This window comes from Prunus mume, linkage group LG2, assembly GCF_029339155.1.
Source record: "Prunus mume cultivar Tortuosa linkage group LG2, ASM2933915v1, whole genome shotgun sequence".
Taxonomy (NCBI): Eukaryota; Viridiplantae; Streptophyta; class Magnoliopsida; order Rosales; family Rosaceae; genus Prunus; species Prunus mume.
In genome coordinates this window covers 21214334-21324881 of record NC_142699.1, presented here as the reverse complement: position 1 = coordinate 21324881, position 110548 = coordinate 21214334, and the positions used below count along the sequence as shown (strand labels likewise).

The 110548-nt window shown below is 38.1% G+C and overlaps 6 protein-coding genes and 2 long non-coding RNA genes across 9 annotated transcripts; 3 read left to right on the top strand and 5 right to left on the bottom strand.

Moving 5' to 3' along the window:
• Positions 1-1018: 1018 nt before the first annotated feature.
• LOC103343262 (uncharacterized) lies at positions 1019-3388 on the bottom strand. 2 transcript variants are annotated; one of them, XR_514916.3, is made up of 4 exons: positions 3018-3388; positions 2032-2117; positions 1865-1919; positions 1019-1457 (listed from the first exon to the last, which is right to left on the bottom strand). It is a non-coding gene; the product is annotated as an uncharacterized LOC103343262 (long non-coding RNA). The 2 variants fall into 2 exon arrangements; XR_514915.3 differs by lacking the exon at positions 1865-1919 and having other exon boundaries at positions 3018-3380.
• Positions 3389-16932: 13544 nt separating this feature from the next.
• LOC148919818 (uncharacterized) lies at positions 16933-17698 on the top strand. The gene is made up of 2 exons (XR_016124472.1): positions 16933-17213; positions 17306-17698. It is a non-coding gene; the product is annotated as an uncharacterized LOC148919818 (long non-coding RNA).
• Positions 17699-28222: 10524 nt separating this feature from the next.
• On the top strand, positions 28223-30573 carry LOC148919817 (uncharacterized). The gene is made up of 2 exons (XM_089044448.1): positions 28223-30131; positions 30251-30573. The coding sequence occupies exons 1-2, from the start codon at positions 28223-28225 to the stop codon at positions 30571-30573; spliced, it is 2232 nt and encodes a 743-aa protein (XP_088900574.1).
• Positions 30574-40456: 9883 nt separating this feature from the next.
• On the bottom strand, positions 40457-43035 carry LOC103343070 (IAA-amino acid hydrolase ILR1-like 1). The gene is made up of 5 exons (XM_089046402.1): positions 42525-43035; positions 41875-42000; positions 41445-41759; positions 41220-41348; positions 40457-41111 (listed from the first exon to the last, which is right to left on the bottom strand). The coding sequence occupies exons 1-5, from the start codon at positions 42864-42866 to the stop codon at positions 40725-40727; spliced, it is 1299 nt and encodes a 432-aa protein (XP_088902528.1). The 5' UTR covers positions 42867-43035; the 3' UTR covers positions 40457-40724.
• Positions 43036-44225: 1190 nt separating this feature from the next.
• Positions 44226-45026, bottom strand: LOC103343071 (uncharacterized). The gene has a single exon (XM_008246750.2). It carries the CDS (start codon positions 45024-45026, stop codon positions 44226-44228), a length of 801 nt encoding a protein of 266 aa, XP_008244972.2.
• A 9076-nt stretch (positions 45027-54102) lies between these two features.
• On the top strand, positions 54103-55501 carry LOC103343059 (peroxidase 6-like). Its single transcript, XM_008246735.3, has one exon. It carries the CDS (start codon positions 54243-54245, stop codon positions 55257-55259), a length of 1017 nt encoding a protein of 338 aa, XP_008244957.2. The 5' UTR covers positions 54103-54242; the 3' UTR covers positions 55260-55501.
• LOC103343060 (chaperone protein dnaJ 16) lies at positions 55468-59896 on the bottom strand. The gene is made up of 12 exons (XM_008246736.3): positions 59471-59896; positions 58392-58515; positions 58108-58190; positions 57896-58007; positions 57704-57808; positions 57549-57599; positions 56948-57037; positions 56737-56845; positions 56490-56638; positions 56354-56407; positions 56018-56241; positions 55468-55926 (listed from the first exon to the last, which is right to left on the bottom strand). Exons 1-11 carry the CDS (start codon positions 59605-59607, stop codon positions 56023-56025), a joined length of 1233 nt encoding a protein of 410 aa, XP_008244958.1. The 5' UTR covers positions 59608-59896; the 3' UTR covers positions 55468-55926; positions 56018-56022.
• Positions 59897-68148: 8252 nt separating this feature from the next.
• On the bottom strand, positions 68149-69359 carry LOC103343061 (zinc finger protein 5-like). The gene has a single exon (XM_008246738.2). The coding sequence runs from the start codon at positions 69275-69277 to the stop codon at positions 68480-68482; it is 798 nt and encodes a 265-aa protein (XP_008244960.1). The 5' UTR covers positions 69278-69359; the 3' UTR covers positions 68149-68479.
• Between the last annotated feature and the right edge of the window lie 41189 nt (positions 69360-110548).

Below are 110548 nucleotides of genomic sequence, written 5' to 3'. Positions count from 1 at the left end.
TATTTAAAAGGAAACCCTACTCCCAAAAACCTTTCTTATAAATATAGGAAGGAGTGAACAGGGCAAAGGACAATCAATCAGATACTCAAATCATCAACCAAACAAACAACTCAAAATCAACCAGAAGCTCACTTGAATTCCAAGCGAAACCAGCTTTAGATCAGAATCCCCAAGGTTCAGATTCAGAAAATAAGTCATTCAAAACGAGATTTCTCTCGTTACAAATTTGGTTCAGCAAAAAACCAAGACAGGTAGAGCTTGAGCTTTTCCCAAACATAAAACCTCAACAAATTTTACAGTGTAGTCTCTAGCCCACAAGTCCTCGAGAAACCACTTCGTCCTCTGAAGAAGCCGCAGTTCTGCCCACTCAAAAGCCTCACAAAAGCTTGAAGTGTATTAAAGCTCTGCCAAAACACTACAAGAAAACATGCCTTTTGTGAAGAGGGGTAGTCGTCACTGAAACATGGAATTTCGTCACAGTTGAGTATATGTGACGTAATTTTAGCGTCACAGCTTTCGTCACCTATACCCCGTCACTGATTCTCCCACGTGACACTTTCTCTCTTCATCACATATACCTGATATGTGTGACACATACCACGTCACTGTACGTTGGATTATGTGGCTATCCATTAGTCACTTCCTACGGCTATTAGTGATGCATGATTTGGGTCACGGTTTAGCTGCATCTGTGAGGAGTTATTCCTCTCCTAAACTTGGTATAAAATGCTCCTTCCTATACAATACGTGACCCTTTAGGCGTCACATATTTATGTAGTGTGTGATGACGCGCGCATCACATATGTTTTTAATGTGTGACGATGCACACGTCACATAATTTTGTAGTATGTGACGATGTATACATAAGATGTCTTTTTAATTGTGACGATATTGGCATCACATATTTCTTCAGATTGTGATCAGGTCTGTGTCACACATGTTCCATACCAAGGTACCTAATTATGAATAATATGTGCAAATCCAATCACAATTATCAGTTCTCATCTTTTTCAATGTATAGTATAAAAATAGATAATCGCATTTCCATTAATAAAAGTAGGTAATTACATTGTATGTTCCAAAATAAAGATCCCAAACTAAGTCTACACTTTGTACAACCAAAAGCAAGTCTAGAGCAAGTGTATTCCAAAATAAAGATCCCAAACTAATTCTAGACTTTGTATAACCAAAAGTAAGTGTAGAGCAACTGTGTTTCAAAATAAAGATCTGAAACTAATTCTAGACTTTGTACAACCAAAAGTAAGTCTAGAGAGCAAGTGTATGTTCCATATGGATATAATCCCTAAATCAGTTCTCATCAAGATTCTGGTTTGCTAGTTCATCGTAATAGTCATCATCAGAATGGACACCATTACTACCTCTAGAGCTGGTGCTAGTATGGCCCTCAACCTCTTAACTCTCTTCACTCTCTTTCCTCGTTGCCCAGGAGTTGTCATCTATAAAATGAAATGATAAGAGTTAGAACAAAATTAATATCAGATATAATATTACAGTAAAAGCATACCCAGTGTTAATAAACATAACATTCATAACATTATTACTCTAAAAGCTCACCAAAAACATCAATCTAAATCACTATATCCTTCAATAATGAGAATGCATAAACATATATTACACAAAAGCATTATACATTCTAAGGAATCAATAATGAGAAAGAAAAAAAAAAAAAAAAGCAAGGACATCATCAGGATGAAGGACTTATGCAGCACCAAATTGATTTCCATCAGGATTAGCCCCACTAATTACAAAAGCAAGCAGATAAATTAGTACCAACATTTGTAATTTGACCTATGTTGTAAATGATGATTCATGATTATTTTAATAAAATGAGCAAATTTATTACCATTATCAAAGTCAAAAGCTTTGAATTTAAAATTTACACTATCCCACCACAGCAACTGCCAAGACCAAAAGGAAAGTAAATAAATTAACTTATTAAATTGTATATGGCATTCCAAAATCCAAAGCACCAGAACAAGCTTGAAAGGGATGAAAACAGAGTTTACCTACTTTTTGGTTTACTGAAGTTTTAAGAGTGACAATAGGGTCACACTTGTTCTGCTGACTCACACTTCATCATCCTTGTTATCTAAATCCTGTGAAAAAACTAGAGTACTGAGTTATCAGAATAAAAAATAAAAGGCAATAAAATTCTAACTAAATCTAAATGGAATTTTCCTTGGAATGAGGCTTTATCAGCATCTAGTGTAAGAGATACAAAGGCAAACCAAACCAGAAACTGTCCTATATTCAAGTCTCAAAAATGAAAATCATATGGTTCATAGAAATAACTGAAATTAATGGCAAAATAAGAATCCATAACAACACCCACAATATCCAATCAAAAAAACAACCTGAGATATATAAAAGAATGAAACCCATATGAGATTCATACGTTAAGAGTCAAGATTCTGAAGACAACAGGATTATCCAACATTATAATAACAGAAAATATGAAGAACCTAAAATAATAAAAATGACAGAATGCAGGGATTTGGCCAAAGTAGAGATATACCTGGTGATTGGATCAATGATTGGATCATTTTCATTACACTAACAACAAAAAGAAATAATAATAATAAAATTTCTATAGCGCTTGCTTGCAACAACAAATCCGATGCAAATAATCAAATTTTTTTTTATAGTGCTTGCTTTAAACGTTCAAAATAATCAAATTGGTAAGATCCCATTCCAATATCAGTTTTTCAGTCCCAACTTACAGAGTTCAAGAGTTACAAATATCCAGAATCTGGACAAGACGTTTATGTGAAGCTAATCAAAATAGTTGAAAAAATACGCAATTACTCAACGTTTACTTTCCTCTTGAACCTAAAATCTTAAAACTTAAATTTATTCCTTTTAGCTTTCACCAACCCATGACATTTTTAAGTGCCCCAATTTGAAGTGAGCATTCATAACGCAGTGAAAACTACTCAAATACAACCCAATAAACATAATTAGAAAGAAAAAGGAAAAAAATGGCGAATTGGGCTTACCAAAGTATCATCTAAAGTGTCAACAACAATGTATTTGCAATTTTGTGCTAACTGAATGAAAGAAATTGGGGTTTCTCATCATCAATCACTTGTTGTCTTGTCGTCTGTGATAATAGAAGTGTGAGAAATTGGGGTTTAAACCTGTAAAGGCATACCTTCTTCAATCTTTCTCCTTTTTTACTTCCCCCAATTGAAAAGAAAGCCAAGAACAGAGGGATGGTTTATGGAGAATTTGGTGAGAAAGAGCTAGAGAAACAAGAGTAATATGAGAGAGAGAGAGAGAGACGCAGTCTGAGAAGATATGAGAGAGGATTTGGGGTTAAGTGTGGGTTAGGGTTGGAGAGAGTATATGAGGGTTAACACGCACCAAACTTAAATTTGGTGAAAAAAAAAAAGAGCGTCATGCAAAAAAATTGAGGGAAAAAATTTGTGACGTCCTAAAATATTATCGAAATTTAGAGAAAAACCCAAAGGAAACAAGCAGCTTTCAAAAAAATCCAAAACATTTTTCAAAATGGCACGAAAGCCCTTTATCTTGAATAACAAAGACATGCAAGCCCTAGGTCTCTCTTCTCCACAAAAGACGACAGCAACATGTGAAGTTTTTATCTTTTTTCAGCAGCAACAGTAACAGTACCAGCAACAGCAACAGCAACAGTGTAGCAGTCCATAATTTTAAACTTTGTTTGCTTGTACAATCGTCATGTGAATTCTTTGGCTTGTATAGTATGTGCATGTGAAGTTCATATGAAACTTCAGAGAGTAAGAGAGATAGAAAGTTTCAGATAGAGAAGAACTCTTCTTCTCATCCTTAGCTTCTTCTTTTCTTTTCATCCTTAGCCATAGTAGAGGTCGGTGTAATTTGTGTATATAGTTTGTAACTCCGAAGAACGAAGTATAGAACACCAGAGAAGAAAAAATCTCAGTATTTCCTCCAATCAATAAAACTTCATTTGTTCATATACTTTCTCTTTTCCATTCATTGTACTTACATACTCTGATCATTGTTAATACCGTCTATCACTGTCAATATCTGACCACTATTTATACCCGTGATAATGTAGTTCCAGCAACATAAGCAATTAAGTAAGTCTTTTCTCTTTTATTTTTGGTTTTCTTAGTAGACTTCTTGTCCAAAATAGGGAAACGCTGTTTATAATTATGTTATTATCTTGCTAAACTGACGATCATACTGTGTTTGAGCACTTGGTCATGTTTGATATTTGCCATAACAATAATTGGATGTCTGTCAGGGAACCTCGAGTTCAGAGGACCTCTGAGTTCTGCTCCATAGCCCTTAAGTTGGCGTCTTTGCAGTTCCATGTTCTAGTTCCATGTTCTAGGCATGGTGTCTGGTTGTTATTTTGGCCTTTAGAAAACCTTGACCGAGCCCTTGTTCGAGAATGGTATTCGAGAATGGTATCAGAGCTTTAGTCTAGCACCTTAATAATATAGTTATACCAGTAAAGTACCTTGAGGACAGAAGTCAATCAACACAATTGATAAAAACCAACGTTTTATAACCTGTTAAAATTTTGTTACCAGAATCACTAGTTGAAAACAGTAAACCGTTTGCATGTTTGGCCCTTGGTGGACACCTATTAGAATAAAAGAAAGGTTGCAGGAATTAAAGAAACGGAAAGTAGAATACCAAAAAGAAATTAGGAATTTAGAAGAATTAATAAGATCACCAGAAGTAAATAATTATCCTAGAAGAAAGTTAGAAGTCGAGCACATAACAAGAAACCAATATCATTTAGAAGTCTGTAAAGAATCAATAGAAGCTTTTCAGGAGCATTTAGGCATCTTAAAAGAAAAAGGTAGACTTAGATAAATTTTATGATAGAATACCTCAATTTAGAAATCAGTGAACAACAGAAGAAAAAATTAACTCTAGATAATAATACATTAGTTTGTTATTTTCCACAAAAAGAACATAAACATCTTTTACACAGTAGTAGTAATCAAATAGGAAAATAGTATTATTGACCTTTTGATTAGTCAAGCAGAAAGTGTAAAATTTGAACATACCAAAAATAATAGAATAATTCAACAGTTACTCGAATATTTTCAGAAAAATTCCTTAAAAACAATTAGACAAAACTTAGACTATATAACATCCCAGTTAGAAGATAATAATAGTGTTGAGGCCCAAAAATCCAAGGGGCTAAGCCCAAATTAATCCTTAGCCCAATATGGGTAATTGGATGCAAAATAAGCTCAATCGGGGCAAAAGGAAATTTATAAGAGCCGCCAACACAAGCTACAAGCCACGAATCATGCCAAACAAGCACGTGCAGAAGAAGCCAAGGACATACCGATATTACTAAATCACGCTCACATGCTCATTCGGTGCTACTTGGCCCGACTCTAGCCTATCATGGCATAATAAAACCCCAAGCACGAGCATAGAAATTATGCGCATTCTAATACCAAGCTACGTCACGAGCTTAAGTGGGCCCAAGCCACGAAATCAACCGGGGCTTACTGAGAAGGTTGTGGTATGGAAGGTGACAAGCAATCACGGGGCCCATTGAGGGTTCAAGGAACGTAGGTTTCAAAGCCACTTGGGGCTTTGGAACTCAAGCCCGTTCCTAGAACCCAAGCATATGGGTTAGCATGAGAGAGAGGAGAAAAATTGACCCATGCTCTAGGAAGACACCAAAGAACCCACCAAAATATTTAGCCCAGCCCACATCAATAGAATTAAAGGGAAAGCCTTTCCAGCAGCTTGACGAAAGCCTGCCAAACGTTAGAAGCAGCAAAGCCGGAGGACCCAAAGACTATATGTACAAGCCCAAACCCAGCAACTTACAAAAATCTGGCGTCAAGTCCTATTCTTGTTTGAATTCCAAACAATGGTCATAAGGGAGCCATGGCAAGACCAGAGGAAATCCATGGGGGTGAGGGAAGTGTCCATCGGACAAAAGGCTCCATCTCTCCCCTTTTCCTCTGTAAGCTCTGGGAGAAAACATAAGGAAAGCAGGTGGCGCCTTCCCCTCTATGGGAAAGCCCAGCTGCGTCAAGCCATTGGAACCATAAAGGGTTCCTTACCCATGCTCCTTGGGTGGGGAAATTCATCAAAATAGAGCTAGGTAGGAGCTGCCAAGGAAAAAGGAAGAAGAAAATCAGACGAAATTGGAGCTCCTAACGCCTATAAAAGGAGACTTTGGCTACCCAGAAAAATCATCCACAACTCAACGATCCAGACCTTGACCAAGCTTTGTCAAGCAAATCTGGAATTTTCTCAAGCCACCCAAACCTCTCTTCTGTTCATCTTTCTTCTTCTTAAGATAGGGCTCGCACTGATATTTCCTCCGTAAGAAACCCACGCTGTTTTCTCTCTCTCAAATTGCTAAACTTGTGTAAGCTTAGCTCCCATGCCACATGCTCCTCAAGCTAAGCCATTAATGAAATCCTCATGCTTATTTGGGTGTTAGTGAAGTGATCCTGAGAGTGTTGTTTTAAAATCTCATTAGATTTTCTAAAAACTCTCTTGGGAGCTTGTTTTTCGAACTCAGGCATTTGGGGGATTTTTGCTCGTTGCCTTCTCACAGAGCCCAGCCCATTCGTCAGGCTGCTTTGGAACAAAAAACCCCCTACAAATAGGAATATCCAAAGATTCCCTAGTAAGAAAGAAATAAAAGAATTCATAGATCTTATAGATAGTAAGCCAAAACAAATAGAACTCCAGTCATTAGAAATTATTGAACAATTAAAATTAGAAGTGCAAAAAATACAATTAGTACAAAAAACATTAACTGAACAAGTAGAAAGGTTACATAGTAAAATAGATAGACTTTTAGTTTAATGACATATTCTAAAATTAACAATAAATATATAAAGGCATTAGAAGAAGTTGGTCAACTAGATAAGGAACCAGTAGGTCTTACAGAATTTACAACATCTGTAGCAAGTAGTAATATCCCTATTAGACAAAATAATTTACTTATCCAATTAATTTTAAATTTAGCCGAAAAAGTAGATCAATTAGAAGAACAAATAACAGAAATTAATCAAGTAGTACACAATACCACTTCTACACTACCCAAAGACTTAGTTGATAAATTAGAAAACTTAACCTTAGGAAATAATCCTCATAGAAGAAAAAGTAGAATAAATCCATTTGATAATAGTAAATGGAACTCTTTAGAAGAAAAGGAAAAGAAATAGTTAGAACAGAAGATATATACCCTAGTGAACAAGAAGCACAAGAATTTCTTAGAAAAGGCTTTGAAAAATCACAGAAAAATAAATATAATTTATATCAATTAGGAAGATTTGAAAATAGGCATCGTATTGTAAGTAGTATCAGTCAACATGAAGTAAGTTGTATAGATAAAGAAGTAACTCTTAATTTACTTAGTAACACAGCAATAGAACACCTTAAAAAATCACACTATCAACAAATCCATATAAGAACAATTATGATAGGAATAGCTGGACTCACTAGAGCACAAGTAGGAACCAAAGCACTAGTATACATATATGATGACAGATGGGATAACCATCAGCAGGCAGCTATAGCTACAGCAAAGTAGATCTTAGCACAAACTTAGCAGTCATAGGATGTATTCCCAATTATGTCATGAATATTAGAGAATTTAGTAAACATATTAAAATTAGCATAAGGACAACAAATTATAATATGAAAGGAGAGTACAAAAATTTAAGTATTAGTCTTATGTATGTAGGAAAAATTTTAGATACTTATAATTACAAATTTAATGTAGAATTCCAAAATTTAGTACAAACTTTTGGTAGTAAACACGTTAATATGATCGAGGCAAAACCAGTAGATAATAGTTTTTTAGAAGGAACAGAATGGATTTGACCTAATTTACAAGTAGCAAAAAATAAACAACCTGATAAGGCACAAATTTTTGAAAATCATATAGGTGAAGCAGTAGTAAGATTTACTAATTATAAACAAATAAATGATATAGAAGACTTAGAAAGTGAATTAGATGAAGAGATACATATGGCATTTGATAACTTAGAAATAAATATGATAGAACATAATTTTGATAATATAGTTGATAAACTCATCGATGACATATATAATTTAGATGAAGAAGAATATATAGCAAAATATAAAACTTATGAGTTAGGATTACATAGATTATCAGATAAAGAAATGAAAGATTTAATTTTAAATATAGGATTAGAACATATTTTAGGAGAAAAAGAATATCAAAATATGTTAATTGAAGTAGAATGCATGCCAGTAGAAGACCAATATAGTTCATCCGGACCATCTGTAACCCCTGCAAGTAGGACAGATCAGCAAAATCTTAGGCAAACTAATGAACCATATAGAGAAAATAATGAAGAAACAGGTAGAAATGCTTTTCAACAAGAAGCATTTGGAATAAGAAAAAATAGAATCCCTTATAAAGGAATTGAACAAATTAGTTTAGCAGGAAATATATTAAATTTAGATCATGTAGATCCACAGGATTGGGAAAAAACTATAGAAAGATGGGAAAAAGGATGTGTACATGCAGCATTAATGTTAGATTTTAGTAATAATAAAGATATGTTAGATTACTTTGAGCATACTTTAGATGGAATGGTTTTTGATTATTTTCAAGCATGGAAAACTAAAAATCCAATAGAACATCAAGCAGCAAAAGAAATGTTTAATATAGATGCGTTTGTTAAATTAATTAAATATGAATTTTTAGACCATAATAGATTAGATGGTAGAAATGAACAAGAACAAATTGGAGCCATAAGAAATTTAGAACAATTACAAATTTGTGATTTACAATATATTAGTGAATATACTTCAGACTTTTTCAAGTATTTAGGTAGAACAGGTAGAATTGATGACCTTAATCTATTAGATACTTATATGACAAAAATTAAAGGACCAATAGGAGAAAGAATTTGGAATGAATGGCAAAAGCACCCTAGGAAATTAGATGTATCTATAGGTGCAAGAATACAACATGTATATGATATATTACGGTCAGAATGTAGTCAGATAAAAGCAAAAAGACAAATTAGAAAACAGTTTTACATGAGTTGTAAAAATATAGATTTACCTAAACAATATGAATGTCATAGGAAATTTAGGCAGAAGAAGCCATATAGAAAAAGCTATAGAAAATATAAACCTTATAAACAACAAAATAAAAATTTTAGAATACAACCTTCCAAAACATTTAGAAAAAGAAAATATATCCCTAAGCAATTTAGGAAAAGAACAAATAAACCATGGATTAGAAAGTACAAAGTACCTAATAAAAGTACATGTAAATGTTATCTTTGTGGTGAAGTAGGACATATTAGACCTAAGTGTCCCAAATTAGGAAAACAACCTAGAGAAAAATTACAATTAATTGAGCAATTTCAATTAGAAGATGATGAGGACTTAGAATCAATCTATAGTATAGATGACAATTTAAGTGATAATGAAAGTATTTATAGTGTTAATGCCTTAGACTCAGAATCAGAATTAGATTACTCTAGTAATTCCGATAGTGAATTAGATGAACATATGTGTATGTTTGAAGAACAAACAGAGCATGAAGAATTTAAATATGTTAATTTAGGATGGCCTCAAGAATGTAATCAATGTAAGAAAATAGTAGTAGAAAAATATTACACTAAGACAATAGTTTATTGTAAACCTTGTTTCAATAATAGATCAATAGAAATAAATACAGTTGAAATAGATAGTCAAAAGAATAATTGCCCTAGTATAGAAAAACAGAAGACTAGTTCATTAATAACAATTAATTGTGAATTAGAATTATCAAAAGAAAATAAAATTCAAACAACAGCCATGATAGATACAGGAAGCACAAAAAATGTAATAAAAGAAGAGTTAGTGCCAGAACAATATAGGCAAAAATTAGCTAGACCAGTAAGAATCATACAGTTTGATACAAGACCTGTATACTTAACACATTGTATTAATAATATACCAATTAGGATAGAAAGAAAACAATTTAATTTACCCTTAACCTTTATATCCCCAGTAGGATCATATCCCTTTATCTTAGGATTAAATTTCTTAAAAAGTTTACAAGGAGGATTTTTATATACACCTCCAGACATCACATTTTTTAAGAAAAGTATAACCACAACTGATCAAAGTAATATATTAGAGTCTTACAATAGTATTAACATAGAAGAACAAAATTTTAAATATAATACGGAAGAATTAGTAGAAATAAGTAAAGAAAAAATAGATGAACAATATAATCTAGAATATGATGACATAATATTTGATCATGAGTATCCACTTATAGGAAACCTAGAACCTTTAGAAATTATGCAAATAGATAGACCAAAAAATTTAGAAGAATTGTTACAATTAGCTGAACAAACTAGAATCATAGGAGAAGATCCCCAATTACATTGGAATAAGAATAAGATATTAGCAAAATTAGATATTATTAACCCAGACTTAACAATTAAAACAGCAGATATCCCTTGTAACTTGTTAGATAAGCAAGAATTTGAACAACAAATAAAAGAACTTTTAAACTTAAAAGTAATTAGACCTTCAAAATCTAGACATAGATCAGCAGCCTTTGTAGTTAGAAAACATTCAGAACTTAAGAGAGGTAAAGCGAGAATAGTATATAATTATAGGAGATTAAATGATAATACTTATGAAGATAGTTATAAACTACCAAATAAGGATGAGCTTATGAATAAAATTCAAGAAAGTAAATATTTTAGTAAGTTTGATTGTAAATCAGGATTTTGGCAAATTAGATTAGCAGAAGAATCAATCCATTGGACAGCATTTACCTGTCCAGAAGGACATTTTGAATGGCTTGTAATGCCATTTGGTTTAAAAAATGCACCATCAATCTTTCAAAGAAAGATGGATCAAATATTTAAGAAGTATGATAAATTTTGTAGTGTATATGTAGATGATATATTAGTTCATAGTAAGAATAAAAATGAACATAGAAAACACTTAGAAATTATTTTGAAAGAATTTATTAATAATGGTATTATTATAAGTAGAAATAAAGTAGAACTTGAAAAACAAGATATAGAATTCTTAGGTATGTATATTAAATCAGGAACTATACAATTACAAGAACATATAGCTAAAAAAGTGTTAGAATTTCTAGATAAGTTAGAGGATAAAAAGCAATTACAAGCATTCTTAGGTTTATTAAATTATGCTAGAAGTTTTATCCTTGATTTAGGAAGGAAAATTGCAGCTTTACATAGCAAAACTAGTAAAACAGGACAGAAATATTTTAATAGTGAAGATATTAAGTTAGTTCAAAGCATAAAACAAGATATAACTCAACTTAAACCGTTAGCATTACCATTAGATAATAATTACAAAATAGTTGAAACAGACGCATCATCAATAGGATGGGCAGGAATTTTATATCAAAAGAAACATAAAGAAGAACCAAAATCAGAAGAAAAAGTTTGTAGATATGCATCAGGAAAATTTAATGATATACAGGCTAGACTTCCAGCCACGACTTAGAAATTTTAGGAGTCATTAATTCTCTTGAAGCATTTTCATTATTTTTACATAATGAAATATTTACTATTAGAACAGATTGTCAAAATATTGTTTCTCATTATAATAAAATTACTACTAATAAACAAGCAGCCCGAAGATGGGTGAATTTTGTTGATTCTATTACAGGAAATGGATTTAGGCCGATATTTGAGCATATTAAAGGTATGGATAATGCATTAGCCGATATCTTATCTCGTATTATTCATTAAACAGGTATGCAGTATTTTGGACCATCCTCATCTGGCAGCAAAAATAATGGTATACCATCACCTGGTGGTAATCCATTAAGCATAAGTAATCAAGCACGATCAGTAGCAAACACTTATTTTTATAATGGAATATCAGTACAAGAAGTTAGAAATCCTTCTTTAAAGTATCGTACTCAAGCATCATTAGCAGAAAAACAAAAAGTTCTTTTAGATAACTTTTGGAATATTAGAACAAATACTGAAAGCATGAGAAGAGGGCATGAAAAGCTTATTAGAGCACTTGAGCAAGAGTTTTTAGCATATAATTATGATTATAAAATAGCAAAACAACACCTTTCTTTTTTGCAGGAAAAATATACAGAGCAAAAAGGAGAATATGATACAATAGTTAGGCATTTTAGAACTATTAATATAAGATGTCAAATTCTACAAGAAGAGGCTAATAAGCCCACCGTAATTGAGCATAATTTACAAGAAAAAGAGGCTAATAAGCCCAACTTACTTGAGCATAATAGTGAATTTTCTCTTGAGCAAAAATCTAAAAATCCCTATTTTCTTCAAACTCTAGCTAGAGAAAGGTATAAGTTTTTACCAGTAGATGTTAAGAGTCACATAATTGAATTAGAATATGAGCAAAATACATCTCTTCAACTGTACATTCAATCTTTTCTTTTCAATTTAAAAAGTAATCCACATCCTGGCATCACCATTATTACCAAAAACTGTTCCCATTACACTATTTACTTAGCAAGGATTAACATGATTGAATATAGAGAATTGCATTTAGAGCATAAACAAAAAACAATCATAGTTACTCCAGCATTTTTAGCAAAATTTGGTTATCTAGATCAACTTTATGTTGAAAGTAGTAAGCATTTAGATTCATTCCCCGAAAAATTTAAAGAAATTATAAGTTTTTATCTGCCTCTCTGGAAAAATATAAAATTAGATTTCACTAGTATACCCCCAGAGTGGTTTAAAGATAGCATTTACCCAGATTTAGCACAACATAGGATTATTATTTCTTTTGATGAATTACTTAGTCCGGGAGAATCAGCACAAACAGGAATGCCTACCAAACAAGACATCCAACAATACAGAGGAGCAATAATAGCCGAGCAACAGTTATTTAATGATGATCGTCTGACCCTCCTGTACAGTCTAAATTTATCAAGGTGTATTCAGAATCCACATCCAGGAGACCAGATGATATATATGAATACAGGATCAGCACTACAGGAGCAAAAGTTTTTGATGAAATCTACAATCGATAGCAGAACAGATTACAAGAAGATAATGACAACTCATACTGGAATAACTTAGGAGAAGAAGAGCTACACAACATAGATAACATGATGGATGCATGAAGACCACGTGAAGAATCCATCCAGCAGAATAGTCGCCAAACTATTTGGCTCCATACGGCCAGTACAAAGCAACATATGAAAAGAAGAAACATTTTGGTTTCATCCGGCTAGCGAAGGATTCCATTTTGGTTTCATCCCTAGCAGAAGCAGAAGGATTCCCTAGGAAATTTAGATATGAATAAGGGCATTATTGTCCAACCACTTTAATTTTGTCCTTCTTTATAAATACTGTACCCATTTTGGGTTTATTTATAAGTCTCCCAAAATATTATTTGTGACCCCCCCAAGCCTCATAAATAACTGGTGGTCTCTCCCACCCAAAACCGTTAGACTATTTGTGAGGGATTTGGCCTTCCTCCAAAATTGCAGATGTCTTCATTATCTTATGAGTGACGACTAGATATGTGACGACTTTACAAGCCTCACTTTTTATTTGGTCACATTAGCCTTTTTTTTCTTGTAGTGATAGGTGACGCTGCCAATCTTCACCGAATAAAATTTATGGGCCTTTGTGACGAATGTGCATTATTCGTCACATTTAGTAAAAAAAATGGGCTCCAATATTTCCTGCTATTTAATATGTGACGACATAGGAATTATAACGTGACGAACATGGAGCGAAATTTTTTTTACATCCCTTCACGAAGTTTAGGTGATGACTTGCAAAATTCTCTCACTTATACAAGCCAAATGTGACGAAATTTTCAGCGCCACGTAAAATTTGGTCACAGAAGGCCTATTTTCTTGTAGTGAAATTAACCTTTGGTATCGATTTACAGCTGAAGCTTAGCAGTTGAAGTTGTTAACAATTTAGCCCAGCCCAGATATTTCCAGTCCAGCTCGGATCAGAGCCTCATATCCATGCAGAAATGGAGTTCTAGCTGTCCTTTCATCTTTCTAGCTTGGATATTTATGTTTATAGTTTTGTAAAAGGCAGTTCTGCCTAAACAACTTAAATTCCATCAACCATTCCCGAACAACCTTTTTATACTGAGATAAATTGTTAAAGTCCTTACCAGTCTGAGGCAAGAAAAAGAACTTACTTGGGAGATATTCCTCACTCACATTCACAATCGTTTGTTTATAGAAATAAGTAACTTGGGGCGCAAGTTATCTATTCTAGAATAAGTCTGCTAGAATCTTCATTGCTAGCAGTGGCACGCTCATACACCAAAGAAAGCTGACTTGTTGACCAGTCAATGGTTTTCAAGGCGTGGGAACTTTGCCCTTCCACCACAGGAGTGATCACAAAACGGGGTGAACAATTTGGCACGCCCAGTGGGACTTCTCAGTATACATGTTCTCACAAAATTCTTCTCAAAGTTTATGAATATCGGAAGCTCTAGCCAGAACCCACACCACGCCATAGAGATAAACCAGGCGGCCCTCGTGGAAGGATTGGAGTAAGAGGAAAGTGATGTTAGGCACTCAAAGACACGGCACAGGAGCGAGACGGTCCAGACTGCTCGAAGGATGAACTGATTCAGAATCCGTGTTGCGACAAGAGGTCACAACACAAAGGAGCCAGGATACTCTCAATAATATGACTATGATGCAATGGCAGTCAACATGCGATTCAGAAGGACCGTGAGGCTGCCATGGCTAGAATTCCAAATTAATCTGTGGTCCCTAGACCTTCCCCATTGTCCCCACCGTGATTAGCATGGCCATATCAAGAGAATCCTCTTATTACAGATAGTTGGGATGCCATAACGTGGGAAATTCAGGGACAGAGGGGAGGAGATTTTCATGTCCAAGAGCGTGAGGCCCTAATCCGACTGAAGGCCTGCACCAGATTGGCAGAATCAGCGAGCCTCACCTATTCCACAACACGTGGCCCCACAGGATCAGCCTTTGGCACTTCTGCCTGAACCACCAGCAGTGTTGCCCTGCAGACCTAGAAGGATGGATCCCAATCCATTCCCTCCACCTGCAAGAGGAAGGAGAGACAGAGGGGGAAACTACCCTTTTGCTGACTAGAGTCTCCACAACAACCTTACTCTTGACATCAGAATAACAAACCCTAACAAAAGGGTAGGCATAAAGTACCGTGACATCAAAGCCACTGCAATGTGTGGACATAAGACGTTTGCTCACTTGAGTTTCGGTGGTGGGATATTAGCACCCTTTTATCAAGGCCACGAAAACACCACCGTTTTGCATAATTTGTTGGGTCAAGGTAAGCAGTTGGTGCGGTTTGAAGAAGCTCAGCTTTGAAAGTGTAAATCCGAGACCTTTGCTGGTGTCTATAGTATTGACTTGCAGCTTGCTCTTCGGGTGAAGGCTAGATACAGCATGTCATACAAGGGCAGAAGTAATAAGATTGGCATCCTCTGCAAGTTGTTGGTTCCTTTGACTACTTTTGGAACATCCATTGATGGCAATGGCGGCGAGTGTTTCAACACTACAAAGTGCTTCAACACTAAAGAATTCTTTCCTGAAAGTATTTAACCTTTTGTGGCAATCCTCCTTATTTCATTCGGGATGTTCTTTTTCAGTATTGTCATGGTGTTTAAGTTTTTATTTTATAGAGAAGATGTTTAAGATATCATATCAACTATCTTTTTTCTTTCACGAAAAAAGGAAAGAAAAACAATATGTGGTAATATTATATATTAAATTTAAATTTGTATAAACTATTTCTCAATGATTGATAAATCTAGTATTGAAGGCCTACCCAATTATTTTAGCAAATATGTGGTGTGCGTTTATTATGAGCGGTGATTTTCCCACTCCCCATCCAATCTAGTGAGAACATACAATTTTAAAAAAAAGGGAAGTTGGAAAATCAGTGCACTTAATTCTTTGTGCCCAAGTACTAATTAATACCAAACATTTTAATTGTCACCATGTTCTCAAATTTTAGGCCACAATTAAGTAAGAGAAAATCCATTATTTGTGCCCAGTCAAACCCAAATCCTTTTCTATCTCTCTGCCTCCTCTGGCTCTGTTTCAGAAACCTGGACAATCCATCCTGACGCTGCGTGTGTGATGAACTGCTTGTCGCACGTTTCGTCATACGCAACCGCCATTTTCAGAACGAAGGGTCGTTTTGTGGCGACAAGTTTTCTGTACAGACCTTGTTCGTGGAAAAAAAAATTGGACCTTTTGTGTGGGGTTAAGTGCATCAACTTAGAATCAACGAGATTCCATGTTCAGCTCTGCTGATCTCGAAGCAAAGCCAGCAGCAGCAGCAACAAGACGACATAGTCTCGTTCACGGAGGAAGTCAGAAGCTGAACCGGTTGTGGAGCTGGCAAAAGTTGCCTTCTATGTAGTGCGCAAATGAGATATTGTTGGTGTTTATAAGAGTTTCGGCGATTGTCAGGCTCTGCTTAGTTCTTCGGTAATTTTACGTTTTTCTTTTTCTGGGTTAAATGGGTTTAATGTGCTTGAATTTCACTTCACTTCACTCTTTCTTTTTTGTTCGGAATTGTGGTAGATATTTGATCCTCCGATCAGTGTGTACAAAGGGTACTCTTTGCCTAAGGACACTGAAGAGTATCTTGGTTCATGTGGACTTACGAATGCCATTTACACAATCGCGGCTGCAGATTTGAAGGACGATATTGTGAAATTAGAGACTGTGTTGAGAAGAATAATTCTCGGGTTGTTATTGATAGAGCCAAAAGGCTAAGTATTTATAGAGATATTACAAGCTTAACTAGGGAAACTAGGTTACTTGGAGACTACTCCAAATCAATTACAACCAACTAATAAAAGGAAACTAAATAACAATTTAATAACGTTCCTAATTTCCAACAGATATTTTTGGCAAGCTTATGCATTGCCCTTTTCAAGTAAGAGTTCACTTGCTACCTTCAATTTCGTTTTCCGATTTCGATTTCCAAGAGGCAAATTTTTTACGCGTGCCCATTTGGAATTAAACTCCTAATTAGACTTCCAATGGACCAGTGAGATTTATCATTTATGGCATAGCAGTTGATTGTGCTTGTATCTTGTATTATAGATTATTTTTGGTAATTGTCAGCTCCTTTGCATGTTCTGGAGTAAGAGAGACAATGTACTATGCGCAACAGAGACACTTTTTAACTTTGAGGTTGAAGAATGTAATAGTTAGTCTGAGCTCAAGCTTTTTTGGACAGGTGTTTTTGAATTAATTTGAGTTGCTTCTCCATGCATCTCGTACTAATTATCTATAGATTGGGAGTATAATTTATTTCCTTTTTCACTTCAGGATCCAGCATCTTTGCAAGGTGGAGCATCTGTCACGGATGCGCTCAAAAGGAGATCCGATGACGTGCCTGCATCAGATAATTTGGTGAGATCATAATCAGGGCTATCTCTGAACTGGAATACCCTCATTGGAGAAAATGAAGAACAATTGTCTTGGAAATGCTATTACTTTCTTATTTCCGACTATCTACCGGTAAAATTTGTTGTATTCTTCAGCATTTCTATCTCTTTGCCTGTTACTCGTACTTTGCATTGATGTTGGTTTTGGGTTTCTATGTATTCTCATGACACTCACCTCAAGTTCACATCTTTATTCATGGGCTTGCCCTTGTTTGAAAAATTAATTCATTGCTCAGTTACCAGCCTTAGTAAAGTAATGTGGGCCTTGGTATCTGTTACTCTTCTAGATAGGAAGCACATAAGGGTTGGTTTTCTTCGTATGGTGTGACAAGGAATAATATCGAATGACATTGCAAAATTTGAGTAAAGACTATCCATACTAGACATTCCACATTCTTTTGGTATTTGATTCTGGCTCTTTGCATGGGCTTTATAATAAACATGTTGGATTTTTGTTGTACAGCTATGATTAAAACAGGAATTAATGAACTATGTCACTTCCCAGATAGTTGGGTTTGGGGAACGTTAGGTAGACATCCTTGATCCTTGTATAAGTAATAGACAATCTAGTCTCCCATCTTTCCAAATCAAAGGAACTTGGTTTTAATTTCCCTTTATTAGACTTTCTTTGGCCATAATAATTGAAAACGCAGAGGAACGCTTTTGAACCTTACATCCACACCATTTCTGAAGGTTGATACCATTAGGTTCGTCAGGATGTCCTTCACACTCCATTTCACAGTTCTTGCAATATAATTCTGAATTCACCACCATCATACCAACATTGGCACATGTTTTTCTTAGAATTAAAGGGGAAACAAAGTGATTTTATTAAATTTGGAGGAGAATAGTACATAGCTTGATGTAGGCTAATTGGCCTTCTACACTTAGCATATTGGCTTATTGGCCACAACACTTGATTTAGATTAGTTTGAGCTATTTGGCCCTTCACTTAGATTAGTTTGTGAGCTTATTGGCTCTCAACATAGTTAGCATTAGGTAGCCCTTGGCTCCCTAATGGTTTGGGAGTTCTTTGTTAGACTCCACTTTGTATAAGCATGCCTATTTATAGGCTTTGATTGCCGCCACTACCCAAGTCTCACCGACTTGGACAATCTCTCCAGCCACATATGTTTGGCTTTGTCTAGAATAATATTCAATCTTCATTGCCGACATCACCAAGTGGACTTGGTCTCTTACTCCAGCCACAACTATATGGTTTTATCTAGAATATTCCACCATATTCATTTTGCTTTGCCGCCATGCAACTTCTTTATTGTGAGCTCTTGAATTCTCTAGATCCTTCTTGAAATCTTAAGCACAAATGTGCATTATTTTCAACAGTTTTCAAAGATCTTTAAAATATATATTGACTAACATATGATATGAAAATGATTCTCTGATGAAACATTAAAGACCTACATACAAATTAACGTAACTTATGCTTATGCCCAATACTAAAATTGACAAATACAATATATCACTTACCTTGTAAGTCATTTCCAACTTCAAAATTTCTACAAATATGACAATGTCGCCCTTTTAGATCTATACGTCAACCCCAAACACTTTTTATCTTCCTCAACCCCTGTTTTGACCGTGCTCAAGGATTTCAAAACCAAGAGAACAGAACCACAACGGTCGCAGTCACCAGTTTCCAACTCAATCCCAGTTTCGACGTTGCCCAAGGATTGACGAATGTTCCACCAGAAAGACCGAACCACAAAGATGATAATATAAAATAAACGAACACTTTGTTTCGCCTGAATGAGAAACCCAGAAAAATGAGGCCTATACTTCTGTATTCTACCTCGAATTGAACATGGAATAACAGGGGCGCTTTCTCTTCAGTGTTATTGCTCTTCCTCAATCAAAGCTGAAAAAAAAAATTGGCCTCATAATTGAACAAACCAAACAGCAATTTGGATTGGAGGGGATGTCTGTTTTGGAAGGACATCTATTTTCAACTGGACGTTTTGGAGGGAGGAGAGAGAAGAAGGCCTCGTTCTAATACAACACTTACAATTGCTTTTCACGCAGCCGTTGGATTAGATCCAACGGTGTTCTCATGTAATTTTCTCATATAGGTGTTCTCACTAGATAACCGCCCATTATTGGATACATACATTGTAGGGCTTATTTGAATTTTGTTGGACTGTTTGCCTTTGAAGCTCAAAACCAAGAGTCTCGACTTGGGCCTTGCTGATTTCTCTCATTTATGTTATTTTCCAAACAATGTACAGATGACACATGTCAAATGATACTACAATGAGGGATTATAATGAGGGGATCTTTAATACTCACTGATCAATGAAAATGTTTTTTTTTTTTTTTCTTTTTTTTATAGAGACGGTCAATGAAAATAATTAAGTTCAATAATTCCTTCATATTATTGGACGGCCAGCTGGATTCACTACTACAAAAAAAGGCCAAAGACGACGGGAATTCACCGTTGTGTATTCGGTTTTCAAACCGTTGTGAAATCGATCAACATCTATTTTGGTGTCAAACTACCACAGCTTTTCACCGTCGTTGTTTATCCATAACGACGACAGTTTTTAAAGAAAATCGTCGTTGTTTAGAGGTAAAGATCGTTAATTATAGGAGGAAAGACGACTGTTTTTAATAAAACCGTCGTGTATTGTATGTAAAGATGACGATTTTTTTATGAAAACCGTCGTGGATTGTTTATAAAGACGTCATCTTTACATACAATACACGACCTTTTTTTATAAAAAGCGCCATCTTTACGTACAATACGACGATTTTTTATAAAAAGCGTCATCTTTACATACAATAGATGACGGTTTTTTATAAAAGCATCATCTTTACTTACAATAGACGACGGTTTTTTATAAAAAGTGTCATCTTTACGCATACAATAGACGGTTTTTTATAAAAGCATCATCTTTACTTACAATACACGACGATTTTTTATAAAAGCGTCATATTTTACAATAGACGGCGATATTTTTTATATAAAAACGCGTCATCTTTACTTACAATAGACGACGGTTTTTTATAAAAACGCGTCATCTTTACATACAATAGACGACGCGTTTTTTATAAAAAGCGTCATCTTTACATACAATAGACGACAATTTTTATAAAAAAAAAACGTCATCTTTACGTACAATAATGCTTTTTGATTTCCTATGATGCTATACAATGATTTTAACTAGAAAACCAACCATAATGCTTTATTAATGAATATATAATAGTTTCTTTCATAAAACTTGAAGATTCAATAGTTATTACATAGTTAACCAATCTTTATTCTACAACAAACATAATTCTTAACAAGACCTACGTACTCATAATCCAAGCATTCCTCATCCAAACATACAAATGATGCACAACTGAAGTCTCCTCCATCATCCCTGTAAATAAATCAAAATGACAAAGAGAGAAAAAAAGAAGCTAAGATTATAAACATAAAAAATTAGGTGGAAGAGAAATTTTACTATTGGTTCATATTTCCATAGAAAACTTGTAAAATGAGCATAAAAAAGACCATCGAGAACCTGCAGATTTTCAACAACAAAAAAACATACGACTCACATAGAAAACCTACAAAAGAAAAAGTTATAAATCTGCAAGTTTCCTCCTCATCTCCTGATAACCAAATCAGAAAATCCAAAAAGAAACCAGGAAAAAAAAAATATGTAAACAAATCAGACAAATCAAGAGAGACAAAATCTGAAATTAGGGAGACAAATAACATACCAAAAACGCAAAGAGACTAATCCAGAATTCACTAGCAAGATATAGAAGGGTATTAAGAGATTAGGTGACTTTCAAATTAAACCTTTCAACCAGCTTTGATTATCAAATACAGAACATCCCTCTACATCTTATGGATTTGCTAAGACCTCAATATCTCAACTCCTTCATTGATATCGATTTTTTGATGATTTTGTAGAGAGTTTCATGAGGGTGTTTTAGAGAGTGCAGGAGGGTTTCAAGGAGGGAGAGATAAGGTTTTCAGAGACGGGGAAAAATCTGAAATTTTTTCGAGCGCGAATTCACTTAAGTAGACTTTTTTTAGCGTGTTTTAAAAGACAACGCTTGTTAATGAGAGATAACCTTTTCAAAGACGGGTGAAAATTTGAAAATTTGTCAAGCGCGAATTCACTTAAGCGGCCATTTTTTAGCGTGTTTTAAAAGATGACGCTTTTTTACAAAAAAATTTGTCATCTTTACATATAATAGACGACGGTTTTTTTATAAAAAGCGTCATCTTTACATATAATAGACGACGGTTTTTATAAAAGCGTCATCTTTACATACAATAGACGACAGTTTTTTTATAAAAGCATCATCTTTACGTACAATAGACAACGGTTTTATAAAAAGCGTCATCTTTACATACAATAGACGATTTTTTACCGTTACACTCCTTGACCCTATACGAATACAATGATTGAATTTGATCTTCAATTTAAAATATTTACACTAGTGGATACCACAAAATCTTATGTTATATTTAACGAAAGTATAAATAAACTCTTAATTGTTAGTGAATATTTTTTTTTATGGCATACGCATTTTAATAAACTAGTTTCAACGATCCAACCGTCAAAATTGTTTGTTTATACTTCGAGATCATATACGCCAAAAATCGGAAAAAATAAACATTCAAAGATCAAGTAACAGGACAAAGAATTTCGACGGTTATAAATGAAAAATCATGATTTAACGGTTATTTTAACTCCGATTTTGATGATTTTTTACCGCTACACTCCTTGACCCTATATGAATACAATGATTGAATTTGATCTTCAATTTAAAATATTTACACTAGTGGATACCACAAAATCTTATGTTATATTTAACGAAAGTATAAATAAACTCTTAATTGTTAGTGAATATATTGTTTTGATGGCATACGCATTCTAAGAAACTAGTTTCAATGATCCAACCGTCAAACGTGTTTGCTTATGCTTCGAGATCATATACGCCAAAAATCGGAAAAAATAAACATTCAGAGATCAAGTAAAGGGACAAAAAATTTCGACGGTTATATATGAAAAATCATCATTTAACAGTTATTTTAACTCGATTTTGATGATTTTTTACCGCTACACTCCTTGACCCTATATGAATACAATGACTGAATTTGATCTTCAATTTAAAATATTTACACTAGTGGATACCACAAAATCTTATGTTATATTTAACGAAAGTATAAATAAACTCTTAATTGTTAGTGAATATATTGTTTTGATGGCATACGCATTCTAAGAAACTAGTTTCAACGATCCAACCGTTAAATTGTTTGTTTATACTTCGAGATCATATACGCCAAAAATCGAAAAAAATAAACATTTAGAGATCAAGTAACGAGACAAAAAAATTCAACGGTTATAAATGAAAAATCATGAATTAAAGGTTATTTTAACTCCGATTTTGATGATTTTTTACAACTACACTCCTTGACCCTTGTTGAGGCCCAAAAATCCAAGGGGCTAAGCCCAAATTAACCCTTAGCCCAATATGAGTGATTGGATGCAAAATAAGCTCAATCGGGATAAAAGAAAATTTATAAAGGCTGCCAACACAAGCTACAAGCGACAAATCATGCTAAACAAGCACGTGCAAAAGGAGTCAAGGACATACCGATATTACTAGATCATGCTCACATGCTCATTCGGCACTACTTGGCCCGACTATAGCCCGTCATGGCATAATAAAACCCCAAGCACGAGCATAGAAATCATGCGCATTCTAATACCAAGCTACGTCACGAGCTTAAGTGGGCCCAAGCCACGAAATTAACCGGGGCTTACTGAGAAGGTTGTGGTATGGAGGGAAACAAGCAATCACGGGGCCCATTGAGGGTTCAAGGAACGTAGGTTTCAAAGCCACTTGGGGCTTTGGAACTCAAGCCCGTTCCTAGAACCCAAGCATATGGGTTAGCATGAGAGAGAGGAGAAAAAATTGACCCATGCTCTAGGAAGACACCAAAGAACCTACCAAGATATTTAGCCCAGCCCACATCAATAGAATTAGAGGGAAAGCCTTTCCAGCAGCTTGACAAAAGACTGTCAAACGATAGAAGCAACAAAGCCAGAGAACCCAATACCATATGCACAAGCCCAAGCCCAGCAACTTGCAAAAATCTGGCGTCAAGCCCTATTCCCGTTTGAATTCCAAACAATGGTCATAAGGGAGCCACGGCAAGACCAGAGGAAATCCATGGGGGTGAGAGAAGTATCCATCGGACAAAAGGCTCCATCTCTCCCTTTTCCTCTGTAAGCTCTGCCTGGGAGAAAACATAAGGAAAGCGGTGGCGCCTTCCCTCTATGGGAAAGCCCAGTGCGTCAAGCCATTGGAACCGTGAAGGGTTCCTTACCCATGCCCCTTGGATGGAGAAATTCATCAAAATAGGGCTAAGTAGGAGCTGCCAAGGAAAAAGGAAGAGGAAAACCAGACGAAATTGGAGCTCCTAACGCCTATAAAGGAGACTTTTGCTACCCAGAAAAGACATCCACAACTCAACGATCCAGACCTTGACCAAGCTTCAAGCAAACTGGAATTTTCTCAAGCCACCCAAACCTCTCTTCTGTTCATCTTTCTTCTTCTTAGGATAGGGCTCGCACTGATATTTCCTCCGTAAGAAACCCACGCTGCTTTCTCTCTCAAATTGCTAAACTTGTGAAAGCTTAGCTCCCATGCCACATGCTCCTCAAGCTAAGCCATTAATGAAATCCTCATGCTTATTTGGGTGTTAGTGAAGTGATCCTGAGAGTGTTCTTTTAAAATCTCATTAGATTTTCTAAAAACTCTATTGGGAGCTTGTTTTTCAACCCAGGCATTTGGGGATTTTTGCTCGTTGCCTTCTCACAGAGCCTGTGCCCATTCATCAGTCTTTGGAACAAAAACCCCTACATAAATTGGCGACTCTGCTGGGGAACAAGCTGCCATCTTACTAATGCCTCCAAGAGAGAAAACCCGGAGCAACACCATGGCCTCCCAAGATGGACCTGACCATGGTGATTCTGAATCAAGGCAAAATGCTTCCTCTAGAGGACAAGAGCGTGCAAGTGAGGAAGCCTTCACCCTCACTGATCTCATCACGGCTATGCAGGCCATGGGGAAATCCAGAAGGAGATGATGGACACTATCAAAGAATTAAAAATGCTGCTTCAAGCCAAACGAAGAGGATAGACGTCCGCAAGAAGAATGCGCATTGCTAGAAAGGGGTCCGAACAAAGGGGACCGTCTTTTGTCACTCAGGAGGATGTCGTTGCCATGCTGGAAAAGGAGCTTAGTCGAAGTCGAGGATTGGAAGTACATTCCTCACCACCGTACCCAGAAGTTTACTCCAGCAGCCCTATCCCAAAGGTTACGAAACACCAACCTTTGTCCTCTTCGATGGGAGGAAAGGAAGCCCGAAGGAATATGTCAACCGATTCCTTGATGCTTTGGGGCCGCACGCTGGTGATTATAATTTGTGACTCCGAGAATTCTCAAAGAGCCTCACCGATCGGGCTTATACATGGTACACCACATTGGCACCAGGCTCTATGCGTTCTGGGACGATTTGGCAGCAGGTTTTGTAAAAAATATTTTCAGCACGAGGAGAGGGTCACCACCACGCAGCTCAACAACACTCGCCAAAAGCAAGGGGAGGATCCCGTGGACTTCGTGAGAAGATTCCGGGACTTGGCTCTCGATTGCTATGACGAAAAAGATGAGGAGGCACTTGTTGAGATTTGCATCAGCAACATTGTGGCGGACTATAGAGTATACTTGGAAAATATCGGCATCACCAATTTTCCCGGCTGCTGAAGCGGTAAGAAAGACAAGCATGTCTGTCAAACCGATTGGACAAAGGGGCTGGAGGAGTGAGAAGAAGGAATCACATCAGGTGTTAGCCACGGATAAGAAGCCATCTAACGACTATAGCTCACGCATAACGGAAAGATAGGGAGACGTACCCGCCATTGCCTTGCAAAGATGAAGAGTTTCATGCCATCCTCGACACAATGATTGCTGACGGCGCAATCAAACCTCTCGAGCCCTACAAGGTCCCCACCAGGAAGAAAAAGTGATCCCGGACATCGCCGCTATCACCAGTTTGTAGGACATCCGACCATCGCTTGTCGAGTTTAAGGAGGATCTTACATGGCAAAATACATGAGGGAGTTCTTGAGCTTCCCTCTAGGAAGCAGCTATTGATGAGGACCCTTTGCCAAAACGAAGGGGGAAAGAAACAGCATTGCTGTTATTACGTGTTCAGATGATTTGCTCGACGATGACGAATTATGCCACCCATGGAGGAATGATCCAAAGCCACCAGAGGCTATTTGGGAGCCTTGTGGAAACATGGATAAAGCTTACTGGTGCAAATACTCGAAACCGTCAAGCTATGACACGCCATGGCCACTTGCTGATGGATGGGATGACTGTGCAGACAATGGGGTGTTCATGTTGGACATGCCGGAAGAACAATGCCGGAAAGCCTCGTCCGACAGCAGAAACGCTCTGTGACATTTCACTCCCTTACGTGAGGCGATCGTAATGGAGCGATATCTGGGCTCGAAGCAAGGACCCACACTTCACAGGCCCTCCAGAGGAATCCTAGAGTTAAGTCACTCTTTGACCAACTTGGTTTGGGCCTCAAGCGAGGGAAGCATGCTCTAGCCCTTATGAATATTTCTGCAGAGCCAACCCCATTGCTTCACTGCTGAACCTCAAAGGTCATTCTTGGAAAATGACAATGCTATCGTTTTCACAGACGAGGACATGGAAGTTCCATACCCGGATCATAGGAGGCCGCTTTACCTGGAGGGACAAATCAATGATGTGTTCATACGGAGGGCTCTGCAGACACGGGTTCTTCATTAACATCTTGCCTCATGCTGTACTTACAGAATGGTATTCCACTATCCAAGATCGTGCAGTCCCAAACGAGCATTAGCGGTTTTGGGAATCAAAGTGAGGTTACGGTTGGATATATGCAAGTAAATTTGAAGGTAGGGCCCATCCGGTCACTTACCAAGTTCTATGTGGTGGACGTAGATGTGGCTTATCATGCTTTGTTGGGAAGGCCATGGCTCAACAAACATAAACTTGTGGTCTCTACGTACCATCAATGTGTAAAGGGAAGAATTGGGCTAACACCACTCCGTATACCAGGGAATCAAGCACCGTTCAATCAAAGCGAAGCTCGCTACTCCGAGGCAGAATTCTGCTGAGTTCACAGCGCCGGAAGCAACCCATCCAAGAATTCTGGGACTTACCGCCATCGTGGACCGAGATTCGTGATCTGAGCAACGAGGAGCTCATAACCATCATTGATCGAGAAAGAAAAAGGCACTCGGAGGCCAACAACCATGCCTACGATCACCCTTAATGCTCAAAGGTCACGCTGCCGGATGGGCGCAGTATATCGCTTATGCGGGATTGGGGCTTGACCGTATCCTACGGGAAAGCCCCGAGTATGGTGGAGAAGCTATGCAAGCAGATAGCCGCGAGAGTCTAGATGGCAAGGCACCCTTGCCTTGTCCTTTCCAAGAACCAATGACAGCACCCAAGCACATGCAAGATGGCTCAACGGCAGTAGCTGAGCGGCTGGAAACAATTGATTTAAGTGATGACCCCTCTGTCCCAAGACCCATCTCTGTCAGTGTTCATTTAACGGGGGAAGAAAGGGAAGCTTTGGTGTCGTTATTGAAAGAATTTCGAGATGTGTTTGCTTGGAGTTATGAAGAGATGCCCGGCCTTAATCCAAACTTGGTAAGTCATACGCTGAATATTGAGCTCGGTGCAAGACCTGTTGTACAACCACGAAGGAATTTTCATCCTAGAAGTTGAGAAACAAATCAAGGTGGAAGTCGAAAAGCTGCTAGCCGCTGGATTCATCAAGCCAATCAAACACCCGACATGGCTAGCAAATATCGTACCCGTGAAGAAGAAAACTGGGGTAATCGAATATGCACAGACTATCGTGATCTCAATCGGGCCTGCCCAAAAGATGACTTCCCGCTGCCCAACATGGATATCTTGATTGATTCAACCTCGGGTCAAGGCATGCTATCCTTTATGGACGGATTTAGTGGCTATAATCAAATCAAGATGTCTCCCAAGGATGCCGAGAAAACAGCCTTTCGAACACCTTATGGAAATTTCTACTACACGGTCATGCCATTTGGTCTCAAGAATGCCGGTGCTACCTACCAACGGGCCATGACGGCAGTGTTTCATGATATGATGGGAAAAGAGGTGGAAGACTATCTGGACGACCTCGTAGTAAAATCCAAAACCAGAGAAAGTCATCAGGGAGTTCTGAGGCGGGTCTTTGGAAAGGTGCCGGCCGTATGGGTTAAAAATGAACCCAAAGAAATGCGATTCGAGTCTCATCTGGCAAGTTCTCTGGGCTTTCAGGTACACCAGCGTGGTATAGATGTGGATTCTGAGAAAACCAAAGCCATATGCTCTCTTGCGCCACCTAAGAATCCAAAGGAATTGAAAAGTTTTGTGGGAAGATTGTCATACATTCGGCGTTTTATTCCAGGCCTTGCTGCAATGATGAGTGTTTTCACTCATCTCCTTAAAAAAGGGAAGCCATATATATGGAGCCAGGGATACCAAGAAGCTTACCAGCGGGTACAACAACTGATCACAAAGCTGCCGCGATGAGGGCACCTATTCCTGGGCTTCCACTCAAGCTTTACTTGGCTGCGCGAATCTGCGGTTGGAGCTTTGCTTGCAGGATAGCCATAACGGGGAGGAAAGCCCCGTTTATTATGTAAGCCGACAACTGAGAGGAGCTGAAGCAAGGTACCCAAAAATGGAACTCTTATGCCTTGCTCTTGTCTATGCTGCACAGCGCTTGCGACACTACTTCCTTGCTCACAAGTTACAACTCATAGTAAAGTCCGATCCCGTAAGATATCTGCTCACAAGGCCGGTATTATCCGGACTTCTCGCACGTTGGTTATTGCAGCTTTCCGAATTTGATATCATATGCACAACTCCTAAGGCCATCAAGGGACAAGCTGTGATTGACATGCTAGCTCTATTCCCCGAAATAGAAGGATCAACCCTTTCCAAGGAAGTCCTGGGAGAGCTGCCGGAAATGGTTGCTATTACAGAGGAGGAACCATGGACCCTCTACTTTGATGGGTCTTCCACATCAAAAGGTGGAGGGGCAGGTGTTGTGCTCATTAATCCCTATGGGCAAGCTACGGCTCTCTCATTCAAGCTAGACTTTCCATGCACGAATAACGTGGCAGAATACGAAGCTTTTATTGCGGGATTGTCCACAGCAAGAGAAATGGGCGCAGAAAAGGTGAAGATCATTGGCGATTCGAATCTGGTACTAAGTCAATTGCAAGGAAGCTTTGCGGTGAAGGAAGCAACCTTGGCACCATATCGGACAGCTGCTGAAAGGCTCATTAATTCCTTCAAGCAAATCATGATGGAGCACATTCCAGGAACCACCAATAGGTACGCTGATGCTTTGGCCACGTTGGGATCGAAGCTCTCATTTGTGCAAAAACAGCCCAACATCACCGTGATAAGGAGAAGCACACCAGTGGTCGAAGCAATGGCCCAGGGGGACCTGCTGGAAGAGGATGATTGGAGAAAGCCACTGAAGAAAAAGTTAGGTGAAGAGAGCAGCATTAAAGACTTGAAAGACTATGTGACTATCTTTGGGGAACTCTACAGACGTCTTCCGGGAGGTGTTCTGACGGTGTGTTGGGATAGCAGAAGCAAGAAGGAGGTTGCAAGAGGTACACAATGCCACTTGCGGCTTGGAACCAGTAATCAGCCTGTACCGGCGCTTACAACGCATAAAGGTTATTATTGGCGAGAGATGAAGAAGCAAGCAGCTGAACTACAATTCGATTGTCCCACCTGTTCTACGATACCCTCTACGGAAGATTGGCGGGCTCCATACTTGGCATTCTTTGTTGGAGGAACTCTGCCGACTAACCCCAAGCTTGCCTATAAGCTCAAAAAGACCGTAAAGAGGTATTTTGTTGATGGGTCAACTCTCTATCGGAAGGGGTTCAATGGTGAGCCATTAAAATGCTTGGGAGAATCAGAGGCACGTCAAGCCATGCAAGAGATACATGCTGGAGAGTGCGGAGAGCACCAAGGAATGAAGAAGCTTTACCGGCAGCTACTAAGCATTGGGTATTATTGGCCTACCATGAAGAAGGATGCACATGACTTTGTTAAGAAATGCCACACATGCCAAATCTATGCTAATCTAAGCCACAAACCTCCTACATTGCTGCAAGACATGCGCACTCCCTGGCCTTTCCATACTTGGGGGCTTGATTTGATTGGGACAATCCATCCCCCTTCCGATGGCTACATATGGATCCTCACCGCTACGGAGTATTTCACGAAATGGGTTGAGGCAATTCCCCTTCGAAAGGCCACAGGAGCTGCCGTCTCGAATTTCATTCGGGAATACATTGTGTGTAGGTTCGGAATCCCATACAAGATGGTCACCGACAATGGCACACCTTTTGTTAACAGGCAAGTGAGTTCAACCCTTAGTGGGTACGGTATCAAGCATCGTCGCTCTACGCCTTATTACCCACAGGGAAACGGTCAAGCAGAAGCTACCAATAAGACGATATTGAGGATTCTAAGCAAGATGGTATATGAGTATCAAGAAGGCTGGAGTGTTCACCTGCCGGATGCTTTGTGGGCTTATCGCACCTCACCAAGGAGCGCTACAGGTTTTTCACCTTACTCACTGGTGTACGGATCGAGGCTATTTCACCCGTGGAAATCACCATCCCGACAGCCAGGATAGCAGCTGTCAATGATCTTGAATGGGATGCAAAGACATGCTCAGATTGGCGTTTGTTAGATCTCGAAGCAGTTGATGAGAGAAGGATGGAAGCTGAAAGAAGGATGGCACTCTACAACAAGACTGTTGCCCAAGCCTATAACAGGACCGTTAAGCCTCAAGCCTTCGAGCAAGGAGATCTCGTGCTAAAAGTCGTTGAACATGTGAGAAGGCAAATGTCAGGACCTTCCAAATTTGCCCCACAATGGGAGGGTCCATTCGCAGTCAAAGAGGTACACAGCAGCGGTTATTATCGCTTGATCTCTGTCAAGGAAGGCATGCTAATGGATCCCATCAATGGAAAATGGCTCAAGCCCTACTACTGCTAAGTAGGCATAATATCTTATTTTCGTATTATTGCATTTCCTTTTATCTAAAAAATGTTGTCCCCTTCTATGTGCACTTTGTTTTGAAAAGCTTTTGTATCATCATGGTAGCATGGGATTTGAAATGAAAATGAAGGAGTATTTAAAAAAAAAAAAATTGTCTCTGGAAGTTTTCCCTTTTTCGTACCTCGAATTTCTTTTTTGGACAAAGGCGTTTACAATTACATATAAATATACAGCGGATATCTAAAAAAAAGTGGAGGAAAATATTACTTAGCAAAAGACATGCCAAGCAAAGCCATTTGAATGGGATCCTAGGTCTGTAGCAGCTTTCACGCTTGGGCAAAATGAAAAGGAACAAGCCAAGCTGAGCACCCGCAAAAGGAAGCTAGCATGCTCATAAGGTCCGAGAACCTTCAAAGAAAATAGGCAGTGTCAAAGGGCCATCATAACAAAATTTTGGCAACAACCACCATGCTTCAAAAGGATACCCGATCTAAAATTCAAGCAAAGGATTCTATCAACCAGGCATTTTATACATGTCGAAATAAGAGCTACAATGTGTTTCTGGCAAAAGAAAAAAAAAGGGGAACATAGGTTCCGCAAATTTGAACACAACTGTGACACTAAAATGCCAAGCTGCCACAGTACAAGTTTTACAACATGAGTCAAGATCAAGCTATACATGCTAAGAAGTAATGTGTGCTTCAATCCCGAACGAAACTCTAGAATGTGTCAAGCTAGTCAATCCTACACCAAGCAAAATGCGACCTGCAAAACAGAACAAAAAAAGAGAATGTCAGGAGAAATCAGAGTAACATTGAACATATGTAGAATGAGGAAACATGAGGGAAGGACGGAAAGTAACGAACCTCAAAGTACCACCAAGGATGGCTAGAAGGGAACGGAGGAGGCCCCGCGAGAAGATCTTGTCACTGCCTCCATCACGCAACAAGATCGCTTCGGAAGAGACACCTTAGGGGCGTAAAGCCACGCAATTCCTCGCTGGTTTTCCGATTCGTCGCTTGAAGACCAAAGCCTCTGCTGCTGCCCTTATTTCATCAGGCCGGATTTGACTTCATGTTATGAACAGCCGATGCCCCAAATGCAGCACGTGCCAAACCCTTCACGAGTTGAAGAGACTACGCTCGAAAGCCCAGAGTCATAGCCTCGCAAATTGCATCCCGCCAGCAGAGGAGCCTGTGATCGGAATGTCCAGCAGCTGCACGGTATCCATCTCATGGAGCACCAAGCCGAGGGCCCGGAAAGCAGCACATCGCGAGAATGAAGAGGTAATACCAGTCATGTCCATGAAATCCCCGTACTTGTCCAGAAATTTCTCCAAAGCCGCAACTGTCTCGGGATAAACAAGAATTCCCCGGAAGAATGTGTAACCATTAAACCGATGGTAGAGCGGCAGGAGTTCATCTGCGGATCGAAGGACCTGAGCACCGCTGTCAAAGAAAGCCATGAAGGTAGTAAATGATTCCTCCCACTCCAGCCAAGACATGCTGCGAGGGTGTTCTGCAGCAGACATTCCCTGCAATGAATGATAGCTCGGCGTTTCAGCAGTGCTCGCATTGTCACATTGAACCGCTGGAAGAAGTGCTAGGGGACTAGGCCCTGTCGCCCGGAGAAGTGGTTGAACGTGAGATGGAACGAGCAGGGTTGTATGGACGACAAAGGGTGTTGTTCGAATGGTTGCTAGAAAGGTGGCGAAATGGCAGGATCAAGGTCTCTCTGGAGAAAATGTTGGAAGATACGTGGTAAAGGGCTTGTAACTTGGAGCGTAGGCATTTCATCCCGAGAATCCGTTGGTGTCATGGTTGGAGAGGATCCTGTGAGGGCTGCCTCGACCAGTGTATCGAATGTGTTGAAGGAAGAAGGTACTACGAGCACAATTTCCAAATTCGAAGCGGGATGCTCACCTGCAAAAAAAGAAAGGGGTGCATGCAAGGGTTAGTACGTGATAATTGACAGGTAATGGGTATTGGCAGATGAGTAGGAGAAGAAGGTAAATAGAATATTATCGGTACGGATACCTCAAGGGGGGTCCGGGCAGGATTAGCAATGGCCGCAGCAGGGTTTGGGTCCTCAGCAATGTCAATAACCTGCAGGATGAGCACGCGTCGAGTGTACAGATTATGGTGTGAGGAAGAAGAGGGGGACAAAACTTAAACGCGTCGATTACCTCCGCTAAACGGCGTGTATTGCTATCAGTGGACTCGAAAAACATATGAACCACCTTGTCCTCCCTGGATAGTCACTGGAATAAGCAAATGCATCCTCACCGCAACCCTCATTGAAGTCCCTGTCAGAATCTTCACTAGCATCGTCAACGTTCTCTTGCTCTGGAACATTAGCCTCGGATTCGGTGGTGTCACTATCATCACTATCATCGTCAACTGTCACTACAGCTTGGGGTTCCGCAGCTTCAACAAGATCGTGCGTGTTCGGAAAATCTCGCATGTAGAATGCGACGCTTCGACGCTTAGGGGTCACCGAGGAGATACCGGGGGTGTGTCACTTCTCTTTCTCTTTGGGGTGGCACCCATTTTCCTTATAAAAATAATAATATATGTAAATAAGTATCTACCCACATATCATACACGCAAAGCAAAAGGAGGGGCATGAAGAAGTACTGGAAGTCAAGAACACTTACGGCGGAGAGGGTAGTTTCAGACCTTGCCAGAGCGACCCGCCCGGATGCAAGCCAAGACCGTGGCCTGGGAGTCGTTTCTTTGGTTCGAGGAGGGCCACTCTGGGCTACCTTCGAATGAACCTTTTGGGTTTACCTGCACCGCTTCTCACTCACATTTCGCTCCTCCTCGCCTTTTGCTCGGCGTTGCACTTTCCGAGCCGCCAGACTCAGACTCGGCCGGCCGTCTTAGGAAATTCCCAACAATGTCACCACTCTTGGAAATGAAGGGCAAGTTGCATTTTTGGCTAAGAGGATGGCTTTCTTCCAAACCAAGCCCACAAGACGAGCCGTTGTAGGAGGCGATCTGTCCCGGAAAGGATTGGAACTCACGGAAGGAAGAGAGACAGCGGTTCAGAGGCTTGGTAGCCTCTAGAGAAGCCACCGACCCTCGCCTTGCTTGCTAGAACGATGGACCTGCAATCTGGCTGGTATGTGGTCATTACTCCAGAAGATCCTGTGTAAAGCTAAAGGGTCATCATGGTTAGGGCTCTGGGTACCCCTTGGTCAAGCCCGCGCCTCCTGACTTCGGTAAGGAGAATAGGTCACGGAACCTTTGCACGGTGGTCTCCAAGAATAGGTAAGGGGATGGGAGCGACATTCAACAAAGCATGCTTCCGAAACTGGTCACTATGCGACACAGCTGCTGGAACCTCACCGTATCACGGACGTCAGTATAGAAGGGCACGAAAGTGAAGGACTCCTGAGGTGCCGTAAGGGCGAAAGACAAAATTCTCGACATTGTCTAGCAGCTTTAAGAAATTCTGGCCTTTCCTCTGCATTCTCTTGAACCACCTGCAAACTAATGGAAGATTGTTTGGCATAAAGGAACCATTGCCCCAGTCAGCCAACTTTATAGCATGCGAATGAGGGAGTGAATGCACATCCAACCCTTTGAGACGCTCCCACAAGAACACCTGCAAGAAACCAGAATTTAGGAGGGTCTCTACGCCCATGGTTCCTGATGCACTCTTTTCCAGAAGCTGGGTTCGATTAAGAAGATGGTATAGATGTCCTAGGAACATGGGGGCTAAGGGGATGGTATCGCCTCGGGCTATGGCCAAAGCCAAGGGAAATACACGCTCATGAAGGCAGTCCTGAGAAAAGTCACAGAGCACGAACCGCCCAAGCCACAGAGCTATAAAGGCAGCCAAACGGCAGGGACTCTGTCTGTTTGCATCCCCAAAATATTGTATCCATTGCTAAATCGGAGTGAAGTCTGGGAGAGGTGGGAGCGCCTCTTCGCAAGACTGCAAGGTTATCTATTTCTTCGGAGTGAGGCGGCCGAAAGGACTACGGTCGCCACAGACAGGAAGGCGAGAGATATTCGCCACATCTTCAAGGGTAGGGGTAAATTCCCCCCATGAGCACACAAAGGTGTGAGTAGCGGTGCTCCACCTCCGGACCACGTGACGAAGCATCTTCGCTTCGATATGGATGTCCCACAATTTGGAAAGGAAGATGGCATCAAGGACTTGTGCTCTGCGCAGGATGTTGCATGTGGATGGATCCCGCAGTTCACGGTCGACCTATTCTGACCAACCTTTACTGATGCCGCAAGGATATTGGAAGAATAGGGGAACGGCTGGAAAGAGGCCCTTTTCAATGCAGCATCTGGATATGGAGGCAGGATTAATTACAGGAGCAGTCTCGGGACGGCTCATCACCAACAACGGGATTTTTGGCATCTTCAAGCAACAGGAGCGGCCCTTCTGCTTTAAGATTGTCATCCATGGAGTAGAGATGGTCTAGCATGATCGGCGGAAGGTCAGTGGACGCCATGGCAAGCCTACTAAGTCACAAACACCTGCGAAAAAAAAAAAAAAAAAGAAAAGAGGAAGAAAGAACAAAATGCATAAGTTCCAGCACCTTCACGAATTGTTGAACGCACGCACATCTCTGTAATATCATGCCAAGACCATATCAAGAAAGAAAAAAAAGGGGAGACCAATTCAATATCATCATCCAAATCTTTCCTATGAGAGGGGAAAAGATTATCTGGTGCTAAAAGGAAAAGAGGAGAAAATGAATCACAGGGATAAAATATGCGAAGGAAGCCATGGAGTGGCTGTTCCTGTTCCTTCCACCATGCTTCGACACCATCTAGAGGTTTTGTGGTTAATCAAGGTAAGATATCGCCTCAAGCACGCTTAAAATCCCAAATCAGTGGTCTATGCCCGAAATTCGAGCCTAGGGCTTGGGAAATTAGATGAAACCCAGACCGAGAAAAGTGCCCTGTTCGTGAGGAATTCTAAAAAAATATAAAGGGGGTGCCTCCACATGTACATATATGCGTATGTATATGTGTATGTGTATAGATGCATGTGCCCGGAGTAACGAGATGTAGAAAACAAGAAAAAACAGGGAACGATGCTTACACTGCTATTGCTGGAATTCTTCCGACTTCAAGTCGAAAGGGGGAACGCCTTGCGATTACACAGTAGAAATTGCTCCACACTTCGCCAAGTGACTTTGCTAAGCTTGGTTTTGGACGGATTGAAGAGCGAATCGAAGAAATTTGAAGGATTTTAAAGAAGAATCATGGCTTTTCCCGGATGATTGCGAGCGGTTTCAAGCGTAACCAACCAGCGGTTGTGGTTGAGGCCTTATGTGATTTCTGGTTTCCCAAGGGTTCTCTAGACCTGTATGAAAAGAAACCAGCAAAAACGAAAAGGGGGCAACTAGTTTTAGGGCTCGCGCGCACGGAAGAGAGGAGTCAGAGATGAAAAGAGAAAAACAAGAGAAGAAAAGGAAAGAAAAATAAAATAAAACAAGATTGATGGAAGCGTACCTAGGGAATGCAAGAGACCGCTGGAAAATAATCATGGCAGCACACACGCGGGAAACGAGAAGGTCACGTCAGCAGCCTGGGTTTGATTTTTCTTTTGGGCCAGGTTTGATTATTTGACCTATCTCAAAGCTATTCATGGCCCCAATAATCAAGGGGTCTAATGTTGAGGCCCAAAAATCCAAGGGGCTAAGCCCAAATTAACCCTTAGCCCAATATGAGTGATTGGATGCAAAATAAGCTCAATCGGGATAAAAGAAAATTTATAAAGGCTGCCAACACAAGCTACAAGCGACAAATCATGCTAAACAAGCACGTGCAAAAGGAGCCAAGGACATACCGATATTACTAGATCACGCTCACATGCTCATTCGGCACTACTTGGCCCGACTATAGCCCGTCATGGCATAATAAAACCCCAAGCACGAGCATAGAAATCATGCGCATTCTAATACCAAGCTACGTCACGAGCTTAAGTGGGCCCAAGCCACGAAATTAACCGGGGCTTACTGAGAAGGTTGTGGTATGGAGGGAAACAAGCAATCACGGGGCCCATTGAGGGTTCAAGGAACGTAGGTTTCAAAGCCACTTGGGGGCTTTGGAACTCAAGCCCGTTCCTAGAACCCAAGCATATGGGTTAGCATGAGAGAGAGGAGAAAAAATTGACCCATGCTCTAGGAAGACACCAAAGAACCTACCAAGATATTTAGCCCAGCCCACATCAATAGAATTAGAGGGAAAGCCTTTCCAGCAGCTTGACAAAAGACTGTCAAACGATAGAAGCAACAAAGCCAGAGAACCCAATACCATATGCACAAGCCCAAGCCCAGCAACTTGCAAAAATCTGGCGTCAAGCCCTATTCCCGTTTGAATTCCAAACAATGGTCATAAGGGAGCCACGGCAAGACTAGAGGAAATCCATGGGGGTGAGAGAAGTATCCATCGGACAAAAGGCTCCATCTCTCCCCTTTTCCTCTGTAAGCTCTGCACGAGAAAACATAAGGAAAGCAGGTGGCGCCTTCCCCTCTATGGGAAAGCCCAGCTGCGTCAAGCCATTGGAACCGTGAAGGGTTCCTTACCCATGCCCCTTGGATGGAGAAATTCATCAAAATAGGGCTAAGTAGGAGCTGCCAAGGAAAAAGGAAGAGGAAAACCAGACGAAATTGGAGCTCCTAACGCCTATAAAAGGAGACTTTTGCTACCCAGAAAAGACATCCACAACTCAACGATCCAGACCTTGACCAAGCTTCGTCAAGCAAATCTGGAATTTTCTCAAGCCACCCAAACCTCTCTTCTGTTCATCTTTCTTCTTCTTAGGATAGGGCTCGCACTGATATTTCCTCCGTAAGAAACCCACGCTGTTTTCTCTCTCTCAAATTGCTAAACTTGTGAAAGCTTAGCTCCCATGCCACATGCTCCTCAAGCTAAGCCATTAATGAAATCCTCATGCTTATTTGGGTGTTAGTGAAGTGATCCTGAGAGTGTTCTTTTAAAATCTCATTAGATTTTCTAAAAACTCTCTTGGGAGCTTGTTTTTCGAACTCAGGCATTTGGGGGATTTTTGCTCGTTGCCTTCTCACAGAGCCCAGGCCCATTCGTCAGTCACTTTGGAACAAAAACCCCTACAACCCTATATGAATACAGTGACTGAATTTTTTCTTCAATTTAAAATATTTACACTAGTGGATACCACAAAATCTTATGTTATATTTAACGAAAGTATAGATAAACTCTTAATTGTTAGACGACGGTTTTTTTTATAAAAAGCGTCATCTTTACATACAATAGATGACAGTTTTTTTTATAAAAAGCATCATCTTACGTAAAACAAACGACGGTTTTTATGAAAAGAGTAATCTTTACGTACAATAGACGACGATTTTTTTTATAAAAAGCGTCATCTTTATATAAAAAAAGCGTCATCTTTACATACAATAGACGACGGTTTTTATTAAAAGCCTCATCTTTACATACAATAAATGACGGTTTTTTAAAAGCGTCATCTTTACATACAATAGACGACCGTTTTTATAAAAAGCATCATCTTTACATACAATAGACAACGTTTTTTATAAAAAACGTCATCTTTACATACAATAGACGACGGTTTTTATAAAAGCGTCATCTTTACATACAATAGACGACGGTTTTTATAAAAAGCCTCATCTTTACGTACAATAGACGACCTTTTTTTTATTTATAAAAAGCGTCATCTTTACATATAGTAGACAACTTTTTTTTATAAAAAACGTCATCTTTACATACAATAGACGACCTTTTTTTATTATAAAAAGCGTTATCTTTACATATAATAGACAACTTTTTTTATAAAAAGCGTCATTTTTACCTACAATAGACGACGATTTTTATAAAAGGCGTCATCTTTACATACAACAGACGACGGTTTTTATAAAAAGCGTCATCTTTACATATAATAGACGACGGGTTTTATAAAATACAAATTTATAAATAAACCCAATTCTAGACATGTATTTATAAAAAAATCCAAGCACTATTTAAACATATAAACACACCCAAAATCAACAATTGTATATTTTTTGGGTGTATTTATAAATGAGTTTTAAGTGTGTGTAATGATGAGTTCTGGGTGTGTTTATAAAGTGTTTTGGATGTTGGGTTTTTTTATAATTTCAGCCCCCATTTTGGGTGTTTTAATGAAACTCCTTTTATAAAAAGCGTCATCTTTACATACAATAGACGACCTTTTTTATTATTATAAAAAGCGTCATCTTTACATATAGTAGACAACTTTTTTTATAAAAAGCGTCATCTTTACATACAATAGACGACGGTTTTTATAAAAAGCATCATCTTTACATACAATAGATGACGACTTATAAAAAGAGTCATCTTTACATACAATATATGAAGGTTTTTATAAAAAGCGTCATCTTTACATACGATAGACGACGGTTTTTATCAAAAGCGTCATCTTTACATATAATAGACGACGGTTTTTATCAAAACAACCACGTCTTTACCAAAAAAATGACACTTGATTTTTAAAAGATGATGTTTGTCATACCTGCTGTCGTTATTTTTTGGTCAGATTTTAACTTTGAAGAAAACCTTTTTAATAAGACGACACTTTTTTATTTGTGTGCGTCGTTATAAAAAAATATTCAACAGTATCTCCGGTTTTTAGTTGTTTAAGTCATTTATCCACGACGGTTTTTTGTTACCGTCATCTTTTTAAATACAACGACGGTTTTTTCTTCTACCGTCGTCTTTTTCTGGTCGTCTTTTTCACTTTTTGTAGTAGTGATTGAAACTCTTAACACACCTCCTCAATGTAACCCTAGCGTTATAGACACTCCACGTGGTGTCAACGTCAACCAAAACATTAACGCAAATCTGGGAGTGTTTATGTAAAGAAACGCTTATGGTCATAACTACTTTTGCTATAAGCTTTTCTATTAGGAGCACAACGACATTTTTACCAAAAACTCTGAAATTCTAAAATGTGGTGTTATATCTTTATGTGGAAGGGCTTTTAGCCTTCTATGTTAAATACTCATCATTGAGACCAAAGGTTATGTTTGTTTTTCTTGTTGTTGACTTGTCTTTTTTAATTCCCATTTTTAATTTCTAGGCAAGAATGAAAAGCCAATTAACTATTCATTTTTTCCTAGATAAAATAGACAAACCAAGTAGGCAGAACAAGTTTTAAAGCTCAGAGAGGAGATAGTACAGAAGCTGACAGCTTGTAGCCTTGTACATTTCTCCATAACGATTAACGAAGTCATAGGACCTACCGAACAAGGCACCCCCATCATCTTGTATATATAGTCTAATCTGTATGGTTAATGGCTATAAGCAAAAAAGGGTAAATCTCTCTGCTATCAAAAGTCAAGGGCTTGTCATGGCTTCTCAGATCACATTGGCAATGTTTACTCTGTGTTTTGCCCTACTAGTTGTGCTTGGTTCTGCAGCTGACATGCCAGGCATGCCCGGTATGGGGGCAGCTACCCCTGCAGCGCCACCCTCTGGCGGTGGCTTCACATGTCCATCAATGGCTGTTGCCTTCTTTGCTTTGGTTGCTGCCTTTGTTGCCTAGAGGAGGAAGAAGCTCTGATCGCTGCCTCTGTTAATCTTACAGTTAGTCTCAGCTTATGGTTTCGTTTGTAATCTGGATTATGTAATTGTCAGCATGGTATGTTTGGAATTTCACATGTCATAGTTTCTGTTTAATATGTTTTTGTGATGTTGGTTGGAATTTTGTAATAATCTCTGCTATAAGCGTATTCAAGCATTGATTGAATCCTTTAATATGGAATTAAGGGTCTCTAAATAAAAAAACCTGAAAGGTGCTGGCTGTTACAAATATATGAAACCATCCGTATGCACACTCAAAACACACATACTCAAAGGCACAAACATAAAAGAAAGAAGGAAAAACTTCATTTACCATCTGGTGGAGATATCAAGGATTTGGTTAACAAGACCAATTGAGATGAACGTATAAGTGAGCTGATTTGTGAAACAGACTGAACTTGTGATATGAATTTAAATCATAAATATATACATAACCGGCAAGTCTCTGTAGAACTTCCACCATCCAGCTTGAAGAAACACCAATGGAGGAACAAGTAAGTTGTATACTTCACATTTAATGAAATAATTGGAGTAACTAAGAAGAAGGGACTTTCAGATATGAAGGTGCAACTTCCCAGTTGAATCTGATAGGTAAGAATGGGCAAAAGCTGCATGTATTGCAGCACCAATAGGAAGCACATCCTCATCAATGAAAAAGTAAGGACTATGTGGCGCATATATGGCTCCTTTCTTTTCATTTCCTGTGCCTAAAAATAGCATTGACCCAGGTACCTTATCCAAGTAGAAAGCAAAATCCTCACTCCCCATGAAGGTAGGAGCTAATTTTGTGTTTTCTTTTCCTACTATTTCGGTTGAAATGCGTCTTGCTTGTTCGTAAATTCTCTCATCGTTTATAGTAGGGGGGATGCTAGGATGTTCATTTCCTAAGAATTCAATCTCAGCAGAGCACCTATGTACAGCTGCCTGCCCTTTTACAACCTGACAGGAAGAAAGAGGTTTGAATAAACATTCAAAAAAGAAATGTCTTTGATGTTAAATACCCAATTAGGAACTGATATACTTTGATCTATATGGGAAATTTGTTACCTCTTCTATTCTTTCCCTGATTGCATTGAAGCTCTTCTTGCTAAAAGCTCTAAAAGTACCGGAAATTGTAGCTGATTCCGGGATGATGTTAAATGAAGTCCCTGCTTGAATCATAGCTACAGAAACCACCTGCATTAATGGTCAATGCATTACTCAGCACAGTCTTACAAATTCCTGCATTTTTCTAAATAATTGCAGACCAAATGACACAAATAAGCAATATACCTGGGAATCTAAAGGGTCTGCCTCTCTCGAGACGATGTTTTGCAAGCTAATCACTGATGCTGATGCTGCCACAATTGGATCAATGGATTGTTGAGGAATTGCTGCATGACCCCCTTTTCCATGAATCTTTGCTTTGAAGCTCCCACAACCAGCTAGAAATTCTCCAGGCCTTGATGCAACAACACCACTTGGATATCTATGCACTACGTGCAACCCAAATATGGCCTCCACATTATCAAGCACCCCTTCTTTGATCATGTCCTTCGCACCTATGCCGCGTTCCTCAGCTGGTTGAAATATAAGAACAACTGTTCCCTGTAACAATGTGATAGTAGATTTATAAGGTGACCGAAAAAAGATGAAAATCTTATATATATATATATATATATATATATATATATATTATATCAAAGAATGATCATAACTTCACCTGTAATGTGTCTTTCAGTTGTTGAAGTACTTTAGCAGCACCAAGAAGCATGGCAACATGTGCGTCGTGGCCACAAGCATGCATTTTTCCGTCCGCTTTGCTCTTGTGCTCCCATTCCACCAATTCCTATACTCATATGCAGATGCAATGTTGTCAATACAAAGTGCTTTTTGATTAAGAACATCAAATTGAACACCGCACTTGATGCTTTTGATTATTTCTCTCTTTTCCTACATTATGATTTTGACCCTATATAAAGCTTAGCTTTTGTCATGTTCTGTATGACATTGCGGGGGAGATAAAAGGGTTCTCTGTTTCACTTCACATGCTCATCAACAAAAGCTCGAAAGGCTACGGTTCTATGGATCAAGGAAAAGTAGCCTGCTGTACCATTTATGTCTTTAGTCTTTTTACCACAATTACTTGTCACAAGCACTTTGATTAAAAGCTAATGAAAACGAATACAGAGCAGAAATATACATCTATGTGATTAAAACCCAACAATTGAATTGCCCTTGCAAAAACAAGGGTAAAACATTTGTATCTGATTTCCTTGACACAAGTATAAGGATCAAAGCAACAGAGTATATCAATCTGATCAAACCCAACAATTAAGGTAAACGAATTTAAACTAAATTGACTTAGCTAACCTGAATGGGCAAAGCATCCATATCTGCTCTCAGAGCAACAAAGGGAGGAGAGCCAGAGCCAATAGTGGCCACCACACCAGTATGCGCCACAGGCCATGTATATGCAACACCAAGCTTGTCAAGCTCGCGCCTAATGAGTGCACTTGTTTTGAATTCTTCATATGCAAGTTCTGGGTTTTCATGGATTTCTCTCCTCACATTCTTCATCCAATTTACTGTGTGAAACTCATTGGCGAGCCCAACTATCTGCTTTTTCAATGAATAATCCTGATTTGTGGTAGACAAGCACAAGGCTGTGGTTGTGGCAATGGAGATTAGGAACAAAAGTTGCAGAAGCTCCATGCTGCCAAATGGTAGATTCAATATTTCTAACAAGTAGCTAGAAATATGTAGTTATATATACAAGAAAATTATATATAATATAATAGGAAAGACTTTTCTACTTGGAAATTAAATTTCTCCAAGGTAGGGGAACAAAGAAAATCTGAAACCTAAGCATGGTAGTCTAAAAGCAATTCAGCATCAGAGAGAGATTATATATGCATGATTCTATTTGGGATTTTGCCTTTTGACTGTTTGTATCAAAACTGGTCAAAATACGTGGTCTAAGAATATTTCAATAAAATTCACTGTACATGCCAAATAAACGTAAAATTCATTAGACTTAAAGAACCACGTGTCATTATCAGAATTCTTTCTGATTGTAGATCAACTTCTATGTGGATTTGAGTGATGCCGGAATTGGATTGGACCCCACCAAATTATGTGGAGCAGATTGGAACAGCAATAAGATGTGTGGAAATAAAAGGGAAAATAACAAAAAGTCACGTGTTGAAATTTGGTATAGTAAGAGACGTGTATTGTGTGAATTTGGAAAATCGCAACGACCCTTCCTTACCCTGGTTTACCTGGAAAAACAATTAGCCTAATTGTCATTTCTAGTTGCACTTTTTTATTTTCAATCACAAAAAACGTGCATAAATAAGTTAACTTGCAATTGGAAGGTCATATTTTCCACTGTCATGCGTCACTGTTTAAGTCTCAACTCTTAAGTCTGGACCTTTTTCAAATTTGCACGTGATTAATGTGAAGAAAATGACCCTTGTGATTGTGGAAGAAAAATATCAGTTGCCCAAGCAAAGTCTTTTCATCTTCATATTCCTACTGTCCACAACCAATGAATCATTATGGCATCTCTTTAACAGCAGTGAGGCCAATGGCGGAGCCAAGAATATTTGTTGATATGTTATGTCACTTATTTTTCTTAAAACAATCAAGTTCATTCACATACCAAACAAATATAATGCAAAGAAGTACATAATATATGTAAAACATCAAATTAAACACATGGTCACTCATCAAATTAAACATGTTGTCAAACATCAAATTAAACACATTGTCAAACATCAAATTAAACACATATTGCCAAACATCCTAGTGAAGTAGAATCCTACGCTCCTTGAGTTTCTCAAAATATGTGATTATTGAATCTGAATCAATATCCAAAGAAAGTTCTTTCTCAATGCAAACAATAAGGGAATCTATCAAATACTCATCCTTCATCTTGTTGCAAAGTACAGTTTTAATATATTTCATAGCTGAAAATGCTCATTCTGTAGTCGCTGCAGAAACTAGAAGAGTTAACACTAAACGAATCATCTTATCAATCAAATAATATGTATGTGCTCTGTTTGTTTGAGTTCATCGTTGACATAGTTCAGAAAGAGTACACATATTTTGAAAGATATCAAGATGTACTTTAGACTCAAAAAATTCTAGCTGATACCTCAATAAACGTAAGTCTTTAGAAGTGAAATCTCCTGGATAAATTTTCTCTACAAGCTTGCAAATATCATCAATCTTAAATGCTTTAAATTCATTGCTAGGGTCCAAAGCAGAGCTAAGAGTAAGAAGATCTATTGTTCCTTCACTGAATCTAGTATTTAACTCTTCCAATTGATAATCTATGGTATCATTGAATAAATCAACCCAGTAGTGATGTTCAACTGTAATATCATCACGTTGTTGACAAGAATGACATGTACCAATTTTGTAAAGAGCATTCATATCTGACATATCAATGTCATGTTTTTTGCAAAATGATTCCACTTCCTCAAAGAAAATATCCCAACCATCCAATCTTAATTTCTTAAGAACATTTTTTGTACTACGAATTAAATTCATAGCAATCAAGATATCTTTAGATTTATTTTGTAATGCTTGGCAAATGCCATCAATAACTCCCATAATTTTTTCCAACAAATGCAAGACAAATATGAACTCAAAAGATGTTATCGCTTTGAAAGTACCAGTAGCTTCGCCGCGTATAGAGTTAGTGGCTCCATCCTTAATTAAGGTCTCAACCACTAAACAAGATGCATTATACATATCTATCAAGTTTGAAACATAATCATAATGAGAACCCCAACGAGTAGCTCCAGGCCTGTCACATCCCAGGATCGATTTCGCCGTAGCACGATATTGTGCACTTCGGGCCCCCATCTCTGCCCTCACGGTTTTGTTTCTGGGAGCTCATGAGCAACTTCCCAGTGGGTCACCTATCATGGGATTGCTATCGCCCCAACTCGCTTAACTTCGGAGTTCCCATGACTCCGAAGCCAGTGAGCTCCCAAAAGGCCTCGTGCTAGATGGAGGCGGGCATGTACATATAAGGCACATCACCCACTCTCCGTTGGTCGATGTGAGATGTTACAAGGCCGATGCAATGTACCAATTTGATTAGCCCCTCTACTTGTCTCACGTTGACCAATATCTAGCATATGTGCAATATCAGTTGCTTGAGTAGATTGTAACTCACCATGGTGCTTAGGAGAAGCAGTAATAAGATTGATAATGGAATTCAAGGTTGAAAAGAATAGCCAAATAGGAGCAACATCTTTTGCTGCTGCAACTAATGCTAACTGTAGTCTGTGAGTAAAACAATGTACATAAAATGCATAAGGGCAATCTCTAAGAAATAATGCTTGTATTCCATTCCATGCACCTCGCATATTGCTAGCACCATTATATCTTTGACCTCACATTTTATCAATTTGGAGATCACAATTAATTAGGACTCGAGATATCTATGTTTTAAGTGTTGAAGAACTAGTGTCTTCAACCCTCACAATCTCAAAAATAATGTTCTCGTACAAAACAATCCTTATCAACAAATCTTAAAAACAATGGTCATTTGCTTTCTGTTAGATGCATCTTTTATTTCATCAATAAGAAAAAAATAAGTCAATTCCCCAACTTCCTCACAAATTTTAGCTCTCACTTTGTCAGCGAGAATATGCAAAATCTCCTTTTGAATCAATAGTGAGGTATATTTAGTATTTCTCGGGGCATTTTCTAAAACAACTTTAGCAACTTTATCATTCCAATGTGTTGTATATTTTATCAATTCAATGAAATTTCCTCGATTAATTGAGTCTATGGATTCATCATGACCTCTAAAAGCACATGCTTGAAATGTAAGCCACCGAACACTCTTAATTGTTGCCTTTAGCCTAACCGATTCCTCCAAATTTGTTCTTTTGGTTGTTTGTGAATAACTTTCTCAATATGTTGAGATGATTTTATTAAATCATCAGCACATCTTACACAAGTATTATGTGGTGAAGATTGACCTCCAACATGTTGCAAAAAAGCATATTTCTTTCCATCATTCACTCTTTTCCAATTATTGAACCCATTAGTAATTAGTAAAGACCCATTTGCTGGATTCTTTTCAAACACAAAGCATGGTAAACAATATACCTTATCCATTGTAGGAGAATATTCTAACCATGAAAATTGTGAGAATCAAGAATATTGAAATTGACGTCTTTGTTGCCAGAACAAAGTCCTTGGATACTCAAGATAAGGCCCTAATTTGATATAAGCCCTTCGAATCTCATCACACTTATTAATTAGGTGTTCACAAATTGGAATACGTTTCCCTGGATCTCGTTCTAAAGAACTAGTGTCAAACTGAATTGAAGTATCAACATTAGATGCAGAAGGTGTATTCTCAGTATCAACGTTAGATGCAGAAGGTGTATTCTCATTATCATTACTACTTTTTCTAAAGAACGAATGAATAGTCTTTCCTCTCTTCGTCGGTCTATTATTATCATGTGACATTATATCCTAACAAAAAAATATCATACACCAACAATCATATATATTCTTAAGAATCCCCAAAATTAAATGCTCAAACCTTAAAAATCTAACAATAACAACTCAAATTTAGAATTAAATAAGAAAAAAGAGATAAACCTACTAATATTGAAGAACCCACTGAATGATTTCGAAAAAGAAAAGTAGAGAGCAGATGTTTCAGTGTACTTTTCTCTTGTACTTTGTTTCAAAGCCCTCTTCTTTTTGGGGTTTACTGTCTGTTGCTGTGGTGATTTTTTTTACTATTTCGAATCTTTGGTTTGTTTAGGGTTCAATGATATGCTATTATGCTAATATTTTAATGACTGTTGTTGTTGCCCTAATTGAAGAACCACCGAACAAGAGCAGAGCAGCATGTGGGTCTTATTTTAATGATATGCTATTATATTCCTTTCCATTTTTTAAATCTTGCTGTAAATGTGTTTTTGTCTTATTTTATTCTTTTGTGTGGGCTGAGATAAAACAGAACTATTGTGTGGTGTTATTGGCTAATATTGAATTATAGTATATTTGCTTATACACTAAAGCTTATACTGAAAACTTAGCCCCAAGCTACAGCCCATGGGAGCCTCTTGTTAGTTCCGCCATTGAGTGAGACGTGCATATTTTTATGGGTTTTCTATGGTTTTGCTCCTTGAACTATTCACATATTGTTAATTTAGCCCTTTAATAATTTATTAGGTAAATTAAGGACTCGAACTTTGTAAAAATCGTCAATTGAGGACCTACCGTCAGATTCTTAAGACTCCCATCCACTTTGCTGTCAGTTTTTGCACGTGACCCATTTTGAAGAATAAATGCGTCATTTCACGATCCAACTCTTACTTCCCTTACATTAGTTAGGAGAGATCGTGCTTTACATTTCAAATTGAAAGGTTAGGGTTTTCTGCGATTCGAATTTGGTTGGGTAGAGTGAAGGGTGTTGGCAAATTTAGGGAATCGAGAGCGAATCTCTTCGACATTAAGGTTTGACTGAGCGACGAAATGGGTTTTGTGCTAAGAGATGATGGAGAGCATCCTATCTATTTTAAGTGTCCACTTTATCTCACTTTTCCCTTACTTTCTCTGACTTTGTCTCACTTTCCCTCACTGGAGCTGGGTTTGACGAATATTGTACTATTAATACACGAAAAAGTTATTTTTAATGGTCCCTAAACTGTAGATTTTGGTCTGACTTAGATTCCTATACTTGGTCTTTTGTGGCCCCCTATGCAATTTTTAATTGCAATTGTTTATGTTATGTTATATTTTATATTGTATTGATAGAGATTGGTTGTGTTTGTACTTTAGTTAACTAGTATATGTGATAAATGTGGTAGATAGGAAGTAACTCTCATTATTTAATGATATGTAGTGGACCCTGACCTATTTACATTGGAAATTCACCATGGAAGTTATGTGGGGGGGGGGTTATTGTGCAGTGGATTGACAACTTTGTCATGGATTATGTGTCAATGTTGGCCTTATATGACTTGGCAGTGGAACGTGGCTACCAAAAAGTGACCACTAAGTTCTTTTATAAGAGGAAAAGAAAGGGTTTGTAGTTGATAAAGATTATCTTGAGTATGGTAACAACCATATAAAGCATGTGGTTGTCATTTACTTGATTGATACAACACAACAACCAGAGGGTTTAGGCAGTGAAGCATCTAAAAATGAGCATTTACAGGCAAAAACTACTGAGGAACAAGAAGGTGAGAGAAATGCTAATTTGTTTGGGGATTTTGGGCATGGAGATGCTGATATGTTTAGGGATTTTAGAGACGTACATGTAGATCTGACTGGTGATAGCAATTTTGACAAGTTTATGGATGTTAATATAGTTGATGAGGGTAAGAATGGGATAATGGTGAGGAGTTTGATGTTGAAGTGCAGAACACTGCATATGTTTCTAGTGGTGATGAATTTGAAGATGAATTGGAGGATGATGAAGATGTGGCTGAGGGAGTCAGTGGTGATGATGTGGAAGATGAAGAGTTTAGAGAAATTGACTTCGAGCAAAGTGAAGAAGATGACAACAAGTTTGAGAGATTTGTTATAATTGAAGATCTTGATGAAGACCAGCATAAGGAACTAAGGGAAGAGCTAATTGATGAGTATGATACATATGACCTTAGAAATGTATATGGAGAAGACAATGATGAAGTTCTTGAAGTGAGAGGCAATACTAGAAGGAGAGCTCCAAAATTCAAGCAATATAATAGGGATTATGACTTGAGAGAGCCCAAATTTACTTTGGGGTCTGAATTTTCAACCATGAAAGAGTGCAAAGAAGCTATGAGGTATTATGCAACTAGATGTGCTAGACTTTTGAGATTTTTGAAGAATGAACCTCATAGGTTAAGAGTCAAATGTGAAGGTGAAAGTGAAGATGATGCTTGTCCTTTGATGTTTTATGCTTCACATATTGGTGGAGGTCCTACTGTTAGGGTGAAGACATTGGTGCCTAATCACACTTGTGGCGGAGTGGAAACAAGTAGATTTGCAACCTCAAGTTGGCAAGCTACAAGATTTGAAGAAGATCTTAGAACTAATCCTAAGATGATAGTCACAGATTTCATGACAATATTGGTGAGGAAGAATTACAGTGTTGATGTGACTAAAGATCATGTGTATAAATGCAAGCAAATGTCGGCTGAAAAGATACAAGGAACTATTGAGGAACAATATGCAAAGCTTTGGGACTACAGTAAGAAGTTTAAAAGATAGGTAGCACAATCCTAATTAAGACAGGATTGAGGGGTGATGATCCAATTTTTGAGAGGATGTTTGTCTGTTTTAATGCTTGTAGGAAGGGATTTCTAGAAGGGTGTAGGACTATAGTTTGATTTGATGGTTGTTTTATTAAATGACCTCATCCAAGTCAACTTTTGAGTGCTATAGAAATTGATGCTAATAATGGCATGTTCCCAATAGCCTATGGGGTGGTGAAGATTGAGAACACAGAGACATAAGTTAGTTTTTAGAGATCTTATGTAGTTTGTGAATGGAAATGGTTGGGTTTTCATCATAAACAAGCAAAATGGGCTAGGTAAAGCAATAGAGAATTTAATGCCAGCTTCAAAGCACAGGCATTGTGTGAGGCACATGCATAATAATTTCAAATTAGCTGGTTACAAAAGTTTGGGGCTAAAGCAAAAGTTATGGGCTGCAGCTAGTGTCACAACCATTCCGTGGTGGGATGCAGAAATGGAAAGAATAAGGGAATTGTCTAGTGAAACATATAAATGGTTGGAAGAAAGGCCTGCAAGCTATTAGAGCAGGTCACAATTTAAAACTTGTTCGAAGTGTGATGTTCTGCTTAATAATTTATATGAGTCTTTCAATGCGGCAATTTTGGAGGCAAGGGACAATCCTATATTGACAATGTTAGAGAGAATCATATGTTATTTGATGTTGAGAATGGCTAGGCAAAGAGAAGTGAAATTGACACAGAAGGTTGGACCAAGAATTTTTACCATAATGAAAAAAAAATCTAGTTGACAATGGGTAATGCATTGCTCAAAATGTCGGTGGGGGAAAGTTTCAAGTTACACTATGTATTTAGCACAGTTTGCAATGAATTTGAACAGACAAACATGCTTTTGCCGCAAATGGGATTTATGTGGACTACCTTGTGTCCATGCTCTTGCTACCATTTCAAGGCAACAAAGGAGTCCAATGCAATGAATTCTTCATAAAAGAGAGAAGCATACGAGAGAGCTTATGAGAATTTCATTTCCCCAATGCCAAGTTAAGATTTGTGGATCAAAACTCATCATAGGCCAATCAAAGCTAGGAGGCCAAAGAAATGCAAAGTGAGAGATTCAGACGAGATCCCAAGAGGTGTAACTTGAGGAGGAATGACATAATCATACACTACAGAAGATGTGGCCAACAAGGTCACAATGCTACTACTTGCCGAGCTGATGGGGAAGGTACTAGTAACAATGCACCAAGGAATGCAGTAAGGGTAAGACGTGGCAGAAGAAGGTCACAACATGTAAATAGCCAACCTGCAAGCTCTCAAGGTGAAACAAGCTAAGTTTCAAGCTCTCATGCTACAACTAGGCCACTGAGAAAGGCAAAGCTAAAGGTAAATATTGTGATTTTAAAACAAACTATGTGAAATTACTACTACAATTTTCCCTTGTCCTAACAACCCTTTGTGGTCAGTAAAAACCCCATTACTGGCCACAATTCATCACTAATGGCTTCCTGGCGAGTGCAACGGCAAAAATAAGGGTCGTCAGTAAAAATCCTGTCAAGTACTACTATTACTGACCAACTTTTGCAACTCTTTCGTTTCTAAAAATTTGTCTATGACACAAGTCATTAAAAGACTCTAGATTATTATTGGCAAAACAAATAGCAAGTATTAAGCCCCGTTTGGGATTGCTTTTTTTGGCCAAAAACTTGCTTAACTTTAAAGTTAAGCAGTTTAAGGTGTTTGGTAAAAATAAAATATCCCAATTATTTTAAAAGCAATGCCTTTTGACTTTTAAAATGCTTTCCAAAGCTGCTTTCAAAAGCAAATATGAACATTTAAAAAATGACACCACCTCCACTTCCACATCCAACTCTCCCACTTGCACCACCACATTCACTACCTCCACAATCACCGCCACTGCCACAACCACCACCACCACCACAACCAACACATCCTCCGCCGCCACCACCACCACCTCCAACATCACCTCATCCACCTCCACCTCCTCCTCATCCACCACCACCGCCACCACCACAACCACCACCTCCACCTCCACCACTACTACCACCATCACCACCTCCTCCAAAACCTCCACATCCACATCCACATCCATCCCCACCACCACAACCACCAACTCCACTCCATCACTGCCACTACCACCACATGATTAGTGCATGACACTTTTAACATCATGCATATTTTAGTCATTATTCGCAGTTACAACAATTTTATATTAAAATTTATCAAATGGTTTTAACACTACTTTTGTACTAACAACACTTTAAAAATAGTGTTTACCAAACATGGAGCTGCTTTGCTTTACAGCTAATTATTTTTAAAGCACAGCAGAAGCAACTTTTTTTAAAAGTGACAGCAATCCCAAACTAGGCCTAAGTAAGCTTTCGTCAGTATTGTTATTTTAGGATTGAGTATTAGTGGCCAAAGATTTGTCAGGATTGTTTTTACCCCCAAAAAAAAAAATTGCCAGGATTATTTGTCAATTTCTTTGTGAGCTCATGCCCTATTAAAATCTAATTCTTTCAAATATCTTGTTTTGAAATATAATTTGGACATTTCATTGATACTAAAAATGTAACAAGAAGTATAAATACAATATTATAAATAGTCAAAGATTGAACCATACAATCACCATCCTTATAAAATATAAAGTACCAATGTGGCAATGTCGATTACAATAGCCAAATTATTACAAAGATCTTCCTAGGTACATCAGTAGAGTTCAATAACTTTAGTTGCCTTTACTACACAAAACTATATATGCAATAACAAATATTCAATAAGTACACTACAAAAGTATGCATACATCATTAGGGTCCAAAATACAGTCAATCACTATATAAAAAAATGCAAAACACTAATTGCGTCTATTCAAGTCCATGAGTACCTTGATTTGATTCTAAAATTGCTCAAACTGGTCAAGGGAGAGGAACTCCTACTGTGTTTTTCTATGCTAGGGGTTCATAGGATGAGTCAATTATAACAACTACATCTATAAGGTATACATCTCCAGCAAAGAAGGCAAAAACTCATCACATGCAGTCCTCGTGAACTTTTGCAAGTGTGGAAGGCTTTACCTTTTAATTGATGAATAACTTTTGATTTTGGTGGATGACTTTTGAGTTTGTGGATGGCTTCTTTGATGTAATAGAACATTTGGTTGGTTAGGATTAGACTTATTTTGGGAATTATTATGTATTGTATAATGCACGGGAAAGGTTATGGACCTATTTGGTTGGTTAGGATTAGACTTATTTGGGAATGATTATGTATTGTGTAATGCAGGGGAATGGTTATGCACACCTATTTGGTTAAAGCTCTTGTTTTGCTGTGCAAGTTTGTACAAATTTTATGCATGAATGATCTCAACTTTGTTACAACTCTTGTTTACCTTTGTGTTTGGATAAGGGAATTGTGAAACTTTGCACTTAATTCCTACAAATTTTTTGTCACACTAATTTTGGTATGCTTCACATTTGACATAATTGTTCACATGTGCAAAATGGATATCAATGTGCAAACACAAACATACTTTTAACTTCAACTACATTTCAATAAAAAGCTAAGTACATAACTAGTAGACACAAACAGACCTTACAGACTCAAAAGCCAATAACATAGTTGTTCACATACACAAACAGACCTTAAACATTCAAAAGCCAAGAACATAGTTCTTCACATACACTAACAGACCTTATACACTCAAAAGCCAAGCACATTGAACCATTTTCATTACAGTAATTCCAATTTGGGGTTTTTCCCCACCTTGGTTTTTGGTTTCCAAAACCCATAAACAAACACACATAACATTACACTTAAACAGATTCCAACTCAGAACTGAAGCTTTTTCTTTCCAGCTCTCTGCAACTTCAGTTCCTCTTCCATGCTTCTCATGTTTCGCAAGAGCCCATGAATGATTTGCTTCGAATGTTCACACATTCATGTGCTCGCCCACTCCCACAAATCACACCCACCACTTCTCGGCATCATTGTTCATATCAGAAAATAAACAACAAAAAGCAGCAAAAATTTCATCAAACTCACCCATTCTCTGGCACAAACATAAAACCTCCTTCGAGGGTTTGAATCGGTTCAAAATGTTCTTATTCGAGCCTCTTTTCGACATTTGCACAATTTCTTCATTTCCTTAGATTCACCTATTTTCCAACTCATTTCCTTAGATTTCCGCACTAATTGATCTTTCTCTTTTATAAGAACAGGAGGAGGGAAGCTAAGGAGGGAACTGACAAGCTCATGGTTGTTTTCTAAGTAGCTGGGGCTTTTGATATTCCACCTTACCTGAAATTAGGAGGGAAGTAAGAGTTGGGTGGTTGTGAAATGACGAATTTATCCTTCAAAATGGGTCAGTAAATGTGGTTAAAAAAACATCACTCTTTTTATCAAATCATATTCTTTAGGCCCAAATTATGGTATCATAGACAACGAGCTTCTTCAATAAGAGGGTTATGGTGAGGAAGTGTATTGAGGGGTTTAATCTGGACGTCGGATGATAGATTTGCAAATGATCTTATGGTTGTTAAGAATTCTCTCATTATAACCTCTCGTTATGACCCCTGGTTAGAGTCTTGCAGTGGGGACTTGCCCCAGTCCAACCCAAAGCCATGCAAATTAGAGAGAGTCAAACACATGCACAGCCCTCCCCTTCCCTTCCCTCCTGCAAATCCTCTCTTCCACAGAACACATGCCGCAACATTCTCTCCTATCTTTCTCCCTACCCTCCATTCACCCACAGGCCACAAACAAGAAGAAGAAGACACATTACATTGATCATACACATCTCCATCACCACCTAGCTACCTCCTTACCTTCTCTCACAGAAATCAACCATGGCGTTTCATTTCCATTCCCATTCCCATTTCCTTCTCTTCTTTTTTCTCACAGCAGGGCTAGCTCTACTCTTCCCCTCCACAGCAGAACCCCATCTCACCGAAAACTACTACGAAAAAACATGCCCCAAATTCAACGACATCGTCCAGCAAGTCGTGACCGACAAGCAAATTGCGACCCCGACAACCGCCGCCGCCGTCCTCCGCCTCTTCTTCCACGACTGCATGCTGGAAGGCTGCGACGCCTCCCTCCTCATCGCCTCCAACTCCTTCAACAAGGCGGAGCGCGACCATGACACCAACGTCAACATCCCCGGCGACGGCTTCGACACCATTGCCCGCATCAAGACCTCCCTCGAGCTCCAGTGCCCCGGCGTCGTCTCCTGCGCAGACATCCTCTCCGCCGCCACCCGTAACCTCGTCAACATGGTTGGTGGGCCCCACTACCGGGTCAGCTTCGGCCGCAAGGACGGCCTCGTGTCCCGAGCCGACCGCGTCGACGGCAACTACGCCAAGACCAACATGACCATCTCCGAGATCATCAACCTCTTCGCCTCCAAGAACCTCTCCGTACAGGACACGGTCGTCCTCTCCGGGGCCCACACCATAGGTTTCTCCCACTGCAAGGAGTTCAGCAACCGGATCTTCAATTTCAGCAAGACCTCCGACATCGACCCGACCCTCAACGCCAATTTCGCGAAGGGGTTGAAGAACCTCTGCGCAAATTACACAAGTAACCCCGGCATGTCGGCCTTCAACGACGTCATGACCCCGGGCAAATTCGACAACATGTATTTCCGCAACTTGCAGAGAGGGCTGGGCTTGTTGAGCACGGACCAAGCTCTGATGGCGGACGAGAGGACGAAGCCGCTTGTGGATCTCTACGCGTCAGACGAGAAAAAGTTTTTTGAGGATTTTGCTCAGTCTATGATCAAGGTAAGCCTTATGAACGTGAAGACAGGGAAACACGGAGAGGTGCGACGCAGATGCGATACCTTCAACAATCTCAAGACTTAAAACAAGAAATTTAGAAAAATATTTTGTCGACTTAATTCAGGTCCTCTGCTTGTCAACTTGCAACCGATGTAATTTTTCATTTTTCATTTTTTGATTTCTTTTGTAAAGTTTAGAAAGAAGAAACTGTTGTATCTTCAAGATACATAGCTGCAAATTTTGCAAGCAATTGTGCAGCTTATTAAAGGTATAAACTTACACATTCATAATCAATCACAAACATGGATCCTTGAGAATTTATAAAAGGAAACTGCTTCTAGCATGATGTCTGTTTAGTACAGCGAATTAGGCCCTTACATTCATGGAACAAAAGAAACTAGCCAAGAACAATTGGGTACTTGAGCAGGAGCAAATACATCCTCTGCCATGCTTTTCATTCCATAATTCAAAATAACTACCCGTGCAATGAGTTGACGAACTATGCCAATTTACATGTGTGATTGATGACAATGCCGGCGTAAAAGAATAACAAGGGAATCAAGAAAAATTAAAGAATTTTACAATAACGATGAGTTGCTGTCGTCTTGCCATGCCAGAGTAATGAAGCCAAACATATCCACTTGCATCATTATTTAACACACTCTGGTCTACCAAAAGCTTAGCCTTGTACTTCGCTTCGATGGATGCTAAACAACCACAACCAAAAGCTGGAAAGAGACTGTCTGGTTCCCTGCAGCATATAGAGGTTATCTTTAAAATAAATTCAAGATATTGTCAATATGGAAGACGGCAATGTTAACAGTAAAGGTAATGACTCCCACCATGGTCAGCAAGGTTTTCTTTTGTCGACCTTTAAGTGAATGTTGAACCATTTTTTCCTCTTAGAACGATCTCTAAATGTAGATTTCTTATCTCTCACTTGACCTTCTTCATTAACCTCCTTAGACTGACCCTTATTCCTACTCCTACTTGAACTCCGCTTCATTGGTGGAGCAATTGTATATGAGGCATGAATTTCATTCCTCTGCCTGAGAAGCTCATCAATCTGAGAATAACCCAACATAGAGGAGGAAAAAGAAGCAGAAACTGAGTGTACTTCAAAACTATCAATGTGTACAAATGCTGTAGTTCATGGAAAAAGTTTTAAAGAAGGTCACCTCTTGCATTTCTTGTGTATATCTCGAGGTCATCTCTGTAAATTGTGCCAGAACCTGTCAACAAGCCACGTGAAAACTAAGATAAAGGTATTTACAATTTATAAAGGTATATGCAGTGCTCATGTCATGTCCAGACCTCTCTGTACTCGGTTTCAAATTTCGACAACTCCACTCTTTTTGTTAGTATTTGAGCTTCCACGGCCCTCAAATTTTCCTTCTGTTCTGTAAAAGGTCCACAAGAAAGAGCTTCTATTGTGTAGCTTGCACTTTTGAAAAAATTGTCACCTAGAATAATTTGCCAATACAGAGGTGGTAGTGAGGTTTAACCAAGTACAGCATAACCGAGAATCATAACATACAAGTCAGTAAAGAGAATTACAAACCATAAACAGCAAACACATGGGTGCCTGCTTTCAGTTCAGTCAATTCACATGGCTGAAACCCATCCAGCTTTTTGAAAAATGCAGCATCAGGATCCTTTGCAGCAGCCATCTATAGCCAAATAATTTCCAGAAACCATAGTAGAAACAATTAGAAAAACAAAGCTGAAACCATATCAACAATGATTAGAAAAATGAAATTCAAACAGCTCACCGAGTTCAATGTTTGATCCAACCGATATACAGGGAAACCGAGAAAATACATCCCAGCAGACGTAACCTTCCCTGTTTTTGCACTGTCCTCCTACACCAGAAGTATATATGAATGAGCAACTTAAAACAAACACGATAAAACAGGCATATGCCCCTGCCATTAGGAATAGGAGACCTGTTTTTAACATATCTCGCGTTATTTGGGACATGAGAGGAACAATAGTATAGGAAGCATCACCAATGATCCCAATCATTATATTGCAGCTGATACAAAAAAGTAATTCTTACGCATATAGTGGCCCGTAAGAAAAAACCATCAACTCTAGCCCCATTTTTATTCTCCCTTCCACACCTCCAACTCCAAAGTAAAATAAATTATGTAAGAAGATGGTATTAACATGCAACCTTGATTAACTTCATGACTGTAACTGAAAGCAATACCATGCTCTTATAAGATAATAAATTGTCCCATCTTAATTTCTTCCTATCTGACAGGCAGCTCTATATCTTTCGTTCACAGTCATAGGAAGGAGCACATTATGGTTCCTTGCTACATTAGTGATCCACAACACAACAGAATTGAAGATAAAAAGTCTTGGTACCTGTAGGCAAAGGCTCAATCCACCAGTCTCTTCCTGATCAAAATACAATAACTGCAAAACAACAATTATAATTTATAAGAACAGAACATAAAGGAAATAGTTACTTAGGGGGTAGTTTCCAGGGAAACCGCGTGCAAAGAGATCTAAGTTTTAACCTTGAACTTGCTTTTGTCAGACGACTGCACTTGGCACACAAATCCAGCCCTAGCGTCCGCTTCCGTTATTGTAACAGCATAGAAGTGAGCACATTGCTTTTCAACCTGTTAAAATACGGAAAAATAAACAAATAAATGAATTGCACACTATAATTAACTCAATAACCAGGCAAAATACAATGGAAAACTTACCTTTTTTGTTATAGCCTGCCCCAATGGAAGTGGACGGATTGTGACTACGCCATTTAGCGCCTCCTCCAAGACAGTTGCTGATACGGTGGTCTTTATTGGCACCCCAAGTTTACTGATGTGTAAAACATTAATCCATATACCTCATCAGGAATTTTTTCACAAGTTCAGACCAAAAAAAAAAAAAAAAAAAGCAAAATATAAATAAACCAAACCTAAAAAGGGCGGCAAACATGGTATTTACAGCACCCAAACTCGAAAGATCTAGCTCCAAGTCTTGACTTTCTGATTCAACAGCCTAGGAAACCAACAAAGCAATCATGTTCAGCAACAAATACTACCTGAGGATAAAATGCATCTATGTAATCCTAATGAAATGCACGCTAACAGAGAGGGAAAAACTGCAATCTCAACAGTCTTAAAGTGTGGGATGAACATTAAACAAAGGTGACTGAATCTTCAATAGCTCACAATATTAAGCACCCCAAAAATATCTCACCTGAAAGCCAGCTGTGTCATACTGGCGCCGTTTATCTGGATCAGACAAGATATTATAAGAAAAGGTGACCTCCTTAAACATATCAGCTGCTTTAGGGTCATTTGCATTTTTGTCGGGATGGTACCTGAATGATACATTGTTAGCATTATCAATATTCTTTTCTCTTTTACTCTACAAGATTTGAACCCACTCAAGACACCCAACTACCACCTGGACTAAGGTCCAGCACATTTTCAAAATCCTCGACATTATACAAGAACATAGCAATAAGATTATCAAGGCAAACATATAAGAATGTGGAATTTTTATGCAGTACCTTATCCCTTTGGATAAAAAGAATAGTCGATTTAAAATCACATTTTGACCCAAAAAACGCATTAAACTGAACGAACAAGGTATCTGAGAAATTTCTATTTTTCTACTGTTAAATTGAACACCAAAACATCTGAAATTCCATTGTCAGAACTATTTATCTAACATAGAGAAGGCAATATGACCCTGGCGAATTTGTCCCACATGCCTACAAACAGATTTCACTTAAGAAATCTGAGACTATCAAATTATTACCTTAAAGAATCTTTGCAAAGCTTAGAAGATAGTAATTAACACACCTATGCAAACATCAGAAAACCTTTAATTTTGACCTAAGCCTTCACCAGAATATCAGGAAACCTAAGATGCTCTCCGCAACCAATCATCACTACACCAAGAAACCTCCACTTCCAGCTAGTAATAATTCCAGAAAAACCTTAACGTTTATTATGTAATTTATGCCTTCGTCTTTGTGCTCATCTAAGTTACGTTTCAAGTCGAACTTGGAATTAGGCAAATTATCAGCATTTATTGCAACAATAAGGTATCCCCAAACAAAAAATTGATATTTAGAAAATCTACGCAGCCAATTTCACACACTGATATACTCAATTAGAACAGCTACAACTCAAATTTTAAACAATAAATAGAAATAGTTACAAACACACAGAAAACATAAGCTCAAACTCATAGAAAAAATAAAGCCCAACAGTACCTCAGAACTCAGGAGCTGAGAAAAAAATGAATTCAAATGAAAATTAACATACTTGAGAGCCATTTTTCGGTAAGCGCTTTTGATTTCCTGGTCGGTGGAATTCCTAGTGACACCAAGGACCTCGTAAGGGTCTCGCCGGAGCTGCTTCGTAGCTTCATGCTTCTCCGATTTCGATCGGTTAGTCGGCATTTTCGAATTAACGGCCGATTTTTTCACAAAACCCTAGAAATGCCTACAGATACCTCTGGAAAACCGAAATTCACGATTCTGAATTGGAATTTTCCCTCATTTTGGAGAAATTTATCGGGAAATCAGCTGTCACACAGCACTGAAACATGGGAAAACCCTAGAGAACCAGGAGGGAGAAAGACTCCATGCACATCCAAGCTGGGAGACAGACAGAGAGAGAGAGAGAGAGAGAGAGAGAGAGAGAGAGACAAGAGAGGACGAGAAATTGGAGGGGGAAATTAGGTGTCATGTTGTTATTATTATTTTTATAATTAACTTGTGAGAAATTTGAAAACTAGTGGGTTGCTGATAATGTACGCCGGGTGCGCAATACGCATTGGGAAAGTTAATGCCCTTTCCTAGCCCGGCAGGCAGCGCCTCGCACGCAACTTGCACGTGCGGTGTGGCACATAAAATCGAAAGCCGTATGTGCACTGCGCATATGTGCGCATGTTAGCTGGAGCTCCTGGTTTTCGAAAATGGCTTGCAGGGTGCTGGGTTGGATGATTTGGCCATATTCAATGCTAAAAAGCTAAGTATTGAACTCGCAATCAGTGGGGTGGATTGAGTTAGAAACTTGACCTCAAAACTTTGATGGATTTTTTTATTTATTATTTATTTATTGTAATTAGCGTTGAGAGTTGTATTATTTATTTATTTGCTTTTATTTTATGGGAAAATGATTAATACTATGATTTATGGACCCTTAAAATAAAAGCATGAAATCATGATCCAGCTTATTATGGTGTGACATGCCATCATATCATACGCTTGCTTCCTATCTGGAAAAAGAACAAAATTAATTACTTTTTGGGCAAACAAATTGAGAGTGTGTAAAACATTTTTCCTTTATATTTTTCGAATGAGCAATGTTAGGCATACCCGCCTTCAATCTTATGTACCATATTTCTAATAGAGAGGTGGTATACGAGATGGTATACAAATATGATATAACTGACTTTTTTTTTTTAATATAGTATTTTCTTAATTAGAAAATGCCAAATATTGATTGAAATCTACAATATTTATTATAAATAAATATGACAGGCTAGATGCATGTTGGCTGCAACCAAATTTTGAGTCAAATATTAAGAAAATATTATAGGATTGGTGTGACTGTGACCTTTGCTGTTTATTTGATTAAATTGTTTCTAAAAACATAAAGACAAGAACATAAAAACAAAGTTTTAGGTGTCAATGTGACAAGGTCTAGATATATGATATTCTTCCCAAATTTGAGCTCCCACATGCTTTTCTCTGCAAATTTAAATTAATTGAGCATGAAAGCAGGGTAAAAATAATAATTTATTTCTAATTGCACCTCAATTCAATATTGTGTGTGGTGACACAGATTAAGGTTTAAGTAAATCTATATGTATGGCCACACCACAACATCAGCCAACTTGATGATATTGCGTATATACATATCCTTTGCCCTTGCTTTTGCAGCAACTTCTTGCTTCTTACTTCTAGTCTTCCTACTTACTACTTGCACCCCATTTTATGATTTCTTTTATTTATATAAAAAGCGATAATCTTGATTATTTTAAATTATACAAATTAATATAATACAAGGAAAGAATGAATCGGGTAGGTTCGTTGTTCTGACTAATTGGCATAATCCTACCTATGTCCGCATTTTATGATTTTAATTTTATACTTCTTCTAAATGCATTAAATTAGCTATCTTTGTTTATTTCTATGCTGGTCTAATTAAATGGAATATCATATAATGAGTGGGTTTGGTTTAGCTACAATTCTCTATTAGGTTGAGAACTTGAGATAATTCGTCAAAAGAGTGCCATTGACGACTATGCAACAAGGAAAAGAAGAAGATGGGTTGGGGAGAAAAAAAAGAAGAAAAACAGTGTTCTTAAATTCGACTGTCAAACTTTGCTTCTTTTCCTTTTATGAGTCTGCATTGAGCTTTGATATATATGAATGAAGGTAGGTTTTCTTCTTTGTCAAGAGGGTGACCTGTTGCCTAATCAAGCACCAAATAATCAATTCTGTCACCCAAACAAAGGCAAACAACTCGTCTTTTAACATCAAAGAGACTTGAAGGAGTTCCCAAGTGTGTGTCATGTGACACATAAAGAGAGAGATGTAATGCAACACCTTTTTGGGCTGTTTGGTATATAGGCTTAGCTTGAATTGCTAATACCGGACTCACCAAAAACACCTTCTTAGAAGGAGAAATTATAGAATAGATTGTACCATGACATCAGCTGGTAATACTCTCATTCAAAATTTGCCACATGTCCATCTTTTTTACAGTCGAATTGAAATTACAGTGTTACCCATTTAAAACATTAAAAAATGAAAAAATGGTCAACCACTGCCCACCCGAACCCTGCATTGCCTCCCCTCCCACCACCCCTTTCATCTTTTTCTCTTCCTCTTTGTTTGTCTTCTTCCCTCCATCTATCTCTCTCCCTAGAAAACAAAGAATATAAGTTGACAGTGGTTTCACCCATAAGTTGATTAGGGTTCAATTGGACATACGGTCCAGTTCCCATAATTTTCCAATTTTTTGGTTCTTTTAATTTTGAGGAAGATGAAAACAGCCCATATGAAGAAATTGAAAGATTGAGATCTGGATAACGATGCTAATGTTAAGGAAGAAAAGGGTAAAAATTTGAATGTGAGAGAGATAGAGGGAGGAATAGAAATAGAGATGGAAGCGGTAGTGCTCTAGTAGTGGCGAAGGGAATTGCAATCTAGGTCGGGGTTCTAGGTCGGGGTGGGAGTGTTAGATATGTGCCCTAGAAGCCAATATAAAATTGAAAATTCTAAGAATATAATATTTGTTGGGGTCTTTTTTGTCTGAAGGCTCATATGGGCTTGTTGATTCTTGGATCGCCATAAAGTGATGAATGAATACTTTATTGCCCCTTTGTCTGAGTTAGTGAGAACTAGGCCTAAAGTATCCCGAGGAAGAAGCAAGTCCCAGAGGAGTATTTTGTTCTTCTTCCAGCTAGGGACGAATCCACAGTGGGGTCACTGAGGTCAAACGACCTTATGGAAGCCATGGAAATAGGCTTGGAGGTCCACCTGAGCTGGCTGTGTGACCCCTTGGATTGCCCTCCAAGTGCTTGATGTTTTGCCTGAGAGGAAGAGGGAGGAAACTGCGCGCAAGAGGAAGAAGAAGCATATCAACGCGCTTATGTTTTTTCTAAAACACCCTAAGCAAAACAACGTCGTTTTGGCCCAAGAAAATTTTTAAAATTAAAAACCCTTCCGTGTCCCTCCATTCTCCCACGTTAACATGTTTTCTTTTTAGTCTTTTTAATCTTTTTAACCTATTTTGTTAGAATCAGCAAGTCAACTTTGTTCCATTTATTATTGTTTCTTCCTCCCAAATTCCAATGACTGGCTTAGAAATTAGAATCCATGAATGATGAGCTTTACTTGTAATTTTATCTAAGGATGACCACAACACGGTTTTATCACACCATTATTTAACACTTAAGAATTTCTCCACACACAAAAAACCTTGTTTTTCTTCATTGTAATTAGAACAAAATGCAGTAAATTCTAAATCTTAATATCAAAATTATGTATACTAGTTTTAATTTAATGAAATCAAATTTATAATTGATTGGATGAAATTTATGATTTATATGTATTGGTTTGATTTGTTGGATGAAGTTTTTGCTTATTTTTGTTGATTAGGCGGGTGTGGTTTTTTTGTTTTTTGGTTAATTGACATAGGTTTGGTTTGAAATTTTATGAATTTAAATCACTCAAAAACATACATAAAAAAATGACAAATTGAAATCATTCAAAGTATATTTTTCCAATAAAGGAATAAAATTTGGAAGAGAAAAAATAGATAAGAAAAATAACACATTCTTAAAATTTCTATGGAACATTTACACTATGACCCTACGAGGTTCGGTTCCTAGGTCCATCACTGCTTCCAGCAGCTGCGTGTTTTGTATTGATGTTTCTGGCAGCTCGACGAAGAGTTGAAGATGACTTGCTGATGTTGATATGAGCGTGACATGAGAGCTTGGAGTGTGGGAGCTAAAGACCCACAAGTTTAGCAAATGAGAATGCATGTGCTTGGCTTGGTGTTGGATATATTTGAGTTTGGTGTTGATAATTTGTTGTTTGTGGCTATGGCTATAGGGATTTAAGAGTTTCAAGAGAAAGAGGATGGAAGGAAAAGCTTGAGGTTTGAAGGCTATGGTGTTTAAAGCTTTGAAGGAAGGAAAAGCTTGGAGCTAGGTGATGCTTTATGGGAGTTGATGGCTGCTGGGATGCTTGTAGCAGCTGAGTGAGGGAGTGTTAGCTGAAGAAAAATTAGAAGTTGTTGGAATGCTTGCAGCAGCTGAAGAAAGGTGAGTTTTCATGGTTGTTAAGAAGCTTGCAACAACCAAGATGGGTCCATTTTGGCTGAGAAATGCCTCCCAATTTATAGAAGGTGAGGGTTTTCCTTTATTTCCAATAGGTAAAAAGAAGCGCTGGAAATGGCTTGTTTCCAGCAGGTAATAGGGAGTGCTGGAAAAGGCTTGTTTCCAACGGGTAAAGTTAGTCATTTGGAAAATGACTATTTCCTATGGGTAAAAGGAAGTGCTTGAAAAATATGTCATTTGCTTACCCACATTGGAGAACTCTAAGTAATGGGCTTGGACTTTGGTGCTCCTAAGTAGCTAGCCCAAAGTCTCTATTATCCAAGAGTTTCCGTGGGCCTTGTAGACCTCCGTAACCTTCCACACCACAATCCCTCGTGCAAGCCTCGTGAACCACATGACTTGGGTTCATGTGAGCTTGGTAGGTGATTGGCATAGGAAAAATGTATTATTGATTTGGCTGACATGTACACTATTTATATATTTATTTAATAAATTAATTCCCAAAATACAGTTTGAATTAACGCATGACAACATTATATGTTATATTGGGTTTTGAATGTCTTTGGGCTTTTCGTGACTTTTTTGGGCCTCAACAATATTAAATAACTATAATTAATTGAGCATGAATGTTACTTTAGGAAACTAATATATGCAAACTACAAACTAACAAGTCCATGGATAAGGATATAAATGGAAAGCAATCTAAAGAAGTTAGATTCACGAAACCTTTCCATCATATGTATATTGTATCATAAAATGTTTCTGGTCATAGGATCACCAATTGGACAATAGTGATCTGCAAAGACTGATACACATTATGTCTGCTCAAGTGGGAGGATGACTAGTCTCAAGTCATTTGTGTATAAAACACTGAGACAATTGTGTAGGTGTTCAATAGAGATGGGGTTCACTGAATGCCATCAAACTAAGAATTCTTATGTGAAAGTTTTACTCACAAGCGTCAAACAAGTAATTCTAAGTTGTGATAATGCAAATTAGTCCTTAGACCTGAGACATATAGAGAGACTAATAGGGTCATGCGACCCTATAGCAGCTGGGAAGTAGTGGTAAAACTCCGGTGTGACCGCATGGCGCGCTGGAGTGCAACCCTAAGGTTGGTCTAGGCGTTTGTGAAGCTAGGTTTTTAAAACAAAATAAAAATCGCCAACAACATTAGCTTATCTCCCCTCTCAATTCCAGCAGCTCCTTCATTGCCAAAACCTAATATTTATTTATTTTTTTGCAAAATCCCCTCTCCTCTCAAAACCCTAACTAATCCCCAACCTTCATCACACCACCACCAACCAATACAAGGCGTTGCCATCGCTGACCACCTCTTGCTGCTGCTGCCATTGCTTCTCATAAAGTCAAGTGAGTAATAATTTTACATATATTATTTTGAGCTTTGGATAATTTTAATGAAATTGATATATCTTTCATGAATTATAATTTATTGGCATGGTGATATTGATTGATTTTCTTATTTGGATTAGAATTTATATTAATAGATTGATTTTCTTTATAAATTAGAATTTTTTGATATTTTGTATTGAATGATTTTTGTTACTTGGATAATTGTATTAGTGTTTATATTGATTGATATTATTATTTGTATTAGATTTTAGTAGTCTTTATAATTGACTGATTGTGTAGAAAAAAAATTATCATGGAACAATACTTTAAGACAAGAGTGCCTATGGATAATGAGTCTAATTTGAGTAGTTCAAGTGCAAGAGCAAGACCTATTGAATTAGATGAAATATTGGCTAATCTTCATGTAGACCGTGGACTAAGAACTTAAATGATAGATTATAGTCCTAATTATCGAGATGAGATCCGAAGAACATATATTCTTTCGACACTTTTACACTAAGACCCCATCAACTCACAATCATATGTCCACCACTGCCTACAAGAGTGTCCCTTAAATAAACTAATTTGAAGGATCCCTTAATGGAAGCTCTCTCTCTCTCTCTCTCTCTATATATATATATAATTTGAAAAATAAAAAAACCTAGTCCTAGTCCCAGCATACATCAAGCGCAGGATAAGTGTTATCCAACATAGACTAAGCCAAGCCAAGACAGTACAGTACCTAAGCATAGTCCATGCCAAAATAGTGTTGTGTAACAAACAAAGCCTCTCATCCTTAGCTAGACCGCAATCATTATCTATTTTTGGTTGGGCCTAAGCTCAATTTGAAAGCCCACAAGTGGTGAGCTCTACCAACTTTTTACTTAGACTTGGCCCAATTAGAGGGTTGTTTAACTTGTCAAAACCCAACTCCATTATGATTTTTTTTTTTAATTTTAATACAGACAATAATTTAAATTACTCTAATTTATGATGAAGGAGAGTCGAACCTGAGTGCAAGGGAACGAATTCACTGCTTTGACTAACTTGTCTAATCCCTATCTACTGTCATGGTGCATTTTAAAAATAAGCAAATAAAAAACACTAACTTCTAATATTGTATACCTACTGATCATCTTGCTATCTTCAACTAATTTTATATTACAAAATTCGTGTGTCAATAGTAGCAACCGTTCTTTCGTAACCATCCATAAATGCCTATTAAATTTACAACTTATAAATGCTGAATGTATAAAATTGTAATTTCCACTAGGGTAGATGAAGTAAAGAGAGAAAGAAAAGGCCAGTCACACACCTCACGTCACGTGGATATTTTTATATGCAATATTGTGCATGAACGCGTACTAGCTAGTTTCTAATTGTACGTAACTCAAATTTAATCCATTACTTAATATTTGTAAGGCAAATAAGTCAATTTATAGATAATTTTATGCTTTTAACTAATATTTTAAGTATCTTTGCAATTAAAAATCAATTAGGTGAGAGGATCTTATTGGACCGTTCGACTACCACTAGCAGTTTTAACATTAACAATGCATGATTTTTGGATTTTATTATTAATTTATCAACATACGAAGCTGCCAGCTTCATCGTAATCTTCAATCCAACTCCATATATATATATATATATATAGAAAAGCCATCGAATCAAAACCTTTTGTTTGTCACTAAAAAAAGCCACCACCCTGATTTGAGTGAGAAGAATAATTCAAACAAGTATTTTATTATTAATTACAGGTTATTCAAACAAACAAACACCTCTGTTAACAACTGATACATATTTATTGTTAACTAATAATTAGTAGACTAAGCAGTATTCTTTATATATTTTAACATCCATGTTCATGTTCTATGACCAAAATTTAAGATCCTGTTCTAGAATAATAATGATTCTGCTGGAAGAGGTCAAAACTGATATAAATCTACTTTAAAAAGAAGAAAACATTATAAGTGGTGCGAAAACTGTTCATTAAACAATTATCAACAAAAGATCAATAGGGTGTTAGTTGGATTGGTTGAGGCTTTTGAGGTCGTGAGTTCAAACCATGGTATCCGAGTGTGTGAGTTTCTCCTCCTCCTAACTTTGGCCCAAAAAAGAAGAAGAGATATTTAGTCACATATCCATTCTTAACACTAAAACTATAAATAAACCCTACACCATTTAGTTTTTATAAACATTCCCAAAAAAAAGCCCCAAAAATGACAGCTGGACCTATTAAATTTAATTTTGATTATTAAATTACTTTGATACCCTATTGAGTGTTTTAGGCTTCTTTATGAGGTTTTGGGGCTAGGTTTGTTTTAAGAAATCAATGGCAGTTTTGTAATTTGAAAGAAGTTAAAAAGCCTTTTTACTATGTTATAAATGAATTTTAAGTGTGTTTCTAAAGTCCTTTTCATATGGGGTTTTTTTTAAATATATAATTTGGACTCCTATATTGAGTATAATAGTGAATCTCAAAAAAAAAAAAAAAAAAAAACTATTATCAACAAAACTACTTGTAGAACATACTATTTGAATCATGTGACTTGTATTAGAGAAATGAGGTTCATGAATATGATAACCTTACTCAACCCCTATGCAACATAATATTCAATTTATCTTCATTTTGGAACTTGTGATTGTTCAATTACGGAAATAAGGGAAATCGAGCTCTTGATCTAGCATATCATAACTCATTTCCCACCCACCCTCACTGATTTCCAAAAGCTTTTGGCTGAGCTTTAGAACCTTGTAATTATCATTCAAAGGAGCATGTCATATGTACAAAGATCCTGAAATCTATATTGCAATAATGCGCAATCCTCAGTTAGCATACAATACAAACAATAATTGTCAGCAAACGACATCAAATCCCTGGCTTTGCAGCCAAATAGTGCTCCTCACATTTAAAGGTATTTGATCTAGCATTTCTGTTTGACTATCTGCCTGATCTGCTACTATATATAACAAAGCATATAAATCTGTTTCTACCTATAACACAATATAATGTGATTCAGTTTCTTCTTGTCTTTTCTTTTTTCTCTTTTTGATTTTGGAATATGGAAAAAAATTTCTTAAACTACTGGAGAAGAATTCGCAGTGTTTACTGAATCCAGTTAAACTTCACTTCTAGAGGATCTTCGTATCTTTGATGGCAAGCCTAGGCCTAACTGAAGATTCAAAGGTTTACAGCTTTGAGTTGAAGCAGATAAGGGGGAAGGCTTAAAGACGACAGGCCTGCTTTCTCCTGATCTGTCTGTTTGTGTTAAAGTGAACTTGTTATTAGATGCATCTTGTTCATCTGTTTGGGAAGAGAACTGAGGTGGCAGAGCATACCAATTGGATACCTGGGACCCACTTGATCCATTTTGATCAAACGGGTTGAAACTGATCTGGGCTTCTTCATGTAGTGTAAACTGATCAGGGTTTACAACATATGAGGAAGGGTCATAGAACCATGAAGATGGTGAAGAGCCATGGTGAAAAGCAAGGCCATTGCCAAGATTGTTGGTTTGGAAAGGCTGGAGGTAATAGTTGATGCTGGCCTTCCTGGCTTGAAGCTGAAGCCTCTTCTTCTTCATCCTCTCCTTCTTGTGCGCATTCTGATGACCTCCCAATGCCTGTGAGTTTGCAAATTCCTTGAAGCAATATTGGCACTCAAACTTCTTGTCATCTGCTTCACTGGTTGAGCTTTTCTCATTGCTGGCAGGTTTGTTCATATGAACCTCCCTTCCATACGAAATGGAGTTCGATGAATTTACACTCTCATCTCCTTCTGCAGAGCCTTTGATGGAGCTGTCCTCATTCTTGCTTGGGCTCAGCTCAAACCCAAAAAGCCTGAGCTTCTTCTCAACGCAAGATCCAGCAGAATGGGCATGGTTTTGGTCAAGATCCTGATCATGACCCTTTTCCATATCTCTAAGTTTTTGTAATGTGGGAAAGAGTAAAAGGGAATTGAAAGATTGGTCTGGTTTGCACACAAATTAGTTGTTTGGCTTCTCTTCCTTTTATAGTAAACTCTATGGCTTCCAACGATGCATTGCATCTCAATTTGTATTGGGATTTTTATATTGGTGAATGGCATAAGCATACCAAGCGCCAATAAAAAAGACTGAAAAGAAAAGTCAGATCAACAGAGAAGCCGTCTCATGCAATATTATTGGGAGTTTTTTTTTTAAATTTTTTTTTCAAATTAAAAAAAAAAACCTTTTCATATTAAGTTAGATGTGGTAGATTAGATACACAGTTGAAAGAAAACTTGAGCATCATCATAAAGGATTCAGACTGTACGTTTCCATTGTCAAGGAACAAATCCATTAATCTAAGGTTAAATTAATTGTATATACTTAAGCACTTTGTTTAGAATAATATAGGGATAAACAAGCAATTATAATGCCACTTGAGCCATTTAAAAAACATTATATATTCCATGCTTAGTTAAAGAGATGATGAAAAACTAAAGTAAAGTTACCGCTGCGTACATAAATTAACTGCAAATAAACAAAAGTCAAAGAAAGGTGGGAATTTTTTAAAAGGGAAGAAGGAAACAAACAAGGGATGAACTTTGCAAACACCAACAAATCTTTCACTGCATATCTTTAGATTATGTTACAACGAAACTGTGTGACTCAGTGGATTCATGCGTTGTCATCTACCAAGAAAGCCTTATAATATATCAAATAATTAAGTATACAATTTACAGGTGTTGGTGCCGAGTCCCATCCACCACTACAGAAAATCAATAATGTTTTAATATTAAATTCTGAGATGAGATGCGTAGGTTTGTGATTAATCAGCACTTGAACTAATGAAGCTTCTTGGTAATACTGATTAGGATGATTATCCTAAACCCCCACAATTAAACACAATTTAAATATGTGTTTAGCTTGACCATATGCTTGTTGTGAGAAGAATCAATATAAATGCAGTTATAGTAAGGCAGAGTAGTTGCTAAACAAAGGAATATGAGAAGTGGGCAATGATGTAAGCATATATACTAATAAGGGTCTTCAATGAGATCTGGGCATATCTTCTGAGAGCAGGGCAAAGCCTCATATTTTAATATACCCAAAGGCATATGTTTTCAGGTGAATCAAGTCATCATCTAATATTATTGTATGAACAAGAGAAAAGCACCCAAATTTGTCAATTTGGGATGGACAGTTGTTCTGGTTGGACCCCACATTTTGTAGCTTTGGGTTACACATTGTAGAAACTATTAGATTGTGTTGTTATTCCATTGTCTTTACTTGGATTTTGTATGTGGTGGTGGACTTCTTCCACCAATAAATCTCTCTCATGCTCATCAAATTCCCACTCTCTCTCTCTCTCTCTCTCTCTCCAAATTTCCCAATTGCTTTTTCCTGCTTTTAGGAGAAGAATTCCAACTAGGCATGCTGTCATCAACCATTTTCAATATCTTAACATGTGGAATAAAATGAGGCCATGAGGGAGGGAAGAAGATAAAATTGGATTTGATTATATATATATATATATATATATATGGTGGGTTGGTTTGATTGATTGATTTTATCTAATTCCATTTCATTTATCCCCTATAAGGGGTGATAGCTTGACATAGGATCATAAAATGGTGGCCCCTACCACAAGCAACCCCCTCAAAAGAAAACCCTATTTCCAATCCACTCCATCTTTGCTTCCCTTCTAGACTAATCTCCAAACTAATCTCAATATTTTATCAATCCACAAGAGAGCCAAATTTGACTGAGGCAGCAAACCATCATTACCACTAGTTTAATTTAAGATTATAACTACAAAAGTTAAATGAGAGGACATTCATATGTACTATCTTAGTCTTTGTATAATGATATATAGCAAAGTACAGATGCATGCATTATGCATATGGTAGCTTCTGTTCCCTTTATGCATATAGCCTGAGATGGTTGGTTTTCTTTTTTAATTTGAATCCAAGGCCTTTGGAATTAATTACTACAAAATAATCTGCGTGGCTACCTGCTCTACAAAATTAACCAATTAACATACAAGATTAAAGAGATGATAGTGGTTAGAAAGTTTGTCACCCCATAATTAAGTGAAAAAAGGGAAGTAATTAACAATGTTTAGTCCAATTTGATGCCGGCTTAGTAATTTCTAGGAAAGAGGCAGTGTGGGAAATTAAACTTATCTGCACATATTTAGTGGAGCCCGAACAATAAAACACATGCCTTAATAATTTTCAACTATATTCATTGCACAATCCTAGTAAAGTTGTGTTGGATTTTACTTGGAAGCTGTAAAGTCAGAAATGATAATTATATAAGAAACTTCGCAACAAGCTGTGGATGGTTTTGGTCGAAAGATGTATTTTCATTCGCTACAATATATTCCATAAATTAAATATGTAATTTTAAATCTGCTTCAAGAGTAGTACAAGGTTGACTTCTGATAAGATTTTTAGTACCTGCGCAAACAGGGTTAAAATCACTGAAAATACTTGCAAGAATACAAGGCAATTGTAGTATAAATGCTCATGCAAGGTCGTTGTCCCCAAAAATTGTTTGACTAATCTGTAATTAAACTAACTCTTAATTAATAACTAAAATAGATTTTATCAAAGATTTGAAGTTTATGAATTTGAAAAGATTAAACTACCAGTAAAAGAAATCTGAAAGTTGGGAAATAATAACAGCAAAGAAGAAAAACGATTTATTTTTAAAGACTAACAATTTAGAGAAAACTAGGGTTTAGCCAACACCGTCGCAATCCTATGCAATTCTATCAATTACTTATGAATTTCCACATATATGCTTTGAAGGTTAGGTTTTCCTAATGCATACTTTCCTTGTGATGTTCAAGCGAAAACGTATATCTAACATGCAATCCGTCTGTGATGTTCAGATCAAATATAAACATGCAAGACTCATTAAGCTTTGTGAAAACCCTTTGAAAAACCATGCAACCCTTAAGAGCGTGATGTTCGCCTTAAGTGAACTTACAATTACTAATCACAAGAAGCCCTCCTCAATTTCAGGGTGATGTTCCAACAGAAATTGCATCAAATTACTTGTCTACATATCCTAATGGTGATCAGTCATTAAAATAGATAGATAGTTTTAAACACAGTGATTAATAATTCAAAGCAAACATGCATCCATTCATAAGCAAATTAATAAAACTACATATTCATGCTAAGGCTTACGGCCTCACCCTAGCAAAAGGAATTAGTTACACATAATCATAATTGAAATCCAAGAAAATATCATTCGAATGAGTAAGAATGAAAACACCTGAAAGTAGCGAAAATCCAAAACCCTAGCAATTGCTCCAAAAGCCAAAAAAAAGTTCTAAAAGGAGGTTCCTCTAAATTGATGTGAAAAGGAGCTTAATACCTCCTAAAACCTAGCTACCCAATCCCCACAAGGAAACTAAGTTAAAATAAAATAAGACTAGGAAATAAAGTCCAAATTGGATTAGAAGAATCTGCCCAAATCTGCCCAGCCACGTTTTGGTCTCAAATCTCCTCCAAATCTGGCCCAAGATAGCTCGTTTTAAAGATAAAAATATTCCGAACACTTCTCCAGAAGGCCACGAACCCATCCGAGGTCATCTTGGGCTCCATAAACGCAATAAAAGCCCAAAACATCATTGTTCCAGCACGGCGCACTGCTCCTTTATTTATTCGCCAGGAAATCATCGCTTGGTGGAAAAGTCTGAAATTCTGACACGATCAAGCTAAGTGACTCACGAACGTCCTCCAACTGGAATTACTCCAAAATTCGTCCATTTGATTATGTTTTGCTCCGGAGGAAGTCGAAAACCCTATATTGGAAATATAATTCAAAGTATCAAAATTCTTCCAAAATATTAACCAAAATATACTAAGAATAGGGTTAAATATATAATATAAAATTGACTCATCAACTTCTTTAACATATATATTCTTCTGCAGGCTATCCATTATATTGCTTGCAAATAATACACTAATTAAGGTGTAAACCTACTTCTTAAACTTAATTGAGACCAAATTTTCGGGGGTAAAATGATGTTAATTAGTCCTTAAACTTAATTGAGACTAAAATAAGTTTAAGACTGGTAAGCCTGATTTTGATCTCAGCGTCAGGCCTTATTTTGGTATTTGAATATCTAAGAGCATCTCAAGGAAGCAACGCTAGTAGGGGTAGCCTGTTGGCCTATAAGACCAAGTCCATCCATGAGCCCGGCCGAGGGTAGGGAAAAAAAAAATTGCGTTCAGTGAGCAACCTAGGCCCGCGAAGTGTGGGACCTACCACCCAGGCTGGCCCGAAGGCAAGTTCCGTCCCAGTCCAAACGCGGGGTGGCGTCGGCTGACGTCGGTGGGCGAGACACGGCCCGGACTCCTACGGGAGGCAGCGGTGGGAATTTTCCGCAATGGCGAAAGCTTGCGAGCAATGCCGCGTGGAGGTAGAAGGCCTACGGGTCGTGAACTTCAGTTTCCAATTTCCAATCAACAACGGGTAGATCTATAGGACATACACGAACACATACTTCACAAGCAATACATTTATCAAATTCAAAATGTATTCGACCGCGGAAAGCGTTCCGCGGTGATTAATTTTTCATAAGGATATTTAATAGTTACAGGTAAACGATTTGCGTGAGATAAAGTAATCATGAAACTTTGACCAATGTACCTTGCTTTGCACGTGCCAACGGTAAAAAAAATTTGAACCAGCGTCGTGGCGTCGATCTGACGCCAATTTGGAAGACACGTGTACGCCCCGCTCGATTTGATTCCACAGCTTCATCCAACGGCTGGCGATTTTCCAGCAATAAAATTATGAAAAAAAATCGAAATTTTTTTATAAAAAATACTAAAAAATTCTGATTTTTTTTCATATAAATACCTATAAATACCCTTCACTTTCAACACCAATTCTCATACATTTTATTCTACTTCTACAATTACTCAACATTTTTTTCACTCTTCACTCAACATTTTCTTCACTCTTCACTCAACATTTTCATCTCTTTTACCTTGTAATTTTATTTCTTATTTTTATGGCTTCTTCCATTGAAACCGGAGGGGTGTGGAGCACCATGGAAGATGTTTCTTTGTGTGAGGCTTGGCTCCGAGTTTGTCATTGTCCCTTGACAGGCAATGAGATGAAATTTTCCATATGTGGAAAAAATTCATGCAATTTTGAAAAATTCGGACTCGCCTCGTACGGAAATGACATTGTCGAGTAGGTGGAAACTTCTCAACAAAGAGATGGCAAAATGGAGAGATACCTTGGCAAAAGCGATGAACTTGTATAGAAGTGGGGAAAATCGTACTAACGAGGTAAGTATTTTGTAATTTTCGTTATATTAAGTTTAATGTCCTAATATATATATGTTGTTAATATTTATTGCATTTTCAATATTTTGTTAATATTTCTTGCATTTCAAATATTTTGTTAATATTTCTTGCATTTTCAATATGTTGTTAATATTTCTTGCAATTCCAATTGTTTCTTCATATTTCTTGCATTTTCAATATGTTGTTAATATTTATTGCATTTCCAATTGTTTCTTCATATTTCTTGCACTTCCAATTTATTTGTAAGGTTAATTGCATTTCCATTTTTTATTTTGTTACTTGCATATCCAATATATTTTAAATATTTATTGCATTTCCATTTTTTTGTTAAATAGCTCATTCAAGCACAGATGTGGTTCGGTGCAACCGGGGGTGGCAAAAAAAGATTCACCCATCATGAATGTTGGGAGGTGGTGAAATATTATAAACGCTTCATAATTATTCCCACGGGTCCCGACGTTGTGTTAAACGAGACGCCTCTCCGTGATGCAACGACATTGGATTCACCTCTCGATTCCCCTATGAGTGAAGACTCACCCATCCAAAAGGAACCGAGGCCCATTGGCCGAAAGGCTGCGAAGGCAAAGAAAGCGGGTAATTCAAGCAATCATAATTCAAAGTTTTTGGAGGAAATTGCAAGGCAAAAATTTGATTTTTGAAATTCATCCGAATTTTGAATTTTGAAATTCATTCGAAATTTGAACCCAAAAATTTATCTGAAATTTGAATTTTGAAATTCATCCGAAATTTGAACCAAAAAATCTTATCTCGAAATTTTATCCGATTATGAATAGTCTTGACACGTAGGAACCCGTAAATCTTATCCGAAAATATTATCCAAATTAATTATTGAGGTAAAAAAAATTGTGAATAAAACAAAAAAATAAATAGTAACTGCCCTTAGCAAGGGCAACGGGTGGAAACACAAAATTCTGATTTGCAAGGGCAACCACTATTCACGTAAATAGTAGTTGCCCTAGCTCCCCCCATTGCCATGGCTAAGGGCAAATGAGTGGAGTTACTCTAAGTGTTGTATATCTATCAATGAGCTTATTATATATTTGCCGCCCGGCGCCCGAGGGGGTGTGGTGAAGGGAAATGCTGTTTTCACAATAAAAGTGGCCCGGGCAAGGAGTGGAACTCGAATGGATGGCCCAAGCGCCAGCCAGCGTTTTGGAGATGGCGTCACGACGGCGTCAGCCCGGCATTCAAATTTTTAACGTTGCACCGTTAAAAAAATTTGGACGTGCCCGCTACAATTCCCCCAACGGCTAGCTTCCACGTGGCGTGCGATGGGCTCTCCGATCAGATTTTTTCCAGCAATCCAAAGACAGCCAATTTTTGTGCAATAAAAAAATACTAATTTTTTTTTATTATTTATAAATACCAACCAATACTCTTCACTTTTAACACCAAATCCTCATACATTTTCTTCTCATTCTACTATTATTCACTTTCTACTCAATCTTTTTTTCACTTTGAAGTATTTTTCTCTATCATATTATGGGTTCTTCTAGTGAACCCGAAGGGGCATGGAGCATGATGGAAGATGTTTTGTTGTGTGAGTGTTGGCTCCAAATTAGTCATTGTCCCATAACGGGCAATGAGATGAAATTATGTCATATGTGGAAAGAAATTCATCAAGAATTTTGTGAAAGGGCAATTGGTTCGACCCGTACCGCAATGGCATTATCTAGTAGGTGAAAAATTCTGAATAAAGAGTTGGCGAAATGGAAAGATGCCTTAGCAAAACCGATGGACAACCATAGAAGCGGGGAAAACCTTAGCAATGAGGTAAATTATTTGTAATTTTCGTTTTATTAATTTCTATGTCATATTAATTTTTATTTAAATGTTTCTTGCAATTTATATATTTTGTTAATATTTCTTGTATTTCCAATATTTATTTAAATGTTTCTTGCAATATTTATATTTTGTTAATATTTATTGCATTTCTAATAAATTGTTAAAATTTCTTGCATTTCCATTATTATTTTTTTTATACATGTTGCATTTTTAAAAAATTTATTGCATTTCCATTATTTTTTTTCCATTCATGTTGCATTGCCAATAATTTTTAAAGTTTGTTCCATTTCCAATTTTTTTTTTTTTAATAGATTATGCAAGCACAAATGTGGTTTGGTGCTACTGGGCAAGGCAAAAAAAGTTTCAACCACACCCAATGTTGGGAGGTGGCGAAGAATTGTAAGAGATTCCGAATTATTCCAACGGATCCGACGGTGGTGTTAAACTGTTGGTCCGTCGCAAATCTCGTGGCCTGGTGCTCCGGGCCGAGGGGATGTGCGTCAACACGTGGCGTCCTCCTTTTGGATGCGGTGCGGTTGTGCGCGGGCGTGCCAGCACGGTCTATCGTGCGTCGAGGTGATGATGAGATTCGGGTAGAAGATGGTTTTTAAATGTTGCGCCTGTTTTGCGTTCGACTCCTAATCAAACGATTGTGACCGAGTGAGGAACGAATCGCGGCCGTCAGGTTCACGGCCTGAGCTACAAGGCCATTTAATGGTGGTGTTGGTGGCGGGTTTTAGGTGGTGCTCCGGTGCGTTGCTCAGAGAGCGACGGTCGTATGATATATGGGGTGAGTGAGGCGATAACAGAGATAGTGCTCCGGCGCCTTGAAAATCAAGGGTTGTATGATATATTGATGAATGGATTTTCCTTACAGTCTACCACTACTCCTAAGAAAGCAAATAAAGGTATTGAAAGTGCATTACAGAAAATATAAGTTGCTCAGTGGGAGGCTTTTGGTTTGGTATTTGAACCCCTTGAACGTGGTCTTGAACTTAGTATTTATAGGAGGAGTCCTGGAAGGCCAATCGAGGCTGAAAAAAGATCTGCCTGATGGCTTCAAAATATCTGCATGGTGGAGTCTGATCGGGGCAAGTGGGTAGTCAAATCGGCATTTGGGATCTTGAAGCATGGTGGTGTGACCCCCATAAATCTCGGCAAATCTCGGCCACCGCCCTGATTGTGGGCTCTGCACTCTTGGCCGTGGGAACGCATTTAATGTTCTGGTCCAGTGGTTGGTGATCTCGACCTTAAGCTGTGAGAATGCATTGTGAGAATGTATGCGCCTAACCACTCGATTCCTGCAAATCCGACTTCAATCACTTCCCCTCGCCTCATGCATTAAATGCTTCTTGCACCCAGTGGTTTTGCTGTGGTGGTCAGAGGCCTTACTTCATTAAATGGGGCGTGAGACCCTGAGGCCACGTGGCGATTTGACCATAGTATCTTTGGCCGTGTCTCTCACGGACCTCGGTCTCGGCCCATAATGCCGTGGTTGTGAGGCCGAGAAGATCCTGCCCGTATTTTCTTCTGTTTTGAAAAGGCTAAATGTTTGACGAAACGTGGCGTTTCATCCATGAACAGTGCCACGGCCGAGAAGAGGTCCCTTTGACGACCGTGATTTATTTATGCACAAACATTGCCCCTACATCCTGGATTCTTGGTCGCGGCTTGGCGAGGCCGAATGGATTCAAGGATGGACTCTCTGCCTTCCTGAAGTGATCGGCGGTTGGCGTTTTTAAATGCGTAGGTCAATCGATGCATTAAATGCGCGAGCACGTCCTTAAGCCATCAATGCCTTGATTCGCCGAGCCGTCGCCGCCTCGTCAATTGAATGATGGCCTCGGGCTTTGACACGCCATCGCGTATTCGAGCACCGCCGTATTCGTCTCTCGAGAGGATCATGCCCTTTCATTTTCGAATTCGAGCGCCGGTATAAAAGCCTATCCTTCTTCATTCCTTCCTCACGCTTTCAGAATTTTCAGACGCCCAAACTCGCCAAACTCTTCTATCAATTCTTCAACCCTTTTGAGCCTCACAACCTCTTTCTGCCTAGTTATCCCCTGGTTAGTGACCAACGTCCTCGATTGCTTCTTCGCATTTCTCGGAAGACTGCACGAACTCTTTTTCGAGTGCTTGGTTTCCTAGTGTTCTTCGTGTTCATCACCCTCTCTTCGACTTTTTACCCTATTTCAATCCGTCTCAATGGCCTTCAACACCCCTACATCTGTTGAAGCTCGGACCCAAGCCTTCAGACCGAGTTTGAGGACATCTGTCGAGAAATCTAGACCTCGGTCCTTTCGATATCATCGCGCACTGGATTGATGGCACATCGCGATTCTTGCATCCTCGGCCCCTCCGTGGAAGGGAATGCGAGAGATTGGCTGTCCATTTAAGGGACAACTTGGTGAATTTCGGCCTTTGATGGGGACTTCAAGCTGGGCGTAGCGAGCCGCAACACCAATGGCCAACCTCGACCCCAGATTGGGAAAAGTGGCTGCCGAGGATGGAGCACTTCTTTGGCCAGCAATGGAAGGATCAAGGCATCTATCACTTGATCAAGCTGTTCGATCGGCCGCTTGTTATGGATTGGTCGCTCTTGGCCGCGGCCTTATGCTTCTAGTCATCGGCCACAAATACCATGAACTTTCGGTTTGGCATGATAACGCCTACCGTTCTAGACATGGCCGCCTTATTCGGCCTATCCCCTTTAGGCGTGGAGGTGAACGCCGCTCTGACCGCCCTCGAGGCCGAAAGGAGCTTTAAGGCGCGTGGCCTCGGTCGCCAAGCTTGCTGGGAGCAAGGCAAAGAACATGCTCAACTACTCCAGCTTCTACAGCAACTTCGGCGTGGAGGGCCGATGATGATTCTATTGCTCCCTTGGCGAGGTCGAGCACACCGCGTTCTTGCTATCTGGCTATGCAAGTTCGTGTTCTGCACCCAGCAAATAAAGTTACCTTGGAGTTCGCCCACCGGCCGACTATCTTGCAGGCGGAAGGTGGCGCTCGGCCCATTCCTCCTAGGTCATGTCTACGTACTCTACATGCGTGGTCACTAATGGGATGAAGCCGAAGCACGGTGGTCCGCTATGGGCCTTCCGATTCTGGCTGCGAGCTTACTTCGAAATGAGGGGCGGTCAATATCGCCGACACCGAGCCTGGCTAATGCACTCGCCCCGGAAGCATAACACCGGTCTTCGCTACAAGTTCTTCTATGACCGAGAGGGTGGAGTCACAATTTTGGGTGTGCCTTGCTAGGCCGTATCCTTTGTACTGACGCCACGACCTTTCCGTGTTTCTGGCAAAGCGGAGAATGATCGAAGGAGATTTGGGGATCCTTTCGTCGCGCTTGACCTCCATCGCGGCCTATCAAGGCCGGCGCGGCAATTCGACTTGATCCGGGACGGCACCGCCCCATCGTCACTCAATCGGCTCGTCATGGAGGCGATGTCACCAACATCACGGCGTGGCGGGATCTCCTTCCAGTGCGAAAGGGATGACATTTCTTACCACGAGGCCGTGGATGCGTCGTAATGCGGTCGACGAAGATGGAAAAGTGCACGAGAGTGCATCTTGGCAGATTTATTCGGCTGTTGAAGAGGCCGTGAGGGCGGAAGAATGCTGATGGGACCCCTCCTTCCCAAGGTGGCAAGGTGAAGAAGGCCCGGTCGTGCTTTACGGACCGTGTCGCCGCGGCCGTGCCCGGTGGCGGTCGCTCGCCGGTCGAGCGGTCGTGACTTCAACCGCGGCTCCAACCTCAAAACGCCGGTGTGGTGGGGGCGCGAAAGACATTGGCGCATAGGTGTAAGCCCTCTTCTATGTTTTTCTTGGTCTTCTGAGCCGCCTTTGTCCTTGTTTGTTTATTTACTTAACTTTTTGCTTCTTTCTCTGTACATGTAGCCGGGTCGCAAGAGGTGAAAGGCCTCAAACACCGAGGCGCGTGGTTGAGGCCGCGCCGAGACTGTTGTGGTTGAGCAGCGGCGTTAAAGAGGCCGAGGAAAGGGTCTGCTTGATCTTTCAGAGGGCAGGACGAGGAGGAAGTCCTTTGGTGGTGTGGTGAAGCCCCTCCTGTGTGTAAGTACTTCTCCTTGAACTTTTTCTCATTTTCCTTTCCCAGGCTATGCCCTTCCTCCTTGTTTATTTTGTTGATCTGGTCTTTTACTCGGGGTGAGGAAGAGGTCGAGGAGGAGGCTGCTGCAGAGGCGCCGAGTGTCGAAGAGGGCCGACCAGGAGGTGGCCATTCTTGAGGATACCAAAGCGTTGGGTGCCGAAGAAGTGCGATCGAGGAGCTGCCACAGATATGCCGGATGATGAACTTCTGCCAGTAGAACCACGCGGGCCACCCAGCGGAAGTTCCTTGCCGCCTGTTGTGTCTTCCGCTCCCGTCGTCAAGCGGCATCGTGTTTTGCTCGGTAAGCGCTTTGCTTTTGCTATGTTTTATTTTATTTTTGGAATAGTGGCACGCGCTTTTGACCGAAATTTTGCTTTGACCTCCCGTCGTCATTGTTATCATGGCCGTCTCTTGGCCGGTCTGGCCGAGCTTCCGGCTCTTGGTGCACCGTCGCAGCCCAAGTGAGTACTAGATTTTTCTCCTTGTCATTCCTCATGTCCCAGCTGGTTGCTTTCTTTCGACCCCCTTTTTTCCTATCTTCAGGAGACCACCTCCTCCGATGATCTCGAGGAGTTATACGCCACTTCCATAAAGAGGGAGGCAGCTCGGCCTCGGCTCCTTTGGACAAGGATTCCAGGCCGTTGTTGAAAACCTCCGGGAGTTCCTCTTCTTTGGGGTTCACCAAATGACCACGACCGAGGCATTCATGGAGTTGAGGTCTTGCTCGTTCACGGCCATGGCGATGGGCTCTTGGATTCGGCTCTTGGATGAGCTCTAGATACGCTGGCCGAGGCGAGGAGATGATTGGTCGATCTGGCGAGGCCAACTGAGGATGACCGAGGGTGCTCTCTCGGCGGGCGTCGGCAATCAAAGAACAAGTCCAACCTACCACGGCTCGTTTGAAGGAGAGCGACCTCGTTGTCCAACGAGAGAATGAAGAACTTGCGCGGTCGAGGCTCAGATTGCGGAGCTCTAGGCTCGTCGAGCCCTCATCCTTCAGCACCGAGATGGTGTGGTTGCGGTCGGCACCGAGCTGAAGTCTTCGAGCAAATCCTCAAGGCGGCGACCGAGAAGAAAAGGGCATTGGCGAGAGGAAGCGATTCGGCGAGGTGGCGGCGGATATAGACAGCAGAGGCATCGCCTAGAGAAGGATAACCTGCTTGATCGGGGATGTTTAGTGAGGGGGTCTAGGTGTGCGGCCGTTCATAGTTTTAGGATGTAATAATTTCTGTACATTTTCTTTTTTCAGAGACAAGTATATGTATATATATATATATTTTTTTTTTGGATTGGCCATGACTGGCCGTTCTTTTTCTTCTCTTGGTAAAAACAATGTTCTTAATTTAAATATAAGGCGTGGGCCTTTTTTTTCTAAATGCCTTGTATGTTGTTTTTTATACCACGCCGTTTTGTCTAACTCACTCGCCTACTTCCACCTTTTTTTCTTTTTGACTTTTTTGTCGTAGACCCTTGGTGCCATCTTTTCTTACACTTGCACCGATTTGTAAGCGTCGAGCCCTGATTGTTCTAACTTTTCTAAACCACGGGCACTGTCAGCGTGTAGCTCTTTGTCTTTCGCCCAACTCACTTAAAAGCCCGAAGAAATTGAGCCTTTAGCTATATTAGTTTATTAATACCACGGCCGAAGGTCTCGACATAAGGGGATGTGCCCATAGCTGAGTGTTTTGATGTGTGGCGCGCCCAAAAAACCTTAGGGAGCAAGTCGCGCCAAGTCCTGGGCTTTCAAGTGGGTGCGGCTCGGTGCAACTCGGCGTTCTGGCCACCTCAGGCTAGGCCTTCCTTGGTCGCGCACTGACCCCTTCGGTCCGAGGACCACGAGGAGTGACTCGGTGGCAAGTGGCGGCTGGACCTGCGGCCTATCGTCCGGTGGCTTAGTCTGCTGGGTCATCGAGCGAAGGGCTCGGTCGTTGCGGCCGAGCCGTGCGGCATTAGATAGGCGCCGTAGGTTTGGTGGGGTTCGTATGGCTCGTAGTTGGGATGGCGAACCGTCTTGAAGATGGGAGAACTGACGGCAATAACGGCGTATGTAATGATGAAACGGCGGATTATTCGACCGTATTGCCTTTGTGTGAAGCGATCGAGTTGCTTGGGCGGGATAGATCTGGGCGGTCATGGTGTGGGTGGGCCGAGTTGTTGGACCGCAGATGTGCGGGGCTGCTTTGTCCTAGTGACACGGCCAAAGCGTGGAGTGGGCGTCGTCGTCTCTGCCGGATAGGTCGGTCGGGATTTACCCATATATTGGGATCCCACCGTTTGTTAGCGGTGTGAATCTTGGCCGTAATTTGAAGCGTGGGTGCGGCGGAGACACCGAGGCCGCTGCTCGTCGTAGGGCTCGAACCTCTCGCGCTCTTGGCCTCTCTGTCCGGCTCGGAGGCGTTGCGGATGATGTCACCGGCATCCTCTCCGAAAAAGCATCCGTAGCTCGAGGAGATTCTGTCCATTGCGGCCATGAAGGATGTTTCAATCATGTGGGCCTGCTTCGCCATCAGATCTTCGACGATGGCTTGCTCTCCCATGGACTCGATCGTGCGATCCGCTGTTATCGGACCGCTGGTCGAGGTTCTGACTGCGTGTTCGGTCTCGGTGAGTGATTGGTGAGGCGGACTCGGGAGCCTCGGAAGTCATTTCAACTGTTTTGTTTTTGAGCTTCGCCTGTGCCCTAGTTTCCACCATAAGTTCTTAACAAGTGCCACTAGGAGTGCCAAAGTGTTAGTCCATCGCAAATCTCGCAGCATGGTGCTCCGGTGAGGGGATGTGCGTCAACACGTGACGCCCTCCTTTTGGATGCGGTGCGGTTGTGCGCGTGCGGCAAAGGTCTCGTGCGTCGAGGTGATGATGAGGTTCGGGTAGAAGATGGTTTTTAAATGTTGCGCCTGTTTTGCGTTCGACTCCTAATCAAACGATTGTGACAGAGTGAGGAACGAATCTCGGCCGTCAGGTTCACGACCTGAGCTACAAGGCCGTTTAGTGGTGGTGTTGGTGGCGGGTTTTAGGTGGTGCTCTAGCGCGTTGCTCAGAGAGCGACGGTCGTATGATATATGGGGTGAGTGAGGTGATAACAGAGGTGGTGCTCCGGCGCCTTGAAAATCAAGGGTCGTATGATATATTGATGAATGGATTTTCCTTACAGTCTACCACTACTCCTAAGAAAGCAAATATAGGTATTGAAAGTGCATTGCAGAAAATATAAGTTGCTCCGTGGGAGACTTTTGGTTTGGTGTTTGAACCACTTGAACGTGGTCTTGAGCTTAGTATTTATAGGACGAGTCCTGGAGGGCCAATCGAGGCTGAAAAAAGATCTACCTGATGGCTTGAAAATATCTGCATGGTGGAGTCTGATCGGGGCAAGTGGGTAGCCAAATCGGCATTTGGGATCGTGAAGCATGGTGGTGTGACCCTCATAAATCTCAGCAAATCTCGCCACCGCCTGATCGTGGGCTCTGCACTCTTGGCCGTGGGAACGCATTTAATGCTCTGGTCCAGTTGTTGGTGATCCGACCTCAAGCTGTGAGAATGCATTGTGAGAATGTTTGCGCCTAACCACTCTGATTCCTGTTACCAAATCCGACTTCAATCACTTCTCCGCCTCGTGCATTAAATGCTTCTTGCACCCATGGTTTTTGTGGCGATCGAGGCACTACTTTATTAAATGGGGAGTGGGACCCTGAGGCCACGTGGCGATTTGATCATAGTATCTTTGGCCGTGTCTCTCACGGACCTCGGTCTCGGCCCATAATGTCGTGGTTGTGAGGCGAGAAGATCCGCTTCGTATTTTTCTTCTGTTTTGAAAAGGCTAAATGTTTGACAAAACGTGGCCGTTTGAGTCCATGAACAGGTGCCACGGCCGAGAAGAGGTCCCTTCTGACGACCGTGATTTATTTAGGCACAAACATGAACGAGATGCCACTCCATGAGACACCGGCGTCGGATTCACCTATGGATTCTGCGATGAGTCAAGACTCACCTATCGAAAAGGAGCCAGTGCCTATTGGGAGGAAGGCGGCGAAGGCAAAGAGAGGGCGTAATTCTACCAAGAATGCATCTAAATTTTTGGAGGACATTTCAAAGCACCAAGCCATGAGAATTGAAATGGACATGAAACAACAATAGCACGATAGGGCAATTCAACTAGAATATGCAAAAGAAAGGGAGTATGTACGCAAAGAAAGGGAGTATGTACACCAAGAAAACATTGAAAAAAAGGATCGGGAAACCATGGTCATGGATACAAGCCATATGTCCCCTGAACAAAACAATTTTGGAAGCTAGAACAAAGGAATGTTATGAGACGAAGACTTCTTCGTGACGGTGGACCTAGCAAGACAGATTGGTTAAATGATCAAAACCATTAAGTAAGTTTGCTTGCCTTTCATTTCTTAGTTTGCTTGCCTTTCATTTCATTGTATTTTTTGTTTTGTTTAATAAATTAGTGGTAATTCATGTATTTTATTTTATTAGTTGTATTGATTTTCTTTTAGTGAATAAAGAACATATTCAACAAAATTCATTTTTATTCAAAACATTCCATACATAAAAAGCAAACCACAACCAAAGCATAAAAAATAAACAAACCACAACCAAAGCATTAAAAAAACAAAGCAAAGCATAACTAAAAATACAACATAAACAAAATAAATTAAAAAAACATCTTCACTTCACTTCATTCATCTTCATTGCCTTTGACCGCCCATAAATGCTCCATCAAGTCAACTTGACGGCGTTCATGAAATTTGAATTTTAAAATGTATCTGAAATTTGAAATGTGGCGCAATTTTAGAGGGCGAAAATCTTATCTGAAATTTGAAATTCACATGAAATTTGAAATTTATCTAAAATTTGAATTTTGAAAAGTATATGAAATGTGAAATTTATCTGAAATTTGAAATTTGAAATGTATTTGAAATTTGAAATTTATCTGAAATTTGATTTTAGAAATTTATCTAAAATTTGAAACCGAAAATCTTATCTGATATGAATAGTATTGACACGTAGGAACCCAAAAATCTTATCCGAAAATATTATCCAAATTAATTGTTTAAGTAAAAAAAGTTGTGAAAAAAATATAAAAAATGAATAGTATTTGCCATGTCAAAGGGCAACTGCTGGAAACACATTTTGTTGGGGGGGCTAGGACAACTACTATTCACGTGTAGCTGCCCTAGGGCTACCCTTGCCATGGCAATAGGCAAACTACTGGAAATGCTCTTACAAGGTGGGCATGCGGTGTGTACTATCATATATATATGATGTAATGAAGTCTCTGAAAAATAATCCTGAAAAGTTAAAAAAAACATACATGCAATTTTTTATACTTGACTTGGCATGTATAAATTTTATATGGAGTCCTTATGTATAATACGTAGAGGCTGCATATCGCATGAAATTCATTGACCACAGAAAGCCATGCCGTAAGGAAATGCATACATCATTGTTTCACGGTATTGAAATTTAGTAGTCGCATTTTATTTGTATGTACTTCAAATTGAATATTTAATAATTTTTTAAGCACTTATAAGTGACATTGTGCTCACTCCTAATTGGTCGATGAGATTTTAAGATTTCCCCTTTTTTTGTACAATCTTACAAAGTTAGTCCATGGACTTTCGGTTTGCAAATTGCAAAAGCCCATTAAAGAAAATGCACGCTGCCATTACTTACTAACAAGAATTCTATAATAAGGGCCTATCTAAGGCCCTTAGATGGGTCATATCTCTTAACCGTTGTATTAAATTGGTTAATTTGATCCAACGATTAAGATATAAGGCATCATCTAAGGGCCTTATATGCCTTTTTCTTCTTCTTCTTCTTCTTCAATTTAAACTTCAATCAAATCCATGATTAGATTATAGCTTCGTCCTCTTGTTGAGTGGAGCATCATTGCTCACTAATTTAACTCAAGGTATACCCTCACCACCATTTTAAAAACTTGACACATGTACATGTGTAAACCATAGTTAATAACATACTTTTAAATCTTTTTAAAAAAGTATTTAAAACCATAAAATAAAACAAAATAACATTTATAAAAATAATAAAATAATAAAAAAACTCTCTCATTCTCTCTCCCCCTTCCCAACCTAACCCACCCCAGACGCCCTATACCCCGTCATCAACCCTAGCCACCATTTCTCGGTGTTTTCACCGTTGTTGTAGTTGTTTTACAACAAGTCATCTATGACCTCTTCATGCCCAAAAACCCTGACTCTAGCGCCTCAGTCAGACGTGGTGACTTCATGTTCGTCTCTGTTCGTTTCAACCACTCCAATTTCCTCTCTATCTCTGCCTATCTTCTTCCTTGTAAAGAAGGCAATAATGACAATAATACAACATATACTAACAATTATAGCCAAGACATATAAAAGAAGGAATGTGTTGAGTACACACCAAAATCCAATCACAAGACAAAGAAGGAGAAGGTAGACAAATTGTCTCACTTGATACATGCTCACGAGAAATTTAATGACAAGCAGACATGTTATAAGCGTTACCGATATAATTAGCTCTCATATGTAAATCGCTATCATATAGTTGCAGAGTTTGTGTTTCTCTTTAAAGCACTCAAAGTAATCAGCCAGAAGATTTACCTCCAATGCAAAAGTGGCCACAAATGTGGTCATGGCTTGACTAAGCCAAGTACGAAATGAAGGTTGAGCGATGGTGATGGAGATGAGAGAACAAAAATAAAAAGAGGTTGATTAAATTTTGTACACAGAGAGAATATATATATATCACTTAACCTAGTCTGTAGTTAAAGTCGAACAATTGAGGTTACGGAGACGGGAAAGTTTCGGTTATTGTAAGACAGGAAGATGAGTTGGAGAGCAATGAGTTTGGAGAGGTCAAAAATTGGGTGTGAGAGGTGGTTTCGCTATAGACTGAGAACTTGGATATGAGCCAGCGAGGTTATGACCTCGAATGACCCGTGAGGGAGAGTAAGGGAGAGAAGTGGAGAGTCACTCAGAGGTAAGTGAGGCATTGAGCTTGTAAAACTTGTAAATGAGGTATTGATGTGGGCATTAATCAAATTAAATGCTTCATGAATATCAAAAGCCATTTACCGAGCCTATATGGGCTTGTCAGGCCCGGTCATGGTCGGGCCTTTTTTTTTCTTACTTTTTTTTTTATCTTTTGTTACAAATATGTTTTTGGATTTTAGCTAATAAGTGCTAATATTATTTTAACATTTCAGGAAAACTAGTAAGATAATTACTTTCTTTTACATAAATTCTAATAACCATAAGAACCAAAATGTTTGATATGTCTATTGAGTCATAAAATTTTCATAAGGATTTACAATTACTTTCCTCCGCACAAGTTCTAATAACCATAAGAACGAAGAAACTTACATGTCTATTGAGTCATAAAGGTTTGGTAAGTATTTATAATTTTTTTCCTCCACATAAGTTGTAATAACCATGACATCAATTAACTTTTTCTTTCTAATGATTAAACTACCAAAAGATATAACTCATTTGTTCTTGATGTTGCCTACCGCAATCTGGTACATATATTCTTGAAGATGTAATAGTATAGTACAAGCAACAACAAAAATGATGACAACCCCAATAAGGTTGAAGATAATGGAGATGGTACACTCCTTTCTTTCCTGATTGCTGAGGGGCATGACCAATGCTTGAATCACAGTTCTTCAAATAGACAGCTGTTTTGGGTGATGCACGATTCTGGAAAACCCAACAAAAAATTGGGTACTTTGCTGCTCACAAGGTTAGACAAGACATTGAACACCTTCAGATTACGAAGCCTCAGGAAGGAAATGAAACCAGACAAATAATTAATGTCGAGCTGAAGAGTGAGCAAATTGGTCAAATGATTAAGCCTCCACGGAATATCGCCTAAGAACTTGTAGGGAAGATTGAGTCGGTGAAGATTGAAAAGTTCTGTTATGGTAAGGAAAGTCGCCGAATAACTAGTTGTGGAAGAGGAAAATGATTTGGAGGTTTGTGAAGTTAGAAGGGTTGGGAATTGGCCCTAAGAAGTAGTTCCCCTTAAGATTGAGAACCCAATGGTCATCCAACAACGTTAGAGGCTCAAAAGAGTCGTGTAGACTGAGATCTTCCTAATTGAGGCTCTAGACCCGGTTGTTTCGATTTTACAAAACTCCAAACTAGCTGCAAAAGTTGGTGTTCCTATTCCAATTGGTAAGCATCTTGGATGTGTCTACTCTTGATTTGAATGCAAGTAAAGACTCTAAATTTGGTTTTGATGATGAGGGTAGGCATGAACAAAAGTTAAGAGCAATAATAGAGTGGGTATTGCCATTATTGAGGGAGAGAAGTCAAGTAGTGCCATTGTTAATGGAAAAAAGTCGAGGGTTTTAGGGTTTATGTGATTGAGGTGGATTGATTGATACCTAATGTGGGCTTCTTTTTCTAATTCATTTTGGGCATCACGTCTGAAATAAATAGGAGCGACATATGATTACTAAAACTAATGATAATCAAACTTAGTATTCAAGGGAATTTTTTTTTAATTATATCTATATCCATAATATAAGAAAAACATAACATTGAAGATACAATGAAGTTCCTGCAGAATCGGGAGGTTCATAGCGGAAATCCAAACAGAGAACCTATTTACCTCACGCAGAGGGTGAGAAGGTTGTTCAAATGGTTGACCGTCGAGGGAATCTCGCCGGATAAGTTGTTGTAGGACATATGAAGAAGGTAAAGGTGAAAAATCAAGGTTACTGAGAAGGAAAAGTTTACCTGTAAGTTGTTGTATGAGAGGAAGAGGAGTTGGGGAGTGGTGACATTAGAGAGGTAGGGAATTAGGCATGAGAGGTAGTTTCGCTTGATACTGAGAACTCAGAGCTAAGCCGGAGAGGTAACGGGCTCAAACGAGCCATTTTAGGAGAGTAAGGGAGAGTCAAGGGACACTAAATGAGTAATGAGTGAGGCATTGGACTTGTAAAAGTTGTAAATGATGTATTGGTGTAATTAAATGCTTCATCAATATCATAGGTTATGGACCGGACACATCTAGTGGGCCGGGCCTTAGGCCCAATCTGGCCTTTTTTATTTTTTCTTTCTAAGTTTTTTATTTTATATCTTCTTGTTACAATATTTATATATTGGGGAAATGTTTATTATATCTAGGATCCATAATAGAAGAAAAATAGAACATTGAAGACACATTGAAGTTTTTGCATATTCGGGAGGTTCAGAACGAAAATCCAAGCAGAGAACTGGTTTACCTCAAGCCTGAGAGAGAGAAAATTGTTCAAATGATTGACCTTAGAGTGAATCTCGCCGAATAAGTTGTTGTAGGACAGTCTCTTCAAGTATAGCTTAAATTGCAACATTTCCTTCACATTAAACTTCAATAACCACTCTAGTTTCCTCTTTATCTATGTCAATCTTCTTCTTTATTAAGAAGGCAATAATAACAGGAATACAACACATACTAACAATTATAGCCGAGACATATAAGGCAATGAATGTGTTGAGTACACACCAAAACCCAATCACAAGACAAAGAAGGAGAAGGTAAACAAATTGTCTCACTCGATACATGCTCAAGAGAAATTTGATGACAAGCAGACATGTTATAAGCGTTACCGATATAATTAGCTCCCACATATAAATCGCTATCATATAGTTGCAGGACTTGTATTTCTCTTTAAAGTACTCAAAGTAATAATCCGAAGGATTTACCTCCAATGCAAAAGTAGCCACAAATGTGGTCATGGCTTGACTGAGCTAGGTGCAAAATGAAGGTTGAGCGATGATGATGGAGGTGAGAGAAAAAAAAATAAAAGAGGTTGATTAAATTTTGTACATATAGGATATATATATCACTTGACCTAGTGAGTAGTTATAGTCGAACAATAGAGCTTATGAAGACGAGAAAGTTGCGGGAAAAGTTATTGTAGGAGAGGATGATGAGTTGGAGAGCAGGGAGGTTGAAAAGGTATGAACAAGTGTTTAGAGCAGTAATGAAATGGGTATTGCCATTGTTGAGGGAGAGAAGTCAAGGATTGCCATTGTTGAGGGAGAAAAGTTGAGGATTTTAAGATTTATGTGATTGAGATAGCAGTGAGGTTGGAGAGGTCAATAATGGGGCTTGAGAGGTGGTTCGGTAAGAGATTGAGAACTTGGAGTTGAGCCAGTGAGGTTATGACCTCAAACGACCTGTGTGGAAAGAGTGAGGGAGAGAAGTGAAGGGTCACTCATAGGTGAGTGAGTGAGGCATTGAGCTTGTAAAAATTATAAATGAGGTATTGGTGTGGGCATTAATCAAATTAAATGCTTCATGAATATTAAAGGTCATTTACAGGAACTATATAGGTTTGTTGGGCCCGATCGTGATCATGCCTTTTTTTTTCCCCTAATTTTTTTGTCATCTTTTGTTACAAATATGTTTTTGGTTTTTAGCTAACAAGTGCTAATTTTATTTTAAGATTTCAGGAAAACTAATAAGATCATTACTTTTCTCCGCATAAGTTCTAATAACCATAAAAACTTATATGTCAATTGAGTCAAAAAATTTTGGTACGTATTTACAATTTCTTTCCTCCACATAAGTTGTAATAACCATTACATCAATTAATTTTTTTCTTTCTAATGATTAAACAACCAAAAGTTGTCACTCATCTATTCTTGATATTGCCTACCGCAATTTGGTGCATATATTCCAGAAAATGTAATAGTATAATACAAGGAAAAAAAAATAACAACCCTAATGAGGTTGAACACAATGGACATGGTTAACTCCTCTCTTTCCTGATTGTTGAGGGTAGGACCAATGTTTGAATCGCAGTTCTTTAGACAAACAGTTGTTTCAAGTGAAGCACGATTCTAGGAAACCCAACAAAGAATTGGTTACTTTGTCGGTCAGTAGGTGAGACGAGACATTGAACACCTCCAAATTGGGAAGCCTTGGGAAGGAAATGTAACTAGAGAAACGGTTAACGTCGAGCTGAAAAGTGAGTAGATTGATCAAATGATTAAGCCTCCACGGAATCTCGCACGAGAACTTGTTGTAGGACAGATTGAGTCGGTGATGATTGAAAAGTTTTGTTATGGTAAAGGGAAAGTAGTCGAATAACTAGTTGTGGGAGAGAAAAATGATTTGAAGTCTTGTGAGGTTAAAAGGGTTGGGAATTGGACCTAAGAAGTGGTTCCTCGTAAGATAGAAAACTCAAATGTTATCCAACAATGTTAGAGGCGTAAAATATTCGGGTAGACTGAAATCTTCCCAATTGAGGCTCCGAACCCGATGGTTTTGGTTTGACAAAACTCCAAACTAGCTGCAAAAGTCAGTGCTCCTATTCCAATTGGTGAGCCTTTTGGATGTGTATGTCCTTGATTTGAATGCAAGTAAAGGCCCCAAATCTGGGTTTGATGATGAGGAGAGGTGCGAACAAGAGTTAACAATAATAATATAGTAGGTATATATATCACTTGAAGGTTGAACGATTATGATGGAGATGAGAGAAAAAATAAAAATAAAAAAGGTTGATTAAAAGGTGAGTAAGTGCGGTATTGAGCTTGTAAAACTTGTAAATGAGGTATTTGTATGAGAATTAATCAAATTAAAAGCTTCATGAATATCAAATTTCATTTACCGAACCTATATGGGTTTGACCTTTATTTTCCTAAATTTTTTTCATCTTTTGTTACAAATATGTTTTTAGTTTTTAGCTATAAGTGCTAATTTTATTTTAACGTTTTAGAAAAACTAGTAAGATAATTACTTTCATCCACATACGTTCTGATAAACATAAGAAGAAAAAAAAAGATTGGTATGTCTATTAAGTCATAAAATTTTCATACTGATTGACAATTACTTTCCTCCGCATATGTTCTAATAACCAAAAGAAAAGAAGAAGAAAAATACTTATATGTCTATTGAGTCAAAAAAGTTTGGTAAGTATTTACAATTCATTTCCCCTACATAAGTTGTAATAACTATTACATCAATTAATTTTTTTCTTTCTAATGATTAAATTCCCAAAAGATGTCACTCATCTGTTCTTGATGTTTCCTATCGCAATCTGGTGCATATATTCATGAAAACGTAATAATATAATACTAGCCAAAAAAAATAATAACAAACCTAATGAGGTTGAAGACAATGGACATGGTAGACTCCTCTCTTTCCGAATTGTTGAAGGCAGAACCAATGCTTGAATCGCAGTTCTTCAAACAGACAGCTGTTTCGGGTGAAGCACGATTCTAGGAAATTCAAAAAAGAATTGGTTACTTTGTCGGTCAGTAGGTTAGACGAGACATTGAAAACCTTCAAATTGGGAAGCCTCAGGAAGGAAATGTAACTAGAGAAATGGTTAACATCGAGCTAAAGAGTGAGTAGATTGGTCAAATGATTGAGCATCCACGGAATCTCGCACGAGAACTTGTTGTAGGACAGATTGAGTCGGTGATGATTGAAAAGTTTTGTTATGGTGAAGGGAAAGTAGTCGAATAATTAGTTGTGATAGAGGAAAATGATTTGGAGTCTTGTGAGGTTAGAAGGGTTGGGAATTGGCCCTAAGAAGTGGTTCCCCTTAAGATATAAAACCCAAAGGTTATCTAATAATGTTAGAGGCTCAACAGATTTTGGTAGACTGAAATCTTCCTAATTGAGGCTCCGGACCCAATTATTTCGGTTTGACAAAACTCTAAACTAGCTGCAAAAGTCAGTGATCCTATTCCAATTGGTGAGCCTTTTGGATGTGTATGTCCTTGATTTGAATGCAAGTAAAGGCCCCAAATCTGGGTTTGATGATGAGGAGAGGTGCGAACAAGAGTTAACATTAATAATATAGTGGGTATATATATCACTTGAAGGTGGAACGATGATGATGGAGATCAGAGAAAAAAAAATAAAAAAGGTTGATTAAAAGGTGAGTAAGTGAGGCATTGAGCTTGTAAAACTTGTAAATGAGGTATTTGTATGAGAATTAATCAAATTAAATGCTTAATGAATATCAAATGTCATTTACCAAACCTATATGGGTTTGGCCTTTATTTTCCTAATTTTTTTTCATCTTTTGTTACAAATATATTTTTAGTTTTTAGCTATAAGTGCTAATTTTATTTTAATGTTTCAAGAAAACCAGTAAGATAATTACTTTCATCCACATACGTTCTAATAAACATAAGAACAAAAATGATTGGTATGTCTATTAAGTCATAAAATTTTCATACTGATTCACAATTACTTTCCTCCGCATATGTTCTAATAACCATAAGAAAAGAAGAAAAAAATACTTATATGTCTATTGGGTCAAAAAAGTTTGGTAAGTATTTACAATTCATTTCCCCCACAAAAGTTATAATAACTATTACATCAATGAATTTTTTTTCTTTCTAATGATTAAACTACCAAAAGATGTCACTCATCTATTCTTGATGTTTCCTATCGCAATCTGGTGCATATATTCTTGAATAGGCAATAATATATTACTAGCCAAAAAAATAATAACAACCCTAATAAGGTTGAAGACAATGGACATGGTAGACTCCTCTCTTTCCTGATTGTTGAGGGTAGGATCAATGTTTGAATCGCAGTTCATCAAACAAACAGTTGTTTCGGGTGAAGCACGATTCTGGAAACCCAACAAAGAATTGGTTACTTTGTCGGTCAGTAGGTTAGCCGAGACATTTAACACCATCAAATTGGTAAGCCTCAGGAAGTAAATGTAACTAGAGAAATGGTTAACGTCGAGCTGAAGAGTGAGTAGAATTATCAAATGATTGAGCCTCCATGGAATCTCACACGAGAAATTGTTGTAGGACAAATTGAGTCTGTTATGATGGAAAAGTTTTGTTATGGTGAAGGGAAAATAGTCAAATAATTAGTTATGGGAGAGTAAAATGATTTGGAGTCTTGTGAGGTTAGAAGGGTTTGGAATTGGCCCTAAGAAGTGGTTCCCCTTAAGATAGAAAACCCAAAGGTTATCCAACAACGTTAGAGGCTCAAAAGATTCGGGTAGACTGAAATCTTACCAATTGAGGTTTCAGACACAATGGTTTCGGTTTGACAAAACTCCAAACTAGCTCCAAAAGTTAGTGATCCTATTCCAATTGGAGAGCCTTTTGGATGTGTACGTCCTTGATTTGAATGCAAGTAAAGGCTCCAAATCTGGGTTTGATGATGAGGAGAGGCGAGAACATGAGTTAACAGCAATAATATAGTAGGTATATATATATCACTTGAAGGTTGAGCGATGATGATGGAGATGAGAGAAAAAAAAAAGGTTGATTAAAAGGTGAGTGAGTGAGGTAATGAGCTTGTAAAACTTGGAAATGAGGTATTGGTATGAGAATTAATCAAATTAAATGCTTCATGAATATCAAATGTCATTTACCGAACCTATATGGGTTTGCCCTTTTCTTTTCTTAATTTTTTTTTCATCTTTTGTTACAAATCAGTTTTAAATTTTTAGCTATAAGTGCTAATTTTATTTTAACGTTTCAGAAAAACCAGTACGATAATTACTTTCCTCCACATACGTTTTAATAAACGTAAGACCAAAATGATTGGGATGTCTATTAAGTCAAAAAAAATTCATACTGATTGACAATTACTTTCCTCCGCATCTGTTCTAATAACCATAAGGAAAAAAAACTAGTTATACGTCTATTGAGTCAAAAAAAGTTTGGTAAGTATTTACAATATATTTCCTCCACATAAGTTGTAATACCCATTACATCAATTAATTTTTTTTGTTTCTAATAATTAAACTACCAAAAGATGTCACTCATCTATTCTTGATGTTTCCTATCGCAATCTGGTGCATATATTCCTGAATAGGTAAAAATATAATATTAGCCAAAAAAATAATAAAAACCCTAATAAGGTTGAAGACAATGGACATGGTAGACTCCTCTCTTTCCTAATTGTTGAAGGCAGAACCAATGCTTGAATCGCAGTTCTTCAAACAAACAGCAGTTTCGGGTGAAGCACGATTCTAGGAAATCCAACAAAGAATTGGTTATTTTGTCGGTCAGTAGGTTAGACGAGACATTGAAAACCTTCAAATTGGGAAGCCTCGGGAAGGAAATGTAACTAGAGAAATGGTTAACATCCAGCTAAAGAGTGAGTAGATTGGTCAAATGATTGTGCCTCCATGGAATCTCGCACGAGAACTTGTTGTAAGACAGATTGAGTCGGTGATGATTGAAAAGTTTTGTTATGGTGAAGGGAAAGTAGTCGAATAACTAGTTGTCATAGAGGAAAATGATTTAGAGTCTTGTGAGGTTAAAAGGGTTGGGAATTGGCCCTAAGAAGTAGTTCCCCTTAAGATAGAAAACTCAAAGGTTATCTAATAATGTTAGAGGCTCAAAAGATTTTGGTAGACTGAAATCTTCCTAATTGAGGCTCCGGACCCAATTATTTCGGTTTGACAAAACTCCAAACTAGCTGCAAAAGTCAGTGATCCTATTCCAATTGTGAGCCTTTTGGATGTGTACGTCCTTGATTTGAATGCAAGTAAAGGCTCCAAATCTGGGTTTGATGACGAGGAGAGGCGCGAACATGAGTTAACAGCAATAATATAGTGGGTATATATATCACTTGAAGGTTGAGCGATGACGATGGAGATGAGAGAAAAAAAAAACGGGTTGATTAAAAGGTGAGTGAGTGAGGTAATGAGCTTGTAAAACTTGGAAATGAGGTATTGGTATGAGAATTAATCAAATTAAATGCTTCATGAATATCAAATGTCATTTACCGAACCTATATGGGTTTGCCCTTTTCTTTTCTTAATTTTTTTTTCATCTTTTGTTACAAATCAGTTTTTAATTTTTAGCTATAAGTGCTAATTTTATTTTAACATTTCAGAAAAACCAGTACGATAATTACTTTCCTCCACCTACGTTTTAATAAACGTAAGACCAAAATGATTGGTATGTCTATTAAGTCATAAAATTTTCATACTGATTGACAATTACTTTCCTCCGCATCTGTTCTAATAACCATAAGGAAAAAAAAAACTAGTTATACGTCTATTGAGTCAAAAAAAGTTTGGTAAGTATTTACAATTTATTTCCTCCACATAAGTTGTAATAACCATTACATCAATTAATTTTTTTTGTTTCTAATAATTAAACTACCAAAAGATGTCACTCATCTATTCTTGATGTTTCCTATCGCAATCTGGTGCTTATATTCCTGAATAGATAATAATATAATATTAGCCAAAAAAATAATAAAAACCCTGATAAGGTTGAGGACAATGGACATGGTAGACTCCTCTCTTTCCTGATTGTTGAAGGCAGAACCAATGCTTGAATCGCAGTTCTTCAAACAGACAACTGTTTCGGGTGAAGCAAGATTCTAGGAAATCCAACAAAGAATTGGTTACTTTGTCGGTCAGTAGATTAGACGAGACATTGAAAACCTTCAAATTAGGAAGCCTCGGGAAGGAAATGTAACTAGAGAAATGGTTAACATCCAGCTAAAGAGTGAGTAGATTGGTCAAATGATTGAGCCTCCATGGAATCTCGCACGAGAACTTGTTGTAGGACAGATTGAGTCGGTGATGATTGAAAAGTTTTGTTATGGTGAAGGGAAAGTAGTCGAATAACTAGTTGTGATAGAGGAAAATGATTTGGAGTCTTGTGAGGTGAGAAGGGTTGGGAATTGGTCCTAAGAAGTGGTTCCCCTTAAGATAGAAAACCCAAAGGTTATCTAATAATGTTAGAGGCTCAACATATTTTGGTAGACTGAAATCTTCCTAATTGAGGCTCCGGACCCAATTATTTCGGTTTGACAAAACTCTAAACTAGCTGCAAAGTCAGTGATCCTATTCCAATTGATGAGCCTTTTGGATGTGTATGTCCTTGATTTGAATGCCAGTAAAGGCCCCAAATCTGGGTTTGATGATGAGGAGAGGTGCGAACAAGAGTTAACATTAATAATATAGTGGGTATATATATCACTTGAAGGTTGAACGATGATGATGGAGATGAGAGAAAAAAAAAAAAAAAGTTGATTAAAAGGTGAGTAAGTGAGGTATTGAGCTTGTAAAACTTGTAAATGAGGTATTTGTATGAGAATTAATCAAATTAAATGCTTCATGAATATCAAATGTCATTTACCGAACCTATATGGGTTTGGCCTTTATTTTCCTAAATTTTTTTCATCTTTTGTTACAAATATGTTTTTAGTTTTTAACTATAAGTGCTAATTTTTTTTTAACATTTCAAGAAAACCAGTAAGATAATTACTTTCATCCACATATGTTCATTAACATAAGAACAAAAATGATTTGTATGTCTATTAAGTCATAAAATTTTCATACTGATTCACAATTACTTTCCTCCGCATATGTTCTAATAACCATAAGAAAAGTAGAAAAAAAAATACTTATATGTCTATTGCGTCAAAAAAGTTTGGTAAGTATTTACAATTCATTTCCCCCACATAAGTTGTAATAACTATTACATCAATTAATTTTTTTCTTTCTAATGATTAAACTACCAAAGGATGTCACTCATCTATTCTTGATGTTTCCTATCGCAATCTGGTGCGTATATTCCTGAATATGCAACAATATAATACTAGCCAAAAAAATAATAGCAACCCTAATAAGGTTGAAGACAATGAACATGGTAGACTCCTCTTTTTCCTGATTATTGAGGGTAGGACCAATGTTTGAATCGCAGTTCTTCAAACAAACAGCTGTTTCGGGTGAAGCACAATTCTAGGAAACCCAACAAAGAATTGGTTACTTTGTCGGTCAATAGGTTAACCGAGACATTGAACACCATCAAATTGGGAAGCCTCGGGAAGGAAATATAACTAGAGAAACAGTTAACGTCAAGCTGAAGAGTGAGTAGATTGATCAAATGATTGAGCCTCCATGGAATCTCGCACGAGAACTTGTTGGAGGACATATTGAGTCGGTGATGATTGAAAAGTTTTGTTATGGTGACGGGAAAGTAGTTGAATAACTAGTTGTGAGAGAGTAAAATGATTTGGAGTCTTTTGAGGTTAGAAGGGTTGGGAATTGGCCCTAAGTAGTGGTTCCCCATAAGATAGAAGACTCAAAGGTTATCCAACAACGTTAGAGGCTCAAAAGATTCAGGTAGACTGAAATCTTACCAATTGAGGTTTCGGACACAATGGTTTCGATTTGACAAAACTCCAAACTAGCTCCAAAAGTTAGTGCTCCTATTCCAATTGGTGAGCCTTTTGGATGTGTATGTCCTTAATTTGAATGCAAGTAAAGGCTCCAAATCTGTGTTTGATGATGAGGAGAGGCGCGAACATGAGTGAACATCAATAATATAGTGGGTATATATATCACTTGAAGGTTGAGCGATGACAATGGAGATGAGAGAAAAAAAAAAAAGGCTGATTAAAAGGTGAGTGAGTGAGGTATTGAGCTTGTAAAACTTGGAAATGAGGTATTGGTATGAGAATTAATCAAATTAAATGCTTCATGAATATCAAATGTCATTTACCGAACCTATATGGGTTTCCCTTTTCTTTTCTTAATTTTTTTTTTCATCTTTTGTTACAAATCTGTTTTTAATTTTTAGCTATAAGAGCTAATTTTATTTTAACGTTTCAGAAAAACCAATACGATAATTACTTTCCTCCACATACGTTTTAATAAACGTAACACCAAAATGATTGGTATGTCTATTAAGTCCTAAAATTTTCATACGGATTGACAATTACTTTCCTCCGCATATGTTCTAATAACCATAAGAAAAAGAAAAAAAACAAGTTATATGTCTATTGAGTCAAAAAATGTTTGGTAAGTATTTACAATTTATTTCATCCACATAAGTTGTAATAACCATTAGATCAATTAATTTTTTTTTTTGTTTCTAATAATTAAACTACCAAAAGATGTCACTCATCTATTCTTGATGTTTCCTATCGCAATCTGGTGCCATATATTCCTGAATATGTAATAATATAATAACAACCCTAATAAGGTTGAAGACAATGGACACGGTAGACTCCTCTATTTCCCGATTGTTGAGGGTATGACCAAAATTGAATCGCAATTCTTCAAACAAACAGCTGTTTCGGGTGAAGCACAATTCTAGGAAACCCAACAAAGAATTGGTTACTTTGTCGGTCAGTAGGTTAGACGAGACATTCAACACCTTCAAATTGGGAAGCCTCGGGAAGGAAATGTAACTAGAGAAATGGTTAACATCCAGCTAAAGAGTGAGTAGATTGGTCAAATGATTGAGCCTCCATGGAATCTCGCACGAGAACTTGTTGTAGGACAGATTGAGTCGGTGATGATTGAAAAGTTTTGTTATGGTGAAGGGAAAGTAGTCGAATAACTAGTTGTGATAGAGGAAAATGATTTGGAGTCTTATGAGGTTAGAAAGGTTGGGAATTGGCCCTAAGAAGTGGTTCCCCTTAAGATAGAAAACCCAAAGGTTATCTAATAATGTTAGAGGCTCAAAAGATTTTGGTAGACTGAAATCTTCCTAATTAAGGCTCTGGACCCAATTGTTTCGGTTTGACAAAACTCCAAACTAGCTGCAAAAGTCAGTGATCCTATTCCAATTGGTGAGCCTTTTGGATGTGTATGTCCTTGATTTGAATGCAAGTAAAGGCCCTAAATCTGGGTTTGATGATGAGGAGAGGTGCGAACAAGAGTTAACATTAATAATATAGTGGGTATATATATCACTTGAAGGTTGAACGATGATGATGGAGATGAGGGAAAATAAAATAAAAAACGTTGATTAAAAGATGAGTAAGTGAGGTATTGAGCTTGTAAAACTTGTATATGAGGTATTTGTGTGAGAATTAATCAAATTAAATGCTTCATGAATATCAAATGTCATTTACCAAACCTATATGGGTTTGGCCTTTATTTTCCTAAATTTTTCATCTTTTGTTACAAATATGTTTTTAGTTTTTAGCTATAAGTGCTAATTTTATTTTAACGTTTCAAGAAAACCAATAAGATAATTACTTTCGTCCACATACGTTCTAATAAACATAAGAACAAAAATGATTGGTATGTCTATTAAGTCATAAAATTTTCATACTGATTCACAATTACTTTCCTCCGCATATGTTCTAATAACCATAAAAATAAAAATAAAAAATACTTATATGTTTATTGAGTAAAATAAGTTTGGTAAGTATTTACAATTCATTTCCCCCACATAAGTTGTAATAACTATTACATCAATTAATTTTTTTCTTTCTAATAATTAAACTACCAAAAGATGTCACTCATCTGTTCTTGATGTTTCTTATCATAATCTGGTGCATATATTCATGAATACGTAATAATATAATAGTAGCCAAAAAAATAATAACAAACCTAATGAGGTTGAAGACAATGGACATGGTAGACTCCTCTCTTTCCTGATTGTTGAGGGTAGGACCAATGTTTGAATCGCAGTTCTTCAGACAAACAGTTCTTTCGGGTGAAGCACGATTCTAGGAAATCCAACAAAGAATTGGTTACTTTGTCGGTCAGTAGGTTAGACGAGACATTGAAAACCTTCAAATTGGGAAGCCTCGGTAAGGAAATGTAACTAGAGAAATGGTTAACATCCAGCTAAAGAGTGAGTAGATTGGTCAAATGATTGAGCCTCCATGGAATCTCGCACGAGAACTTGTTGTAGGACAGATTGAGTCGGTGATGATTGAAAAGTTTTGTTATGGTGAAGGGAAAGTAGTCGAATAACTAGTTGTGATAGAGGAAAATGATTTGGAGTCTTGTGAGGTTAGAAGGGTTGGGAATTGGCCCTAAGAAGTGGTTCCCCTTAAGATAGAAAGCCCAAAAGTTATCCAACAATGTTAGAGGCTCAAAAGATTCGGGTAGACTAAAATCTTCCCAATTGAGGCTCTGGACCCGATGGTTTCAGTTTGACTAAACTTCAAGCTAGCTCCAAAAGTCAGTGCTCCTATTCCAATTGGTGAGGCTTTTGGATGTGTATGTCCTTGATTTGAATGCAAGTAAAGGCCCTAAATCAGGGTTTGATGAGGAGCAGAAGCGCAAACACAAGCTAACAGCAATAATATGGTGGGTATATATATCACTTGAAGGTTGAGCGATGATGATGGAGATGAGAGAAAAAAAAAAAAAAAAAAGAGGTTGATTAAAAGGTGAGTGAGTAAGGTATTGAGCTTGTAAAACTTGGAAATGAGGTATTGGTATGAGAATTAATCAAATTAAATGCTTCATAAATGTCAAATGTCATTTACCGAACCTATATGGGTTTGCCCTTTTTTTTTCCTCATTTTTTTTCTTCATCTTTTGTCACATATATGTTTTTAGTTTTTAGCTATAAGTGCTAATTTTATTTTAACGTTTCAGAAAAACCAGTAAGATAATTACTTTCCTCCACATACGTTTTAATAAACGTAAGACCAAATTGATTGGTATGTCTATTAAGTCATAAAATTTTCATACGGATTGACAATCACTTTCCTCCGCATATGTTCTAATAACCGTAAGAAAAAAAAAACTACTTATATGTCTATTGAGTCAAAAAAAATTTGGTAAGTATTTACAATTCATTTCCGCCACATAAGTTGTAATAACCATTACATCAATTAATTTTTTTTCTTTCTAATAATTAAAGTACCAAAAGATGTCACTTATCTATTCTTGATGTTTCCTATCGCAATCTGGTGCATATATTCCTGAATATGTAATAATATAATACTAGCCAAAAAATAATAACAACCCTAATAAGGTTGAAGACAATGGACATGGAAGACTCCTCTATTTCCTGATTGTTGAGGGTATGACCAACATTTGAATCGCATTTCTTCAAACAAACAGCTGGTGAAGCACAATTCTAGGAAACCCAACAAAGAATTGGTTACTTTGTTGGTCAGTAGGTTAGCCGAGACATTGAACACCTTCAAATTGGGAAGCCTCGGGAAGGAAATATAACTAGAGAAATAGTTAACATCGAGCTGAAGAGTGAGTAGATTGATCAAATGATTGAGCCTCCACGGAATCTCGCACGAGAACTTGTTGTAGGACAGATTGAGTCGGTGATGATTAAAAAGTTTTGTTATGGTGAAGGGAAAGTAGTTGAATAACTAGTTGTGAGAGAGTAAAATGATTTGGAGTCTTGTGAGGTTAGAAAGGTTGAGAATTTGCCCTAAGAAGTGGTTCCCCTTAAGATAGAAAACCCAAAGGTTATCCAACAACGTTAGAGGCTCAAAAGATTCGAGTATACTAAAATCTTCCCAATTGAGGTTTCGGACCCAATGGTTTCGGTTTGACAAAACTCCAAACTAGCTGCAAAAGTCAGTGATTCTATTCCAATTGGTGAGCCTTTTGGATGTGTATGTCCTTGATTTGAATGCAAGTAAAGGCTCCAAATCTGGGTTTGATGATGAGGAGAGGTGCGAACATGAGTTAACAGCAATAATATAGTGGGTATGTATATCACTTGAAGGTTGAGCGATGATGATGGAGATGAGAGAAGAAAAAAATATAAGAGGTTGACTAAAAGGTGAGTGAGTGAGGTATTGAGCTTGTAAAACTTGGAAATGAGGTATTGGTATGAGAATTAATCAAATTAAATGCTTCATGAATATCAAATGTCATTTACTGAACCTATATGGGTTTGCCCTTTTTTTTCCTAATTTTTTTTCTTCTTTTGTTACAAAAATATGTTTTTAGTTTTTAGCTATAACTGCTAATTTTATTTTAACGTTTCAGGAAAACCAGTAAGGTAATTACTTTCCTCCACATACGTTCTAATAAACATAAGAATCAAAATGATTGATATGTCTATTAAGTCATAAAATTTTCGTACGGATTAGCAATTACTTTCCTCCGCATATGTTCTAATAACCATAAGAAAAAAAAACTACTTATATATCTATTGAGTCAAAAAAGTTTGGTAAGTATTTACAATTTATTTCCTCGACATAATTTGTATTAACCATTACATCAATTATTTTTTTTCTTTCTAATGATTAAACTACCAAAAGTTGTCACTCATCTGTTCTTGATGTTTCCTATCGCAATCTGGTGCATATATTCCGGAATATGTAATAATATAATACTAGCCAAAAATAATAATAACAACCCTAATGAGATTGAAGACAATGAACATGGTAGACTCCTCTCTTTCCTGATTGTTGAAGGCAGAACCAATGCTTGAATCGCAATTCTTCAAACAGACAGCTGTTTCGGGTGAAGCACGATTCTAGGAGATCCAACAAAGAATTGGTTACTTTGTCGGTCAGTATGTTAGACGAGACATTGAACACCTTCAAATTGGGAAGCCTCGGGGCGGAAATGTAACTAGAGAAATGGTTAACATCGAGCTAAAGAGTGAGTAGATTGGTCAAATAATTGAGCCTCCATGGAATCTCGCACGAGAACTTGTTGTAGGACAGATTGAGTCGGTGATGATTGAAAAGTTTTGTTATAGTGAAGGGAAAGTAGTCGAATAACTAGTTGTGAGAGAGAAAAATGATTTGGAGTCTTGTGAGGTTAGAAAGGTTGGGAATTGGCCCTAAGAAGTGGTTTCCCTTAAGATAGAAAACCCAAAGGATATCTAATAATGTTAGAGGCTCAAAAGATTTTGGTAGACTGAAATCTTCCAAATTGAGGCTCCGGACCCAATGGTTTTGGTTTGACAAAACTCCAAACTAGCTGCAAAAGTCAGTGATCCTATTCCAATTGGTGAGCCTTTTGGATGTGTATGTCCTTGATTTGAATGCAAGTAAAGGCTCCAAATCTGGGTTCAATGATGAGGAGAGGCGTGAACACAAGTTAACAGCAATAATATAGTGGGTATATATATCACTTGAAGGTTGAGCGATGATGATGGAGATGAGATATAAAAATTAAAAAAAATTAAAAAATAAAAAGAGGTTGATTAAAAGGTGGGTGAGTGAGGTATTGAGCTTGTAAAACTTGTAAATTAGGTATTTGTATGGGAATTAATCAAATTAAATGCTTCATGAATATCAAATGTCATTTACCGAACCTATATGGGTTTGCCGAGCCCGATCATGGTCGGGCATTTTTTTTCCCTAATTTTTTTTCATCTTTTGTTACAAATATGTTTTTAGTTTTTAGCTATAAGTGCTAATTTTATTTTAACGTTTCAGGAAAACCAGTATGATAATTACTTTCCTCCACATACATTCTAATAAACATAAGAACCAAAATGATTGATATGTCTATTAAGTCATAAAATTTTGATACTAATTGACAATTACTTTCCTCGGCATATGTTCTAATAACCATAAAAAAATAAATTTAAAAAAAAAAACTACTTATATGTCTATTGAGTAAAGAAAGTTTGGTAAGTATTTACAATTTATTTTCTCCACATAAGTTGTAATAACCATTACATCAATTAATTTTTTTTCTTTCTAATGATTAAAGTACCAAAAGATGTCACTCATCTGTTCTTGATGTTTCCTCTCACAATTTGGTGCATATATTCCTGAAGATGTAATAGTATAATACTAGCCAAAAAAATAATAACAACCCTAATGAGGTTGAAGACAATGGACATGGTAGACTCCTCTCTTTCTTGATTGTTGAGGGTATGACCAATGCTTGAATCGCAGTTTTTCGGACAGACAGCTGTTTTAGGTGAAACCCAATTCTAGGAAACCCAGCAAAAAATTGGTTACTTTGTCGGTCAGTAGGTTAGACGAGACATTGAACACTTTCAAATTGAGAAGCCTTGGGAAGGAAATGTAACTAGAGAAACGGTTAACGTCGAGCTGAAGAGTGAGCAAATTGGTCAAATGATTGAGTCGTTGAGGATTGAAAAGTTATTGTCATGGTGTAGGGAAAGTTGCCGAATAACTAGTTGTGGGAGAGAAAAATAATTTGGAGGCTTGTGATGTTAGAAGGGTTGGGAATTTGCTCTAAGAAGTGGTTCCCTTTAAGATTGGGAACCCAAAGGTTATCCAGCATCGTTAGAGGCTCAAAAGAGTCGTATAGACTGAGATCCTTTCAACTTAGGCTCCAAACCCTGGGGTTTCGGTTTTACCAAACTCCTTACTAGCTGCAAAAATGAGTGCTCCTATTCAAATTGGTGAGCCTCTTGGATGTGTCTGCCCTTGATTTGAATGCAAGTAGAGGCTCCAAATCTGGGTTTGATGATGAGGAGAGACATTAACAAGAGTTAAGAGCAACAATAAAGTGAGTATTGTCATTGTTGAGGGAGATAAGTTGAGTATTGCCATTGTTGAGGGAGAAAAGTAGAGGGTTTTAGAGTTTATGTGATTGAGATAACAGTGAGGTTGGAGAGATCAATAATGAGCAGTGATAGGTGGTTCAGCTAGGGACTGAGAACTTAGAGATGAGCGAGCGAGGTTATGACCTCGAACGACTTGTGTGGGGAGAGTGAGGGAGAGAAGTGAAGGGTCACTCAGATGTTAGTGAGTGAGGTATTAAGCTTGTAAAACTTATAAATGGGGAATTGGTGTGCGCATTAATCAAATTAAATGTTTTATGAATATCAAAAGTCATTTACCTGGCCTATATGTGCTTGCTAGGCCTGGTCGTGGTCGGGCCATTTTTTTTTCTAAATTTTTTTTTAATCTTTTGTTACAAATAAGTTTTTGGTTTTTAGCTAATAAGTGATACTTTTATTTTAACATTTCAGGAAAACTAAAAAGATAATTACTTTCCTCCACATAAGTTTTAATAATCTTAAGAACCAAAAGGCTTGACATGTCTATTGAGTCATAAAATTTTCATAAGTATCTATAATTACTTTCCTCGGCATAAGTTCTAATAACCATAAGGACAAAAAAACTTATACGTCTATTGAGTCCTAAAAGTTTGGTAAACATTTACAATGTTTTTCCTCCACATAAGTTGTAATAACTATGATATCAATTAATTTTTTTCTTTCTAATGATTAAACCATCAAAAGATGTCACTAAAAGGTGAGTGAGTGAGGTATTGCGCTTGTAAAACTTGTAAATGAGGTATTGGTGTAGGCATTAATCAAATTAAATGCTTAATGAATATCAAAAGTCATTTACTGGGCCTATATGGGTTTGCTGGGCCCGATCGTGGTCTTTTTTCCTAAAAAAAAATTTCCTCTTTTGTTACAAATATGTTTTTTATTTTTAGTTAATAAGTTCTAATTTTATTTTTACATTTTAGGAAAACTAGTAAGATAATAACTTTCCTTCACGTTCTAATAAACATAAGAACCAAAATGCTTGATATGTCTATTGAGTCATAAAATTTTCATAAGGATTGACAAATACTTTCCTCCGCATAAGTTCTAATAACCATAAGAACCAAAGGACTTCTATGTCTATTGAGTCAAAAATGTTTAGTAAGAATTTACAATTTCATTTCTCCAAATAAGTTATAATAACTATTACATCAATTAATTTTTTTCTTTCTAATGATTAAACTACCAAAAGATGTCATTCATCTGTTCTTGATGTTTCCTACTGCAATCTGGTGCATATATTCATGAAGATGTAATAGTATAATACTAGCCACAAAAAAATGATAACAACCCCAATGAGGTTGAAGACAATAGACATGATAAACACCTCTCTTTCCCGATTGTTGAGGGCAGGACCAATGCTTGAATCACAGTTCTTCAGATAGACAACTGTTTTGGGTGAAGCACGATTTTGGGAAACCAAACAAAGAATTTGGTACTTTGCCACTCAATAGGTTAGACGAGACATTGAACACCTTTAGATTAGGAAGCCTCGGGAAGGAAATAGAACCAAAGAAACGATTAACGTCGAGCTGAAGAGTGAGCAAATTGGTTAAATGATTGAGCCTCCACAGAATCTCGCCCGAGAACTTGTTATAGGACAAATCGAGTCGATGAGGATTGAAAAGTTTTGTTATGGTGAAGGGAAAGTCGCTGAATAACTAGTTGTGGAGAGGAAAATGATTTTGAGTCTTGTGAGGCTAGAAAGGTTGGGAATTGGCCCTAAGAAGTGGGTCCCCTTAAGATTGAAAACCCAAAGGTTATCCAGCAACGTTAAAGGCTCAAAAGAGTCTTGTAGACTGAGATCTTCCCAATTGAGGCTTCGGACCCGGTGGTTTCAATTTTACAAAACTCCGAACTAGCTGTAAAAGTCGGTGCTCCCATTCAAATTGGTGAGCCTCTTGGATGTGTCTGCCCTTCATTTGAATGCAAGAGGCTTCAAATATGGGTTTGATGATGAGGAGAGGCCTGAACAAGAGTTAAGAGCAATAATAGAGTGGGTATTGCCATTGTTGAGGGAGAGAAATCGAGTGTTGCCATTGTTGAGGGAGAAAAGTCAAGGGTTTTAGGGTTTATGTGATTGAGATAGCAGTGAGGTTGGAGAGGTCAATAATAGGGCGTGAGAGGTGGTTCCGGTAGAGAATGAGAACTTGGAGATGAGCCAGCGAGGTTATGACCTCGAATGACTCGTATGGGGAGAGTAAGGAAGAGAAGTGATTGAGATAGAGATCGATACGTGCCGTGGGCTTCTTTTTCTTTTTCATTTTGAGCGCCGCGTCTGAAATAAATAGGGGCAGCGTATGATTACTAACACTAATGATAATCAAACTTAATGTTTATGGGAAATTTTTTATTAATACCTACGATCCGTAATATAAGAAAAACAGAACATTAAAGATACATTGAAGTTCCTGCAGAATTAGAAGGTTCATAAACAGAAATCCAACCAAAGAACTTGTTTACCTCAAGCTAGAGAATGAGAGGGTTGTTCAAATGGTTGACGGTCGAGGGAATCTCGCCGGATAAGTTGTTTTTGGACATATTAAGAAGGTAAAGGTTGAAAATCAAGGTTACGGAGAAGGGAAAGTTGTCGTGTAAATTGTTGTAAGAAAGGAATAGAAGTTAAAGAGTGGAGTTAGAGAGGTATGGAATGAGGCCTGATAGGCAATTTAGCTTGATACTGAGAACTCAGAGCTGAGCCGGCGAGATTACAAGCTCGAATGAGCCGTTTTGTGAGAGTAAGGGAGAGAAGTGAAGGGACACTCAGTGTGGAGTGAGTAAGGCATTGGACTTGTAAAAGTTATAAATGATGTATTGGTGTAATTAAATGCTTCATGAATATCATAGGTCATGGACCGGACACATCCAGTGAGCCGGGCCTACAGGCTCGATCAAGCCTTTTCTATTTTATATCTTTTTGTTACAATATTTATATCTAGGGGTAAAGTTTATTATATATCTAGGATCCATAATAGAAGCAAAACAGAACATTGAAGACACATTGAAGTTCCTGCATATTCGAGAGTTTCATAATGAAAATTCAAGCAGAGAACTGGTTTACCTCAAGCCAGAGAGAGAGAAGATTGTTCAAATAAGTTGTTGTAGCATAGTCTTTTAAAGTGTAGCTTGAACTGCAACATTTCCTTCATGTTAAACTTCAACAACCACTCCAGTTTCCTTTATATCTCTGTTAATATTCTTCCTTATCAAGAAGGCAATAATGACAGGAATACAACACATACCAACAATTATAGCCGAGACATATAAGGGAATGAATGTGCTGAGTACACACCAAATCCCAATCACAAGACAAAAAAGGAGAAGGTAAATAAATTGTCTCACTTGATACATGCTCACGAGAAATTTGATGACAAGTAGACATGTTATAAGCCTTACTAATATAATTAGCTCTGACATGTAAATCGTTATCATATAGTTGCTGGGCTTACGTTTCTCTTTAAAGCACTCACAATAATCAACTGAAGGATTTACTGCTAATGCAAAAGTGGCCACAAATGTGGCAATGGCTTGACTGAGCCAAGTATGAAATGAAGGTTAAGCAATGGTGATGGAGATGAGAAAAAAAAATGTTGATTGAATTTTGTACATAGAGAGGGGAGAGAACAAAACCAAATAAACATATTTATCACTTGACCTAGTGTGTAGTTACAATATTTATATCTAGGGAAAAAGTTTATTATATCTAGGATCCATAATAGAAGCAAAACAGAACTTTGAAGACACATTGAAGTTCATACAGATTCGGGATGTTTAGAATAGAAATCCAACCAGAAAACCAGTTTACCTTAAGCGGTATGGTGAGAAGATGGGTCAAATGGTTGCATTTGAAATTCCCGTTTTAGCCGTATGCTCTTCAAACTGAATATTTAATAACTTTTTATGCACTTATAAGAGCATCTCCAACTGATATGTCAAATTGCCACATGGACATGAAATAGCAAAAATTGAAGGTTAAAGTTGCTCAAACTGAATAGTCAAATCCTACATGAATTTGAAGGCTGGAAGAAATATGTCAAAAATAACATATCAAAAAGCTTGATGTCAAATATGTTTCTAATATTTTTTTAGTCATGGACTCCACTATTATTTACTCTCTTTTAAAACTTTATGTGTCATATGGGCCCCATTTGCTTTTTAAAATATAATAAAATAATATGGCATTTGGCGTTTTGGGTGGAGTTAAATTTTTTCTAAAGTGTCAAATTACAATATAAGCCATCAAATTCAAATTTAACATTTTGCATTTGACATCTCCCTTGTAGGTGCTCTAAGTGAAGTGCAAGAGGCTAAAGAGAGAGTGTATGCCTTTTTAAAACAACTAAGAGCATCTCCAAGGGAGAAGTTAACTCCAACGTGGCACTTTTAACATGTAGAAAAAATAGCTAAGACTCATTCCTACCAAAATGTTAAATCCTACATGGAGTAACATTTCTCTTTCATACTGCTACTTTTGCCTATTTGACTTTGTGATATTATTTCATTATTTATTTTCAACCTAGAAAGTAATAAACAAATAAACATATTATGTAATAACAAATAAAATAATATTTTAATTTGACATGTCAAATAGAATGTAAAATTTTATTATTTGTCAAATTACACATAAACTATCTAATTCAAATTTAATGTGTATATCGGGTGGAATGCTAAGAATCAACATCTAATGTTTATGGAAAGAGAGCTAAAAACCTTAGCAAATTGTTGAGATTTCAATAATTAATGCTTTCAAGTCTCTTGAAAACATTATTCTTCCCAAAAAAAGCTTCTTGGTGGAT

Coding starts and splice junctions, on each gene's coding strand:
- LOC103343060 (XM_008246736.3), bottom strand. CDS start 59,607: ATGCCGACTAACCGATCGAAATCGGAGAAGCATGAAGCTACGAAGCAG. Junction 58,191..58,391: donor ATGACACAGCTGGCTTTCAG/GTGAGATATTTT, acceptor TTGGTTTCCTAG/GCTGTTGAATCAGAAAGTCA. Junction 57,809..57,895: donor GGCAGGCTATAACAAAAAAG/GTAAGTTTTCCA, acceptor GTATTTTAACAG/GTTGAAAAGCAATGTGCTCA.
- LOC103343059 (XM_008246735.3), top strand. CDS start 54,243: ATGGCGTTTCATTTCCATTCCCATTCCCATTTCCTTCTCTTCTTTTTT.
- LOC103343061 (XM_008246738.2), bottom strand. CDS start 69,277: ATGGAAAAGGGTCATGATCAGGATCTTGACCAAAACCATGCCCATTCT.
- LOC148919817 (XM_089044448.1), top strand. CDS start 28,223: ATGGAACTCTTATGCCTTGCTCTTGTCTATGCTGCACAGCGCTTGCGA. Junction 30,132..30,250: donor CTCACCAAGGAGCGCTACAG/GTTTTTCACCTT, acceptor AGACATGCTCAG/ATTGGCGTTTGTTAGATCTC.
- LOC103343070 (XM_089046402.1), bottom strand. CDS start 42,866: ATGGAGCTTCTGCAACTTTTGTTCCTAATCTCCATTGCCACAACCACA. Junction 41,349..41,444: donor CAGACCCTTTAGATTCCCAG/GTATATTGCTTA, acceptor CCATTAATGCAG/GTGGTTTCTGTAGCTATGAT. Junction 41,112..41,219: donor TCAGGGAAAGAATAGAAGAG/GTAACAAATTTC, acceptor TCTTCCTGTCAG/GTTGTAAAAGGGCAGGCAGC.
- LOC103343071 (XM_008246750.2), bottom strand. CDS start 45,026: ATGGGGGCCCGAAGTGCACAATATCGTGCTACGGCGAAATCGATCCTG.